The sequence below is a fragment of the Terrapene carolina genome, unplaced genomic scaffold, assembly GCF_002925995.2.
Source record: "Terrapene carolina triunguis isolate 2854851 unplaced genomic scaffold, T_m_triunguis-2.0 Scaffold192, whole genome shotgun sequence".
Lineage (NCBI taxonomy): Eukaryota > Metazoa > Chordata > Testudines > Emydidae > Terrapene > Terrapene triunguis.
Window position 1 is genome coordinate 5957199 of NW_020664543.1, and position 122841 is coordinate 6080039.

Here is a 122841-nt window from a genome sequence, read left to right on the forward strand (position 1 = left end):
TGCCCCTCTGCCATGTACATTGGCCAAACCGGACAGTCTCTACGCAAAAGAATTAATGGACACAAATCTGACATCAGGAATCATAATACTCAAAAACCAGTGGGAGAACACTTTAACCTGTCTGGCCATTCTATGACAGACCTGCGGGTGGCTATCTTAAAACAGAAAAACTTCAAAAACAGACTCCAACGAGAGACTGCTGAGCTGGAATTGATATGCAAACTAGACACAATCAACTCAGGGCTAAATAGGGATTGGGAATGGCTGAGCCATTACAAACATTGAATCTATCTCCCCTTGTAAGTATTCTCACACTTGCTTCTTATCAAACTGTCTGTACTTGGCTACCTTGATTATCACTTCAAAAGTTTTTTTTCTCTTACTTAATTGGCCTCTCAGAGTTGGTAAGACAACTCCCACCTGTTCATGCTCTCTGTATGTGTGTATATATATCTCCTCGATATGTTTCACTCAATATGCATCCGAAGAAGTGGGTTGTAGCCCACGAAAGCTTATGCTCTAATAAATTTGTTAGTCTCTAAGGTGCCACAAGTACTCCTGTTCTTTTTGCGGATACAGACTAACACGGCTGCTACTCTGAAACCTGCACATTGTGAGACCTGCAAATCTCAAGAATTGGCCACACTGGAAATTGTATCCCAGAATGACTGCATGGAGCTCAGCAAGCATTTTGGGGTGTAACACTGGTTTCATAGTCAATTATTGACACCCAATAATTTTTGGTAACCCAGTTCCTGTGCTGTTGCTGCGTCCAATGTTTGGGATACAGCAAATAGCTCTGAGGAAAATCTTAAATGACTAGCTTGAAACCAGGATGTTCTCTGTTCCCTAGGTCCAAAAGGTTTTGACTATGTTGAAAATAAAAGACATCCAGGACTGCCAAGCTAGCAACTTAAGCGGTGGACAGAAAAGAAAGCTGACCCTTGGAATTGCCATTTTAGGAGACCCGCAGGTAAGATTAACATCAACCTGTTGGTAGGACACCCTGCTGAGAAGAAGGCAGACAGGCTGGTGAAAGTAGCCAGAAGCTGGTGACTTACTTTGAAGAGCTGTGCTTTTCAATATGCTATTTATTATCCATTCGTTATGTGTATTGTCTTATGCAAGGCATTGGAACCTGGTCACAGGCCATCTCTGTCTGTGTGCCTGTCACAGGTTGCACCACTCACTGCTAATCTGGCACCATCTCTTGGTCGCTCCGCGGATTAGCTCTTGAGGTCGCCACCCCTTTGCATGCTGTGACACTGTCTCTGCAGCTCCTCTCTCATTCCTGGAATCCTGCAGCACCCTCTTTGTGACTCAGCCCTCCAGCTAGGTTACTCAACGTTTCCCACTCTTGGGGTACAGTCCTTCAATTCTCTGTCACTCCCACAATGACCCAGGCAGTCTTCCCGTTCACTGCACCGCCGGTCTATGCCACGCCCTGGCTGGGAGGGGAACCTGGGCCTACCCTTTACTCGGGCTTCCAGTCCAGGGACCCTCAACCCAGCAGTTCTGGGCTTTCTTCTCCCAGTCCTCACTGCTCCTTCAGTGGGCTGCTTCCTACCCCTCCTTGCTCTGGGTACTAGCCCCAAACCCTCCTTCCTCTTCCCAGGGAGTGACTGCCCTTTCCCAGCAGCAGCCTCTGTCTTTGCCAGCCTCCTGCCTTTATAGGGTCCGCCTGTTCCTGCCCAGCTGAACCTGCTTGCGACCAATTCCCTGCTCCCTGACTCTTCCGCCAGGTGCAGCCTGTGGAGTTAATAGGCCTACCTAGCCACCTGAACCCCTTCCAGTCCTGTGTGGGTGGTGGACACCCCATCACGGTACCAAACACTCATCGTGCCATGCCCCGTACAGATTGGTCAGGCTTCTGGTCTCTCCAGAGGGTGCTACGCCATAGGCTGTCTGGTCACCCTAGATGAGAGCACTTAGCATCTGTATAAATAGAGCTGTATCTATCGATTTAATTCTCTTTCCTTTGAATATAATGTTTTCCGCAGGAAGTGTTGGATTTAGATGCTTCAGCCCCATTAAAATCCTAAACACTCCACTAAATGTGCAATCCTAAACATCAGAATCTGTGTCCCGGTCACAGAGTCTTTCATGTGGCTGGAATGGAATGTTTTATTATTTTCTTCTGGCAGGTTTTGATATTAGATGAGCCAACGGCTGGATTGGATCTCAGTTCCAGATACCATGTATGGAGCCTACTGAAGGAGCATAAAGCTAACAGAGTAACCCTGTTCAGTACCCAGTTAACGGATGAGGCTGATATTGTCGCTGGTGAGCACTGGATTTCTTGTTACCCGAGAGATAATGATGATGATGAGAATAGTAACACAGATGTCATTTTCTGGACCAGAAATTTTCCAGTGGAACATTGTTCTGTCAGCAAATGCCGACTGGTCGAAAGGAAAACGCGTTGCGGAAGTATGTCAGCTTTGACAACATTTCATTTAGGAAAAAAATATGGAATGGAGCATTCTGATAATGACCTTTTTGGAATGGAACATTTCAATTTTCCAGTTTGAAAGGATTTTTCATTTCAATATTTAAACATTTTACATTATGTAATATAAAATTTAAAAAGTAAATCTTGGAATGAAACATTTTGATTTTATCCAAGTGAAATGTTTCAGTTTACATGAATTTTTTTTTTCCAGAATTGCATTTTGGTTTTTCTTTTCATTCCATGTTGGAACAGAAAAAAGTTCAAAATCTAAGAATTTCCCATGAAATGGAAAAGCCAGTTCCTGCCCTGCTCTCAATGTCATAACTTGTTCTGTCCTGACTGTTGAGGAGGTTAGTCCCTGCTGTCTTTAGTACATCCATTTATTTATAAGACAGGCCAGGTCAGTGAGGTAATATCTTTTACTGGACCAATTTCTGTTGGTGGAAGTAACAAGCCTTCACGCTTCGCAGAGCTCTTCCTCAGGTCTTTCACAGGCCTGAAAGAAAGCTCTGTGAAGTTTCAAAATTTGTCCCTTCCACCAACAGAAGTTGGTCCAGTAAAAGATATTACCTCACACACCTTGTCTATCTCATGTCTGGGACCAACACAGCTTCAACAACATGGCAAGCACTTATTTATAGATACTTATGTCTCCCCTCACTCATTTTTTCTCTCTAGTGAGAAACAATCTCCCATTTTAGCTCTATGGTACAAATTATTTTGTTTCTGTTTCTTTAGACCGGAAAGCTTTTATCTCCCATGGGAGGTTAAAGTGTGTTGGCTCGTCTCTCTTTCTGAAGAGAAAATGGGGAATCGGTTATCACTTAAGGTGCAGTATACTGAGCTTGCGTTAAAAGGATCCATTTTGAGTACATTTCGGTTCTATATTTCTTTGGGGGGGACAGTGAAGGGAATAATAATCTCTATATTGTCAAAATTAATGTACACAGTACTGGTGTGTATTAGTTTTGTCATTTGTATATTAAGCATCTTTCTCAGCTATATATTTTATCTGTCTAAGTACTGAACATCTGTTAATTTTAGTCCTCTGACCGATACTAAAAGAAAAAGATCTTTTCACACCTGGGTAAAAAAATTTTAAAAATGTGCAAAACAGTTTAATCGTTCATGTCTAAAATTGGCATTGATTAACAATAAAGTATGTAGATAACCAGAGGACATAAGGTTGGTTGGTATTGTCCTTTCCCCAGCTTTTGCTCCACTGTTTATTTGAATTGTCACTAAAGGAAACTCTCAATAACTTGAATGGGAACTTTGCCTGCATAAGAGTTGCATAAGGGCCTCAGAATTTGGAATGGTGGTTCTGCAAACCCTCTCTCGTGTGAAGAAGAAATCAGCATGGGTCACAGAATGAAAGGGAGTTTTGAGACTTCCAAGAAGAAATGTTTTACTATTGATAAATTTCTGTCATTTAGCATTATGGGGCCTGGCAAAAACTTTTTTTTTTTTTACTCATTTTTTTTCTAACATTTGACAAATTGTGCAAAGTTCTTGATGTAACTGATCAGTTCAGTTATGAGGACTCCATTTGGTTTCCTATCCAAATATTTCATCCCTTCATTTAAGAGAATAAAATCCCATGCTGCTGAGGACTATGTGCCTGATCCCAAGAGGTGTTTTGCTCTCTCAACTCCAACTTAATTCAGCGATTCCTTTCTGGGGCATATAGTGCAAATTTGGAATAACTGTGTTTTATGTGCTATCTTCTAACTACACCCAAAGAAAGCCCCTCTACAGCTGTGAACTCTGGCAAGCTATTCTCTGTGATAGACTTTCCATATCTGATGTTCCTGTGCTTTTCATGCAACCTTTTATTTCTCTCAGGAATCAAATCAAATTCTCAACTGCAGGTGGCAGAAAGGCAAACCCTGGAGCTGATCCTGTAATTAGATTCCACTCCTGCTCCCACATCACATCTAGTATGTCAGACTTCTCCGTTTGTTTGAGAGAAACAGAACCCTTGATAGTTTAAACAGCTAACATTCCAAATGCCAAATAGGTGTGTGATTAGAAATCTTGTTACATATATGCTAGTGGACAATTCATTTCTGAACTTTCTTCAAAAGACTTAACTTTTTCCAACAACTTATTAAGTGGCTGGCTGTACATTTCTGGATTTGTTGGATTGTTCCAGGATGAACAGAAGAGGCACAGTTACAAATATTTCCTTTTTCTTTCCTTTCCAGCCTGCACATCAATGACTCTTGTGATTCTGCAAAAATGACATCTCTGGTCCAGCAGCATATTCCCAATTCTAAGTTATCTGGGCAGAGTCATGAAGAACTGATTTACATGCTGCCCTTTGAAAATGTGGATAAGTTCCCTGGTAACTATCACTTTGTAATTTAAGAGTGACTCTTTAGGATGTCATAGCAGAGAAGTTTCAGAACAAGTCTAAAAGACTCCTGGAAGAAAATATCCATAAGTAAAGGTGTCTGAACTTTTTTTTCTGTTAATGTTTTGCCTTCATTATTTTATGTCAATTGTCTCTTTAAGCTGAGCAACCCCATTTTACCATATCTTTTTAAGGAAAAAGATAATTAACAGAAAGGGCTGGAGGAGACGGGTGGTGGTGTGAATAAAGTATGGAAGATCTGGTTTTCTGCCACCTCTGTTACCTTTGGCAAGTCATAGTTACATGCTATGTTCCTCCATTTCCACATCTGCAGAGTCAAGATGATATAACTCTCTCACAAGGGAGCTGTGAGACTTAATACACAGATTCATAGATTCTAAGACAATCAGTGATTATCTAGTCTGACTTCCTGTATAACACAGCAGGAAAACTTCCCCGAAATAATCCCTGTCTGGACTAGAGCATGTGTTTGTAAAGGACTTGGGGATCGTACGATGAAAGGTGTTGTACAAGTTGAAACTATAATTATTGTATTTTATTTTATTTTTTGAGTGCACACCTTCCCAGTGAGCATCTGTATCAGGTTGGTTGGATATCCACTCTCCATAAAACAGCCTGGAGAACTGTTTTGTGTCACTTAATTTTTTAAATGCCTAAATCCAGTCATGATGGAGGCCAACGGGAATCCATATTCGGCCCAAAGTATTTAGCAGCTACTCTGTTCTTAAAGCTTAAAAATATGCAACTATAAGAATGCAACTATTAGATATTTTTGTGTTCTAGAACTGTTCTGTGATCTAGACACTCATGCGTGCCAGGAGATTCTGAGTTACGGCATTTCCATGACAACCCTGGCTGATGTGTTCCTGACACTGGAAGAAGAAGCAGCAATTGATGAAGCAGGTAAAAAAGTCCAATACTGTCCAAAGTGAAAAGGATGACTCAGTCTTTACAAAGGCAAAATTCTCATTGAAGTGAATGGGAGTTTTGCCTAATAAGAGCAGTGGGATTTGTGCCAGAATCATGGATCAGATAAATCCAAATAAGTAACCTTATGGTATTTTCTGTTCCATTGAAAGCAACCCGAAGGCCTCTTTCCTGATTTTTGAAACAGTTCTTTTCGCATTTTTATAATAACTGCCTGGAATCCAGAATCTCATTCTGGTCATCTCCAATCAGATGGTGGATCTCAGATTAAACAGAACACTCCCAAACCTGCCCAAAAAAATTAAGCTCACTAGTGCCAGACACACATGCTGATGTGACTCATCAGTGCTACAACTTAGTAATGGTTTGGTATGTCCTGTAAAAGCTTGAAACTTCAGCCTCTGAGTTGAGTAGCCATTTCCAACCCCAGTATCCAAATATCCATTTAGGGTCCTACTCGCTGATTTGAGAACTCAGATCAGGAGCATAATTTGCTATAGAGGGAGTAGCACCTCTCCCAAACCTTGGTTTGCCCCCCCCCCTCTGAATTTTCATAGGTTGATATACTCCACCTTTTTCCCCTCCCACAACTTTGCAGGATAGAATATAATCGCATATAATGTTCTACATATGGACACAACTATGCCCCCTTCCCCTCCCCCCCCCAAGAGTTTTTCTGAAATTACTCCCTGGACTCAGATCTAGAGTCGGGTGCCTTAACTTAAATGCTTACATTTGAAAATGGAGCTTTGCACAATGAAGTGCATCCCCTGCACAGGTGCTGTTGCTACCGTAGGGAAGGGGCTTTTGGTTCCAAAGTGACTCTAAGACTTGACTCCAGTTCCTCAAGGTATGTCTACACTGCAATAAAACACCAACAGCTAGTCTATGCCAGCTGACTCGGGCTTGCAGAGCTTAGGTTGTGGGGCTGTAGAATTGCAGTGGAGCCTTTCGGGCTTGGATTGGAACCCAGGCTTTGAGACCAATCCTGTGAGACCAGGCTTCAGTCTGAACCGGGGCTCTCTCACCTGACTCAGTTGAGGTGATTGCAGAAGGGATTGCTGGGTAAGGCGACCCACCCCAGTGTCCCTCAAAATAGGCTGCTGCTCTCTGTGTGGCTTCAGCCAAAGCCGCCTCAGCCCTGTCACCCATTATCTCAAAGGCTGCCTCTGCTGTCTGCTTTTTTCGGTTTTGTTGCTGCCTCATCTTAGCTCTTTAGAGAGGGATCAGTGGTATGTAGGTCCCTTAGTAGAGTCCTCACAAACAGAGAGGTTCTCCATCTTTTTAGTGCTCCCTTGCCCAATTTGCTTAACTGCAGTCTCCATCAGGGTGACCCCGGCATGTTTGGCGTCAGTCGCTTTTTCCTTCAGTTCCCAACAGGGTCAATAGCACTTTATTGTCCTCCGACTCAAAACTGAGCCGTAATTTAACCAAAATGTCTGCCGATGTCACATAACCAAAATGCAAATGAGGCCTGGCCCACTCTGTCATTTCCCCTTGCTCGCTAGCAGTTACTCTCTCCCCTGTGGAGCCTCTGTTCATCTGGAGTTCTCAAGCAGCTCTGGGTCACTCATCTCCCATTGCATCAACAGGTGTCAGTAATGAGCTTTTTAGGTCTTCCAGCCACTGGACTTACACATATATTGTTACACGGTTAATCAATGGTAACTGAATTTGTAATATGTAGCAATGAGATGCAGATTAAGTCAATTTGTTTGGTAAATCATTCCCCTCCTACCCCGTTTATTTGTAATCTGGGATTGATTCCATATTGCTCTTCAGTGAAGCTAAAAGGAAAGAACTTCTGTGTTCCAAACACCCCATGATAAGGGGTAGGCTTTAACTGGCCGATTTCTTTGCTCCTAGATTATGGTGTTTTCAGTGAGGAGCAGGCAGAAGAAGAAAGAGACGCCTTCTCTCCGGACGAATTGGAGCAAAGTCTCCTGTCACTCTCAGACACTGGAAAGGCGACTGTAAGAGGCACAGCCCTCTGGAGACAGCAAGTCTGTGCCCTGGCAAGAATTCGCTTCTTAAAACTAAAGCATGAGAGTCAAACTTTTAGGTCCATGTAAGTGCCAGAGTGTATCTGATCCTATATAGGAAAAGCAAAAGCAAACTCAGACTGAATATGCCCCCCAAAAAACTGAAAAAAAATTCTCACTGGTATTTATTTTGTCTGTCAGCACTCAAAACAACTTGCAGATTAAACCGTGAATGCACCGTAAATAACAAGCAGCTGAGAACAACTTTTCAGCTCATGGCACCTTCACGAAGTGACCCCCCTGGCTGTAATATTGTTTCTATCTGCCTATCTATCTATTATTTTCTGTGGCTTTGCTATTCCACAGGAGACTTTCCTATAGCTTTGCAAATGAAATGTAATTTGGGGACTTGTTTCTTGTACTCACTTGTGCTCAGGTATTGTAGTAAGGTCACTGTATCAAAATGTACCAGCCATCTGGGTCCCAAGGAAGCAAGAGGGTTACTTACTGAGTGAGAAAGCTCTAGCTCTCCATATCAGGAATGTGAGAGTTAATCAGCACGGTCAGGAAACAGCTTGGGCCTGTTAGCTGTCTGGAAGCAACTAAACAGAAGTATGAGCCAACAGAAAGGGGTACTTTGAATATGTGAGAGAAGCAGAATCATGTAAACCCTGCAAACTTCACTGTAATCTCACTTTGCCTTGAGACGCTTGTTTGTGTTTAGGGGTGTGTGTTTTTTTCATACCACCCTCCAGGAAGAAGAGTTTAGAAACCATTTTCAACCTATTAAAAAGTTTTTCAGTTTCCCCTGAAGGGAGAGAGGGTTCAAAACAAAGACTTTCTTGTTGTTTTGGTAGGGCAGCTAAACCAGTCTTCCAAGGAGTTTCAGAGACCATGTGTATCTCACCCGGAGAAGGAAGTTACCCCAGATCCTGTACTCTTCTTGCTTTACTTTACTGAGGAACCATGCCTAAGAGATAGGGCCCTCAGGTGCAGGAAGGGAAGTGGTCTTCGGGAAGGTAATAAAGGGAAGTGAAAGCTCTTCCTGACCCTTTGCCCTGGGTCCCAAGACTATGTCTCCCTGATGCTTGGCAGATGGGAGCTCTGCTTCCCTCCCAGACACCAACTGACCAAATATAGAGTAGCCCTATTGGACTCACACATGTTTTAAAATTGCTACAGTAGATTCACCAGTCTAGGCAGAGGAGAGACTGTGCATGTGGTTTGGCCCATTTGACTTAGACATCATTTTAATTAGAAATGGGCCAAACCAAAATCATAATCACCAAACCCCAGATATGTGTCTGGATCTGAACTTTGAGGCCTGAGCACATCTTTGATAATATAATTCTTTATTAAGGCTGAAGCTGGTTTGTCCTTTAAAAGGACAATCGCAGTTCTTGAGACTGTATTGTTAGAGCTGGTTGAAAAATTTCCTGCTGACCATTTTTCCATCTGAAAATGCCATTTCATCAGAATCAAAACTTTCCATGGGCACGTGTCAAATTGGATGAAATTTTGTTTTGCGGGGCCAAAAAAACCCCAAAAGAAAGCATTTCAAAATGCTCCGCTTTGACATTTTTGGAATGGAACATTTTACTTTTCTCTTTCAGAATGCCCTTTTGTTTTGAAAGTTGGTTTTATATTAGATTATGATTAATAAGGAAATCAAAAGGAAACATTTACTCCAAGACAACTTTTTGAAAATGTTTTGTGGGAAATTTCAAAATTGAACATTTTGTTCCCATTTGGAATGAAAACAAAATTTGAAATGACTGAATTTCCTGTGAAACAGACATTCTGGTTTACCCCACAGCTCCGCTTATTCTTATCATTGTTTGAGGGAAAGAAGCAACACCAATGGGATAACATAAGTAGATACCAGGTTCTTAAACGACAGAGCTAATATAGGCAGAAATGAGTCTGATACCAGGTCTGTGAAGGATGGTGGCCCCAGCAGGGTGAAGGGCAACAGCTTCTGGGGTCCTGGCTGCCAGGCGCTGAAGTGGCAGCTAGAAGTCGCTCTACCTGGCTCTGTATTTTTCTATGATCTGCCCAGGCAGCCACATGGTCCAGTAGGAGTGGGGGGTAGCCATATCAGAAGAATCTCTTGTCACCCACCATAGAAATTTTCAAAGCCCCGCTCTTTCCCCAGGGCTTTGTCGCTTGCCTCTGGACACAGTCCCAAATTCTTACCTGTATGCCATCCTCAGCCTCTTCCCCCCCCTCTACCTCCTACCATCCTTGCCCATGGCACTTCTCCCCATCTTCTGCTCTGGTTTTGCTCGCTGTCCCTGCAAGCATGGTTTATGCATGGTATGCTCATCAGAGCACTCGGTTGCCTGAAGCTTCTCCCTGCCAGGCACACCTCTGGGTTGAAGAAATGATAGGCAGAGACCAGGTGCTGTCTTAAAGGTTTGTGATCCTTCCACATCCCTGAGTTGCATGGCTAGACTTTTAGCTCTAAGAAGCCTGCAGGTTTGTCAAAATCAATTGGTATGATGCCAAAAACATGGTGATAAGAGAGTATAAGCATCTTATTTTAATTTTTCTAGCCAACTTGGCACCTGGATTAATAAATGGATGTATATTGTAACTCATCACCTACTCTTCCATTTTAGATTACTGGTGTGTGGTCTTCTTATACTGCCTTGCCTGATCTCCAAGATACTAATTGGTGGAGGACCTGTTGCCCTTACGAGGAAGGTTTCACCTCAGATGTATTTTCTCCAACCTGGACAGCAGCGCTACCGAACACGTCACACCAGCTTATTGGTTCTTAACGATACAGGTGAGAAAAATGGAATTAAGAATGTCAATGTTGGAATCTACAACACAGTACATTCTAAGTGTCCTGCTGATTTTTTTTTCTTTTGAAGAAACAAAGTTGCAAAGTATATTCCAGCACTAAATCCTAGAGTATCTTAATAGTGATTCCCTGAATAAATTCATACAAGATCATTTTATTTATTAGTTTAGACCAGAACAACATTTATTGTTTGCACAGCGCTTTGAAAATGTCAGGTGTTATAATCAGAGTCACTTGTAATCCACTATTAAATGGCTGTTGCATTTGCCATGATATCCATACCTTGCTGCATGAATCATCTCCAGATTTTTTTTTTTTAAATTATGTTTCTAACCCTCATGGTTCTAAAGTAAACCTTGGAAAACTGAATCAAGTGTAAGCTGATTCTGTATTGGTTTCCTGCGTCTGCAGAAAGCCTGCACTAATAACTTCGAAAGGTTTGACCGGCCCCATTCATCTCAATGGAATGTCTAGTTGAAAACGGAAATTATGGGGAACTGTGGAGAGCAGACTGAAAGAAAAAAGATGGGCAACAACTCTGCTGATTAATGATTCAATGAATGTTTCAGAATATTTCATTTAATAAAATATTCTGAGATTTCAACTTTTCATTGTGATTTGAGACAAAAAGCAAATTTCAAAATCTCTGAATTTCCATCCTGTAGGAAATGATATTTTTTTACCAGCTTTATTTCTCACCATGCAAACTTCCTGATTACTGTGTGCAGCAAAGTAGTTTTTGCTAAGAAATACCTTCCTATTAAAAGGTCAGACCAGGCCCCCTTTCAGAAATCCATCACTTGAAAAATGTTAGACGTGTAAGCCAAGTGAAATGGAAGAATTTCAAAGAGCTTCTCTCCAGACTTTTAGCTTCCAATAGACCTTATTAAAGTGACATTAGAATTTTACTAGGAATGATCCTAAGCCACATAATTCAGATCTGGACACAGAATTTCTCACAGACTAGGGTGTTTGGATGGGATCTTCATTTTGATTTTATCATTCTTGTGCTTTTACTATAAAAGAACTGTCTAAGTTCTGCTTTCTCTAATTTGTTAGGTTCCGACATTGAGGACTTCATCCATGCTGTGAAAAGTCAGAATATAATGTTGGAAGTAGCTAATGGGAAAAGCATCTCAGATGGTCAAGAATACAATGGGGCTATTAAAGTATCATTTGTAGACAAGGTAACTGAAACTAAGTATATATAACATTCTGTAAAACTTTACAACTCAAAAACCACTGATGGAAAATGTTATGGTTATTTATTATTATTAGAGGTGGATTCAAGCAGCAAACTTTGGATCTAGCCTTTCCTATAGCTGGGAGACTTGTTTTTACTTTGGCTCATTATACAGAAATGTTTTCTACAATGAAATCCAGATCTAGAGCTTACATCCAAACTTTGGCAACTTCCAGGTCAAGGGGTTGGTTTATGTTCATCTCTAATTTATATGGTACTATGAATGCACATGATATTTTCTATAATAGTACAAAGAAAAAGGTCTCTGCCTCAAAAAATAGATTAAAGAGGGTTTTGTTAGAAGAGCAATTTGAAGCATAATAAATTTTAAAAAAATCTTTGGGTTTTAAGCTAGCAAATGTAACAGGTATCATAAAAGTTTCATGGAGCAAGGTCAGCATACAACAATACTAGAGATATGGGGGTTTGAACTGTAAAATCTGGGCCAAATGCTATGCTCGCTTACACTGTTGGAATAAACTGAGGGCAAAATTTAACCCTCTGCTTTTTTCAATCCAATTTCCTCAGCTAGCTAAAGTCTAGTTTTTAGCGTGAAGACTGACTAATCTTTCATTTCTTCAGCATTTCAGATTTTCAATGATGTGCCATGCCAAGAGAATCAATTGCTTTCCAGTGCTTATGAACATCATTAGCAATGCATTACTAAGAACCTTAAATTCCACGAGGCATATTCAAGTCTCGACTCGGATGCTCCCTATGGTATGTAGTTGACATTCTGCCCAAGATTTTCAAAAGTGATTTGTTATTTTGGAAACCTCAATTTTTGGATGCCCAACTTGAGAACCCTTAAAGAATCATAGAAACATAGACTTTAAGGTCAGAAGGGACCATTATGATCATCTAGTCTGACCTCCTGCACAATGCAGGGCACAGAATCTCACCCACCCACTCCTGTATCAAACCTGTGTCTGAGCCATTGAAGTCCTCAAATCATGCTGAGCACTCACCCTCTGAAAATTAGGTCTCTTTAAAGGGTCTCAAGGTGAGCACGCAAAAATGGAGGCACCCAGAGCCACCAGTCACTTCTGAAAATCTTGCCACTACGTGTCCCTGTGTTCTCTATTTTATATAATTTGAGGTCCCTTTCACCTGTTCTGTTTTCCAAGCTAAATGACGCTAGCTCTTTCATTCTCTAGTCATGCGTACAATAAGTCCCTTCCAGACATTCTTGTCATCATCTTGCCTTTTTGCTGAATTTTCAGTCTGTGCTATTATATATTCCTTGAGATGAGGAGACCCAAACTGTACACATCATTCATTACAAATGCAAACCTGTGTTTTACAGGTGGTAATACCATTATGTTTTCATAGAAATTAGAGCTAGAAAAGAACTGCTAGGTTATGTTATCCAGACAGTGTGGGACAAGTCTTTAAGTCAAGCCATTCCCATCTCTGCCACAGCCAGTGCCAAATTGTTTCCACCCGTACATTTTCTAATGATTTGTCACGTCCAGAGAGATGAATGGCCATTCCATCTCTATGTACGTTAGCCTCTCTGCATGGGAATTTCTGCTGGAGTGTGTGTGGATTCTAGGGTGGGGGGGAAGGTAATTATTTCCCAAGAGATGAGTTCTTCCAGTCCCCTAATCATTTTTATTCTTCTCTGCATTTGTTTCAATTTGTCTCCATCCCCCTATATTGTGGCTTCCAGAATTGAATGCAATATTGCAGGGTCAGTCTGTAGAGAAGTGGCATTGGCTGTCACCTCTCTGGGTGCCTTACAAAAAGGGGTGCTTTGAGGTTGCATAGACATGATGTCTCTGCAGATGCAATTTCAAGCCAGATGTTTGTAAAGCAACTAGGATACTTTTGTTTCTTCTGCTGTATGTTGACATTATTTAAAATCTGTTCTATTATTATTATTTATAGGCATTACATAAGCACCCACGGCCATTATATGAAAGCATATTACCATTTTTTCTTACTGTTTTTTAGATACTAAATGGGCACGGATTGAGATTACTTTGGCATTACATTATTTTCATGTCTGTTTTAGCTTCTGGTTTTGCACCTCACTTTGCAATGAGCAGCATAGGTGATTACAAGGTAAGAATGGATACTTTGGGTAGGTAAAAGCAAATGTCATATCTGCTGTGTTTCTTGTTTTTAACAATAGATCGTTGCTTTTTCACCTCTTGTAAAGATCTGGTGAGAAATCCAACCATGTCAGTGCTGTTTCCCAATTGGAAAAACGTGTGTGTGTGTGTGTGTGTGTGTGTGTGTGTGTTTTTATTTTTTAATATCTGTTTTTCCTAAATGTATTTCCCATTCCATCTCATTTAGTGTAACTATTTGACAATTGAGTGAATGCCTTCTCTTTCCTTTCCTAGATAAAAGCTCACTCCCAGCTGTGGACTTCAGGCATGCTCCCTTCAGCATATTGGTGTGGCCAGGCTCTGGTAGACATTCCTCTCTGCTGTGTTCTTCTCTTCACAATGACTGGGATTATGTTTTTAATTAGTTATCAAGCTAGTCTGACTCCTGGATTATTAGCCTTACCTTTGGTAAATTTCCTTTTAATAAACTATGTGGAAAATTCATCTTCAACAATAAAATAACTGGGGAAAATTGAGGTCTGACTTTTAAAAAATGTTATCCAAATACTCTAGGCTCTTACATATCCTTCACCATCCTGGTATTGAAGCACCTGTTTTCTATTCTGAACTTTGGGGGGCTTGAAAGATCTGTGTTGAAATCTTCATTAATGGACATAGCAAGTGCTGACCTTAGAGAATGGTTTAACACCCTAAGAAATCCGTGCCACCTCATTTTGTCAGTTGTCAAATTGACTGTCTTTTTCTGGAGAATCTCAATACTAGAATTACAGCAAGGCTGTTGTACAAGAGCACTGTGCTGTGTCAGGATAGCTGGAGGGAGAAATGTGCCCGTCATCTGGCTATCTATGCCTGATTTTTCACTGCACATTACCATAAGTTTGTCACTTTTTTCAGGACAAAATTCAACATACATGTTCAGAAGGGAGAAATAGCTGTCCAGTCTTAGCATGTTATTGGGTTTTCAGTTTGCAAGGAAGCTGTGTTCACTACAGTAGCATCCTTTCTCAGCTCCAATTCCACTTTGGTTAGGGTTCGGTAGCACAAATGTTCCATCAAAAATGTCTGTGACGCCATTTTGATCCTCTAAATTTGTGTTACTTATTGTGTGTGTTGGCATGATGCTCATTCTGATTCTCTCCATTCAGGTTGTGTCTATGTTTGGCTACGCAGCATCCATTGTCCTCCTCACTTATGTGATCTCTTTTGCTTTTCGCAAAAGGAAAAGCTACAGTGACCTTTGGGCTTTTATCTTTATATTTGTAAGTATATATGGCTCGGGGGGGGGGGGGTCATAGTGTCGTTGAAGATCGGATTTTATCATCGTGACAATTACAGATGGATCAAGCAGAAAAAATTCAGAGGACATAAGTGGGGGTTTTCATCCTGGAGTTTTGTTCAGCTTGTTATAAGGATAGGTGCCAATTTCAAAATTTGGACCTGGATCTCACTTTGGATTTCAGATTCAGAGGTTAAGAGGAGCTCCTGCTTCCCACTTGTCTAGCATCTGAGCAGGACATTCCATAACTGCTAAGACACCTGCAGTTGGAGCATGCTCAATGGGGCAATGCTCTCGAGCTGATATCTTCAGAGAAGCAAAATGACATGTATATAATTTTCTCTTAAAGTGGACTAATGGGTGTGTTGCTTTTTTTTTATTGTGGCTTTCTAGGTTTCGTTTGTGCTTAATGGGATTTATTACATAACCCATGTGGACTTCATCACGACCATCCTCACTGCCTTGATTCCTATCTATACGTTAGCTGGCTGTATAACAATAATTGTGCAGGTGCGTGCGGAACATCACAAACTCCAGCCATAATAAACTTTTTTCTAGTTTTAATTTGAAAAAGTTGAAACCAAACCTAAAAAAAACCCAAGGAGGTCGGATGAGTTGTTTGTAGCACATTGCCAGGTGCAGTCTTGCTAGCTATGTACCATGACCTGACACCTTGGGTTAAAATTTCACACCAGTGCCATGATTCCTACCAATAATAGTTACCAGAATTCCCAACTGTACTGCATGATGAAATGCCACTTTGCATCTACAGAAAACCACCTGCATGACGAAATATTGATCCAAACAGCATATGATAGATGCAGCACTGCAGCTATTCACTGGGAAGATGGAACCAAATATGCAGGCCAAATCCTAAGCAGTGCTGAGCATCTTTAATTCCCCTTGACTGCAGTGGGACTATCCAGGTGCTCAGCCTCTCTTTGGAATTGGCTCTGTGGTTGTATTTTGTATCTATGAGCACTCTCCCCAAATGTAAGCCCTATGCCAGTGACTGTAGTGGACTGGTGAAGGTCTGGTGCAGAGGGAACAAGAAGATGAAGGCAAGGAGGCAGCTGGCTAAGGAGCTGCACAGGTTGTTTTCCAAGGGGTCAATATGGAAGTGGAGTACGTGAGGGACTGTAATGAGAGGAAGGGAGAGAGCCAGAAATCAATGTGGAAGAGGAAGGTGGATGGGGAGGAGTCAGGGAGGCAGTAAGTCACATCTACCTGGAGAAGAATGAGGCAGGAGGAGAAGTGAGATTGGAGAAGGGTTGAAAATAGCAGGAGAGGAGACATCTAGTGGCTCTATGATGGTCCTTTGGAGATGACGCTGGGCAAGGGCTGTGGGAAGAGTGCCACCATCAGAGAGGGCAGCTGCAGACAGAGATGGAGGGAGGTAAAGGACCTGTGGATGGTGGACATTCCAGAGAGATCAGGGGAGAGAGGGTAAACTGGGCATGGGGGGAAGTTAGAGGTGAAGAGACTGGCAGAGCGGATGGAGGTGATGGCAGCGAATGGTGGGATGAAGGGAAAAGCAAGGCGTGGGGAAGGGTTGCCGGATGCAAGAAAAAGAAGGCAAAGGGGCAGTGGAAAGTAGGATGAGGGTCTCCTGGGGGTAAGAAAAGGTAGGAGATGGATGTGGGAGGGAGAAGGGAGAACATAGCGGTGGTGGGAGGAAAACAGGAAGCAAGGGGGTTAAGATGGAAGAGAAGATGGAGGATGTGATGGAAGCGGGAGGTTCAGGGATGCATCACCTCGATCTCTCATTGAGTTATAGGAGTGAGTCCAATCATGCCAAACCAATGAAGTGCCGAGTAATTGTGCAGCCAAATGATAAACTGTAAAGCCCCTTTGAAACAGAGGTCTAGGAAGGTCTCATACACGCTCTAACAATACCATAAGCATTGCGGTGAGCTTATATGTGTTTAAACACAGAGGGATACATTCAATCTTATCTTACATTCAAAGGATGTAGATTTTCACTTTTACTCTACGCTGGAAAATGTTGCTGTTTCTAATTTATAAATTGTTTTATCCTTATGCAGGTGTCGTCAGACCATGAATTTTTGGCCTGGGCAGAAGATGAAGAAATGATGCTGAGCAGAGTACACTTGCTAGCTAGCCTGGCAGTAAGAACCAATTTCCATTTCTAAGATGATGTGAAGTTTTCCTGTTTTCAACGCCCGCCCCTTGCTGAATGGAGTTTCGTTGCAGAAAATTTCTCACACCGCTGCTCTGAGATTTAAAAAAAGAAAAGCAAAGATGTTCCGCCCAGTCCTGTGATGTGCTGAGCCCTTTCAACCCCCCATTGACTTCAGGGGGAATTGAGAGGGCTCGACATCTCACTGGTAAGGAGGGGCCATCCATTCCAGCTACCTGAGGGGGGACAGTACAAGTGTTACCTTCACAGCATTTTTCGTGTGGGCGTGTGAGTACCCTTGTGCATCTGCCACTCCCTGAAGGCTCTCCCCACACTCCTGCATCATAGAATCATAGAAGATTAGGGTTGGAAGAGACCTCAGGAGATCATCTAATCCAACCCCCTGCTCAAAACAGGACCAATCCTCAACTAAATCATCTCAGCCAGGGCTTTGTCAAGCTGGGCCTTAAAAACCTCCAAGGCTGGAGATTCCAACACCTCCCTAGGTAACCCATTCCAGTGCTTCGCCACCCTCCTAGTGAAATAATGTTTCCTAATATCCAACCTAGACCTCCCCCCCCACCCCCCGCAACTTGAGGCCATTGCTTCTTGTTCTGTCATCTGCCACCACTAAGAACAGCCGAGCTCCATCCTCTTTGGAACCCCCCTTCAGGTAGTTGAACGCTGCTATCAAATCCCCCCTCACTCTTCTCTTCTGCAGACTAAACAAGCCCAGTTCCCTCAGCCTCTCCTCGTATGTCATGTGCCCCAGCCCCCTGATCATTTTCATTGTCTCCAATTTGTCCACATCCTTTCTGTAGTGGGGAGCCCAAAACTGGACACAATACTCCAGGTGTGGCCTCACCAGTGCCGAATAGAGGGGAATAATCACTTCCCTCGATGCAGCCCAATATGCCATTAGCCTTCTTGGCAACAAGGGCACACTGCTGCCTCATATCCAGCTTCTCATCTACTGTAATCCCCAGGTCCTTTTCTGCAGAACTGCTGCTTAGCCAGTCAGTCCCCAGCCTGTAGCGGTGCATGGGATTCTTCCATCCTAAGTGCAGGACTCTGCACTTGTCCTTGCTGAACCTCATTGGCCCAATCCTCCAATTTGTTTAGGTCACTCTGGACTCTATCCCTACCCTCCAGCATATCTACCTCTCCCCCCAGCTTAATGTCATCTGCGAACTTGCTGAGGGTGCAATCCATCCCATCATCCACATCATTCATAAAGATGTTGAACAAAAATACATAGCATCCTCCTCCTTCCTTCTTCCCACCACTATCTCCATTTCCCTGTCCTTGCTATCTTGGTAGAACTGATTTCACCTCCTAAGTGAGTGCCTTAAGCACTGAGCTATAATCCATCCTCGCTCTCTCTGGCAAGACAACAGAGTCAACGTCAGAGCCAGTATTAGATCTGGGTTGTTCCTGCTCTGTCCTGTGTGCCGATCGCTAGGCCATGCCTCTGGGTTTTTTTGCACTCTGTTTATCTTCACATGGGATGCTAAAATCTGAAAAGAAGTATTTGGGTGAAACCCCTGGCTCCGCTGAAGTAAATCGGAGCTTCGCCGTTGACGTCAATGGATTCAGGCATTTCACCCATTGTCTTTTGCTTGTTTTCCAGCCATACCTGCACTGTATTATTTTTATTTTCATTCTGCGATGTCTGGAGTGGAAATACGGAAGAAAAACTACGAGAGAGGATCCAATCTTCAGGTCTGTGCAAAACAGAATTTATACAAATTGAATTGAGCCTCAGGCTGAATAGATCAGGTGTTCATGACACAGGAGCTACCTGTGGAAATCTGCCTCTGTACCATATGCTTCAAGGATGCTGAGTTTGGTTTCTTTTCTCTGTAGAATTTCTCCAAGGAAAGAGATGTTCCACCAAAACCCTGAAGAGTCTGAAGGGGAAGATGAAGATGTTCAAGCTGAAAGAATGAAAGCCAGGAGCGTGATGACCTGTCAGAACCAGGAAGAGGTAAAAATGAATAAGGAGAATGTGCATCCAACATGAAATCATAGAATCATCGAAATGTAGGACTGGTAGGGACCTCAATAGATCATCTAGTCCAGTCCGCTGTGCTTAAGGCAGGACTGTGTAATAACTAGACCATTCCTGACAGGTGTTTGTCTAACCTGTTCTTTAAAACCTCCAATGACAGAGATTCCACGGCCTCCCTAGGCAATTTGTTCCAGTGCTTAACTACCCTGACACGTAGGAAGTTTTTCCTAATGTCCAACCTAAATAATGACAATTCATTAGTTGGGTAGAGGCATACTGCACATCTCCCCACATTAGCCTGCCAATTTCTATCAAACCTGACCTATGGAATGAGATGGGTGTTTAATCTCTGGCGCTCCTCCATCTCTCTATTCAGATTGCCAATATTAAAGCCAATAGTAATGATTGGCTTTGTGATATAGACACCTGAATACTGGGGGCCACATTCTGATTTCATTTATGCTGGTGGCTCTTTTAAATTTTGCAGACTTCTGTAATAAAACATTTGCTGATGTCGCTGTAAACTACAGCGTACTGCATAGCAATTAGCCTGACTTTAAATCTGATTAATCTTCACCAGGCCTTCATTCTGATCCACCAAAGGCACAGTGCAGTTAAATGCTAGCTCTTTATATATTTCATTTTGCAGTAAAATCATCCATTTCTGCTTTGTGCTTATGCTGTGAGTTTTCCTTGTCTTCACCCTAGAGCCAGGGCACAAGGGAGCTGCTTAATCTTTCTCAAGACTTTTTATGCAAAGATACCTCCTGGTCATGGGGAAAACACAAGCTAAAGGGAGTTTCTCACGTATTAGCAATTTTCCTCTGGCTGATGTCACTGGCAGGGAGAAGAGATGGTGGCTCCATCCTACTGCCAGATAGGAAAAGCAGGTCAGCCTGTGAATTGGCAGAGTCTGGGCAGCGCCTCAAGCTGCTTTGGGCTTAAAGCAGGCCCTGAACACTGGAAAACACTTAACAGGCTCTTGGTGTCACAAGCAGAGCTAGTCAGGAAATGGGATTTTTTGCAGAAAACAACAGTTTTCATCCAAAAACCAAAAATTATTTGGTTTCCAGTTTTCTGATGAAAAATTGAAAATATTCAAGGAAATCAGACACTTTCTATGAAAGTTTTAATTAATTGGAAAGCCCAACTTGCCATCAAAAAGAAGTTTAGATGGAAAATTTTCAACCAGCCATAGTCACAAGCAGGAAAAGGGGATCCCTTCCCAAGAAAAAATTTGCATTTCTGCCAGAAAATCATTCCAGCAGAAAATTCCCAAATAGTTCTAGTCACAAGTGATGTCCATAAGTGATTTTTCAGCAACAAGGCCACCAACCACAGAAACCTGAGAAACACCCAACTTTTTCTTACCATGTGCATTTTCAGAGCTGGGTGTTGAGCAATAGATAGCTGCTTCTCAAATTGTGCTTAATAAATCCACAAGTCCACATAGATAACAATAGTCAACTGTAAATTTTAAAATGTCAGCAGAGGAAGGAAATGGGGAAGGTTTGTGATACCAAATGAGTTCTATGGAACAGTTTTCTCAATCATCTTTCATTCAGTTCTCAGAGTGGGCCATATCTGCTACATCCATATTTTTGATCAAAGTGATGGTGGTTTGCTTTTGTTCCACAGAGACCAATCCTTAGCGTCAACAGTCTACGCAAGGAATACAAAGACAAGAAGGCCAGCTCCATTTTTAAGAAAAGGAAGAAAGTCGCCACAAAAAATGTCTCCTTTTGCGTTAAAAAAGGTCAGAACAAACAGGTGTATCACTAGAGGTTTTACAAACAATATTATGCATTTTGTTTAATAGAATATTTAGATCTTGGGAAAATTACTGGATTAACATCACTGGTGACTGGAGCCTTCTATTTATCAGAGGCACCAAGCATGACAAATCAAGAAATTTTGGGTAGAGGCTTGTTGCAAGTGTCCTCACGTTACCTGGCTAATTTTTCTCAAACCTAATCTATGGAATTAGATGGGTGTGTAATCTCTGGCGCTCCTCCATCTCTCTGTTAAGATTGCCAATATTTATGTAAATAGTAATGGCTGATTTTCTGATACAGACACCTCAATACTGGAGGCCATATTCTGATTTCATTTATGCTGGTGAGTCTTTTAAATTTTGTAGACTTCTCCAGACATATGCAGGTATAACTGTGACTGGAATCTGATCATAGGGATTTGACTGGCACTGTCAGCTGAGTTCACATTGGCCACTGAACTTGCATCAGATGGTAGAGAACTTCAGTCACTACTAACCGAGGTGGGATTTAAATCAGTGACTCAGGAATGCTGCTGTATCTCATCACCAGTTCAGAGATCTGAGTACATATTTGTACCACCAGCACAAATGGCAGACCATCAAGTGTATCAGTTTCAGGAAACATAAAAGCCTTCTGCACTGTATTTCAAAACATTTGCATGGGACACTAGTCCTGTAAAGAAACACAGCTGCAATTCTTTACAAAAATGTCAGATTTCCCTGGTTCCGTTCCCTCTCTCTTGTAGTGATGCACAGTTGCTGGCAGTTCCAGTAGATGGTACTCATCTGTCCATTTTATTCTAGGTGAGGTTTTTGGGCTACTTGGACCCAATGGGGCTGGCAAAAGCACTACTCTAAAGGTGATCATTGGAGACACGTCCCTAACTGCTGGACAGGTAGGAGAAACCTGGGAAAGAGAAGAAGGAGCATTGTCTATTCTGAATGCTAACTGAAAGCTGAAAACTCGAGGATTATATCCTGGTCCTATTGAAATCAATGGGAGTATATCTATTGACTTCAATAGGTATATCTACACTGCATCTAGAAGCGAGCCTCCCAGCCCACGCCCACAGACTCATGCTCATGGGACTCAAGCTAGAATATTAAAAGAAGCTGGGAGGTTGCCTGAGTTCCAGCCTGAGTTGCAACATCAAAACAACATCTACACGGCTATTGTTAAATTGGGAAGCTCACTCCCAGATGCAATGTACACATACCCAACTGGGCCAGGATTTCACCCTAAGAGTTCAAAACTTACAATAAACTACAATTCGTTTGCAATAATGACATCAAAGTTGTGCAGCCTTAGTTTCCAAGCATTGTCTTACACAGAGGGAAAAGCTTGACTTGTTGGATTTGGGGGCTGCAGCCTAATTGCTACAGTTCTGAGATGTGTTCGTTCGTGTTTAATCATTTTTGTTGCTCTTCTCTGGACTTTCTCCAATTTGTCCACATCTTGGACCTGCTAATACAGTACGATCTGAGTCAACAACGTAACACTGTTGCAGAAAAAGCATATATCTTTCAGGGATGTATTAGCAAGAATGTTTAAGCAAGACAGGAGAAGTCATTTTTCCGCTCTACTCCATGCTGATTAGGCCTCAACTGGAGTATTGTGTCCAGTTCCGGGCACCACATTTCAGGAAAGATGTGGACAAATGGGAGAAAGTCCAGAGAAGAGCAACAAAAATGATCAACGGTCTAGAAAACATGACCTATGAAGGAAAATTGAAAAATTTGGGTTTGTTTAGTCTGGAGAAGAGAAGACTGAGAGGGGACGTAACAGTTTTCAAGTACATAAAAGGTTGTTACAAGGAGGAGGGAGAAAAATTGTTCTCCTTAACCTCTGAGGATAGGACAAGAAGCAATAGGCTTTAATTGCAGCAAGGGAGGTTTAGGTTGGACATTAGGAAAAACTTCCTAACTGTCAGGGTGGTTAAGCACTGAAATAAATGGTCTAGGGAGGTTGTGGAATCTCCATCATTGGGGATTTTTAAGAGCAGGTTGGACAAACACCTCTCAGGGATGGTCTAGATCAGGGGTCGGCAACCTTTGGCATGCGCCTCGCCAGGGTAAGCACCCTGGCGGGCCGGGCCGGTTTGTTTACCTGCCGCGTCCGCAGGTTTGGCCGATCGCCACTCCCATTGGCCTGGTTCGCTGCTCCTGGCCAATGGGGGCTGCGGGAAGCAGCACGGGCCGAGGGATGTGCTGGCTGCCGCTTCCAGCAGCTCCCATTGGCCTGCAGCGGTGAACCAGGCCAGTGGGAGCCGCTATCGGCCGAACCTGCGGACGCGCAGGTAAACAAACCGGCCAGGCCCGCCAGGGTGCTTACCCTGGCGAGGCGCGTGCCAAAGGTTGCCGATCCCTGGTCTAGATAATACTTAATACTGCCATGAGTGCAGGGAGCTGGATTAGATGACCTCTCGAGGTCCCTTTCATGAACATTGTAAATAATTCCTTCCTATTAGCTTACCCCTAATTTTATAGCCCCATTCCTTTCACTCCTTCACCACAGCATTACAAAAAGGAGACTGCATTTTACCTCTTTTCCCTGTCTCCCTTTTCCTGTTTTGACTCTGTTGAAGTAGTGGGGCCATATTAGAGCTGCAGAGCCCTCAGCTGGGCCCTTGGTGAGGTCTGCAGGATTCCATGTTGAAGAAGAGTTTTTAAACAGTGTGAAGAAACACTTGTATCTCTGAGCCCAGAATAAACCGATTGTTTGTGCAGGTGGTGATGAAGGGGGCAGATGCAGCTGCTTCTCAACCAGAAGAGGACACAACCGACTTTCTAGGGTACTGCCCTCAGGAGAACCCTCTCTGGCCAAATCTTACTGTTCAGGAACATCTGGAGGTTTATGCTGCTGTGAAAGGGATGAGGAAAGAAGATGCTGCTGTTACTATCAAACGGTACAGAAATAAAACGATTCCAGCCTCTATGGGGGTGTGGAGGGATGTACATTGTGTTTAATCACCTTTAGCGACCTCTGCGCCCATGTTGTCTAAAGCTGTTTCTGGTCCAGCTTCTTTATCACATTTGTGTACCTATGAAATAGAAGAAAATGTGGAGCTCTTTCCCTCCTTGCTCAGGTTAAATGAGATGAGAGCGGGGAACATTTAAAAAATCCCGGTAAGGCATTTCATTGGGCACATAGGACCCAGCTGCGAAAGCTGGAGTTTGCCTGATCACTTGTCTTTTGGCCACTGGAATGGGAACGACTAGTGTGGAAAATGGCAAAAATATTTTTGTACTTAGCAAAAAACAGAGAGGTTTTCTAATGACTATACAGGAAAATAGGAATTTCAGGGGTCTTCACATTTTAGAATGTCAAGGTTTTGAAATGTCATAGGGTATGTCTACACTACAGGATTAATCCGAATTTAGATAATTCGAATTTGGGAAACAGGTTGTATAAATTCGATTGTGCGTGGCCACACTAAGCACCTTAATTCGGTTTTTAACCACATTAATTCGGTGGTGTGCGGCCACACTACCCCATTAACTTAAACAGAGTAATTCGGTGGTGTGCGGCCACACTAACCCTAATTCGAATTAACAAAATCGATTTAGGCGCTACTCCGTTCGTCGAGGTGGAGTACAGAAATCGATTTTAAGTGCCCTTTAATTCGAATTAACTGGCTCTGTAGTGTGGACGGGTGAAGGGTTAATTCGGATTAACGCAGCTAAATCCGAATTAAAGTCGTAGTGTAGACCAGGCCATAGTGAAAAATCGGGAAGGTGGTTGTTTTTATTTTTAACTAGTATCAGTTTGTTATTGTTGTTATAAGTTGTTATTATTTGTACTGTAGGAGGGTCCAGGAACCCCAGGACCAGGGCTTGCTAGTGTTGTAGGGTACACACAACATGTGTTTTAATTTCCAAGACACACCAAGTGTCTGTGACAAATAGGGGACATGGGAGGAAGGATAGCTGGGTGGATGGTTTTGAGCCAATTACATCTTAATAAATAAACATGCGAAAAAGTAAATAAGAGAGTCCATTTATTATCAGCTGACAATTTCACACGAGCATCACGGCTGAGGTCTCAAGAAGAGATTTGAAGGAGGACTGATGGCTTTTACTGACTAGTTTGGGGGGGGGGAAGTTCCATACATAGAGAGCTTTGTAGAAAGGCACGTGTGAGAGAAGTGGCTAAATGGGTGACTAAGAATGGCACTGTTGCTGGAGAAGATTGGGCAGGGAGCGGGAGGATGGAGTGATCTTTGTGAGATCACAAGGGTGGCTGTAGAAATGATTCTGATGTAACAGACAGAGGGGTTCAAGGCCAGGAAGGAGAGAGATGACTGATAGGTTCATTTCACTTTTTCTCCCCACCAGGGTAGTGAATGCTCTGAAACTTCAGGAGCATCTTCAAAAACCAGCCAAGAAACTACCGGCAGGAATAAGCAGAAAGGTGTGGATTTTGTTCTCTCCTGTGGTTTTTTTTGTTCTAAAACCCATCACTTCTTAGTTAGAGTTTCCACCTGGACCCTCCCTGAAGGGTTCAGAAGGAAGAATTCAAGTTGTCTTTTCAGGAAGTTTGGGGATCTTTTTCCCTGCAAATGCTTTTGGCTTTGTGGGTATTAAGCCAGTGCTATTGGGTGCTGTCTAGAGTACACAAAAGGCAAATATTTTGCACTCTGTAAGTAGAGTTGCCATCTAAGATATAAAAAAAACTGTGGCCTCTGGAATGATCCTGAGCCTATAAAACTGGACAGCTGGTGGTGTGTACAGATTTCCCAGGACAGCTATCTCAAAAAACGGACGATCCTGGGAAAACCTGGACAGATAGCAACCCTATCTATAAGGCAGGGATAAATCAGCCCTGGCAAGGATGGGTCAGTAGTGTCTAGAGAAGAGGATGAACCATTCCAGGAAGATCCCTCTCAATCATTCTTTATTTTGGAACGGCAAGTGAAAAGGATCGAGCTGCCTCCTGTTGTATTTGTGTGCATTGCTCTATAGTTGGTGCATCCCTGCTCTGGATTTCTAATTAAAGATGGACCTGAGCCTAAAACTCTGGATCCGAACTTCTCTAGAGTTCAGGGGTGTTTGAGGTTGAGGTTTTGGGTCAGCCCAGTAGAAAGAGAGGGACCATTCATGCAGTTCGGATCTGGATCTGAAGTTCTCCAAAGACCAGGGGTATGAAGAGGAGTGAATTCACAACTTTCTTTGGAGCATCTTGGAAAAGGAGAAAGAAATGTTACACATTGTTTCTTTAGCAGAGAGCGGGTCACACCTTACTGTGCAGTGTCAGAATCACTGGAGAAGCCTAAGTAGATGGTGAAGATGTCGTGGGTGAGAGAAGCCCCCTCAGCATGTGTCACTGACATGCCTGACCTGCCCATTCCCTGCAAATTCAGTCAAAGCTTGCTTTCTTCATACCAGTTACACTCACCACATGTTGACAGTCCCTCAAAGTGCATACCACATTATACAAAAGGGGCTGCCCTCACTAAACCAACTGAGCCGTTCTAGCTATGACCGTGCTGAGTGAAAGGCAGTTACTACCAATGAGACCAGGGCAAGCTGCGAAGGTAAAAGCCACTGACTTTGTGATCTTCCCCCCATCAGGTGTGTTTTGCACTGAGCATGCTGGGCAAGCCAACGCTGGTGCTTTTGGACGAACTGTCAACTGGAATGGACCCCATGGGGCAACATCATGTGTGGTGAGTGCAGCTAACTGTCCGGAAGGCAGCATGGAAACCAACTGTTCGAGTGCTCCTTGGGCTTGTTAGAGAGACCAGGTGGGTGAGGTAATATCTTTGATTGGGCCAACTGCTGTTGGTGAGAGGGAAGAGCTTTTGAGGCTCAGGGAAGGAGGCGGCCCCATGGAGGTTCCCAGCACAGCAGAGGAGAGGACCCCCTACTACACTCGTTACAGGGTGCAGCCTGCACAGCAAGCCGCATGTAGTTTTGGGGGGCATGTTGGGTCTGTTATGCCCTGGGAGGATTTGGAGCAGGGCAGCCTTTGTATTCCCAGCAGTCAGGTTTATAGTGCTGCCTGACCTCTTAGTGAGCCATGCAAGTGAGCGAAGCTCTTTTGACAGAATCCAGCCCTGTGGAAGCAGGAGAGATGGTCTGAATTCTCAGTCCAGACTTAGTTACTCCTAGGCCCCTCTCTCTGAGTCACACTCATAAAATAGTCTGAAATCCAAAGGGCCCTTGCTTTCAGAACAAATTGTAGGGACCTTTTGGTCGTTATTTGAATCCTTGCACTGTAGCAGCTCATTACTTGTAGGGGGATGAGCAAACCCAACGAGGGGCACTTCAATTCTAAAGGTTTAGGTTCCTTGTTAGTGTGACCTCCTACTCTTCCCCCACCTGGACTCCCACCTGATTTACCTGTGATCACTCTGAAAATATCAGTGATCATTTTCTAAGCACAAAATAGACCAGACCAGCCTCGGTCTCTTTGCTTTCTCAGCTACCCTCAAGCCGCAATTATGTTTCTAACCTTCCTTCTCTTCTTTGACTGTGTCCTTCCTCCTCACTCCCCCACTTGTCATTCCTCTCTGTAAATCATCCCTCACTCTCTGCCCCAATGGCCTTGAACTTTGAAGGTTCAGTGATCATGCAAGTTCTGCTATTTTGGTTAGCTTATTAGTTTCTCCTTTCATTACTGTAACAGGGCAGCTGTAGGAGGAAAGTTACATGTCTTTGCCTTTTCTGGAAATTCAGAGCAGGAATGCAGGAAAATACTCACAGGAGTTGTACATGGCAAATCAAATGTATTTTTTGGTTGCAGGACAGCAGTTCGTGCTGCATTGAAAAATAAGAAACAAGGAGTCATCTTGACAACCCATTACATGAAGGAGGCTGAGGCATTGTGTGACCGAGTGGCCATCATGGTGTCTGGAAAGCTCCGGTAAGCAGCAGCAGATACGTTAGAGGAATATAAGTGTCAAAAATTAATACAGCTTTGGATAAAAACAAAATACAGGGACCAGCATTAAATATATATTGGCAACATTCAGTCGCAAAGCCATTGTTAAGTACTTGCACACTGCCAGTTTATTTTGCCAAAAGATACTGCTCCTTCCAAGGAATACTGTTGCTTAGATACAAAGTAAATGTACTGCCTTGGAAGACAGATAGACTTAGGAAGAATCTGAGCTAATATCAATCCTTCCCCTAGAGAGCTAATAGAAAAACTGATGAATTCTACCACTTTCTTCACATCATGTGGTTGCAATTACTAAAAGAGAGTCGTGAGAACCATTGATGAGTGATCCACTTTGTGCTTCTCTCCTCTGCAGCTGTATCGGCTCCATTCAGTACCTGAAAAACAAGTTTGGCAAAGGTTACTTGCTGGAAATTAAAGTGAAGGACCCAGAACAAGTTGATCTCATCCATGCAGAGATTATACAAATCTTCCCACTTGCAGCACGTCAGGAACGGTAACTTAAAAGAATGCCAGAGCCTTATTGACAATGCAAATGCTTCTGTGCTGCAGGGGTTACTTAGTGGGCTTGGATGCTATTTGGATTTGGGTGCAATAGCTGTTGGCACAACAGTGGGCTAACTTAGAGATCTGAGTTTGTGTGACGTGTATGAATTCCAGCATCCACAAAGCCAGGGGATGATAGGCTGGAGAGGGTAGGACACCAACCGAGCCCATCTACAACACCTCCTGCTCACCAGTCCAGAATATGACTTCGAAGAGTGGCAATTGGTTACAGCAATAGGCCCAGGAAGATTATTAAAAAGGATGAATATTAATTATCATCAGGGCCAGAGGAAACAGTAATGAAGTTAGTATGTCCAATTCAGCATGCACACCTTATGATGGAACATACGTCTTGGGTCACTGATGGAGGGAGAGGGAAAACCACACTGAAAGCTGGACAGCACATGAACTTTCAAAAGAAAGCTTGTTAACATTTTGAAAAGGGACATTTAGAAATTGTTCTACAAATGATTTTGGTCAGTTTGATTGGGAATATTTTCCAGGCTGATGTCCATTATTTGAACTTGTTTCTAACTATCCCATTTGGGGGTTGGACATTCCATACTAGTAACATAAAAAAGATGAACTTTCCGGGGAACCAACCTTCTTTCTCTTAGTGGGACCCTTTTAACATCATTCAACATTTAGCGTCTTCCTCTATGTGACTCCAATGCAAAAAAACCTGGCTTCCTAATATTTCTCTTCTGAATCCACTGATATTAATTTGAATAAGGATACAAGTTCCATGACAAAGTAATTTTACCATGAGTGGACAAGTGCTTTCAATACCCCCGCTTCTCTTGTATGCATAATCACCCACAAATTATTTTTATTATGTTGCTTTAACATCCTAATATATTAGGTGCTATATCGCAACATACAGTCCCAACTCCAGAGAGCTAACAATCTGAATGACAAAAACAGATGAAGGGTAAAGGAAAGGGATACGCCATACAAGCTGAATAGAAAGGCTGATGACTGGTTTGTGTGTTCACAAGAGAGAACCCCATTTCCCATAGTTATATATTTTAAGATCAGAAAGAACCATTATGATCATCTAGAGTGGAATCCTGGACCCTTTGAAGTCATTGGCAAAACTCCCATTGACTTAGGGCTTGTCTAAACTACCTCACGGGGTTGATCTAAGATACGCAACTTCAGCTATGTGAATAGCGTAGCTGAAGTCGACGTACTTAGATCTACTTACCGCGGTGTCTTCACTGCGGTAAGTTGACAGCTGATGCTCTCCTGTCGACTCTGCTTGTGCTTCTTGTTCTGGTGGAGTACCGGAGTCGACGGGAGAGCGCTCAGCGGTCGATTTATCGCGTCTATACTAGACGCGATAAATCAACCCCCGCTGGATCCATTGCTGCCCGCCGATCCAGCGGGTAGTGTTGACAAGCCCTTAGTCTGAGCTCCTGCATAACACAGGAAATAGAATTCCAACCACTGGTTCCTACATCAATCTTGTAACTTATGGCTGAGCATAACTTTTAGAAAAACATCCAGTCTTGTTTTAACAATTTCAAGAGAGGACAAATCCATGGCATCACTAGGTAAGTTTTTCCAGTGGTTAATTACCCTCTTCTCCACAAGTATGCACCTTATTTCTACTTTGAATGTGTCTAGCTTCAACTTTCAGCCACCGGAATGTGTTATCATAGGTGCTGGAAATAGGGGTGCAGCGGATGCTGCCGCACCCCCTGGCTTGAAGTGGTTTCCGTTATATACAGGGTTCACAGTTTGATTCAATGACTCTCAGCACCCTCACTATACAAATTGTTCCAGCACCACTGTTATGCTTTTGTCTGCTAGATTAAAGAGCCGTTTGCCATCCGAAATCTTCTCTCTGTGCATGTATGTATAGACTGTGATCCAATCATTGCTTAAACATTCTGGTCACCTTCTGCACGTTTCTTCTCTCAGGTATTCCTCTTTGATGGTCTATAAGATACCAATGGAAAATGTACAGTCTCTGTCCCAGGCCTTTTTCAATTTGGAGGCAGGTAAGAGGGGTGTTGTCAAATGTTGGAATCTCTGTAATACAACTGCATCTTAATCTATATATTTTTCTGTCAAAAAAGCTTGGGCCAGAACCTCTGTGGGTGTAATTAGGCCTAGCTGCTTGAAAGTCTAAGGAGCTAAGGCAGTTTATACTGGGGTGAGGTTCTGGCCCTGTGAACTACAACTTTGGGGCCTGTTGAGTAGTCCTGTGGATGCTCTAAAATGTCATGACTGGCCAAAAAGGGAAGCAGCTCTTTCCATCCATTGTTACATACAGCCAGAGATGGTGTCCCTGCAACGTGGATGTCTTCAGGCTATTGGGAGAACTTCTAGGCAGTTGCTTGCACAGCTGTGTTCTCTGCACCTGTCTACGGTTAGGCCTGAGGAGAACTAAACAAAAGGGACTCACCACACACATGAAGAATCATTGTTTAAAGTCATTAAATATATTTGGGGGAGATTTCTAATGTGTGTTCATTTCTGTCCAGCTAAACGTACCTTCGACCTGGAGGAATACAGCCTTTCTCAGTCTACTTTGGAACAGGTACAGTGTGCTGTTTATAATATTTCAGAGACAGTAGCAAGAAAATACAATGTGTAAAAATGAACATATTTAACCTGGTAACTAACATATTCTAAAGAATGTCCGTGTGGGGATCAGTCCAAGTAATTAATGATCCCTAAATCTTACACCGCACTTTTCATCAGGACATTCCAAGGTGTTTTACAAAGCAGGCCAGCATCTTTATTCTCAGTTTACAGATGGCGAAACTGAGGAACAGAGCAATGAGGTGATTTTCCCAAGGTCACCCAGCAAGCCAGTAGCAGGGCCACAAATAGAACCCAGGTCTTTAGAGTCCCCATCCAGTGCCCTGTGCACTAGGAACACTGCCTCCTAAATGAGAGTTATCAGTAAGTTGTATAAAGGTTGTCATCTCAGCACTGAGGTCTATGCCGTGTACCTGTCAGAAGCACAGAACAATAATTATTGCAACGCCTTATGATTTGATATGGAATTTCTATTCAGATGCAAATGACACCAATGTACAAGCATTCAAAACAATGGTTATCAGTGAGTTTGCTCAGTTGTAACTAATGTTAGAATTTGGTCCTGTGTTGGTTTTTCTTCCCCACTTGAAATACTTCTGTTATCCTCTGATAGCTCACATCTTATTGCGTTAGAGTACAGGAACAATTTCTCGTGCCATGTCTCTCTCTTCATTGCAATATATTTTTGTGTCAAATCTGCCTTTGGATTGTTGGATAAATAGATCTCAATCTAAAACAAAATGATTTGAGTTCTTTGTTTGCAATCCTGGGAATTAATTAGACCCTTCCTTTAACTTTCACATTTCAGGTGTTCTTAGAGCTTTCAAGAGAGCAGGAGAAAGAGGATTTTGATATGAATCTGGATAGTACAGCAGAATGGAAACTCCTTCAAAAGGATGATAATTAAAGCCCTGCACCACAGTCCTATATCTTTCTACAAACAATATCTGCATGTACAATTACATACTACGTTATACCCAGTACTAACATTGTATTATGGTAATGTCAAGAGAGGAAAGTTCAGCCAGTCATCATGAAAACTATTTTTTGATTAATTACATTTGGCTATGGCCACATTTCCTTTTGGAGCAGAGAAAATGTTCTGAGACACGGGGCTGCATTAGAAAATTGGCCAAGGACCAGAAATGGGGTTGGCCGCCAATAACAGAAGACGAGGGAGCTCATGGGCAAAATCAGTCCAATTTCAATACATCTCTAGTTGTAAATACGATAAAAGCAGAACTGAATCTTAAAAAGCCATCTGCTCAGAAATTTGAACTGATAGCACATTTGTCACACAAATCACCCAAAACACATTACAGAGTTTTCAATTAAATACTGGTGGTGAAGTGACTACATCGGGGTGGCCAACCTGAGCCTGAGAAGGAGCCAGAATTTACCGATGTACATTGCCAAACAGCCACAGTAATACATCAGCAGCTCCACACACACACACCGCTCCCAGCACCTCCCACCCACCGGCAGCCCTGCCAATCAGCACCTCTCCCTCCCTCCCCACACCTCCTGATCAGCTGTTTCGTGGCGTGCAGGAGGCTTTGGCGGGGAATGAGGGCACGGCAGGCTCAGGGGAGGGGGCGGGGAGGGCTGGAGTGGGGGCAGGGCCTGTGGCAGAGGCAGGGGTTGAGCAGTGAGCACCCCCCGGCACATTGGAAAGTTGGCGCCTATAGCTCCAGCCCCGGCATCGGTGCCTATACAAGGAGCCACATATTAACTTCTGAAGAGTCGCATGTGGCTCCGGAGCCACAGGTTGGCCACCCCTGGACTACATGTATAAACCTGTCAGCAGGAATTCATGTATTACCATGATGAGCAATGCACAGATGGTTGGATATACTGGGGGCTGATTTCGCTTTCTTAGTAGGTTGATTATGGTTTTAGTCCTCTGGCTGCAGCTGAGTTATTTAGATTTGCAGCAGTGTAAGTAAGAGACTGATAATCTCTGTCTTTCTGTAAGTGTCCTGGGTTTTTCCAGCTTCCCCTTCCCTTATGGATAGAGGGATCTCTCATCAATGGAGCAACACCCTTAATAGTACAGCAGTAGTGTCATCTCTGTCGGTGAGCCCAAGTGCTTATATGGGACTAGAATCAACAATCTTCTACCGAGGAGATGTGATTGCTATTAACTGAGTCTGATGCTTTTACACTGTTATCAGCAATTTACCAGAGTGATCTCATTATTGGAGTATTCTTTATATTATTGGAGCTTCAGGTTACTTGCTATGAGATATGTTAAATATATGAAGAAGAAAAACGTTCTCCTCTTGGATGTTAATGGTAATACTGTTTTGCTGTTCCTTTATCTGCCAATAGGACATCAATAGAAGAGCAGAGCTGATGTCAAAGGGAAATTCTGTCTCTTCAGCATTATTTGTAGGAGACAAAGACAATGACAAAAAATTAAAAAGCAGTGCAATATTCCTGGTACTACTGGTAGTTCTTGTGTATGAGTCATTGATAAATTACAAACTCCAACTTTATAAGAATTAACGTTGTTTACAGTTTTAGTGAATAAAATCCTAATAGCTGTAGATCAGCTGGAATTGTTACATGTCAGGGACTTTCTAGATTTCTCACTACTACTGGACCCTTAAATACCTGCAACTGCTAGAAACACCATCTTCCATCGGTACCTAGCAACACCACTTAAGATCCTTTGAATCATGACTCGGCCTTGCTGAGCCACACATTTGCGGCCTGGTCTACACTAGGACTTTAATTCGGATTTAGCTGCGTTAATCCGAATTAACCCTTCACCCGTCCACATTACAGAGCCAGTTAATTCGAATTAAAGGGCACTTAAAATCGATTTCTGTACTCCACCTCGACGAGCGGAGTAGCGCCTAAATCAATTTTGTTAATTCGAATTAAGGTTAGTGTGGCCGCACACCACCGAATTACTGTGTTTAAATTAATGGGGTAGTGTGGCCGCACACCACCGAATTAATGTGGTTAAAAACCGAATTAAGGTGCTTAGTGTGGCCGCGCACAATCGAATTTATACAACCTGTTTCCCAAATTCGAATTATCTAAATTCGGATTAATCCTGTAGTGTAGACATAAGCTTGACTGTTGCAATGGACTGTACCCTCTAAGCAACTCAGAATGACATCGTGTCATCGCCCAAGGGCTTCAAACGCTAGCTACCCATTGAACATTGAATCATACACAAGGACCTGGTATTGGTTTTCAAAACTGCTTCACACTATGTTACTTCTCGTTCCGCAATGACTAACTCCCTCAACAGAGAAACAAGGTGAGTGAGGAGAGTCCGTGTAAGCTCAAAAGCATGTTTCTCTCACCAGCAGAAGTTGGTCTAATAAAAGCTATTACCTCACCCACCTTGTCTCTCTAATATCCTGGGACCAACATGGCTACAGATCTGCATGTGGTTTAAGATGTACATTTTTAAGAGAACTACAACTCATGACAGCTAGTATACTTGTCTTCAGTCACCAAGTACTCCTATTGTGCATTACCCAGCATTAATGCCTAATGCCAACATGTCTATAGGATAGATTCTGGAAAAAAAATGGCAATAAATGGTGACTCCATATATTATCTCTCTCTTGTTGTATATAAAAGAAAATCTGGTATTGATCTGTAATTGTGTATGGCTCACAAAGATGCCAAATGTTCACCTTTGCTCTTTGGACTAGTGATTCTATGATGTTGAAGCAATAGCTGAGATGACAAAGTACTCAGAGAAACCTGTTAAATGCACTCAGACATGGCATGATATAGTAGTCTACTAATTAAATCTCACTAAAGATAAAGTAACAGATGACAGGATGCTGGATGGAGAAGTGATCTCAATCCATACATGGAAAATTTCAAAACCCCCAAACATCCATCAGAGAAGTAACATCAATTCTAACAATTGAACATGTTTAGAATGTGCTGCTCAGATGCTTGGTTGTGGAAAAACCATGGGGTTACTTCCCTCACCCCACTGGTTCTGATCTCACACAGATCCCACAAGCAGCAACGCCTGTGATCGACTGTCTTCCGAACAGTGACGCAATGCGCAGTTCAGCTCTTGGCCAGAGGGTAGCAGGGCAAATAAACCTCTCCCTGTTTAAAAACAAACCAACCGACCAACAAACAAACAACTGAGGTTTTTTAGGCAGCAAAAAGTAAAAACAAAAACAGTTTTACTTCAACAGAAGATAATCTTATTCAGTTAGGCTGGGATTCTCATAAGTGCCTAAGGGAGTTAGGTGCACAGGACCCATTGATTTTCAGTGGTACTTGTGCTTGTCCATCTCTTGGGCACTTTGACAGTCCCACCCTTAAAGCGGAGCCTTGTAGGGAGCCTTAACCTAAATATTTGGGGTGAAATCCTGGAAATTGTAGTTTTGCCATTGACTTTAATGAGGCCAAGATTTCACCCATCATTTTAAAGATTTGACACCGTCTCTCACAGAAAAAGTTTTCCACAAAAGTTGCTCCTATGGGTTTCTCAGCCAGAATACTTTGTAGCAAGCACATGGCTGCCTAGCAAACTGCAGTGTTTCAGCTAATCCATCCCCCAAGCACTAATTCTTCTTACAAGATGATGGGGTTTTTTTGCCAGTGCAAATTTGAGAAGGTGGCTGTGAAGGTGGCTCTCTTGATAGGGAGAACAGCAGCAGTGCTTGTTACAGTGTCAGGCAAAGCCCTTCATTGCAATAACAAGGAACACAAGGACGCAGCCCCTTCAGGTTCCTGTGGTTTGTGATCTCTGGAATTCATTTAACTGAAAGCCTCCTACAAGTATTATGTTTCCCTAAAACCATCTAGTCCAAGGGTTCTCAAACTGTGGGTCGGGATCCCAAAGTGCGTCGCGATCCTGTTTTTTAATGGGGTCACCAGGACTGGCACTAGACTTGCTGAGGCCCGGGCCCCACCCAAGGCCGGCTCTAGGCTTTTTGCTGCCCCAAGCAAAAAAGTTTTTGGCCCCCCCCCCCCCCCCCCCGGGCCTCTCCCCCCCCCCCCCCCCCCAAACTGCACCCTCCTGCCGCCCCAGCCCTGGGTCACTGGTAACTCGCTCCCAGGGCGAGTCATTCAGCAGGAATTTTGGATGTGCACAGAACACAGACAGGATTGGTTCCCATATGGTTACAGAACTGCAGTAAAGTGGAACAATTTTCAGCTTGTGTGATTGGAGGAGATCTGGATGCATATTATAAGACTGTTCTACATAAATGAGGAAAAGTTGAGGTGCCTTTATTATTCTTTTGTTCCATTCTTTGTTTCTATGGGGAATTTGCCAATGCACTATCACCGTCTTCCATTTAAACAAATAAAACTAAAACTTAACAAACAAACAAAAAAAAAGCAATGGCTGTTGAAAATAGCAATTCCGGTCCTAATAACCACTGGGAAGCATTTCTTGCTCAATTTATTCTACTTTTTCTACAGCAAGTTACAGTGGATCAGTATATTTGATTTGGGAGAAATGAAGTAACAGCTGCCCAAATTGAGCTTGAGCACTCCTGAATTTTGAGGGTGTTCAAATCTGGAAGGCAGGTGCTAGATTCCCTTTCTGAATATTAGCTACATCTGGAAAAGAAAAGTCAATTTCTGCTTCCAGGGCTCAGAAGTGTAAATCCTCGCACGTGCCTGGTACTGTATCTAAAGCTGCCCAGTCTAGTAGAGCCTCCCCTCCCTTACTTTTCATTTTAAATTCTAGTGGGATCCACGTACCTCCCTTGCTAGGCTTCAGATAGAGAGGTGCACTGTCCATTTAGTCCACCCAATTCTTTCTTTGGGGGAGAACCCAGGGCTGGGGTGGCAGGAGGTGCGGGTGGGGGGAGAGCCCAGGGCTGGGGCAGCAGGGGGATGCAGGTGGGGGCCAGAGCTGGGGCGGCAGGGGATGTGGGCAGGGGAGAGTCCAGGGCTGGGGCAATACAGGGGTGCGGGGGGAGCCCAGGGCTGGGGTTGGGGGCGGCAAAAAACCTACAGCTGGCTCGGTCCCTACCATTCACAGCAAGCTGCAGGTTTCAGTTCCATACTCCTTCCCCCTCCCTTTCCTGTTGCTAGCGGCCGAGGAATGCTGGGAAATGTAGTTCTTTCCCTGCTCCAGGGCTGGCTCTATAGGCAGGGAGCTAACCAAGGAACTACAGCTCCCAGGGCCCCCTGTTGGTTCTCAGCTCCCATGCTGGATTCTTGCGCCCCTGCAAATGTGCCGCCCCAAGCAACTGCTTGCTTTGCTGGTGCCTAGAGCCGGCCCTGGCCCCACCGCCTGGAGCCAAAGCCAAAGTTTGAGAGCTTCAGCCACTCAGCGTGGCTCAGGCTTCGGCTTCAGCCCTGGGCGATGGAGATCAGGTTACAGGCCCCCACCAGGGAAGTGGGGCTTGGACTTTGGTTCCCTGGGATCGGGCAGTAATTTTTATTGTCAGAAGGGGGTCGCAGTGCAATGACGTTTGAGAACCCCTGGAAGGGGCCAGACCAGGTGAGTGAGCTAATATTTTTTTATTGAACCAACTCCTGTTGGCGAGAGAGACAAGCTTTTGATCTTACACAGAGCGCTTCTTCACCTGGCCCACGCTTCCTGTCGGCATTGGCAACCTAACACAAGTTTCCAGGAGATGGTCTAGCCGTTTGCCAATAAAGAGGCTTTCTGGTGTGTCATATGCAGCTGGGAACCTGGAAATAAACGACAGAAATTTGGTTGGGGGATTTGTGGGGGTTTAGCTGTGCCCGAAGCTTTGGGTTTCTAAACTTTGGGGTTTTATTTCTGATTTTTGTTTCTTTGCCCCTCCCCCCTTGTATTTCATCGTATTGCTTTTCTTTTCCTCAACCCCCCCCCCCTCCCCGGCATCCTCCCGTCTGTTTTGGGTTTTCAAAAAAAAGATTCTCGTTTAGTTATTGGAGCAGCATATTTATTTATAATTCTCCCATGCAGTTCCACTCGTAAATTGGCTGTCTGCTCATGTTACTAACCTATTGATCTCCAAACGGCCAAAGCATTTTTTCTCAGGTCCATACAATACAATGCCAAAGCAACATAACTAGGTATGTCTTACTGTTTAAACCTGCCTCTTGCGTTCTATTGTTTATTTGGCCTGCGCTTCCAAGACAACCAATGGCCTTTCCCATGTAACTTTTCGTACTGCGTGCAACTGGCCACACTTCCTCCTTAGTTCTTAGTCAGCATCTGAAAAAGGTCAGCAGGGACTGAGATTCTGTGAACCTTAATAGGGCATCAAATGGAATTCATTCAATCAAAGCAGCCAGTTACTCAGCCAGTTGTCACACCCGCTGTGTGGTAGCTGGACAATGCAGTTCAAGAACAACCTCACTATTGAGGTGAAAGACAGAGAAATAGGTTTTCTACTGATGAGAAGGTTCTACACCTTCGGAACTAGAAAATCCAATTGAATGCATCGCTATCCAACTCCTGATACATAGCAATGCACCAGCGTAACAAACCAAAAAAGGCAACTGGAATCTGCTGTCTTTAAAACTAAAAATAGCTTGTGCTTTTGCTTCAAAAACTTCACCTCTTCTTTTTAAAAAAAGAAAGGAAAATAACATTTCTGGCAGGCGATGATAGGCACCCTGTCCTTTACAGCTGGGAATTGCTCAGCTCCAGATTATCGTCACAGTGGCAGCCTGTTTCTGCATTTTCCGGAGCAGATTTTGTGTGTTAATCAGAAGTGCATTGCTTAAGAGACATATGAGCCTTCAGCGAGACGACTTCCCGCACTGGGAATCATAAATAGGAATGATGCCCCTGTTTCCAAGTCTGCAAACCACTTCATGTGCCCTGCAGCGTGTCTCAGCCTCTGCACTGCTGGAGTCAGAGGAGTTTCTGAGAAGACGGATAACTGGGAGCCAAAGCCTTTCTTTTAATTTTGCATTGACTGGCAGGTTTCATTGATTCTGCCTGTGTACCCTAAGCTGCGTCAAGTGGAGATGGAGATTTGGCTGTGCTATTCTTGTAAAGGCAATGAAGGGAAACAAAGAAAAAAATACCACGTAACCACTCTGAAAACATACCCAGGTGCGCCGGACTGTCCTCCTGGGCTTACCTGAAATGCACTCAGGGTTCACCACTGTTTGGGATTGTTTGTCTGGGATGGTTATTCACACTCAGGGATGGTAGCAATCAGCTCTTCAGTGTCTTAACACTATAATATTTTATTGCCAGCTACTGTAATAATGAAGTAGAAGGGTCTGATCCTTATACTTGTGATGGAGTTATTCTTCCACCTACTGAAGTAGAAGGAAAGGCTCCCACTGACGTCAGTGGGCACCAGAGCCTGTGCTGTACACAGAGCTGTTTTGATTCTGTGTAACGGGGGCCATACATACTAGCCAGTACATAACAAAGGGAGGGCTATACAGATATATGAAGGGAAGCACGCCTTTGCCTATGGAAGAGTCTTGTATTCTTAAAGGAAAAAAGAACTGTCAAGCCAAATGGAATTCATACGAAAAAAATCCTATTGAATCTCATATGGAAAGCGGGATGGGAGATACAAAAAGCAGGCAGCTGCCTCGGAACCCGGTGTCCTGGAATGGAGTCAGGGGAGAAAAGGAAAAATAACAAGAAACCCCAGCAGGGAGCACTCAGCTGGTCTAATCCAGCCAGATTAAAAGATTTAGGCAGATCAAAAAGGAAAAGCAAACTTTAAAACCTTGGCTAATCAGGACAGACGCTTCCACCTGCTGGGGAATAGGGCAGGCACAGCTGTGTTACTCTGTACTGAGGGTTGTGTGTTACAAAGGGTTGTGTGTTTCCTGGCTCTTTTTGCTAGTAGGTGGTCAGATTACCCACTGTCTGGGCTGGCATATTTGGACGGGGTTGAAATATTCTTATAAACTAACTATGAAAATCTGTCCGTTTCACCTTCCTCCAAATTTCTATCCATTGTTCTCTCAGCAAGCGCTCAATAATATGTATAGGCGGAAGAATAACGCCATCACAAAGCCTTTGCTTGCCCAGAGAGAAGAGATAGACTAAGGGTATGTCTACACTACCCGCTGGATCGGTGGGCAGCGATCGATCCAGCGGGGATTGATTTATCACATCTAGTCTAGACGCGATAAATCGACCCCCGAGCGCTCTCCTGTCGACTCCTGTACTCCACCACCGCGAGAGGCGCAGGCAGAGTCGACGGGGGAGCGGCAGCAGTCGTCTCACCGCGGTGAAGACACGACAATAAGTCGATCTAAGTACGTCGACTTCAGCTACGTTATTCACGTAACTTAGATCGATCCCCCCGCCCCAGTGTAGACCAGGGCTAAGAGACTTATCCAGGGTCGCACAGGGAGTCTGCAGCAGAGCAGACAATTCTCTGGTCTCCTGAGCCCCAGGCAAGCTCTGTAACTTACCACTGGATCACTTTTCCCTTCCATTATAGACCAATAGCCAAATATTCATTCACAGACTGCTAGGCAATGCACAAGTCGCATGTTCGGTCAGGGTTGGTAACAGCTACTGCAACAAAGGCTGCAGCTCAGAGACGCCAAGGTTCAACTTGGATTTCACATCACACAGTTTAGCACTTGCACCATTGTTTCATCCACCCGCAAAGCACCCTCTGCTTCCAATTGATGTTCAGTTAGGAAAGATGCCCACTGACTTCAATGGGGGTTGGATCAGGTCAGGTTGGAAGCATTCAGATACTACAATGATGGAGTCGATACATTCAAGAATCTCAGTAGATAAATCCCAACACTCTTGCAGTGCCACGGTAGCCTGTACCCTTTCACAGCACCTATATTAACCGTACGGGACCTGGTTTTCAGCAAGGCCTCAATTCGGTCTCCACTTGTATACGTACATGTCCATGCACAGTGTCCTGAGAAGGGAACCTAACGAGAAAGCCCAGCGGGCAGCACTCAGGTATTCCTATCCAGCCAGTTTAAAAGCATTAGGCAGAGAAAAGAGGCACCATTGAAGTGCATTGCCTGCACACACTGTGGTGTGCAATAAACAGAGTTTATAGGCACACAATCCTTTTGGATAAAGAGGTTCCCACCTGTTGTTTTTTTATGACCTGTGTTCATGTATGATAGATTCTCTTACCATTCCACCCCTGCCCATGGGCAAATGAGCTGATGTTTGTGAGGACAAAGATGCACAATCATAAGTGGAGGCCACCTTTTGAAAATCATACCCGCAATAGCTCCCATTTTGCCAAGCATATAAATTCATGAACCTCTATCATTCAAGCATGATTTAATTATAATGCAATAACTTATATGATCTCTCTTTTCCCTTCTCCTTAAGCTTTCTCTCTGCCTCCAGCTGGGAAAACTACCCTCCTTCCCTATTTGAAGATAAGACGTTGCTGTTTTTGGCTGTTCTCTCAATCTCCAAGATTCTTCCGGCTAGACGCTTTTTTCATCTGCTGAGCTGTTTTAGGAATGCTTTAGGAATGCTCGCTAGAGTTTAGGGGGAGCAATGCAAAGAAGAAAATATACCTTTTGCCACTCTGATTGGTAAACTAATTCAGGTCCTGAAATGACTGACTTTTTTCCCATTTAAAATATGATCAAAGGCTCCTGCCAACACACAGCTACGATATAATGGGATGTAAATGTGCCAAGGCACCCCAGCTGAGGATCTGCGGCTCTGCTTCCAGAACCGATTTCCTTTGTCAGTCTCAAGTGGTTGGAGAAGCAGAATTGAATTATAATGAGTGAATGGCTGCCCAGCATCTGCTTTGCCTTATTTATCCTATGCTTGAAGACCATCTTTCTGCTGTGACAAAATGTGGTGAACTGCGCTGTACTTGGGTAACCTGGAGCTACTTTCATGCAGTATGGTTTTTGATAGGCAGGATGGTCTTGTGGATTTAGGGTGACCAGATGTCCCGATTTTATAGGGACAGTCCCGGTTTTGGGGGCTTTTTCTTGTATAGGCACCTATTACCTCTCATGCCCTGTCCCGATTTTTTACACTTGCTATCTGGTCATCCTATGTGGATTAAAGAGAGGCCCAGGGTCTATCTCCAGCTCTGCCACAAACTTCCTGTGGGACCTTGAACAAATCACTTAATCTCCCAGTGCCTCATAGACTTGAAGGTCAGAAGGGACCATCATGATCATCTAGTTTGACCTCCTGCACATTGCAGGCCACAGAACTCACCCACCCACACCTGTAATCTTGCCTTCCTTCTCCATCGCTCATAAGGTATTGTGAGATTAGGGGTACAGGTTTGCAATTGGGGTTAGGGTTGCAAGTCTTAACTCATTAACGGTTGTGAAGTGCTTTGCAATACTCATCAATAGAAAGCATTAATTTTTTCTATTCAGTTCAGAGTTGCTTCCCTATCACTAATATTATACAAAGAAGGGTTATCTTGGAAGATGGTCCGACTGGGTGTTTTACAGGGGCACATAAGACTAAGAAAGCCACATTATAGTCATGTTTTGTTCACACACCCCTCATTCACCCTCCCTCCTGCCCATTCTTGCCATTCACCCTCTTGTTGCCTCTCTAAGTTTGCAACTGGATGGAGCTTTGCTGAAAAAAATAAATTTAGAAAGTTCATAACTGAGAAAGTGGGTGAATAGGAACCTCTCAGTGTGTCTAATTCATAGTATCTTCTGGCCTGAGCATCTATCAGCCTCCATAATAGAACTTTCCCTTTTCATCTGCAGCCTCATCTAACAACCCCAAAATCTTAGGGCATCCTGTCTGGAGAGGGTTACATTCATGTGAACTAGAACCTTTTAGTTTGCAGCCGGAGCATCCACAGGGGGTGAGTTCTAGAGCAGCATTATGGTGTGCATTGCTGTTCACATCACTGTAGTCTGAACTGCGGGGCAGTGTAGACCAGTGGTTCTCAACCAGGAATCTGGGGGCCACAAGCAGGTTTCGGAGGGTCTGCCAAGCAGGGCTGGCATTAGACTTGGTGGGGCCCGGGGTAGAAAACCAAAGCGCCACCACACGGCGCTGAAGCCCAGGGCCCTGAGCCCTGCCACCCGAGGCTGAAGCCGAAGCCTGAGCAACTTAGTTTTGCAGGCCCCTTGTGGTGTGGGGCCCTGGGCCATTGCCCTGTTTGCTGCCCCCTAATGCTGGCCCTGGCTTTTAGATGCAGAAAAACAGCTGTTGTGGCACAGGTGGGCCGTGGAGTTTTTATAGCATGTTGGGGGTGGGGGACTCAGAAAGAAAAAGGTTGAGAACCCCAGTGTAGACAAACCCTAAGCTGCAGAACTGAATTGGCTGGTATCTCCTAACGTTGCAAATGTTCTTTTATCAAGTCATCTGCCCAACCTGCTCTGAATATTTGGACTTCGTTTTTCAGACCGTCCGAAGAGGGACACTCCACCTTTGAGCTTCACTCCAGGGAAGAAAATCTTAAGGTAAACCCACCTGATTCTCTTCTCATTTCGTACCAGGCTTACCCTGATGTACCTCCATGGGCCTGCTGAGAGGGATCCCTGTCCTGCTTGTTTGGTGGAATGTACATGTTGCGGTTTCTTTTCAAATCATGCTTGTTTGGTGTCACGTTCTGTAATGCAATGGAAAATGAATGTTAATAATTAGCAAATGTCTGCAGCTGGGCTTTTATTTTTTTAAGGATGAATTTAATGCTAAATAGGCCACTCTGCAGACCTACATCCTTTATTTATTCACATAACAGGTGCAGTAGCCAAACTTGTCCTGCACACCTCTACTAATGTACCTCCAGCAAGGGCTGGATTAAGTTTGATGGGGGCCCGGGGCTGTTATGGTTTTGGGGGCCCTCTTTGCATATTCAATTTCTTCCCTTTACTGTTTTACCACCATCCCTGCGGGATGCCAAACACTCGATTCTTAAAATGACCTTGATTATTTCAGGTCTGGTTTTTCAGTGTGCTATACTGTCCAATTGTAAAACGGAATGAAAGTTCAAATGAACAAAACCATTTTTATTTCGGCACGTAACTGGTCGTAATACACATAGTGATACTATGGCTTTACTTACCTCGCGCAGTCGGTTTCAATTACATTTTCTGGCAGACCGGCTAAGGCAAGGGACAGATGTTGGCTGCCAAAGGGCTTTTTTAAGGGCCGAAGGGCACTTCAAATGTTTGCTCTCAAGTGAGCCTGCCATCGGCGAGGGATGGCAAACTTTCCAGAGTGGTGTGCCAGTTCGTATTTATTAATCTCACAATAAAAGATTGAGTGTGCCAGTAGACAATATTCCAACAAAATCTTGCACTGCTATTAAAGCAATATGCAATTAATATTAATTCAATTAAAACTATGGAACTAAAATTAGAAGTTAAACTCACGAGAAATGAACGGACATCTAATTTCCCTTTCTTACTGCCTGAAATTGTGACACTCACCTCGCATGGCCCTTTTTTTTTTTAGCGGAAAAGTGTTGCACAGTACACAACCCACGGCATTTACTGATTGCTTTACAGTATCTGATTGAGTGTCTGATTAAAGGTGTACCACTGGAAGTCTGCATCTATCAACACAGTCCAATGTGTTTAAACGTAAATGAAAAGTGTCTAAATTAAATACATGGCATGATAGTAAACAGGGAAAATAAACTGAAGTCCATCTGCCCAGCCTCATCAATTCAACCGCACACACTCCAACAGTTCTGCCTCTAGCCCCCCATGTGCCCAGCCCCCCCCCCCCCCGCCTCTCCCCCCCATCTGCCCAGCCCCCATCAGTTCTGCCCTCTACCCCCCATCTGCCAGGCCCCCATCAGTTCTGCCTTCTCCCCCCATGTGCCCAGCCCCCATCAGATCTGCCTTTAGCCTCCATCTGCCCAGCCCCAATCAGTTCTGCCCTCTACACCCCATCTGCCAGTCCCCCATCAGTTCTGCCTCTAGCTCCCAGCCCCCTCCCCACGCCCCCCAATCAGCTGTGGCTTCACCAGCCTTCCCTCTGCTCTGTGGTTCTTCATCCCCCGCTTCCCCTTCCAGGCAGGAAGGGGCAGCTCCGGGGCTTCTTCACCCCCCTCCCCGTCCCAGGGCAGCTGTTACAGGAAGGGAGGGGGGAGGAGAGGAGGAGCTGGGAGGGGAAGTGGAGCCACCCTGAGCTGTGAGGCATTTCCTGCTCCCCCAATCCCTCCTGTGAGCAGGGATGTTTCCTCTGCTCCTCTCCCTGTCCCTCCTGTGAGGATAGGATAGGCTCCAGAGCACTCTACTGCTTCCCGGGAGGCCTGAAGAGACAGCTGATGCCTAGCGGGGGGAACCCTTGCGGCTGCGGCTGGATCTGGCCTGCAGCCGCCAACTGAAGAATAATGCAGTAAATTATATATATTGGGGGGGGGGTAGAGGACTCAAAATCCAAGGCCCTGGGCTGCAGCCCCCAGAGTGCCTGCATTAATCCAGCCCTGCTCCACCCTGACCCAAAGGGATCCCCTTGCAGGATGAACCCGCTTGTCCTTTGGCCCATTCATTCTCGGATGTGGCTGCCTGGTTGTTCTTGTGGTACTGCCAAATAGCCATCAGGTGGCAACAACATTTGGTCATCCGGCCCTTGGCTGGAGCTGAACTGGTGACCTTGAGCAATCCTAGAGGAGTCCTGCCCGCTCTTCGCCCTGGCCTTTAGTACTGGAAAAATGACCGCCCGGCAAGATTTTTCTTTGCTCACTTGAAACACTTTGCTCTGCTCTCTGCCGACCCTCTCCTGACGATTGGTTTGCATACACGTTGTGCTTTAAGGAGAAATCCGTGTTGCTCAATGGCCCATTGTATCCACCACAGTCACTCGGCTTTTCTCATTTCTCTGCCTGCAAGGAATCTGGACAAAATGTGAAAGGCAGCGTAAAATAAAGAGGGTATTATTCAATCCTAATAAATGGGCAATCCCTTTTTCAATAAGACTGAATTCTCTCCACAGCCTTTCTACCCCTCACAAGTTAACGACACATAAAACATGCAGAATTCTCAAGGGGCGAACATCCTGTTCGTTATAGAACACCCTGTTCTGACTTGCAGGCTGGGTTCTGAGTACAGTCCAACAGAGGCTAGAGAAGATCTATCCCTCGAAATAGTTATCTTTTTTCTCCAGGGAAGCGGATCAGAACCTTTCCACCTGCATTTTTTTTTTTATTGAAGATGAATCAAAAGCAAGAAGAAAGAACAAAAGAAAAGTCTCGATGCTGAGCAGTGTTTATGCCTCCTCTAGAACCATCTGTTCTGAACACAAACTGGCTGCCTGCTTGTTGACAGCACAATCCTTACTGATTGAAAGGTGCAGTATGCAGAAAACAAAAGCCTCAGAACCTAACGATAGCACAACGATACATACATGTAGGGTTTGTAGCATCGGGTCCTATATGTATACTGGCAGAAACCTTGGGCCAAATTCAGACTTGGTTTACCCATTTCAGTGGAGTGGATTTTGGCCCTTTATACATAAAAAGAAAGGCACGGATTGCAACTGTTGTATTATACATGCACCCACCGAGAATTATACAGGCTGAATGGTAGGAGAACTCTAACGGGAACGTTTAGGATCCTTGTTAATTGCCAGGAAATCTCTCTCATTTCTTTTCAATCATATAAGCAGAGCCATGTGAACTCTTAGAGAACTTTTGTGCATTCCCTTCAGTGTAATTAGTGTCTCAATTGTAAGAGGAACAGAAGTGTGTTTCTCTCAACTCTGGCTGTGTTCCACTGGCTGAAATTCAGGGCTGCGTCTGAACAACAACGTGAACCTAAAATGCTCCCCTCTGTGGGATGATATAAAACAACTTGCTTCTCGGTGCATTTTTCTTTATACCTGGTGTACACGAAGACAACGCCGTTTCACGTTGCTGCTGCCTTCCTCTGCCACCGGGGGCAGTAGACGGAACCTACCAAGCTATGGAATAAGTACCGTGCTTGAGAATTAGACAAAGGTAACTTGGATCCCTGTGGCATCTGAGGAGAGAAGTCATATTAGCTATTGTTATGTGTTCAGAATTAAACTGACTGCCCCCCGCTGAGTTCTGGAAGGAATGACTGGCGGAGTAGGGGGTGGTTCTTTCCCCTGGAGCATAAAGGGATCAGCGGTTAGGATCAGCAGTGCATATCCCATGTACTCAAATGTCTACAAATGCAAAGGTGCCTTTGGCACTCATGTACCTCAGTCCGTCCCTCTCATTTCTTAGCTTTCATGTCTGTCTATAGATGCTTTCCCTCTCTTCATTTAATTCAGTGAGAGCTTGTTTTCAGCATCCAGTTCTTGGCCTGATATCTTTGGACAGGCAGGCAAATACTGCCCCTCCCTGGCTTCCCATTAGTAACCAACCATCCTTCCCATTCAGTTATATCTGCAGGGTTCTTTGTTTGTTGGTTTTCGTGAACTTTCAGCTCCTTGATGCTGAAATTAAAGTGTTTGATGCTATTGGGCTACCCTAGTCAACCCAGACATCCAGAGAGAGCAATTTCCACCTGGGATACTTCGCAAAGCTTGTTGTTGTTTCTTATTTGTTTCGTGGTAGCACTTAGGAATCCCAGTCATGGACCAGAACCCCCTAGTTCTAGGCATTGTACAAATGCAGGACAAACAATGGTCCCTGTCACCATGAGTTTACAGTCCAAGGGCTTGTCTACATGGAGACTCAGTGCACGGCATGCTGGGGTGCCAATCTACAGCCCTGTGGACTCCTCCCCCATGCACTAAAAGTTCCGGAATGAGCTTTGACATACCCCTGTTTCAAACAGCAGGTGGCTAGAGATAGATGGGGGAGCACAAGGGGACAGTGAGACAATGTTGGCTGTACTAGCCTCCTGACTACGTCTTTGCTGTTGGGTGCACAAACTCAGTGAGACTGGCCGGCGGCTGGTTAATTCTGTACCAGGTAGTGTACAGGGCATCATATGAGCCCTGTTGAACCACGGGGTACTTCATCTCAAGCTCCCCTAGCATTTGCCGTGATGGCCACTTCTCCTGCAGAACAAATTAATGGCAGCATTTTGGAATAGGAACATGCTATGTTTTGCTCTTTGGACAGATCCTCTGGCTTGCTTTTTGCTCAGGTAGGAGTGAAGCCCTTTATAAACTAAACAAGTCCATTGGCCATTCCCTCAGTAAATCATACCTGTATCACACAAACTGTTGATGGCACAATGAGGTTGCTTCGTGCAGTTATCCCTACAGGCCCTGTTATGTCCTTGTTGACCGAGTGTTTCCTTCAACACTTTGACAGGCATGTCTGAGAACAAAGAATTTGATGGAGGGGGATAAATATTTCTTTGGAAGCAAACCTCAGCTTCGGTTACAGATTGTGCACAGTTTCTACCACACTAGGTGCAGGATGTATGGAACATCATGCCTCTACAAGGCTTTCAGAAGTACTGATTTGCTTCAAAGGTGTCTGAGTACATGAAAGACTAGAAGTGGAATGTTTAGTTCCAAAGCAGCTGTGTTAGAGGTTCCCACTGTCAGTGCTTTGTCGAAAAACCCTTCTTTTGGTCTCTCAGGAATGTACGTGCTAAAGCCTACGGGCTGTTCCACTTTTCCCAGAGTGTACATTGCCAGTGAATGGAAAATGTAGCCCATTGTTTCTTTTCCACGTTTATCGTTTCAGATATTGGAGCCTTAAATTGCTCCTGCAAAGTAGATGCACACAGAACATGCATCTGTGTGAGCAAAAGTATTAAGCCAGATCTGCACATCAGATGGGCCCACAGAACACAGCTTTCTATCACTCACCATAGAAAACCTCTCCTTACAAACCAAGTTTCACGACATAATCTAGTTTCCTTTTAGGCTTAAAATTGGTCCCTCTATGAATCTAATGGCCAAAAATGAATATTACTTAATATGAACCATAAATTAATTCTTCTGAATGAGATGTAGTCATGATGAGATCCTGGAGCAGTGAATGCGGGCACAAGAATGAAAGGGGAAATATTTTGGGGGGCATGCAGAGGACATCACTGGAGTCTTGAGTTACATAGGAAAGGCCCTGGAGACAGAAGACAGTTTTATGCTCTATGCTTAAAATGTTCTCAGACAGAAAAGTCAGGGGAGAGGGGGCACTGCAGGGTGATGGGGTGGAGCGGGGAGTTGTTTGTTCTCATTGTTTCACTCTTGACAACAAAATCAGTTATTGGGTTGGTTTGATTTAAAAGAACATTGCACAATCATTCGGAATTTCTACGAAAGGATACACAAGGCTTTTTTCTTTCCTGGAATGTCTTGCACACATTTCCAGCATATGACATAGGTTTCTTTGGAGTCATTGGCTGTTTTCCACTGGATTTCACCCCAGTGAAAAGAGATTGTATCTGTTGCTCTCCATCTCTTTTCATAGTCTACCATCTGCTGGTTAGACTTCAGAATTGCATGGGGCTTGTTCCAGATAGCATTCTTCAGCAGTGGGCATGTGTCAGAGGTGTGAATGTCACCTGCTCTTCATTTCATGCGAAACAGAAGACAAGAAAATATTCTCTCTACAAGCTATCTGACCTGTTTCCACCTCTCAAAGGATGTAGGGATCTTTGCTGAAGATGAAGCAAGCACTGTTTCCTTTCTAACTGCGCTAGTATGTGAAATATATTAGCTATTATCATAGAATCATAGAATATTAGGGTTGGAAGGGACCTCAGGAGGTTCTAGTCCAACCCTCTGCTCAAAGCAGGACCAATCCCCAACTAAATCAAGAATATAGAGTTAGAATATAGATAATCCAAATTTTGTCTCCACAGCTCAGTATATTGTCAATCAATCCAATCTAAGCACACCCTAGGGGTCAAATCCGCAGCGTGATGTAACTTCTCCTAGTTCCACCCAAGTGAATGGGGATGTTGATGATTAATATGAAAGCTGAGATTCTAAAATAACTAAGAGGCCTGTGTACAAGCCCCACACGTATGGAAATGCTGGATTAAGACACACAGGACCGTTAAAGAGGTCCTCTCTCGTTGCCCTTGCTGCCTGTAATGCTAGTTCTAAAGAAGAAGATTTACAGCAAGGGAAATAAGATGTTTCTCAGGGGTGTATCAGGAAATTTGAGGACCTACTTCTGCACCCAGGTGTGAAGGAGAATATGCATGTATGTATGTATCATGGTCTCACTCTGATTTTAAGGCTGGCAAAGGCTAATCACAGGCCTGAAAGCAGCAATTAAAAACAAGGAGAGAAGTGATACTATTGTGAAAAAGCAACAGGCACCCTGGATTTCACCCTCTCTCAAAGTCTCTGAAAGAACAGGCCATTTACTCTATAGAATTCTTGCTTTGCACGTGACTGGAGGCTTCACGGAATTGTTATAGTTTAACTATCTCATGGAATAGGGAGGGGAACGTCGGCATCACCTGTAGTTATGGCGACAAGAAAATATTGACAGCACAATAAATTACGTATTAATGAAAATAGCAAGGCAAAAATTTATCCTGTTTCACTATTAAATAACCAGTCCGCATTTATGAAAGAGGAAGGGCATTCCGCTTCTGAGATCAAGGGTAAAGGAGTCTCTTTAGCTATTCACTTCTGTTTCTGTGCAGTGTATGTTACCAACCCACCACAGCTGATTATGGCCTTAGAGTTGCACAACAGGCTACTTGTAATTCCCTAAATTAATCCCCTTCTAAAGGTTCACCTGATACGTTTAGTCACACATTGAGCTCGTGGTGCAAAATCTTAATGTCCAACAGAGCACAGGAAAGAAATCTCTGATTGTCTCTTCTCTCTGTAGATATCAACTGCAAATTATCAGGTTAATCATCAATTGACCAAATGTTTTTCTTTGCATGGACCCACCCCCCAAGTGAAATTCCTTTGCGTTGAAACATTTCTTGGGCACTGTTGCTAAATAATTATAAGCAGGATGGATCGTGTTACTCAAGTCCAGGCTAGTAACTATGCTGAATACTCTTCCCAATGTACCTAGTATTGGCCTTTCAAAATGAAGCCTCTAGTTTTCTGTCTGTGTAATGTATTCACTGCTCATGGATTGGGAACCTCTAAGCAGTGCAGCTGTCTGAGAATGCACTAGCTAGTCTCCTTGCATGGTATGGCATATCCTGGCTTGGGAAAACTTGAAACATTGGTTTAGCTTGCATCTGAAGAGCAGTGTTTGATTCAGCCATAGCGTATTGCAGTTACCACTAAGATTGTCAGCGTGGCTTCCTGAAAACATTTATTTTTGGTGCCAAGCAACTTCTCAAGGATTATTGGACAACAAGGGCCTCAGGAGAACTCAGAGAAGAACTTCCACCTTGCTCCAGTTGAAGATCATTCAGATCTTGATTATTATTATTTGGGGGGGGGGTAAGAAGGAGATATTGAATTGACTGGTTCTGCCAGTGTCGCAAGTTAATTAGGCTTGGCATACTGGGAAAAGGCCATGAAAAACCATCACAGTTTCAGGAAAGAGGGAGAAAAAGTTGAAATGTCAGTGATGGAAAAGAAAAAGCAGAATTCTTCCTGGTGTGCATACAAGCAAGAAGTATCAGCAAGTATAACATGGTAAGTTCCATTCTAACAATTGTACATTTATTAAGGGCTTGTCTAAATGGAAAGTTAGTGTGCAGTAAACTAGGGTGTGAATTTACAACACACTAGCTGCTCTGCACTAACTTTCTGGGTGGACACTTTTACTGAGCACTAAAAGTGCCCTCAGGCTGGTTAGTGTAGCACTCTTTAAAGTATATTAAGCTAAAGTTCACAAAGGCACTTTTAGTGTCCACACAGGGAGTTAGTGCAGAGCAGATAGTGCTGTAAATTCACACTTTCTCATGCATTGGACAAATTTCCCAAGGACAACAAGCCCTAAGACATGATGCTATAGTACACATTTTTCAACCTGTGTTTTAGCCATGCAAGGCCCTTGGTTGTCAGTTGAACTAACATAGCTCATGGGCTACATCCACATATGCCACGCTGAAAGCTTATCCAGTACCTGGCGAGAAGGAAATAATGTCCTAGATGTGTCACACCCCCACCATCAACAATGGTCTTGTGCGCCACAGTTGCTGCTGTTGCTGTTCGTATTACCCATTTACGACAGCTATTGAAGATTTTGTAACTTTTCCTCTGAAAAGCCAGTATAAAAAGAAACTGAATATAATCAAATCTAAAGTTACATGGTGTTGTACTTATTTAAATCTTTTCTATATAAAATAAGAATTCAACAGGTTGTACCTCAATATAGCAACACCTCGAATAGAAAAAAAAATGGTGGCTTATTAGTTGACAGTGAATTCCCACTTGTAATCATGGGAATTAATATGTGTTAGTCATTATTATTTCCTCCGAGCTAGGCAGCTACCCACATTGGATATTTTCATCTGATCACATGCTTGCCATAGAGAAAATGTTGTCATGGCATCGTGTGCTATTGAGATCTGAGTGCACTTGGTTTGGGAATTAAATACTTTAGAAAAAAGTGAAAGAGTGGAGCAGCCTAGGACTTGCTAGGGGCTCAGAGGGCCAAATCCTCAGCTCGGAGTGGAGCTGCACTGATTTGTGCCAGCTGATGATCTGGTTCTGAGTTTAAGACCTATCTCCAGCCCCCAGGGATGGGAAGAGAATGCCCCACGTAGCTCTGTACTAGCCCCCTTGCTGGTTCAGGAGCAGTGCAAAGAGTCACGTCCATTCCTCCTCAGCTAGGAGGAAAGCCGTGAAGACTCAGGGCCTTGGAAATGGGCATGTGGGGGGACAGGGGGATGGGGAAATGTCTCTTTGGGACTTTGAGAAACACGAAGGGAAAGTGAATGTGTTGCAGAAGCCACAATGGATCTCCTGGTGAAATACTACACCTGTGAGGGTGGGGAAAGCAGCCTGGTGCACTCGCTTCGTCTTCACGTCCTGCTTTCTCTAGTGCCACTCTTGCATTTATTGCTGCTAATAGTTATAATCATAATTAATAAACAATGGTGCCTTCCAGCCAAGGATCTCGAAGCCGCCCAAAAACACCGTGATGCAGAACACTCTAATTCTTGACAGATGGCTGAAACCGAGCCACAGCGGCTATGTCTACCCTGCCATTGGACACCCGTGGCTGGCCCGTACCAGCTGACTCGGGCTCATGGGGCTTGGGCTAAGGGGCTGTTTAACTGCAATACAGACATTCGGGGTCGGGCTCTGGGACCCTGGCACCTCTCAGGGTCCTAGATGCTGGGCTCCAGCTCCAGCCCGAATGGCTACACCACAATTAAACAGCCCTTTAGCCCGAGCCCTGCGTCAGCTGTCACAGGCCAGCCACGGGTTTTTAAGTGCGGGGTGGACACATCCAGAGAGGTTAAGGTCTACGTTTTCAAGGGTCCACTAATGTTGGGCATCCCACATGAGGCTTGTTGAGCCTGATTTTCAGAAGTACTGACCCCTCTGCAGTCCGCTTGTTCTGACAACTCCCTAAAAGAGAACACACAGCAAATTAGCACCCCTGGACCTGAGCGGCATATTACCCCCGCACCAATCAGTGTCTGTCCTGACCCCCATGAGCATTTGCTTTGCTTTGCTTTCCTTTTCCACCAGCTTTGATCAGAGTAAAAGCCCCCGTCTGGAAGAAGAGCTGGAGCTGGGTCACTTGCAGCTCCTGGAAGCGTTGTTTGCTACTCACAGCTCTCCCGAAGGGGAAGACCAAGGCAGGGAAGCAGAGAATAAAGAGCAGTGGGTGAGACCCTGCAGAAAGCAGAAAGTGCAGCCACCAGGAAGTCTGACTCTACAAGAGTTTCATAGAGCCCTGTCGGAGCTGACTGGCTCCCAGAACTGGAACAACCAATCAGAGCTGCTTTTCAACAAGGTAAGGAGGATTTGAGGTTAGATGGGTTCTGAGTGCAAATAATTCCCATCCCAGCCAGTTAGCATTTCTAGCATGCAGGCTCCACAACATTTTGAAACGCTCTTACTTTTCCTTGCATGTCACTCTACTACTCCCCTCCCCATTAGGACTCTTGCCTTATGGCATCTAGTCTTGTCACTGGCTACCTGGGACTTCAGCATTAACTGCTTTTCCACGGCCTTGCATCTTGTGGAGGTAAAATGCTACCACCGGACTGAGTGAAGTACCCCGATTTCCTAGCATTTTACAGTCACTTTGCACAAGTTGTATACATGCAGGGACCTGGAGATTCACGCCCTGTGTCTTATCCACTTAGACTGTGAGCTCATCACGTTCAGGGACTGTCTCATTATATGTATGTACAGTGCCAAGCACAATGGGTTCCCCGGTGTAGTCTCCGGGTGCTACTGTAATACAAGCGATGAGTAATTTTAATAATCAATGTGGAATTTGATCACAAGAACTATGGAACCTGCTCCAGCTACCTGTGAAGTCACATTGGCTTTTCCCCCTCATGTTTGTTGCTATGGTTTTTGAGGTTGACACCAGCTGCGATGGCCTTATTGACTGGAACAAGTTCTGCGCATACCTGCTGCTCTATTACAAAGAACGGGACCACATGAAAGCCAAGAAGGAGATCTTCCTTGGCAGGGAGCCCCTCATCCGACACTCTGTGCAAAACAAGGTGAGCGGAGAGGGAGGTGCACTGGGCGAAGGGGGTGGAGGAGCTGAACAGTAACTGGACAGGCTAGCAGCGTAACCGTTCTCTGGTGCTGCCCGTAGTTCGGCAATATTCCTCTCTTCTTCAGCTGCATTTTTCCTTCACAAACAAAACATAAAAGGAATTAAAAACTTGAGCTTTACTCTTTTTTCCCCCCCAGCTTTATTGCAGTTTTCTTGAGGACACAGGCAGACAGCGGTTGGCAGAGTTTTCTGTCTAGCTGGAATTGTCTTCAGGGCAGCTTTTCGTGTTGAATTTCTAGTAAAAAGCGAATAAAGAATTCCAGATTTGTTCCACTGACATAACAGTAAAACAATTTTGGCCAGGCACTTAAATCTAGGGAGAGGTCACTTCATCAATTAAAGGGGCAGGGTCATAATTTGCCTATTTCAGGACCAGTTGGGTTGAGCATTTCCCTATAACTTTGAAGGTGTACAGTCAAATTCTCGCCTTGTTTATACCCACCATTGAACACGATGGCTGAATTACAGGCACGTATATAATGTGAAATGGAGAAGAGAGTGAGATCTGACCACTGGAGCAATATTTGTCTTGGTTTTTCAGCTGGCGCCAACTACCAGGATATTGGCCATCTCTTCACCACCACCACTCTGGTTTGTAAGTGTCAGCAAAGGAGGAGTTCTTACTACCTGGGACAGCGCTCTACATATTCAGAAAACGTATGAGGTAAAGAGATTGGTAATAGCATGGGGGTTAATGCAGTGACAACTGAACACTTGGGAGTAATTCAGCATCCAGAGTTCACTCAATACATTGCTATCTCTAGGAGAGTTTAGCTTCTTTGCAATGCGGATTAGCGCGGGTTGGGATTTTACAGAGGAATGTTTTCCCATGGAAAATGCCGTTTCTGCAAGATTCAAATTTTCTGCAAGAAAATTTCAGTTTTGCCCACAAATTTTGATTTTCTATAGGGAGAATGGAAATAAAAGCTCCTTGGCTGCCCACCTGGAGGGATGCTGCAGATCTGGGGCTTCTAGGTTCCATGGTAGCTACCTGGCTGCATGACTCCCTGGGCAGCCAGCTCCCTGACTCCCTGAGATAGCCAACTGGAGAGTCAGGCAGCCCAGCCAGCTGCCCTGGGATCTAGGGCTCTTGGAAGTCCGTGGGCCCTCAAGTCCTCAGGTGGACTGCTGAGGAGCCAGAGAGCCTGGGAGCCTTTTTGAAATGAAACACTTTGTTTTTTCCCATAATGGGAAATTCCGAAATTCCTGTCTTTCATTCTGAATCTGAAGCAAATATTTTCCAAAGTGTCAGAATTTCCCTTTTGTGGGAAATTCTGAGTTTAAACCCTCCCTAATGAGAATCCAGTACCTACCTTCATAAACCACTTCTTGGTTTATGTGCTCCTAGTACTCCTTCGTTCTGCCCTGGGGAAAATAAGGGGTTTGCGTTGTTGTGTATCGTTAAATGCATCGCATCAACTAGCAGTATATGGGGTCAGAGTGCCTGTCTGTTTATCTCTTCCTGTCGTCTGTTGGCGACTACTTAGATTGTAAGCTCTTTGGGAGTGTATACAGCACCTAGCACAATGGGGCCCGGGTCCATGACTCCTAATGCTACTGCAGTACAGATCAATAATAATGCGGATGTTTGGGAAGCTAGGATTAGCAGGGTACCTTCATTTTCCAAGCAGTGTGGCCCTGGCACTGCCAGGTGCTGCGGAGAAATTCCTGCCAAGTGCTGAGTGCCTTCGGTGGGAGATGAAAAATACGCAGCTCCTTGCAGAATCCGGGCATATTAACTTCATCTGGGAATGGCTGTTTCATGCTGAAGGTGGCACCAGTGCATTTCTTCTGAGAGAGCTTCCAGTCCTTTGAGTTCTCCTTTGCTGCTTGTTTTCTAACAGATTGCAACAGATTCCAAAGGCTCTCAAGCAGAAAAAAGAAGATTGAAATCCTGGACCACAGATGCTGCGTACATGGCAAATGTCCACAAAATCGCAGTAGCCACCACCTGCAGGGATATTCACTTTTTTGACGTGTCCACGGCAAACCTTTTTGAAGAGTTTCATTTATTTGGTACAAGTTAGAGTTTTACTAATAGGAGGGGGCCTCTGTTCATGTTCCCAGATTCTATTCTGAGGTTTGGGTATAGTCTAAATCAGGCTTCTGATTTCCAGCATTGCTTTCTGGGGAGAAAACACCAGGCTATTCACACAGAAACCTGAATATTTTGGAGAGCAATAAACCAAATAAAAGTACTCAGTTGCTGCTCACTGCAGTCTCTGGGGTCGCTGTTGTTGTTCTCTCCTACTGCTTAATGGAGTTACCTAAAATTGGCCAAAGGCAGGTAGCTAATGCCATGCGGTTTGGGAATGGTGCAGCAGATGGGAATTTGGAGCTTCAGAACCAGACCCCAACACTCACTAGTAGGTCAGCTGTGATGGGGATGGATTCCTATAGATGTATGGGTATCAAGGTTTAAATTAAAAGCTGGAAGTATCCCCCTTACTGAAGTCAGTGGACCAAATTCTGTTCACACTGGTACTGGCATAAATTCAGATTGGCTCCATTGGGTGCAGTGAGGTCAAGCTGAATTTACACTGGTGAAAGCAGCTTGTGGCCCTTTATGTATAGTGGATCTGATTCTACGTTGTCTTGCAGCTTGTGCGGCTAGTGGAAGTGATGTGCTCCCATTCTCGTGTGGTAGCATTTACCTCCTGCAATGGAGAAACAGGCCCAATGAACCTTATTTAAATAAATGACAGTACAGCAACTGCTGGAGGTGGGTGAATGCAAGAAGTGATTAGAGACAGGCCGAGCTGCTAAATTCAGATCCATTTCTGAATTTCACAGCACTTTAATGAGTATTTGGACCCAGAGTTTTGGTTCATGTCTGTCTCTAATGATGATTGTGTTGATGGTTATAAGAGTGTGTAGGTGATCATGAAAATAGATATAGGTAGTGGAAACTAGACATCATTCTGGCCTCAATATTTTCATGCATACCCAAGGAATTTACACTGTTCCCTGCCATTAACAGTAATGAGTTCTATGCATCTCTGTCCCCTCCCACTGCTTTGAGAGAATAGGATCCCTTTCTACGAATCACATGGAAAATGGATATTGAGGAAGTGGAATAGAAAAAAATGATGAATAATTCTAATATTCCATTTCTCTTTCTATCCCTCCAGCTCTGAAAAATGTTCCAACTTCATTGTACTACTGGTATAATGCAAAGGTACAGTGGCACAGCACTTTGTGTTCCCAATATGTGCTCATAAAGTTACATGTGACCTTTATTGTTTATCCCCAACAAGTAGAAGTGTTTATGCCCATTTGTGCCAAGCTATAACTCTTTGAGGTAAGGTCACAATTTAGGATTGTCTTAAATTTCAGATGCAAGAACCCATCCCGACTTAGGTCACAAAGATTGTTTGCTACCGTTCTCTTGTGAGTGACTAAGAAGCCAGTCAAGATTCAGGGCTGAGAAGGAAAAGTTAATTATTACTTAAAGGAATAACAAGGGTGCTCTCAGATTGGAAACTGGGATTTATTTAGGAAGCTTTTCTAGTTCTAATCTACTTGGGAACAAAGGATTTGCAGAGCAGATCAGAGCCTTCTCCATCAAATTCAATATCCTGCTTGTAGCAGAGGTGGGCACCTGATGTTTCAGGGAAACGCAAACCTGCCCCACTCCACCAATTATGTACTTAGCCAGTTGTGCAATGGGGTCTGTAGGGAGACATACAATGTGGTATACAAGGGTAACAGAATCAATGTGTCTATAAAGGGAGCAGAATCAATACTGCCTGTACAGGAGATAGAGATGGTTCCAATTCACACCCTGTGTCAAGAGGTTTGATTGTTATCAGCTGTCTGTGCTGGATGGGGCAAATCTTGCTTCTCTGCAGCGTGTGAGGTCCTTGACACAGTGACCCAAAGCTGTGCCGCTACCCTAGTCCAGGGTCAGGATTTGGGGAGAGGGCACAGGTATGAACCTGCTATACTGCACAGAGCCCAGCTCTTGGGGGGGAAGGGGCACACTGTGGCCACATGTGGTGAGCTTGGGGCATGGCATGGGTGTGTTTGGGATGGATCCAGGGGGTGGATGCACAGGCAGCATGAGGGGTGCTGTATCAGAGCTCCCTGCGGAGATCCCCAAGGCACGCACAGCACCCTACTCGAGCCATGGGCCGATTCCCTGGCTTTGGGCCAAGGGACTGTAGCGGGGTTTTCAGCAGTGACTCAAGCGCAATTACGTTCATTATATCTTTAATCAGCTGTTAACCATGCGAAGACAGAGCATAAAGGGAACATCATCTGCTTCCTTCCCCTCCCCCCGGCACATCCCAGCTCCTCCCTCCTCCTCTGTGTTTTTGTTTCCCTTCCAGTCCTTAGGGAGTCGCTCCTTGCTGCTCTGGGGAGATGACCACGGTGGGGTTCACCTGCTCTGGCTGCTGCGCCCTCATTTGGGCATCTTTGAAAAGCCCTTCACGGATCAGTCGGGGCCACAAAGAGTCTTCCTGCAGGTGGGGGCAGAAAGGCGTCTTCTAGAATAGTGCTAACCTTCGAATGGTGCTAAGCATCCCTCCTTTGTCACTGTCCTTCCTGGCCTCCTTTCGGAGGCCCTAGAAAACAGAACCTAGGCTCGGAAAGATGGTCCAGTTTAGGACAGGTTTAGCTACCACGGCCCAGTAGATGCCACTATCTTCTCCCCATCGTCCCAGCTACGTCAGGCAAGATGTCACAAACTTTCACCTCACCAAGTGCTGCCCCGCTCTCTTTATCTGAGAGAATCCCAGTTTAGAGCAGTTAGCTGATAGAGACATGTAAGGAGCACAGGCTTTATAGCGCTATGAGGTACCAAATGCTTCCCCTCCTCCCCAGGCTCTCCCTGTAGGTCCATAAAGTAGTGGACCAAGCATTATTCTAATGCAGGGCTTCCCTAGTTGATAACGCTGGAATAGCACTGACCTGTATCCAAGGTGATACAGGGATTGGGACTCAACCCGCACAGCCGACACAATTCTGGGTACTGCCTCGATCAGCTCTCAAGTCTACCAGGTTGTTTTTAACTCCTCTACTAATGACCTTCCCCTCCCCCCCCACCCCATTGTTCTCAGATTGGCTCAGCTCTCCGATGGTGACTAAGGCGTGACCTACCAGCCCGTGTGTTAGCGAAACCATATCGAAACTTCACCACTTAAGGTCAAGACAAACCTTAAGTCCCAACTGAGCCAGAAGCCAAGTCCAGCTGTCTTCAGCCAGACAGAGAAGTCATCCTGTAGCAGGATGTTTGTGGGTAGGATGAGGAGGATAAACAAGGAATCTTCTCAGCTAAGCAGGTGTTCCCAAGGGCCCTTCTAAATCCCCAGGCCCCACTGAACACTCTACATTAATTTCAGATATCAACTTCTACAAATAATGGAAGGGTGGGGGAATTCGGTGCTTGTGAAATATTCATTTCTACAGAGGTGGGCAGGAGTTGATATAAAAAAGTTCTTAAAAAAAAAAAAAAAAGTTTCCCTCCGAAATGACAGAGCTGCCCAAAGTAAATTCACATATATTCAAAGGAAATAGCCTTGGATGCTGGTGTGGGCTGAGATAAAAGGTCAAGGCTGCGAGAGTCCACTGGGCAGCACAAATTAGAGGAGCATCTCTAGCATTCAGACTGTGAAACGCCTTCACCGCCCTAGGTTCATCTCAAAGAATTTGAGGCTGCAGTAGCTCCGAAGCATGTGAGCAGAGTTTCTTGCTGCTGTTCTCGGTTATAAATAGAAACATAGTGGGTTATTTTTAGAGCTTGGTGAGTGGGGATGGAGGGAACTAGAGAAATCCTTCCAAAGAAACTGTTTTCAAGTTGAGGCACACATCACGGGTTTGTCTCTGGGGGACAAGAATGTAACAGCTGTGCGTTGCCATTCAGAATTGTCCCAAACCAACCTCTTAACTCCCTAAGCCTGGGGATATTTGGTTCTGGATCTGAACTGTGCATCTCAGGCTCAATTTTAATCCCATCATCAAGTCATTAGTCACGTTGCCGGGGGACAAAATAGTCTGCTGGGTTGCCATGGCATCATAAACATCATCGCATTAGTCCCAGGGCTCCCCAAACTTCACTGCTAAAACCCACATCTCTTGATATTCCAGCCCCTCTATACTTCTCCCTCTCTGTGTGCATGCTGCCTCCGGTCGTATTAGGATGGGTGATTAGCAGGTGAACTAGCCCTGTGACATTTCTGTCCCTTGTTTTCCCCCAGGAAATTAAAGAGCACAGTAAGCTCCTGCAATATCAAACCATCCCAGAGGTGCATGAGGAAGCTGTTTCCCAAATCCAGTACGTAGCAGAGGGAGAACTCATCATCACATCCTCAGGCAGTCCCAAGACCTCTGTGGTGATCATGGATATTCTCAGAAAGAGAAAAGTTTACACCTGGAAAATCAAGAAGGTAGTTCCACTCCCCGCCTTCTGGCCAATGTTTTTACTCCAGCATCAGGCAAAAGGAACGCAGTCGTGTATACTTCATAATATTATATTCCTGTTTTTACACTCACCAGAGTTTATCACTCTTCTTATCTCTTTCAGGTACTTATCTGGCCCCCCTTTATCCTAGTATCTGAGCACCTCACAATCTTTAATGTATTTATCCTCACAACACCCCTGTGAGGTAGGTCAGGGCTATTAACTCCAATGTACAGCTCGGGAACTGAGGTACAGAGAGACTAAGGCCTAGATCCACAAAGGGACATGGAGTTGCAAGGAAAGCGGGATTGGAGCCAAGGGACTGGACAATACGTCTCCCACTGCCCATGTTGGTGCCCGGACCACCAGGCTACAGAGTCATTTCCACTATTTCTTTCTTTCTGGCCCACTCACTTTAATTATTTGTCCGCAGTGGAACAGCTTCAACAGGAGAGTCTGAAGGAGACATGTCAAAATAGCCCGTAGCTCAGTGGCTGGAGCATGTTTCTGAAAGGTGGGAAATCCCTGTTCAATTTCTTTCTCCCCCTCAAGCAGAGGGGTGAATTGAACCTGGGTCTCCCGCATCCTCCTAGGTGAGTGCTTTAACCACTGGGCTAAAAGTTAGAAGAGGGACACCAATGCCGCCACCAGCATTTGAATGGAACCCGATCCAGTAGGTAGCTCAGAGGTGACCTACCAGATTGGGCCCCATGAAATAGGCGAGCAAATGCCTGTCTTCCCCCGGTTCGTGGCTCACTCAGGGATGTAGGCAGGAGATCGGCGTTTATATGCCTAGAGTGGGGCAGCAGTGTGCATGCTCCGAGGCAGAAACACAGGAGCCAAGGAAAGCTTTACCCAAAAACCCTAGGTGCCAAGTGACTTTAGACACCTGCAGTGGTCAGCAGGAGTTGTGTGGATCACACTGGAGCCAGGCACCTTTGTGGATCCCACCCAAGGCCACACAGGAAGTCTATGACAAAACAGGGGATTGAATCTGGGTCTCTCCAGCCCCTGGCTAGTATCCTCACCACAGAGTCTTCCTTCCTTTCTACAGGGCTACACATTTGTCAGTCTTTTCCTGTCCTTTTTCACTAGGCAGGAGACATGTATTCTCTCTGCGTTTACTCCCAGAGGGGAACGAGGAGGCGAGAAGTCCCAGGCGGGGAATGGGGAGCAGGGGGATAGGAGGGGCAGCCTGCCAGGAGCCCAGAAGCCTGACCGGGCTCTCAGCACACACTCCCATTTAGGTCGGTGGAAGCGCTGCTGGTGAGCACGTGCAAGGAGGGCAGTGTGGACATGCATCACCACAATAATTACTGCGGTGGACATAAGTCGACCTAATGTAGGTCAACTTAAGTTTCTAGTGTAGCCATTCCCTAAGTCTTTGTGAAAAAAATATAGCAATTATATTTTACTAGCTAACAATTCTATTTTTTACAATAAAAGCAACAGCATAGATAGACTCCACAAAGCTTAATGAAATTCAGGAAAAATAGAATTTGAAACCAAATCTTTGGAAGCATCTAAATTAGCTCCCTTCAGTTCATTGTGGTTTTGCAATTGGATAGTTAAACAAAACTTAGCAGTGCTGAAATCAAAACAGGCCTTTCCCCCTCTCTGGTCTACAATCACAGAAAAATGTAGTCATGGAAAGAAAGAATTGGAGCCCTCCCATTCGGACAGAAATTCTAATTGCAAAGTGCAAAGGTTTCCTCTGCGAGATGGGGGGGAAAGTGCATTTTTTTAATCATAATATTTAAGAGCGTCTTTGTGACCCTAAATTATTCTCAGAACCCTTTCTTTATCAATCTGGGATACAAAAGTAACAACGTCTGATATCTGACTCACAAAGCTGAAATATGAAAAGGGAAAAAAACCATTATTCCTGAGGGCTTGTCTACAAGGTGCAGTGATGTGCTCTACAGGGGCGTGATTTCTAAAGTACACTCACAGGCTGCATGTTCATTGGTCCTGGTAGACCCTGCTGGTGTGCGCTAAAGGTTCCCTAGTGTGTTTTAACTTTGTACTGAGGCCAGATCTACAGAATTACTTTGCTATAACTATGGAAGAATCCACACCACTGACCTAACCACCACCCAGCACCACCCTGCCCCCATGTAGACAGCTCTATGTCGGTGAGAGAACTTCTCCCACTGACATAGCTATCGCCTCTCAGGGAGGTGGATTAACTACACCAATGGGAGAGCTCTCTCCCATTAGCATAGAGCATCCTCGCTTAAGCACTACAGCGGCGCTGATGCAGTGTTTTACGTGTAGATGAGCTCTGAGGCTTTTGCTAGTTGGGCCTCTATGCCCTGCACAGCCTCATTCCACAGACACTCTCCATAGACTGTACAAACGTTTCCAAAACACTTATTGTTTTTTTCCCTATTTTTTCTAGGGGGTAAAATGCTTCGACTACTGCAAATCCCTGAGTCTGCTGGTTACCGGAGGAGTGGATCACGCTGTGCAACTCTGGAACCAATATGTCACGATCTGGCCAGTTGCTACCTTTCAGGGACATTGTACTACCATTCTGGCAGTTGCCATCCATGAGCCCCGAGGACACGTATTCAGCTATTCCAAGGACTCGGTTTGTCATATTTGTGCTAGGTTTTAGCCAGCACTCCTCCTTTAATAGCAATGTTCACCCCTCCTTCTCTTGTTCAATACGCACCATGCCAGAGGGACGTTTGATATGTTACTGGATCAGTGTTTGGGTAGAAGACCTCCAAAGAGCATTGAGGTGGTGTGGGGATTCAGTAGGGGGCGCTCTTCCATCCGAGTCATGACTGACAAAACGCCCAACTCAGCACAAAGTTAATGCCAAAGGGGCCAGCTTTTGACTGGGTGGTAAAACGAAGGCACTCCCATCCGTTTTGTGGTCCTGAGAGATTCTAAGACACTTTTCATAAGAACAAGCATTTTGACACCAGTGCTCCTGTCGCATTTCAACTCATTCTGCCTCCCAAAATTCCTCCAGCCGTTTCAATTGGATACTGAAGTGTACTGCTCCAGTATGCCGTTCTTTATTTCCTATGCTACAAAGCTGCCAGTTTCACTCCGTAGGTGGATGAAGCAATTTCCATGTATTCCTCACCTACCTTATCAGGGCATTGTGAGGCTTCATTAACTAATCGTTCTTTGTAAAGTGATTTGAGATCCTGGGCTGAAGGACATGTTGGGCATTCACAGTATTCTGATGCCAGTGCCAAAGCCTATGGAAAGCCTACGTGTAGCTCTGGGCAAGGAACGAATGTGCAGCTGTTTTTGAGGCAATAGGAGTTTCTTTTATCTCCTCTTGCCTTTTGAAGAGGTTGTTATTACAGTAGTTTGAATTTTTTTTTTCCATTTTCCAGGCAATTAAAAGAGGGGGCGAAACTTCTCAGCAATTATAGCAATTAATCATTTTAAGCCAAATAAGTGCTTAAAAAGAATACATGCGCCTTCACTGCAGGTTGGTAGCTGGACTAGATAAAAGCAAATATGATTACTTTCTGCCATTTCCCTAAGAATCAGTGCTAGCAAGGAAGTCCTTTTTTAGTGGTAAGTGTATGGGACTATGAAACCGAGAATATAATATTTGTCTCCCCTTCTAGAGGCATCATTTGGATAAAAGCATTAATCCAGCATTAGAGCTGTGTGACATTTTTTGGCCAAATCTTTTTTTTTTTTTAAATGCAAATTCAGTGACTCTGAAACATTTTGCGACGTGGTGCTGGTTTCATGGAATTGCTTGTTTTGGAAAAAAAAAATCAGAAAAAAATTAAAATGCGTCACTTTGACATTTTCAAAATGAAACGTTTGAATGTTTTGGGTTTGAAATACCTTTGTGTTTCAAAATGCTCTTTCATTTTGTTTTTAAAAAATCCCCAAACATTTTTAAATGGTCATAAGACAAACAAAATGTCAAAAAGTTTTGTTTGACCCAAAATCTTTTTCTTTTCTTTTTTTACATTTTGATTTGTTGAAAATTGCAAAACTTTTACTTTTCAGTTCGACCTGGAACAATTTTGTTTTACTTTTGAAATTGCCAACAAACCAAAAACCATTATTCGCCCTGCTCTACTAATGATTATGAAGCACTTTGACAAGCTCAGATGAAAGTCTCAATGTTTGTGCAATATATTGTAACTGGCCTTGCTTCAGCAATGCCCTTAACTCTGCCAGAAGATGGAGTGTGAAAGGAAATACATAAGGTGATGAGCTAAAACATCACAAAGTACGAGCACATCGCTCCATGGGAAATAGAAAAGATCTTCCTGAGCCACAAAATTCGGGAGTTTGCAGAGCCACTAGTAGCCACCTCTAGCAAACACGTAAATAAATCCCGGCTTCTCTCTCTCCCTTTCTCAGGTCCTGAAAGTCTGGGATATTTTCTCACAGGCTTGTCTGCAGACACTGGCACTCAAGTTCCCATGTGTCCAGCCAGAACAAACACTAGAACAGGGGGATTTTCCCTTCTTGCTCATCCAGCAGTCTCCCCACCTCCTCTTAGTCTCCTGTGCTGATTACATTGGATTGTTGAAGCTCGCGCATGTCAATCCTGAGGAAGAAATGCTGGCTACCCATGATGCACCATTATGCGGTGCTCTGTACAACACCTTCTTCCACCAGGTCAGCACTTCTGATAACTTTATTGATCAGCGCTTTCCAGTCGGTTTGGACTTAAACCACAACATTTGGATATGAATGCAGAATTTAAACCCCTTTGTGTGTTTGCATATAAGATACTCGTTTGGCCCACTGTAGATATGGGGGCAACTGAGAAAATCAGATATAGATTTTGAATAGTTTTGGGGGTGTTTGGATCGGGGAGTTTGGTTCAAACCCATCTCTAGTTTCTATGCTAGATTTGCAAGAGAAACCAGTTCCAGGAAAGTGATTGTAAAAACATCATTATGGACCTCTGTATTTCTTCTCTCCATGTGACTTTCCCAGTCCAGTTTATGAAATTACAAGTAAAAAGCTGGCTTTCCCACTTACCAGAGGCCAGGGCCGGCTCCAGGGTTTTGGCCGCCCCAAGCAGCAAAAAAAAAAAAAAAAAAAGCCGCGATCGCGTTCTGCGGCGGCAATTCGGCGGGAGGTCCTTCACTCCCAGGCGGAGTGAGGGAGTGAGGGACCGTCCGCCGAATTGCCGCCGAATACCTGGAACTGCCGCCCCTGTCCGGAACGGCCGCCCCAAGCACCTGCTTGAGAAGCTGGTGCCTGGAGCCGGCCCTGCCAGAGGCACATGCTCCACCGGCCATTTGAAAATCCAGTTGGGACACATTTTTAGATGTGCTCATGCACCTTTTCACGCTTTCTACCTGGGCTGCACAAATCCTAATGCAAGCACACAAACTCTGATTTGCACATCCGTAGAAGTGTGTGTGTGTGTGCTCTGCACATGCATATACGTTCCTGGGTGTCAGTTAAGAGTCTGCAAGCGCAAAAAGGATGCGGGGGAAAGTACACAAGCACTTTTGCAAATTTGATCCATTGCCTCAAGCATCATCGCCAATGACTACAGATCTGCAGTTACAGTGTGCAAGCCAGAAAAGAACCCAGCTTCCCCTCTTTCAAATGCAGTGGCCAGAGTGGTGCGGGCAGCCCTGTTCCTACAACAGTGGCTGAGGAGCGTGTGTAACCCACACACCTCCTGGGTGTGGTGTTCTGTCCCATCTAGTGGCACGGAGACCACTTAGGGAGAGAGAGAAAATGAGTCTGCTCTACAGCCTTAGCTACCAGCCAGTTGGCTTTTAGCTCATACTGTAGAGGCTCATGCACTACGCTCCAGAGGTCCCCGGTTTGATCCTGCCTGCCAACAACCGGGGTCTGTCAGCATTACACAAGCAGCTCTGGTTGCTCCCCAGCCTAATGGGAGCATTAATCCCCACACAGATCTCCACCCTCTCAGGCTGCATGCCGATCCCAGGATTTTAAAGTGCTCGCTGTGGACTGAAGGCTGAAATCCTTATTTGGTTTTCACTCAGGCAAAGCTCCCAGTGCAGTGACTGGGTCTCAGCCTCAATTGACTCCTCGAGAGCTTAGGCATAGGTTAAATGCCTACGAAATTCTATAGGACTTTTACCTAAGGGCTTAGTGGCGAGCTGGGACTGTCCCAAAGTGGGAAGAGCCGGGGACCGGGCACCAGAGCAGATCCAGTGCACAGGCTGCTCCCCCTGGAACGGTGCCGCTCTGAAATGCCCATAAGGCAGGGCTGTGCTCTACAGAGACAATTGAGGAATTAGGTGTGGAAGGCGCTTTAATATAGGTCAACACATCCAGTCCCTGCACCAGACGGGGATTCCTCCTCCACCCCATTACCCTCTGGAGAGGTGTATTTGTGATGACCAGACTCTTCGGAGCTTGATTGAGATGTGCTGTAAGGTCTCGAATTAAAATGAAAGCACAGTGAGGGAGTCGCATTCTTCTCCTCCTTGCTCTGAGACCAGCAGAAGAGCAATACGAAGCTCCCCCAGCTCTCGCAATTTCTCCAGTGAGTTGCTATGGAAGGAAAAAGCAAGAACTTGGGCTTGTTCTTGTTCTATAATAAAATCTCTCTATTTTATTGCCGGAGAAGCAAACGGTGGGCTGAAGCAGCTGTGCACCGTTCGTTGGTTTCTTTGTCTGTTTTCTCGACCCGGAGCAGGCAGGTGATGGGCTTATGCACTTGCCTTCCTTCCGTCCAACCCTGGGTGTTAATCACTAAGTGCAAATAAGGCAAAGCAGAGCTCTTCACCCAGGGCAGCTTGTGCACATTAGTCACTCACTTGTTTTGACTGCATCCCAAACCAACTGGAAAAGCACAGTCGAGGGTTGTGTGCCCTGGAACGTGTGCGGCTGAATCGCTGTCGGAAGCCACAAGAAAAGAGTTCCTTTGTTTCAGAGATGCATTCCTTCTGCAATAAACAGGGAGGACAAGGTTAGAACAACAAACTCCAGCCGTTAACCCACCCAGAAAACAAGTCCAGGAGCCTTTTAAATCTCCTCCACCGTCACGGAACCTTGAGTTCATGTTGTGGTTTGGCTTGGGTTGTGTCCTATCTGGCTCCAGCATCTGTTTCCGTGTCATATTTTGGGAGCTCGGAGGGGAGGAGAGCAGCTGCCAGGAAATGCAGGAAAGGACGGGGAAACCAAGTACATTCAACTCTTTTTAGCCAGGGTCTTTGAATATTAAACCGATCCTCAATAAGTACTAACTAATGTATCGTGTAGTACGATAACCACTTCTTGTAGCTTTGCCTTAATCAAAAGTTTCAAAGAGAAATCCGATTGGCTCCGGAAAGCATGACTTCGGTGACATCTCCAGCACCTCCCGAGCTGAGCTCAGCATTGGGGTTTGCAGCTTTGACATCTTTACTCTCATGCGTGAGGCTAGGAACAAATTGCCATCACTGTATGTGTTTAATTGTCAGCCATTGCACCACACAGCTAGTTGTGTGGCGCCCAGCTGCCTTCTTCTATAAATGCCCCTCCAAACCCATCCTCTGCCACAATCCCTTGCATCTTCTTCCTCTTGTTTTGCCGGTCAGCCTGACTTCTTTCAATTTGTCAAGATTCGCTTCTTAATATTCTCCAGCCCCAAAGCTGCCCCTCTTCAGCTCTGTCCTCTGCTCCTTTTGGTCTCCAAATTTCACACCCATTCCAAGCAGTGCTAGTGCCAAATGAGAGCTCACTAGCAGCCTGACACATGCCTGCCCTTGGAAATCTTTCTAAATCACAGCAGTATGGAACCGGCCAACACGAGTCTTTTCAGCGTATTTTTGGAATGCTCACCTCTTTCACACTCGGCATTGTCCCATGTTGCACCTCCTCATTACTGATTGTTGTTCTTCAATAATAGGTCTTGTATGTCCTATAGAATGCCTAGGTCCAGGACATAGACACCAAGCAAGGAGAATTGTTTAGGATGCTCCATAGCAGTATAACAAGACAAAATCAAATGGAAATGAGCAAAGGAGAATTGACGTTAAGATCTATAAAGACTAAGGAGTAGTCTTCCAAGGGATGTGATGGGTGCACCTTCTTTTTTTCATAGATTCATAGATTTTAAGGCCAAAAGGGACCATGTGATCATGTGACCGTGTGATAGTCTAGTCAACACAGGCCTTAGGACTTCACTGTATTAATTCCTACTTCAAGTCCAATAGTTGTAGTTGAACTACAGCTGATCTTTAAGAATAATATCCAATCTTCATTTAAAAATGTCCAGTGATGGAGAATGCACCACACCCCTGGGGAAGCTGTTTCAATGATTAATTATCCTCACTGTTTAAAAATTGCACCGTATTTCTACTCTGAATTTGCCTAGCTTCAACTTCCAGACCTTGGCTCTTGTTACACCTTTGTCAGCTAGACTAAAAAACCCTCTATCGTCAAATGTCTTTCATGCAGTTTGCGGTGTTGTTGTAGCCCTGTCCATCCAAAGATATTAGAGGCAAGGTGGGTGAGGTAATATTTTTCTTGGCCCAGCTTCTGTTGGTGAAAGAGACATGCTTTCGAGCTACCCAGAGGTCTGACCTGAAGAAGGTCTCTGTCTAGCTCCAAAGTGGGTTTCTTTCACCAACAGAAGTTGGTCTAATAAAAGACATCACCTCACTCACCTTGTCTCACTGCTCCCCATGTGCGTATTTATACACAGTGAACAAGTCACCCTTTAACTTCTTCTTTGATAAGCTAAACAGACTAAGCTCCTTAACTCTTTCACTAAGGCATGTTTTCCAATCCTTCAATCATTCTCGTGGCTCTTCTCTGAACCCTCTTCACATTTCTCAACATCCTTCAGCATGAAGTCATTTCAAATGAGACTGGACATAGCACTGGAGAGGATAAATTTCAGAGAACAATCCTACATCGACCCCTGTTGACCTCACAAATGTTTATCCGCGGTGATTTCATAGATTCAGTTCAATGGATATACATGGATCAGTCTATAGCTGCCTTGAACCAGCCACTGCCTATGTTATAGATGGGTTGAAGTGGGGAAATTGGCTTTTCTGCACAAACTGGTGGACTGATGCACCATCCAGGGAAGGTGCAGTCCTGCTCCAAACGGAGACACTGCTCCCTACTGCTCCTCGGGGCTTTCCTTCTTAGCAAAAGGTAAAGCAACTCAAAACCAGAACATTTCAAACCATGCTTTCTCTGCTGACAGGTGGTGACAGGAGGTGATGACGCCACTGTTGCTGTGTGGGATGTGGAGACGGGGGCCAAACACCTCCTCATAAACAATGCCCATGGGAAGGAAGAGATTACATGCATGGCCCTTGACAACTCCCAGCACAGGCTCATTACGGCAGCAAGGAATGGGACCATAAAGGTTTGTTCACTGAAACAGAATAGAGCTGCTCTTCCGACAAAATTCCTTTGACCCTTCCTTCATTTCCAGAATACAGAGCTGGGAGCGGGTGATTCCCCCACCTTGCCTGAAGTACAGCCTGCACAAGCTGTAGCAGGTCAAAACGTAGCCCCTTTTCTGGCTGTATTCACAAAAACAACTCAGCACAAAAATCTCTGAGGTTTGGCTGTTCACAGGGTTCCTCCCCTAAGTCTGCTCAGCTCACAGATGAGGTCCTCTCTCTAGAGTGACATTCCCACCTCCCTCGAGCCATCTGCCCCGGTGAGTCAGCAGAACACACTTAACGAGCTCACCATTTGCTAACAGAGTGGGATTTTCAGTCAGACACTGTCAGTTCACTACAGTGGCTTTAGATATGGATAGACATAAAGTACCATGTTGCTTGTACTGTGTATATTAAAAGCCTTTATAACAATCATTGCAAAGTTCCGATGACTCTACATGGTGTGACAATTAGCATACAGCCCAAGCTGCAATATTCTGCTCTGGAATTGGATAGGAACTTCTCTGAAGTTTTCAGTTGTGATCAGAACTTAGTTTTGGTTCAGTTCATCTTTAGTCTGCTCTTTGAGACAGAGACTTCATTTATCATCTTTTGTGCCTTTCCTTCCCCTTCTGACACCAGGCACCATAGCTGAGGGGCCGGACAAGATAAGGCTAACATTGTGGGTGGATAAAACTAAATATATTTTCTTTTGAGCAGGTCTGGCATATTCAGACTGGCCACAACCTGCACCAACTGGAGGTAGTGGAAGAAGCTGAAGTCACGGGACTTGTAGCTTTGCGGGATCAAACATTGCTCACAGTGGGATGGAATCAGAAAATCGTCCTTTATGATTTCTGTGAACCTGAGGTGCGTAAAGGAGGAGGAATGGAATGGGAATAGCCACCTGTTAAAAAGCAAGGTACTTGTTGTTGATTGTGTTTAAACGAACAAGACGGTTCCTTCTGTTACACCCATAGAAGTGACATTAGAGTAAGTGGGTAAAAACCTCATTGAAGTCAGAGGAAACCACATCTGCTTACATCAACACTGAATTTGCCCCTGTACGTCTTATTCATCAAATTAGTAAAAACCTAGCTTTATTCTGTTCTCCGCTGTTTGTAGTCCCTGTATGTTACTGCGCATCCTTCTTGGAAGGGCGGGCAACTGCATAAAGAGGACATCCTGACTGTGGACTATTGTCCTTCTCTTGGGCTCCTTGCTTCAGGCAGCTTCGATGGAGAAATTATCGTGTGGGATGTGGAATCCCAGAGTGTGTATCTCTACCTCAGACAGGCTCAGCCTGAAAGGTACAATTTTCTTGTAATGACTTATGGTGAGTTATTCATTAAACTGTGGGCCGGGGGAAGTAATGTGCTTCGCTCGGGCGTTACCGAGTTGCTTCGTTTCCAAGTTACACCTTTTTTTTCCTTCTAACAAACAGCATGACAAGGAGAGGGCATTTTTATTAGAGCCTTGCTGCTTAAAATATTGGTGTCTCATTTCCCTGCAACATGCTGCTTGATTATCTTCCTTATCATGATTAAGCTGCTGGGTTTGGGTGGTGGTGTTATTATTATTATTTATTTATTTATTAATCAATTTAAAAACCAGGCGCTTGACACTAAAGAATCTGCATTGCTCTCTCTGTTTGAGATCATCTCAGCATGCTGGGCAAACTGCGAAGGTTTCTCACAAAATGTAAGCACCATCCTAAGCACTATTAATGTTTGCAAGGTGCTTTGAAGATGACAAGTGGCTATAGCTGTGATGAGCCTTATCATAACTGCATGGGCCTGCAGGTTTGAATGGTGAAAGCTGGGAACGCCCACGGGCCGCTGGCATGTTTAAATCCCTTGGAGCAGCTGCTCAGCAGGTTTAGAGTGTCTTAGCACCACTGATGTCAATGGAGCTATGACCGTTCACACCACCAGAGGATCTGCCCCACTGAGGGGAAATTGGGCCCAATCCTGCGTGACATGGAGGTTGACAAGAATTTTGAGAGTAGATGGTTTGCAGGATTGGGTCCATTAAATTTAAGCCAGCCTTTATGGGTTTGGTCAACACTGTATAGGGTTAAAAGGCACCGTGCATTCACGGGAGTAACAACCTCCTTTATACCCCTCCATTGGCTATACCCAGACCTCGTGCACCCACTTCCTGCCCCCTGAGCAGCACCTGATTGAGAAGGGGTGGGGAATGGCTGAAGCCATAGTTCCATCCTCAATGTAGCAGCTCAGCCAGAGCGGGGCGGGTGTTGCAATTTGCTGCAAATATAGCCTGGCCCTGTGCTGAGATCAGCAGGACCCAGCCTCAACAGGGAATGCAGAATCTGACCCTTAATAAACACACAGGGCCTGCCTCTCCACGCAGTTACAGCAGTGTGACTTCATCTTCCATTCCTGCCCTGGCTCAGTGTAAAAATCTACCAGGTCCAACGCTCCCTGATGTCAGTGGGGAGACGTGTATCTGCTTCAATGGCCCGGTGTTTCCAGTGGTGTGGGCTAATGAAATATTACTGGGCTGATAGGGACACTGAGGAGAATTACACCCTTTGCAAAGGTTTTGAACGGGAGCCAAATGCAATTCTTCCCCCGGGTTTAGGAATATCAGCCACGTGATACGAAGTGCCCCACCACAAGCCACCAGCTGTGGAGACATTTGCCACTGAACAAAAAATGGCAAACTTCTTTGAAATATATACCAGCTACACCTCAGTCCTGCCATGAGCTTCATGTGGGCAGGCCCCTGAGATGGTACAGAGTCTCGCTGACTTCAGTCAGGCTCTTCACGGGCACAGCAGTTCATCCACATGTCGCCCGTTGCAGGTTCGGGACCTTTTGGTTGGTTCAGATCAACTTTTGACTTCTTGCTCTCAGCACTCTGATGCCTGTAGCTCAAGCTTTGAAGACAATGCAGAGCTTTGTTGGATGTTTAACAGCCAATACATACAGACAGTTATTTATTTGGGGGTTCTTCTATAGAAATTGTCAGGAATAGTTAAATAAAAACAATTAAACGTGTGGGGGTTTTTGTAGTTTATGTCTGTGTGAAGAAAGCAACCACAGGAAAAGTGTAGTATTCCCAAATGCAACCTTATTTATAGTTCCGGGCCTTTCCCCTCCTTTCCAATGGGAATAACCAGCCCTTTTAAAAAAAAAAGTTGGGTGTTTTGACCTGCCAGGTGGACTTTAAAGAAAATAAAGGGTTAGGGATGGTCTGAACATCTTCTTCACTGAATTTTAGGTCACATCCTCCAGTGGATAAACTACTCTTTCTCCAGCATCGATCCCTGGATGGTGTTTCAAAAGACAGTGCAATCCTTGTGAGCTCTGAAGCCGGGAACCTTCGCTGGTGGAGCGTCCTTGCAGAACAATGGGAATTTGGTAAGATGTAGCTGTGAAAGTCATGGTAACTTCAGCTAGATGTTCAGATCCTGGCGGCCTGTGGAGAAATCCTGGCTCACTGAAGTCAGTGGGAGTTTTGCTATTAATTTCAATAGGGAGCAAGTGTTAAGGGCTTGTCACTGCCTAACTAGCGACCTGGAGGTGTGAGTGTCTCCTCCAGCCCTCTTGGTCCATGGGCCAATAAACCATGAGGATGTGGCAGAAACAGCTTGGTTTGGTGCGATAGAAACAAGGGAGATGCCTCCATCTAACCTGACGTAATTAGTCCTGGATTGTACGTTATTTCTTTTCCTTCCCAGCCTCTCCGTGTCTCATGCCCAACCCATGTTAGAGAAGGGCATTTGTCTTCTGGCTAGCTGTTCTTTTCCTGCAGCCCACAGTCAGGAGTCCAGGAGTACGGAGTCTTCTAGCTAGCTGGCTTCTTCTGCAGCCTGTACTCCATAAATGGGCTTCTGGAGCGCAGGGGTCTGGTGGTCTCTTCCTGCAGGCGAATTCATCCCCTAGTGTTTGGATCCCGGATGTTTCCCCTGAAATGCTTTGGTTGGTCACCTATCCAACCTATTCCTAAAGCTGATGCTAATTCCTAAAGCTTCTCCCCTGGGTGTAGGTACTCCACTTCCCCGAGAGGCAGTAGCTATGTCAGCGAGAGAAGGGAGTTTGCTCGGTATAACTGCGTTGCTCAGGGGTGTAGATTTTCCACAAGCTGGACCAACGTAGTTATACCGACATAAGTTTGTCGTGTAGACCAGGGCTAAGGCCATGTCTACACTAAACAGCTTACAGCGGCACAGCTGTCCCGATGCCGCTGTAAGATCTCCCATGTAGCTGCTCTGTGCTGAGAGGAGAGCTCTCTCCCACCGACATAGCACTGTCCACACCAGCGCTTCTGTTGGTGTCACTTGTGTCACTCAGGGGTGTGTTTTTTCACCCCCCCCCCCCGAATGACATAAGTTATACCGACAAAAGTGCTAGTGTAGACACAGCTTACTGTTAAAGGCCTTGCAGCTGGCATCTGACTGTGAAATCTGGATTGTAATTAAACTGATCTGTGTTCATTGGTGTGTGCTGATCTTTAACTGATCTGTTGTTCCAGAAATCCTCTCTCAACGGGATTCTGGCAACATATGCTATAACCATAGTCCTACTGAGAGACATAAGATGTTATTGGACCAAATTGTGATCCCTTTGGAATTAAAAGCACATCCATCAACTTCATTGGAATGAGGATTTGGCCCAAAGAGCCAAACTCTTCCCTGGTCTAACTGCAGGGATGTATCTGATGCTTATTTATTCTCTCTCCTCCCTATCGTACCAATATTCCAGTTATTGGAACTTCAGATACTGGCACTAAGAACAATTGGAAAATGTATGTTATTTACAAAAACCAAAATGCTAGCTAAATAGAAAAGCTTCCAAACATGACACGAGAAAAGCTTTAAAAACAGGATATTCAAACCCTTTCTCGTGGGAAATGTATTTTCCCAGTGACTAGGGTTGGGTTTTGTTTTGTTTTGTTTTTTTCAGTGCCCCACTTCAGTATCCCTGTGGGGGAAAAAAAAACGACAAAACCGAAAATCAAAGAGCAAGCCTTAAGCTAACTCCAGGAAATGTACAAGAAATTACCATGCAAAAAGACACAGAAGTGCTATTCCGTGCCCAGCCACACTCACTAGAACGGATCGTTTTAGCTAAGCATCAAAGGGAGGAGAGTTCATGGGTGGGAAACGGCAATCCAGGCAGCAGCAATTGTACATGGGGAGCTGTTACCGAAAATGAAACCCAGTGCAGCTGAGGAATTTCCATCTGTGTTGACTACCAGTAACAGTGAGTCAAACAGACACGCAGAGGGCAAAATTCTGGCCCCATTGAAGTCAATGGCTAAACTCCCATTAATTTCAGGAGGATCAGGATTTTGCATAGAGACACTCAGGCTGGGTCTACACTACAGCGGGGGTCCGACCTAAGATATGCAACTTCAGCTACGTGAATACTGTAGCTGAAGTTGCGTATTTTAGGTCGGCTTACCTGGCGGTGAGGACGCGGGAAAGTCGACCGCTGCCGCGCTGCCGCCGACTCCGCTGCCGCCTCTTGCCGAGGTGGATTTCCGGAGTCGACGGCAGAGCGATCAGGGATCGATTTTACCGCGTCTTCACTAGACGCGGTAAGTCGATCCCCGATAGACCGATTGCTACCCGCCGGATCGGCGGGTAGTGAAGACATGCCCTAAGGATACGTCTACATAGCTTCTGGGAGGTGTGATTCCTGGGGCGGGTAGACATACACGTGCCAGCTTTGCTCAATCTAGCACCTAACAGTAGTGTGGCTACAGAGGCAGAGGGAGCCACTCGGGCTAGCTGCCCAAGTACTGTCCTGCCCAAGCTCCTGGGTACATCCTCAGGCTAAGCCCCGCCCCCGCAGTGCGATTTTTAGGTACTATCTCAAGCAGAGCTGGTGCATGTTATGTCCACCTGCACTGGGAATCGCACCTCCCAGCTGCTGGGTGGACACACCCTCGGGCCAATATTTTCTAAAGTAGCCCTTGATTTTGGGGTACAGCCATGAGAGGCCTTACAAGATGCTGAGCTTCCGTTCCATGAAAAACGTTGAGGGTTCACAATTTGTTTTTGTTCCACTGTCACGGAGTGTGGGGGAGTCAGGGCCCTGCACCCCCCACTTCCTGCGATTCACCATGACTCTCAGCCAGCCAGTAAAACAAAAGGTTTATTAGACGACAGGAACACAGTCCCAAGCAGGGCTTGTAGGTACAACCAGGACCCCTCAGCCAGGTCCCTCTGTGGGGCAAGGATCTTAGACCCCAGACTTGGGGTTCCCTGCCTCTTCCCAGCCAGCCCAAAACTGAAACCAAAAACCCCTCCAGCAGGCTCTCTCCCCCTCCTTCTCTCTTCCTCTCCCTTTGTCCAGTTTCCCAGGCAAAGGTGTTGACTCGCCCCACCCCCCTTCCTGGCTCAGGTTACAGGCTCAGGTATGGTCCCTCACCTAAAGTCATCCCCTGCTCTCCCATCCCCCCATGCAGACAGTCCCAGTAAAACTAAACGACATTCCCAGGTCAATCCACCCCGCTCCCTACTGCGTCACATCCACATCAGAACAAAACTGAGAGCTTTCAAAATTTCCCACACAAAAACGAGAGAGAGAGAGAGAGAGAGAGAATCCCCAGAATAGCCAACAGCCCAGTGGTTCAGATGCTCACCTGGATCTCCTACATCCCAGGCGTGTGTCCCAACCACACTAGAGAGTCCGTCTGTCTATAGATAACTCCTGCTAAAGCTGTTCCACTTTGTATAAATAACTAAATATTCATTGGGACAAAGAGAGAGAGAGAATCTATAGCCCAGTGGTTCAGATGCTCACCTGGCATGTTGGAGACCTCGATTCAAGTCCCTGCTCCAAAGCCATGTGTCTCACATCCCAGGTGAGTATCCCACCATACTGGCCATTCTGGAGTGGGTCCCATGCTCTCTGCCAAATGCCAATGTGAATAACTGCCCAAAAAAACTCCAACATTTCAACTGAAGGAAATATTACTCTCTTTAAGGGGAAACAACAAGAACTGTTACTCAGTGGTGTTGGCACAGAGTGGCTGCCAGATTCCAACCCAGAGATGGCTGCATTTCAGTAGTGGGTGACTAATTTTATATATGCAAGCACATTGGTATTCTTCTAGCTAACGGGTGTGTATATAGATATAAGGTATTAAATATAGCATCTGTTTATTATAATAGATGTGATACAGTGTGCGGAGGCTTGTGCTGCCAATGTGACTCTAATGGTGCAGAAGAGAGGCCTTTTCCTGTGTTAAAAATAGCTGCCGTGTGACAGAATTAGAAGGGGAACAAAGAATTTTCATCCTCTCTTCAGTGAAGTGCTGCAGAAGGGCTACCTAATGAAGCCACTTTCCACAGTGTCAGTGTAATAGGCTGCTCTAAGGACCATGTTATTTCTCTGTTTCTTTATTTAGCTAAAGGATGTCAGGTCCATTTAGGCCCAAAATTTAGGAGGGTTTTTTTCACACAAAAAATGAAGATCAGTAGAAATGTGGCCATGGTTTTTAATTCAGTCCGTGAAATTGAATGGGGGCTGTTTGGGAGCATTGTATATAACATTCCCCTGCAGTCTTTGCAACCCAAGCATTGTAGCATTTTACCTGTACACGAGACCCAAAAAGTGAAGCTAACAGCAACCACCAGAAAGGTAAGTGAAACTAACTAGTCTGCTTCATTGTTCAAGCTGAATGAAGTTCAAGAATTAAAATGAACAGCATTATGCTGATAATGGAAGCAGATTTCAATAACTCTTGCTGTTTTAATCATTTTAAGTGATACTAATAACACAGAGGAGGAACTTTAAAAAAAATACGGTAGCATATGCTCTTTGAACCTGACAGAGTTCCTGGAAGGTTTAGGGTAAGATTTTCAAAAATGCCTATGTCCTATTTTCATGAGTGACAGAGGACTTAGGAAATCAATGGGAGTTAGGTGCCGAAATACCTTTGGGGATATGGGCCTTAGGCACTTATTATTTATTTGTATTACCTTAGTGCCCAGGAGCCCGAGCCATGGTCCAGGACCTCACTGTGCCAGGTGCTGTGCAAAGATGCTCCCTGACCCAGGGGGTTTACAATCTAAGGGCAGGTCTACACTACCTGGTGGATCGGCGGGTAATGATCGCTCTATCAGGGGTCGATTTATTGCGTCTAGTCTAGATGTGATAAATCAATCCCCGAGCACTCTCCTGTCGACTCCGGTACTCCACCGTCGCAAGAGGCACAAGCGGAGTCGACGGAGGAGTGTCAGCAGTCGACTCAGCGCCGTGAAGACACCACGGTAAGTAGACCTAAATACATCGACTTTGGCTATGCTATTCTCGTAGCTGAAGTTGCGTAACTTAGGTCGATTTCCCCCTCCCCCCAGTGTAGACCAGGGCTAAATAGACATTTGAGTCTCATTGAAATCAATGGCACTTAGGTTCCTAAGTGCCGATGTCGCTTTTAAAAATGGGATGTCGGCTCCTAAGTCACTTCAGCACTTTTGAAAATGTTACCCTCCATCCTCTCTTGTTGTTTCAGGTTTTTATTATGCCCCAGCTAAAGAGGATGCGTCTGTGACTGGATTGTCAGCCAATCAAATGAACAGTGTTCTTGTATCTGGAGACACATGTGGATTCATCCAGGTTTGGGACATTTCAGATTATGGGCTGTCCCCTAGAACTCAGGTAAATCTTGACACTTCATTCTCAGTATAAGGAAATGGCCTTGGCATGTAGGGACAAAGCAGTTCACCGGGTTACCATGTTCATGTGCGTTGTTAGTTCTTTCCTAATTATCCCTAGTGAGTTCATGTCCATGGGGCTTCACTTGTCAAGGGCATTGCTCACTTCCTTGGGCAAGAGAACATCAGGCATCTTTTTAATGTCTCTGGCAGGCATTAGGCAAACTTGAATAGGTACTTTCAAAGTCTCCATTATCCATCTTAGGGCTTTCTTCCACGCCACCCTTTATTCCTGGAGCTGTCATTCTCTCCTGGTGAGCCAAATGACCTCCAAACATGTCTTCAAAACTAGCAATGGGCCTGAAATCACTGAATCCAAACCCCAGTGCCCTAGACTGGGGCAAAATCCATAGATGATGGAACGAGAGGTGCAGGGGATGCCACCGCACCCCCCGGCTTGAAGTGGCTTCCATTATATACAGGGTTACAGTTTGCTTCAATAAGAACAAGGAGTCTGGTGGCACCTTAAAAACTAACCGGTTTATTTGGGCATAAGCTTTCATGGGTAAAAACCTCACTTCTTCGGATGCATCCGAAGAATGTGAGGTTTTTACCCATGAAAGCTTATGCCCAAATAAATCTGTTAGTCTTTAAGGTGCCACCAGACTCCTTGTTCTTTTTGTAGATACAGACTAACACGGCTACCCCCTGATAGTTTGGTTCAATGGCTCTAAGCACCCCCACTATACAAATTGTTCCAGCACCCCGGCAGAATCCAGATCCAAATTTTATGACTTGGTTCAATCCCTATTTTCACATTTTCTGCCCAGGTCATTCAATGATAACTCAACAAGCATAGTTTAGGTTTTTATGAACTGGGGTGTGTGTGAGTGTGTGTGTGTGTGTGTGTGTGTGTACACACTGTTGGATGGGATCAGAACTTCCCAGCCGTTTGTCATAGGAACTATACGGCTCACAGTTTGCAGAGATTCACCTGTACATCAGCTGGCAAAGACCCGAGCTTTTAATTTCAGGAAAACAGATATTCTGTTGCCCCTCGCACAGATGCCATGAAGTTCTGAGTAGCCCTGGTGTGCAGCAGAATGACAAATGTTTTTGGTGCTCGTGGAATTGTTACAATATATTTGCTAAAATATCCGCATCCTTGAAAGTTTAGCCATCTGTCTGACAGGTGTGCTGTATTTTCTGTCTGATTTAGGCTGTCAGATCCTTAGGGCAGGGAACACTTTTTCCTCTGGTTTTGCTCAGCCTCATCATCCCAACAAGACATTGTCAGTTCACAATAAATAATAATATTTAAGTAAAGAGCCTGCCTACGACTTGATGTGATTCACTGAGTTACCAGAGGCTCCCTTTGAGGAAATGTGATCATAGAATATCAGAGTTGGAAGGGACCGCAGGAGGTCATCTACTTTGTGTTTAAGATCCTTCAGGTCTTAACACATGCAATTCAAGCACACACATGCCCAGCCCATCCGGCTACTACCACCGTTTCATGTGGCTAAGCCCTTCCCACAGGTCAGGACACGGACATTTTTGTGCCGTGGTGTCTGAATAAGAGAAGCCTGACCGTGAGTTGGTGACTTCACAGAAGTCTGGAAGAAAAGTTCCAGAAGTTTCAGTGACAACCAATAGTAGCTACAGAAGCTTGAGAATTATCCATTGGTTTGGAATCACGAGACCAGACTCTGAAGTGAAGTAAGCTGCTGCCAGGAGCTTCATGGGAAGGGTTTAGTTATAGTTACCCCCTGTCATTTATCAGTCCTACTGCTCAGCAAGCCTCTGGACCGTCTAGCCATCACCCAGAAAGCCTGGTAGGAACTATTGCTACAGCACTGTTCTCAACCCACAGGACTTTGTTAGTGGTGAGAGTCATTCACAATTTACCAAGGAGGGTGGTGAATTCTCCATCACTGACCATTTTTAAATCAAGATTAGGTGTTTTTCCTTCGAGATCTGCTCTAGGAATTACTGTGAGGAAGTTCTCTGGCCTGCATTAGACTGGAGGTCAGACTAGATGATCACAATGGTTCCTTCTGGCCTTGGACTCTATGAATCTACTCAAACGTTTCACCAGGTGGTTAATGTTCCCAAACCACCAAGATGTTCTCAGCATGTTCTAACCCTTCATCACCCATGAATAACGTAAGGAACACATTACTATTCTAGCCCTCACATTTCGAGGCCTCAGCGCTCTGTGGTTGCTGTTCTTCCCCAATTAGCTTGTCAGTCCTACTGACTATTGATACAAAACTGCAGATTAGAGGCCTCTCTATATATATGTATGTAAATATATGAGATCAGGACAGCTCCACTGGCCAAAGGGATCGGTGGGGAAAGCTCAGTACATCTAAGCCATATGGCTCCCGTTATCAGAGAACCATTTTACAGAGGGGGAACTGAGACACAGAGAGACTTGCCCAGGCTCCCACAGGAAGACATTGTTGAAGCAGGGAATTGGTCCTGAGTTTCCCAAGCTAATGCTCTAACCACCGGTCCATTCTTCCTGAACAGGAACTCTTGGGGTTTCCCTGAACTTCTAGTTTGTAAGCATGAACTTTGGCCATGGTAGTTTGTAGCATCACCATCTTAAATATGGCCTTCAGGATCCCCCCCACCCCAAATATGTCTGCTACATTCACTCTACGTCTCTGGCAGGAAAGCAAAGACTGTTGATTTCTTTGAATGGACTCCATGATTTAAAAAACCTTTATGGAGAAAATCGGAGAGACAAAAGGCCATGTTGCCTGCAAAAAAATAAAATTAGTTCAGCTCAGCCTCTAATGTGCTCCTTTCTTGCTGACTCAGCTAATAACATGAGCTGAGCACCAGGATTGCTTCCCTTACAAATCTCCAATGCTGGGGCTTATAGACACAGCACGTGCAGAAAGCAAGCGATACAATTATCCAGCCTGCTAAGTAAACAAGTTACTTGGCGCGATAAGCAGCTTACTAACACCACAGCTGGAGTATTCCACGGAGCCAGTCGCATAGTGTTATTAACAATGATGTATACAGTACATACAATACATACAGTGCGCTAGGTGTTTTACAGAACAAATTCCTGATCCCATACGTGAAGTCAACTAATAGCAGAGAGGAGAAAGGTGGGAAGGGCAATTGGAGGGTTACCATGCTGAGATCATAGTTACTTCAGGTTCACTGTGTACATGTCCCAATGGTGCGGCTGTCCATGTGTTCGCTTTTTAACTTCACCCTTGTCTCCCTCACTCATCCTAATCAAGCCCAAGGCAGTCTCGCCTGAGTAAGGACAAAAGATTGGGCTTATTATTCTCCATTTTTAAAGGTAATGAGGAGCTTCATTCTGGAAGCAGGGACTGGTCACTGCTTTGGAAATTCATATTAGCCGCTGGGAGCATTCAGTTTTTCCTGTCTTCCTTTTCTAATTAAATGATGAGATTGGGTGTGAAATGTTTCGTTAATCCATGCCAAGTATATCGGACACAAGGGCAAAGGCTGAATCTCTTCAGGATAATTAGCCAGGAATTAATACAGGATGGTTTTTGTGCTGATGGTTTTAGGATGATAAAATACAGAAAAAAAATCTGTTATACAACTCCTCCCCCTTTATCTAAGGTAGGTCAGACCCAAGGAAATGCATCATTCACATGAATAACCCCACTTCTTACCTGAAGCCTTATTGACCTGGATCAATCCGACAGCCTAGGTTCCATTCATGTGGTGTGGATTCTGCTTTCTCTGTTGGGATTTTTTTATGGTTGTGATTAGTGGCCAGCTACCTGAGTCTCTTTCTCTTGTGTCCATTGTTCCAGGGCTCTCTGGAAAAGCCTCCCTTACTGTGTAGCTGGAGAGCCCATAACAGCACTGTGGTGAGTGTCGAGCACTTCATGTTCGGTTCAGATTCATTCATTCTGAGCGGCTCCTCGGACAGAAGCGCCAGACTGTGGACCCCAGACGGGAAATTTGTGGGAACCTTTGGGCAGGAAAAGAGATGGGACTTGAAAAATCCATCAACATTCGCCCACCCCAAGTAAGTTTCCAGACCTGGATCACTTCTAAAGCTACTTCTGTGATGAATTTCTGAGACCATGTTACCCCTCCTCTGCCCCCAGGGCATCTCATTGTCATGACCAATGCTTGCCTAGCAAGAAATTCAAATTGATACTGACCTGGACAGTCTGAAGGGCAAGGCTGGCCCTGGGATTTGTGGAGTCTGTACTAAGTCATATGTGTGGGGAACTCAGTTAGCCTTGGCTAACGGGCACAATACCAATTGTGGGAGGGGCTGGTTTGTCAGCTGGGCAGGTCTGGCTGGGGTGCTTCCCATTAAGGGATTGAAGGAGAGCTTGGGCAGCTACAGGGGATGAAGGTGCAGGTTGCTAAGAGCCTTTTTGCTTCTATTCTATGTAAGTTCTTATGTAATCTCATCCCCGTGGGTGCCTTGGGTGACATTAGGGCTCATCCTCTTTGGCTCCAGATGATCCTTCCCATCTCTTGGGATCTTCTCCCCAGCACCCTTCCTGTATCATAGATGCAAAATGATAAAGTTCTCTCCTCCCTTCTTCATCACTGTTGACCTGTAACCGCTGGCCTGGTGCAAGATTAAATTATATATCATGTGCTAAGGCGTATGAAAATGCTTTAATTTTAATGTTAAGGCTGTTCGAGCTGTGATGCACATAGAGAGTCTGTATAACAGCTATGGTAGGCTTGGCAAGTGTGGGATAGTTTTGATATTAGAGAGACAAGGTGGGTGAGGTAATATTTTTTACTGGACTAATTTCTGTTGGTGAAAGAGACAAGCTTCCAAGCTATACTCAGCCCTTCCTCAGGGCTGGGGAAGGGACTCGGAGTGTCAGAGCTGACTGAATACAAGATGGAACAGATTGTTTCACATAAGTGGTTAACACATATTGTTCAAGGTGACATGGCCCATTACCACCCTGCAGTCATCTGACCAAAAGGAGTGTCAGAATAAGCCATAAATCCAGTGTCTTTATTACAACTGATTTTTAGCATCTAACAAAGATTGAATTTAAGCTCCCCGGCTCGTCTTTTGAAGGCGTTGTGCAGGTTTCCTTTGAGGACAAGGACTGAGGTCAGAGAGGGATTGCTCATTTTGGGGAAAGCGTTGGCCCATGGGCGACAGGATGTTTTTGTCTTTTATCATTTTTCTGTGTGAGTTCATTCGAGAGCGTTGTGATTGTCTGGGTTCACCCACATAGTTGTTACTGGGGCATTTGTGCACTGGATGAGTACGCCATGTATTGTGATAGGCAAGTGTAGGACCCAGGAATCCGGAAAGGTGTGTTGTGGGGGAGTGTCGATCATTGTAACAGTGGGTTTTGCATCTGTTGTTCTGGCAGGGTCCGGTGCCCCTTTGCGTTGGTGGGTCTGTGGGGAGTTTGCTTCTGATGATGAGCTTGGTGAGGTTGGGGGATTGTTTGAAGGCCAGAAGAAAGGGTTCCGGAAATATTTCTTTCCGGATGGGGTCCCTATTGAGAAAGGATTGTAATTGTTTAATGATACCCCGTATGGGTTTCAGTGTGGGGTGGTAGGTGACAATTAGGGGTGTGCAGTAGAAGGGGGGTTAACAATAGTTTTGTTAATTAGCCTACGTATCAAAGGTGTTAGCATGCCTGCCTAACTAAGGTTCTAGGATGTAGCCACAGCACATCCTGGGCGGTGTGGGATAGCTAAGAGAAGATTAATACAGAAAATCTCCTGCTTAAATAAGCCGGAAAATGAGAGGATGCTCTGCAGATGTGATGACCTGCTGAGGAGAGCTCTAATAGGATAGGTGAGAAAATCCTCTTTCATCAGCTTGATCCCACCGTGTCAGTTAAACTCAGCTGAGTTAATCTTACTCTCCCCTCTCTCTCCAATCATGAGCTTGACATAAAAACCTTGAGATTATTAAAATGACACATTCGGGGTTCTTTCAATTTGCCTTTTTGTACTGGCGCCTTTAAAGGTTCACATTTTCAACCTTTTCTCCTCAACCACGAGGACTAGAAACTTACTGTTTTTTAATGAAAGATGAGATTATTATGTAATCATATGACTCCAGGAGCTGGTCCTTTGGGGGAAACAAAGAAAAATCATGAAATCAATCATGAGCATTGGCAACACTTGTCCCCCTGAAAGCATCTCCCCTGACACCCTTTACTCTTCTCCTACTGCTGCTGATGCTCAAGAGCCGTCTACACAAAGGGTTTTCTGGGGGCAAAAATTTCCCACTGTTGCTCACATCCGTGCCATTCCCCTCGTGTTAACTGAAGTGGAAGCACTGGCAAGGTGGTATTTTTAACAAGAAGTCTGCTCTCAGAGCAAGTCAAAATGACACTGCATTCAAAACGCCAATGGCTGTGGGGGCCATGCACATAGTAAGGCTCTGTACAAGAAAGGAGCTGCAGCTGTGTTAGCTGCAGAGGGAAATGTTTGCCAGAGAAGCTCAGTACAGACACAGCCACGGGCTGCATGCTGGCTGAAAGGCACCTGAGTTCAGGATGGGAAAAAAGCCATCATTGCGAAGCTTTACGGATTTGTGCTTTGATTTAAAATTCTCTCTGGAATTCCCGTACTCCCATACCGAGTCACCTCAGTAATTCTTGTTTCAACTACATGCCCCCTGCCAGCCTTGCCCAAGAAACTATGGCCCCCTACAGTATTTCTGTTGCTGATTCCTGGAATAATCTACATTCAGAGTCTTCTCCAAAGGCAAGGCAGATGCTCTATAAATCTAGTCCTTGTACATGGTATGTTCAGTAAACCAGCAATTGGGAGGAACGTGCAAGGAAGTAGTAAAAGTAAATCTTTTTTGAAAATTTTGCATGTGCAAGCAACAGACCAGACGTACCTTTCAAATGTGCTCCCAACTAAAGTCGCTGAAGATTTGTCAACTGATTACACTGGGCTAGAACTAGAGGTGAAGAGAATAAACACTGTTAATTTGAAGCAGACGGGAGCTCTGAAAAGGTTATCAGATGCTTTGTAAATTACTTGAGTCCCGCTTTTCTTAATAGCCAAAGTTCTAAACAGTGTTTCGTAAAGTTCCAGATGTTTCAATCTCCCTCCAGTCCCCAAAAGCAGCAGAGGACTCAGATCAACAATGTTCACCAAAGTCAGGCCTATTGTACTAAGTTCTTCCAGTTTCTTTCCACAAATCCAATTGTTTCACCCAGAAAAAAAAGCATTGTGTTCACAAAGGAAAAGTCAGATAGAAAAAAGGATACCAAAGAAGCTTTGGACAAACCTACCCTGTGAGTTGAGATTAATTTTTTAATTTCCACTCACAGCAAAAGAGTAAATAAAGATCTGTGTCTAGCTGTTATTAAGAATGCCTAATTATTCTACAGATACTATAATTTTTGGAAGACAATCATCTCACTGATATTATTGATTAAACATCCATGACCTTTCCAGATGACTAATCAAATATTAATTAACCCGAGAGGAAAACTAGCGATATTAAGGTTTTACAAGGAAGCATTAGTTGACCAAAGAGGGTTAACTGGAAATTTAACAGAAGTCCTTTTTCTTCCATTTTAAAGAAGTAATGGGTAAAGAGAATATCAAATGGGATGCACTTATTAGACAAGTCAGTATGTCCTTTGGGACTAGGAAAAAGGAAATTGTAATGTTTGTGTGTTTTGAGACGTTCAGATCAGAGAATACCTGAGAGTCAATAGTTAATAAGTGCTTGAACCTGGCAAGTAAAGAATGTGCATCTCTTATAACTGTGTCACCTCTGATCAAGAGAGATTTGTCCAGCATCTGAGCGCAAACTTCTGCAGCCATAAGAATATCTCCTTCAGGAAACTGTCACACAGCATGGCAGTGCTACTGGGAGAATGAAGCGTAGTTATTTATTTCTCTTACAAAATCTGATGGAGTGACTGTTTTTCTCTAAGTTTTGTCTGTGACATCAAAACTGTGGACCAAACACTACTCTCAGTTACACTGGTGTAAATCCAGAGTGATCCTACTGAAATTAGCAGAGACATTCTGGATTTACACACCAGTGTAACTGAGCCCACAACTTGAGCCATTGACTGTTACTGTTCGAGAAGATAGTGTTTAATTGTCCAATGCTGGGAGAAAGAAACAGAAAGAAGTGAAATAATTCTTGACTTACTGGATTGACATTGAGTCAACACTGAGGCGATGTCTACGCTACTGCGGTAAGTCAACCTAAGTTACGCTACTCCAGCTACGGGAATAACGTAGCTGGAGTCGACGTAGCTTAGGTCGACTTACTGTGGTGTCTACACCATGCTGGGTCGACAGGAGAAGCTCTCCCATCAATCTACCTTACTCCTCTCGTTCCTGTTGGAGTACTGGAGTCTGCCGTCGATTTAGCGGGTCTTCACTAAACGCGCTAAATTGACCCCCGGTGCATCGATCACAGCAGTGTCGATCCTGCGGTAGTGTAGACATAGCCTGAATCAGGAAGAATAAGATCCATAGCAATTGTCCTAGTATAGATTAGGAGTATGCTGGGCACTAATAGGGACAGAAACAGAGAGGTCAAAAGCCGCTTAACCCTTGATGCTAGTGAATAGGATTCTCTTCTGAGCATGCAGGATTTAGTGGGAATCCTTAGTGCTGCTGATGAGGTTCGAAGTATAACTAGATACCCACAAGAATTGAATTTGGTGCAACACTTACTAAAACTTGTATGGTGACCATCAGAGCACAGCATAGTGGATCAACACTGCTCTATGAGTTTAAGAGTTCAATGAATTCAGCAGAGAGTTCTTTGTTTGTGTGGACCTTTATCTCAACCTTGAAACCATCCAACCTGAGCCCACCAGAAGGTTTAGCTGACTCTTGTACAAACCCACACTCCCAGTGTTCACACAGTACTAGATACAAGCTAACATAAATCAGGAAATGCATAATGAAGTATGAAATATATTCTTCGGGATCTCAGCTCAAGAGGAGCGTGCTTCAGTTGTTTTCCCGTATATATTTCATTGCGTTTTGGTATTGCATGTCCACATCCTCAAAATCTACAGCAAATTTGAGCTCTTTTTAAAAAAACAAAACAAGTGGTTGCACATGCAATGAGCACTTTTCTAAACTCGATAACAAGGCCATTTTTAACTTTGTTTTTTTTCCCCAAAATACCCTCTGCTTTACTACCCACACGTACCCACACTGAAGAGAAATAGCCCTGCAAAATGTAAGGGTGTCTAAATAATAACAAAAACCCAGAGCCTCATCAACTCCCACCCAGGAATGCCAAATGGCTTCAGAAACCACAAACATCTATTTTTTAGCCTTTTGTAATCTTGCATCTTAAAAATGACATGAATGTACTTTTCCCTCCCCACCCTCCTCAGCTGTATTCAGCAATCATTTCTCTCTGGCCATGTACGAGTACGTTTCAGGCCAAAGCAAAAGTTGGGGGAGATGGGAGGGAAGGTATGGGTTACCCTAGAAAAATAGGCATCTAAAGGAAACACTGATTTTAAAAAGTTTTCCCTGATTGTAACCCCTAACGATGATCTCCACATTAATCACAGAAATTAGAGATTCATCTCACTTGTCCAGTGCCTCTCCTGCTGGTGTAGACCTATTTCCTAGATTAAAATTGCCTGCCACGTGATGAGGCCTCTGCCACATCCAATGAAAGACTCTTTCACTATTTCATAAATCTCACTGCCAGAAAGACTCCCCTGATATCGTCAATGCTTCTTTTCTTACCTTCATCCCATTACCCATAATTATGCCCTCCATTCGTCTCCATCCTTTGCACACCTCTGATACTCTAGATGATTATCTCATCCCCCATAAACCAGCCCCTCCAATCCAGCAATCATTGTGCTGTTGTTCTTTCCTCTACATCTTTCTGTTACTGAGGTGCCGGAGCTGAATGCACTGTTCCAAGTGCAGGCTTGCCAGTGCTTTGAGATCCTCGGTTGGCAAGCTCTATAGAAGTGTCATTTATTATAGTGATAGAGACTATCACTGCTCCTTGGCTGTTGGTCTGCTGTGGAGGAGGGGGTGGGCAGAAAGAGAGAGACGCTCGCCTACTCAAGCTCCCTGCAGATGGTCAAACCACAAAGTACCAAAGAGAAGCCACGTACTTCCTTCCAATTTCATTGCTTTGGCCGGGGACCAAGCTAACCACCCATGGAGTCATGCTGGGCTCAGGAGCATTATGCCAGCTTGCCTCTCCCAGCAAGCATAGTCATTTAGCCGGCTGTGTATGACTATTAGATGGAGAATCTGAATTCTTTCAGAGCCGTGGGAATGGATAAAGTGTCTGATCCTGTCATGGCTTCCAGGCTGTCAGGAAGCGTTGGACTCTGGGCTGACTTAAGTTGGCTCAGCACAATGGCCTTCAGTGGAGCTGTGCCTGCTTATGCCACTGTAATGAATCTGGCCCGAGGAATTTCCTTTTCAGAAGAGAAACGAGTGGCTATACATTGCCTTCGTCTATTTTATTTGCTACCTATAATTGCAGTGGACAGCTTCGGACAGACGTGAATATTACATAGCGAGAACAGTCTGGTTTAAGCTTATTCTCTCACGAAGCCGCTCTTAGTAGAAGTTACCCATCTTCTCAACAGAACAAACTCCAGAAAGTCTAGCTTGTTCAGCTCCCCTTGAATTGGCCCACTTCCTGTGGGAAAGCACTTCTGTTTTGTTCTCGCCTTGCCATTTGTTGCGACTGAGTGGCGTGGGGGACTGCAGGTAAATCACCTCTACTGGCTTTGCAGCCACAAGCTGAGACAAAAGTGCAATATAAAGAGAAGGCATTTGGTAAACTTAGGTATAAACCCAGTATCACACCATTCCAGTTAATAGGCCGGTTTTAAAACTACTGTCAGGTCAAGGTTGGACTCCGCAGCTTAAGCATTGCTACTGTTGTTCAAAGGCATCATTATCTGACTAGTGTCCATAAAATTCAACCAATAAATCCAATTTATTATTGAGCTGGGACTGTCTTCTGTCGTGGTTTTAACCTCTTCCGAGCTTACACTGTTGAATTTCTACTTCTGTAGTGTTCCTACGTTGGCCACAGGGCTACGTACGGCCATGTGAAATATTTGCAGTGACATTCGCAATATTTGAGGTTTTCACATTCGGTTTTGATTTCATGGAACTGGTCCAGATGGGGAGCGGGGGGGGAATGTCGTGGATTTCTGCGCAATAGTATCTTTGAGCAAACCCACTGGTTTTGGACATGTGACGTTTCATTCTAGTGAAGATGAATTTTTGTGTCAAACTGCGCTGAATTTTCCAAGTTTCAATGCGTTTAATGAAAAGTGAACTTTTCAGGCTGGGAAATGACCTGGGCTGATATGGCAGGTGGGGTGATACTTTTACCCTTTTCACACAGCTCTGCCTTTACGGATCCCTGCCACACTCTGAGTTGCCAATATGGCCAGATATCTTATTACCACATGGAATAACACGTGAGGCAGTTCTTTCTATGTTCTTTATGGCATCTACCACCACTTAAGTCAACCGGAGCATTGTCTTTTCCTTCTATAGAAACAGGGTTAATATGACCGTGGTGTGAATCAGAGAAATCATAGCTGGAAAAGACCATCAAGTAAAGTGGTGTAATCCAACCCCCTTCCCAATCCAAGATTATTCTCAACAGTAGCTTCCTGTTCCCAACGCCTCCTGTAATGGAGCTCCCCGCATCCTTTGTAGGTCAGATGAGTCTGATCCATTAGGGTTTGGGTTTCACATTTTCTCTGGCGGCCTGTGATGATCAGTCCCAGGTTTGGTTACAGATATTTAACCCACTCTAGCAATAGCATCTTTTTATTTTCCTTTTTTTTTTCTTTTTTATCAGGGACCCCTGGAATGAGAGAAAAGAAATCAGGAAAAAACGAACGCCAACCAAGCAGCCGGCATATACTGATGGGCGGCTCTTCAGTTCAGGGGAGCTTGTCAGAAATGTGGAGGGAGAGACAGAAGAGAAGGTAAACCAGGAGATCAATGGGGGAAGCACAATGGAGGAGAGAGAGCAACTGCAGGGTAAGTGTTTGCCCGCAATGGGGCCCGCCTTAAGAATCAGGAGCATATTCTCAAGAGTTAGCCCTTAACTTCAGCTCTTCTGGGAGGACAGTGAGACCTCACACCATACTCTCTGTGCAACTGACAGAACAGGGGGCAAAGATGGCTGCAATACACCTTCCCCATTCCTGGGGGCAGCCAGGGGTGAAACCAGCCCCCAGTACAAGTTAGAACAGCCTGAGGGCCGCTCTTGGACAGGCTGGTTTGTTCTGAGCCCTTATGGCCAATGCACAGGTGAGGATCAGCTGGAACGCAGTATACTCCACTCTTGGTCCTCCTCCCATCTGTTCCCCATTCCCACTATGTTGCCTTTTCCCCATGCCAGCATATCTCAGACTTTTGAAGGCTAATTCCCTCCCCTTTCAGGAAAATGTATCCACTGATCCCTTTGTACCCATGCCATGCGTTGTTACAACCTACCCAGGTCACTCCATACACCTTCATGGCTCTCCACCCCCAGCTGGTCCAGCACAACCTGCACTTTGGGAGATGCTGCTGTATACCTTGGGAATCCCCCACTGCCCGTCTAGACCAGGTTCCTGGCTGTTCTGTGCCGTCTGCGCAGCCCAAAGTAGCCAGATGGAAAGTTTAGGATCTGGCCCCAAATGTATCTCTTTTAAAATAAGTTAATATTTATGTAATTATAAAATAGAGTGACTCATTGTTTGTCATCCAGCTTCACAAAAGGTGCTGAAAGATGGATATTAAAGTATTTTAATTAGGTTCCAGGGAGAAATGTCTACCTAGTGCGGCTGTGAAGAGCTGAATTCATTACTTCAGCCAAATCCCAGTCTGCTGCTTGTTTGCCTCCTCTTTAAAATGATCTGAATGTTCTGCAATTGCTGAGTAAAAAAAAAAAATTGTCATTTTCAAAGCGTCAGAAGTGCTCCTAAGGCTCCAATCTTGAAGTCTTCGCACCGTCAAAACTCAGTGAAGCCAATTGGCAAATATTGGAAATGGAGGGGTGGGGGTTTACTGGAGTCAGGACTTCAGGGCAGGACCCAGAATAAGTGAGCAACAAATTGTTCTAACAGTCAGACAGTTTTACGCGGCTGCCAAGCTGTTCCATAGATTGCACAGGCTTGACTTATTGCTAAGAAACAGACTGGAACCGGACTGCACTTTTCACTGAAGGAATGCACAGCTGTGAGGTTTCCGTTCACTTTGCACAATATGGGTTCCAGGAATTTGTGTAAATCATTAGGGGCCATGCAGTAAACAGAGTCGCATTCATAACTGTGATAAATAATAATAAAATATTCTCATGATGTGGTGCCAACACCCAAAGGTCTTTGGGTACAACAAAAAAAGCTAACTAAAAACATACTAAGGGAAAAAATCAACACTGCCCAGAAAATTCCTAGCCAAGGAGTGGGGGGGGACACACAGTGACCCCTAGAACACATTAAACTGAACAAATGCCCACAATGGAAATACTTTCAGATCTTCCCAAATGAACAGAAATATATTCACTGTGAACTCCGCGTTTCTGGAGCAGAGAGTCAAATAGTGTGGCTGCATTTTTAAAAGGCTAGATAATTGGATTACCATTATTGCCATATGCATGATCAGATCAGGGAAGTTAAATCTCATGCTTCATGCCACCTGATCACCATGGGGCTCAGGAAGGAAATCCCACATCTATGGATAGTATTACATAATAGGTCAGATGCATGAAGGTGCCAGCTCAGCAAAGCACGTAAGCAGGTGTTTAAAACCCACTGAAGTCAAGGGAACTGAAGTCTGTTCTTAAAGTTAAGGACGTGTTTCAGTGCTAGGGTGACCAGATGTCCCGATTTTATAGGGACAGTCCCGATATTTGGGGCTTTGTCTTACATAGGTGCCAATTACCCCCCACCCCCGTCCCGATTTTTCACCCTTGCTATCTGGTCACCCTATTCAGTGCAGAATAGAGATGGACTTAAGAACATGCTTAGCATGAAGCAAGCGCTTAAGTGCTTTGCTGAGTGAGGACCTAAAAGGGTCGATTTGCCTTGCTCTGAAGTTTCAGGCACTGTGCTGCATGAAGATGGTAATAACTGTGCAGTTATCTAACTGGGAGGGGTGTGCAGAACAGCACCCACATCATCGTTTGGGGTCTGAATTGAAATGGCCTTATAGAAATCAACCAGCAAGACTGCAAATTCTGACCACCTGGAGCTACTGGCCGGTCAAAGGCTTCCGAGATTCAAGGCTGAACGGGTGCCTGTGCTCCGATTTGTTTAGCCTGGACACAGATTTTCTGCACTTTTCCGTCCAAGTTAGGAGCAGCTTGCAGCCAACTCTTAGTGGGCTGGCCGCAAACCCTGCCTTCATGAACATGTTTGTTAAAACACACATAAGCGCTTTGTCCAGAGTGCTGTTTGGAAGCCCATAGATCAGACTTTTTTGTCAAATGTAAAATCTGTTCCAGCTGTCTGGGAGGACAGAGAAATCTGCCATCTTGCTGCTTTGGAGAGCTCACAATACACTGCAGCATTTTATATCTGGATGTGTTTCCCTATCCAAATCCACAAGCCGCTCGAACAGTGAGCAATTAGAGCCTCTTTCCTTTGACTCCTGCGCTCGAGATCAAGCCCTTAAGTACCAGGTGACATGCAGGGTAGGCGCTAGCGCGGGAAACCTGGAGCCAGGATTCCTGGGTTCTGCCACAGATTTCCTGCATGACTTGCACTCTGTGCCTCTGCATCCCCATGTGTAAAACCCACCTTGCGGGGGAAACTGAATTAATGAGACTGGTTTCAGCTCCTTAGATGGAAGGTGCTGTGGAATGGAAGGCAATAGGATTATTGCCTTTCTGCTTAGCAGGTGCACCTTCCGCCTTCTTTGTATTAGATGGGCTTAGGCCACTTAAGTGTTTGCTGGTCTGTTCCCATTTGCTGAATGTTTTAATTACCATTCGGTGTCCTGCTGTTAGATGAACACACCCTTCATATTCACGCGTGACATTTGTTTTTGTTTTTTAAAGCTACAGCTCAAGCTGACACATTATCTATCACACACGGTCAAATCTACATCAGACAGTCGGAGTCCTAACGTGGAACTTTTCATTGATTTGTTTTACTTTTCTCGCCTATCAGATTAGAGCTGCCAGCCGCCGGATCAGAGCTGTGGGGCTGGAATCAGCTCCATCGTGATCAAACACCTGAGAAATTGTTTCTGCTGAGTGTGTTTTTCTCTGGGTCAAAATTTTGGAGTGTTGGGGCTTCAAGTTTCTAAAGTGAGTGGTGATTCTGGTTGCCTCCATTTGGGGCTGCCCGGTTTCATATACCTTAAAGGGACCTGGTTTCTAGAAAGTGCTGAACACCCACCTTCTGGAAATCAGGCCCCTTTAAGGGGTGTCAAGTTAGGCACCCAAAAATTGAGACACTCAAAATCTCTAGTCACTTCTGAAAATAATCACAGGACTCTCCATGGCAACTGACACCTTGAGCTCCAAAAACATAAGCCTCTGTTACATGAGCTAAATGACCTGTAGTGTTAATTTTGGTTCTGTCCCTCCTAGGGGCATGCCACTAGAGGGAAGAAGGGCCTAGCAATTAGCATTCTGGACTAAGATTCAAAAGAAATAGGTTCAATTCCTGGCTCAGCTACAGGCTCACGGTGTGTCATATGGGGCAAGTCACTCAACCTACTGCGTGCCTCAGTTCCCCGTTTCTAAAACTGAGGATATTATTTCCTTGCCTTACAGAGTGTAGTGAGATAAAAGCCATTAATAACTGTGAAGTCCTATGAGGGCTATAAAGTGCCTAAGATAGCCAGAGGGTGAAATGACCTGATATTGGAGCAGGTCTGACAGTCCATCCAGTAGAGAACAGCGGTGAGGCAAACCCATTCGCCAGCACATAACCAAAGCCTGCAGGGGTTGGATGTGTCATGGACCTGACGCACGCTGTAGGGGTAACAAGAGGCAATTGGAAAATGCCTCCTATCAGCACTAAAGGGTCCAGGCTGAGCCACATCATGAGGAATGCAGAGGGGGGCTGGCTGGGGTAGAAACAGGGTTTTAAGGAGTTACTTAGATCGTGGGGTTAGGCAAATCCTGTGCCTTCTCCTTATAAACTCTCTTCACTTGGACTGCACTCAGAGACAGCCAGGTCCCATTCTTTGTGATGAAAACCCACAGAGTTAAAGGCTAATGTGAGAAACTCTATCCTAAACTAAACAAAACACCTCAGTACATGAGAAATCTAAACTCACTTAAGTGTAACCAGATTTGTAGAACCACAGATCCCTCAACATACAGATAAGAAGTTGGAAAGGACATAAGCGAGAAAGAGCAGGTTATTTAGGGCAGCTGCGACCTCGGGTCTCTGGACATAGCTGGTTTTATAGAAAAGAGGACACGCTTCCAAGCTACAAGAGGTATCTCCTTTCTGACAGGATTTAGACAGCAATTTGCCCGGACAGTAATACGCCAGTAGAAAGTTTACCCCCGTAGCGTAATTATTAGGAAGCCGTCCCTCCAGGAACTGCCTGCTCCAAGCTCCTCTCTCTCTCCGTCAGCCTGAAGGGAGATGCTGTCATTCCATAATGGGAAGTGAAGGCTGAATTTTTCGGATGGATGTGGTTTTGGAAATGAACTTTGCTAGCACCTGCTGTAAGTTCAGCAGGACCAATTGCCAGATGCTACAGGAACTAGGGGCTCGTTAGCATGATTGAGACTTTGGCAAAGCGAAGGGCTCTCAGCTTCCATGTCTAGGAAACGTTGAGAGAGGCAGTGGCAGGAGTTCAAGGAAGGGCGTGCACTGTTGTGTTTTGAAGTCTAGACAGCACTGAGCCTCGGCGATGCTGAAGAATGCCTTTTCCCGGCCTAGCATATTGTTTAAAACTCACAGGTATCGGAGGCGAGGAACGAAATGTAGAAATAGCGAATTCCCTCGTTCAAACAGACACGGCTGCATAATTCTCTTTCCAGATCCTACCTTGCCTGGCTGATCAGAGGCTGCCGGTGTTTTACATGCTCTGCTGTACGAATTATCTCTGACCTCCCTGGGCATCTGAAGTCGCCTTGCTGTGTCTGCCTCTTTGTCTGCTTCTCAGCCCTTACGGGTCGGAGAGGGAAACACCCATGCTAGGATCCCATGCTAGAAACCTGCTCCTGCAAACCTGCCAGTGACAGCAGTGGGCTCCCTGTCGCCTTCATGGGTCTCAAGCTCTGTCTACCCTGGAGCTGTTAACCAGGACTCTGAGTCACTGAAGTGGACGGGCTCCCGTTGGCATCTGTGGGCTTTGGATCAGGCCCTGTGTTTGGGAGCCACCTTCAAATGCACTTGCAGCCTAATGCTAGGGTGACTAGAGCCCTGATTTTATAGGGACAGACCCAATATTTGAGGTTTTTTTCTTATATAGGCACCTATTACCCCCCCCCCCATTTTGATTTTTCACACTTCTGATCTGGTCACCCTACCTAGTGGATTGGTGCAGGGCTAGCGTCCACGCCTAGCCCTGTTACAAACTACGTTACAAGCATGCTGAAGCCTAGTGAAGGGTGCAGGCTGCATAGAGTAGGGATCCATAAGAAAGGGGTTTAAGCCAAGAATGTAAAACTGCAGGCCATGAAGGAGGGGAGGAAGCGAACCAATCCCCATGCCCTGGAAGGGAGGGGACAGATCTAAAACCATAACCAGCAAGCAGGGTGGGGGGGGAGGAAAAAAGCCGCACCAGAGGATTGGACCTAAGGTCTCATGAGGCAAGGTGAGGGGGCCTAGGGGTGGAGAGGCTGTCAGGGGAGGGGAGAAGAGAAGCTCTCTCCTCTCAAGGACCCCACCCTATATTGAAAGGGCAGGTGAATGTCTGTCCCACAGCGATGCAGAGATGGTCTCTCTCCCTACCACGCTCCAAATGTTTGAACTTTAGTGACTGTTCGATACCTCGCTTAGTCTCTGTCAGTCTGGGGCCTCCCGAAGGGGGCTTGGCAGAGTCCGAAGATATTTGTCTTTGTATCATCATCTTTAATAAAACTAATTAATGTCTTGCACTTATTTGGCACGTTTCATCCCAAAGGACTTCAGAAGCTTAAAGGGGCACTGCCAGGCAAAATAGCAGGTGCTTGGGGAAAATAAATGCCCTTCCCTATGTTCTAATAAACTGTTGATTGTTAAAGGTGAAGGAATTTCATGCACTTTTCCAACTTATTAGACATGGGTCTGATTCTTTCCCCCCACCCCTCCAAGCCCCTCATGAACTTTAAGGCAGTTCAGGTTTATATCCAAATTTCAAATCTCTAGCCCTCTTTCTGTAATGGGCTGACCTAGGATCCTGGCTCTGTGAACCCTTGAGGAGAGGGTCAGGGTTTGTGGGCTGGGCTGTTGGCTGTTTGCCCGGGCTGAGGGGAGCGTCCAATGAATACAGACCGGTGTGACTTTCATTTGTGTTTCTAACCATCTCACACGAGCCGGCTGGAGGAGGCCGCTTCAGTTTCATGACAACTTTCGAGGTTTCCAAATGTGTTTTTGTGAAACAGAATTGTGGATAGAAAAGGTCAGGTTTTTCCAGTCAAGTTGCTCGCTCCCTCAATTTAGTCAGATGGGACCAGAGAGCCCTGGACCTCTGAAGCCTTCCTGTCAAACATGTAGTTGAAATCAATGTATCTCCATGAAACGATTTGGCGTTGACATTTTTGTCAAAAATATTTGTGCCAGTTGTATTTGCCATGCTCTACCCAGCTGTAAACAGGCGATGGGGGTTGTTTTAAATGCATCCCTGAGGGCGGGGGGGGGGGGAGTTCAAACTGGAATTTTCATAATTCATGGAAACATTTCTTTTGGACCGGACCTTAACTATCCGTTACTGTCCCTTTCGAAAGCTGACGGACAGATTGCACGGGAATCCCTTCAAGCATTACTGAAGTGCACCCAGCACTGGGTTGAAATGCAGCATCTGTTTCACAGCAAACAGCACCTTGCATGGATTGGGACAGGAAATGAAGCAGCATGCTTCCCAGTTGCAACAGCTGTTTAAATAGACAGAAAGCAATTGTCAGACTACAGAGGCTAAAACCCCTCCTCTGACAAAAACTGAAATGGAATTGTTGCTGACCTCTGTCAGCACAGTGATCCCAAACCATGCTGGAGTGTTGGATCAGCATCGCCTCAGAAAGATCAGACACACTTACTGAATCATTTCATCACTGCCTCCTGTGGCACCCGCATTCCTTGGTCTCCCAGCTGAGCGCTGGCTCTGCCCATCACACCGCAGCCTGGCTGCAGAAACAAACCTTTCCATCTGTAAATGCCCACAAAGGCTTTCAAACCAGCAAACTTTTCAAATCCAGGAAGGCTGCTGAGATGGGAGGGGGCAGCTGTTGATAATGAAGCTACGATTTGGCTCGAATGCAAAGAACGAACAGGCCCAAGTCATTTTTGACCGAGCCCGGCCGAGTGTGACTCCACGTTCAACAATCTGGTTCTTTTTTTAGTTAGGTTGATAAGTGCTTCAAGCAATATTAACACGCACAGCGTCTTCGCACCTATGGCAATTACACAGGTGTTCCAGAAGCCAATGAGTCAAATGGGAAAACGAAGGTCTGGTGATGCTTATCAGGCCGTGACAGTGTTAGGAAGCTAAATCCACATAATAAAGAGGTGTGATTCTTCTCCTGAGTCATGTGGTATTTAGCACTTGGTGTGTGTGGTCCCTGCTCCGTTTTAGGCCCTGGCCTTGTTTTGCTGGGATTCCACTAAAGAAGAATCTGACAGAACTGCCCATGCCTTTAAGAAATACTGTACATGTTCTACCATACAGTGCCACCTGCTGACCCTATTCTCTCTCTACAGAGTTCCAATTACCAAGAGCGAATGGTGCCCATCCATCCACATCCCCCAGCCAGATTTCTGCCGAGGACGCAGTGCAAAGCCGCCTGACTACGCCACAATCGTTCACCGGTACCTCAAATCAAAGAAAACACGAGGTGAGTCTGTGAGATCTTTCGTCTATCTCTGACCTTGACACTCTGCCATTCCACTGAAGGGTAAAACCCTGCAGCTTAAGATAAGAGCATCTGCCATGAGCTCAGATTAATTAAAAGACACACAAAGTGATAAAGCATTGGGGATTGCTTCAGATAGGCAAGCCAACAAAAGTCATGCACAGCGAACGGTTTGCGGATTATGCAGAGCAATCCAATCTATTGCAAACACAAGAGCAAATAGACTGTTGAATGGTGGGTTTTTTTTAAATAATAATAATAATAATGGATGGTTTCTTAAAGTAATAGCCAGTAGGTTTTATTCCTGTGTGAGGCAGCAAAGCTGAACTATATTTAATAAGGAAATGCAGATAACAGTAATCTCCAAGGTCTGATAACGAATGCTCCATTCTTATGTATTCTTCAATACCTCTTCTTCAGGTGTTTAATGCTGTTGTAAAATGTGAATTTTCAGGGTGTTTGGGTGGCACAGAGGGTTGATGATTCATACATTTTAAGGCCAGAAGGGACCATTCAATCATTTGATTTGATGTCTCGTATATCCGAGGTCAATAACTTCCATTTGACTAATGCATATTTTGCAGAAAGACAGACAGTCTTCATATGAAGACTGGAAGAGATGGAGAATCCACCACTTCCCTTGGTAGTTTGTTCCAGCTGTAATGGATTGCAAGCAGTGGAATTAGCCCACATCCATAATGATTGAAATTACTCCCATCCAAAGCCTGTTCTGTAGCCTTTGTGAAATGAGATGGGTCAACTCGGTCCATTTTCCAGTGGACATATCTCCACTAGCACTAATTTGCAATCTTCTTGGCATTCTCAGTAAAAAGGCCAGGGACTACATGGGCCAAGGAGACTGAGAACTGTCCTTTCACTCCTGGAGGTCTGCTCTCTCCAGGCCATGGCTGAAGCGCCAGGGTGGGGGAAGCTTGTATCGCCTCTTCTATAGCTGTTCTGTGGATATAGAGAAATGACCATCTCCAGGGCGATCAGTCCAGAACTGTCAGTCACTAAAAGTCACACCACCAGGAAGAAAGAAAGAAAAAACTGTGTAATTTCTCTAAAATCAGCAACCACCACCATGTGTCTCTTCCTTCTTCAATGCGTCCCCTGAACCTGGGAACACCCTCCCAAAACCAAGTCACCTTGCCACCTCCCTCACCATGTTCAATTCCCTCCTCAAATTTCACTTCTGCTGGGAAGGATGTGAGAAGTGAGCAGGGAAAAGAACAATAAACAGAACCAAAAACACGTGGTGGAACCTTTGAGATGTCCCATGCCTTACTGAGCAACTCAGATGGTGTGTGATATATAGGAGATCAGAATAGATGATCACAATGAATCCTTCTGGCTTTATAATCCCATGAATCCTGTTGTCTCCTTGTCCCTCCTCTCCAATCTCATCTATCATCTTCGCTTGGTGGATCCTACAATGAGCTCCATGCAGATGTCCACTAGGAACCCATGGGACTCTGCATGAGCATAGGAGTGTAAACTCTTTGGGGCATGGGCCAGGCGTTGTGTTTATTTCTCTCCAGTGCCTGGCATATATTGGAGTTTTGGGGACATAATCATACATAGAATAGTGTGTCCGTTTTACACTTTAGCCACTGAAGCTGAGCTGTAATTAGCATTCCTTTGGGAAAGGGATCTATTGATGTTATAAAACCATTGTCATGCATTTCCATTAAGTGATATTGATGCCCTCTGCTTCTGAGCTTTAGGAAGAGGGCAGCTCCGGTGGTGGATTTAGTTGTTTCCAACGTGAATCAATGTTCCCTCTTTCTGAAAAGGGAGATTGTCTTTAAATTAGTGTGATGGCATCATTGCCGTTGCAACCCAGTTTGTTTTTTTCCCCTTTTCAGTGCCAGAGCCTTTTCAGACACCATCTGGAAAATGACCTGGTGAAAAGAATTACAGGAAGGAAAGCCCGTCGGCGTGTGTTTGGGGCTATCAATGCTAACAAATTCAACCGGTTTGGGACACTCTGTTCACCTTTTCATGCACTAGCAACCCCGGTAAGTGTCCTTCCCTCCAGGTAGTTTTACATTAAATACAAACCAGCCCCATAGTGGCCAAGGCCCCTCCTGCCAATAGCCATTCCAACAGCATTTTCAGAATCAGCCAGTCAATGACTCCTGGCTGTTTTCATTATATTTTCCTTGTGGCTTTTCCTGTAAGGTTTAATAGTTTCTTCATAAACTTCACTACAAAAGGATTAAGTAAGTAAATCACCCAGCTGTTTGTTAATGGGTTAACATCAACTTAAAAATCATAATCTGTAGCAGAGTCACGCTACCTACCTTTCTAACAACACCATAGATTAAAATGAAAAGAATTTTAAAAATCTTTTTTTTTTATTTTATTTATTTATTTTCTGTTTGTTTACTTCTTGGAAAATGAAAATGAATGGCCTCACTTTCGCTTTTGTTTAGCATCGCTTCCAGGCTTCTGTTTGCAAGCAAGGCCTGGGTGATACTGATTTCTTAAAAATAATAGTTTATATTTGAATTTGTTTAAAAGAAAATATCGTGGGAACATTTTTCTTGATCCTTGCTTGGGTTAAAAACTTGCTTGTACAAAAATTAAATGTGGAGTCAAATTTGAGTTGGCTGCACTCCTTTCAAAGAGAATCTTCATTCCTTCAGAGATTTCTTACAGTACTTGTTTAATTTAGATAAATTTTTTCATGTTTGAAATCTCTCTCTGTCTGGCCCCCATTATCATGCTATCTGAGCACCTCCTGATCTTTAATATATTTATGACATAATAATTATACTCTGCAAATATGAACAGTGTGTACATGCTAAGTGGTGTATAAATATCAAGTAGTTAATCCACAAAACAACCCTCTGAGGCACACAGATAAATAATGTAGTTCCCAATTTTACGGATAGGAAAGTTATAGACTTATAGACTCATAGACTTTAAGGTCAGAAGGGACCATTATGGTCATCTACGCTGACCTCCCGCATGATGCAGGCCACAAAAGCTGACCCACCCAATTTCCCTTATCTCAGCTGTTGAAGTCTCCAGATTGTGATTTAAAGACTTCAAGTCGCAGAGAATCCTCCAGCTTGCGACCCCTGCCCTATGCTGCAGAGGAAGGCAAAAAACCTCCAGGGCCTCTGCCAATCTACCCTGGAGGAAAATTCCTTCCCGACCCCAAATATGGCGATCAGTAGAACCCCGAGCATACAGGCAAGATTCTCCAGCCGGACCCACATTTTACCAGCGATGGCACGTTATTGCCTAATTGACTAAAATCACGTTATCTCATCAAACCATTCCCTCCATAAACTTATCTAGCCTAATCTTGAAGCCAGAGAGGTCTTTCGCCCCCACCGTTTCCCTCGGAAGTTGAAGCACAAAGAGGTTAAGTGATTTGCCCAAGGCCGCATAGTGAGTTAGCGACAGAGCGAATATTAGAAATCTTAGTTCCCAACCAGGAGCTTCATCCCCTAATACATTTGTATGTATTATAACAGAAATACTTGTCATTACAGAGATGAAATATGCATTTTTCAAAACACATGTATCGCATAGTTTTTTGTCAGTCCATGTGCAAGGCAGATGTAAAACCTGGCACCTAGAAATGCATACCCCTTAGCCAGAATATTTAGAAATTCATCTCTACAGTTATTAAAGGCCACACATTATCCTGGCAGCATCAACACAGGCGTAAATGGAGCTGCTAGGTTCTATGGGCCCTGGATTCCAGTTACACTTGTAGGCGGAGGGAAGACTGTGTCCATGGCCAGGGAGAACGTAACTTCTCACCCCAAATGTCCCTGTGTTTAGGATATATAGGTTTGGGGCTTCCAGATGTGGAGATGGTGAGGAGAGGAGCCATTTGGGCTCATCTATATTCATCCCTACAAAATGCACTGGAGGAATCTGGTTGTATCAACTTTTGTTGTTTCTCTCCGTTCTGTAGAGTCCCCAGAGAGGAAGGGGGGGAGGGGTGTTTAATTGAATGAGTTTTAAAAATACACCAAGTACAATGTCTCTGGGTGCTTGTACATAGATTATTGGAACCACAGAAATAATTTCACTAGTCTCAAACTAAATCCAGAGAGATTCAACCCTGAAATTGGCTGTAATTAGAGAACCACCCACCATCAGACCCTCAGACAAAATCCTGACACATACACGCCCATGCTGAAATGATGGACGCTATAGAAATGCATGCGATAGACTGTATTTCTCGAGGTTGGCCTGTGTGTTCATTATGCATTTTTATGAACTATTTCTGTCTTAGGAGATGCAGAAATTAACTTTACCTCAAGACTTACCCATGACCCCTCGGATGCTGAGGCAGGGCATAGTCTGCAGCACCGAGATGGACTTAAGGTCTTTACCATTAACCTTCCCAGACCTGGACGCCGAGAAGACAGAAGAGCCCAGCCTGAGTGAGAGAAAGAAGTCATCAGTCCACATGAAAACCCCTCTGCTTCCCCCATTAGTTAAACCTACCAGAGCTAGCCTCTCCCACAGTAAAAAGGCTAAAAGTTTCCAGTTTCCCTCCCAGTTCCCACAGTAGCTGTCTCTATTAGCCTGGAATAGATGCTAAGTATTGGCACCTTCTGAAAGAGAATACCTGGATTCCATTTCTAGAGCAATATGCTTTGTCTTTTTTGTATTAGACCGTGGAGCGTTGTTTTAAGCAATCCCTTTGACACCTAAATTCCTCTTTGATACACACATAAAGTAATTGCAAAAGAGTATTTTTGTACTTTGGTTTGAAAATGGTGAAATTTCTACACTGAATAATGAAAATAAAGCAACTAACATAGGATTTTGTGAGGTGCAAAAGGCAAACCATCTCTCCAACGTTTGACAGTCTTCGGACGTTCAGTTCAGTTGTGGCTCAAATCTCTATCCCTCCCAATTTTGAAAAACTCAAACTGCTGAGATCAAACCAAACCACTATCATTTGTGCATCTCAAGTGCCTCTTGAAGCCTGCTTTAGCTCTTGAAATGAGGTCTTGAATATAATGGGAGAAATCAAAGCCAGGCAAAGAAAGATTCAGCGTCACTTTATTTGCAGGGAATTTTTGCATTCTTTCGTAATTCTCTCCGATAGTTACTATGTAGTTTAGAAGTTACTTGGTTAATTATGTCTCCAATTAAGGCTAAATATTGCCATATGAGCAAAAAAACTCCCTGTAGTTTATAAAATGTTGATACTTAGTTATCTAGTTAAATCATAGTATCTTCAACTATAATTATCCTATAATCTTCATGTCAGAAATAACTATGTAATTGAGCAATAGCTGCAATGACGGAAGATGATGATTTTCTCCTTACTATTAAAAAAGAAAGAAAAAAGTGGAGGAAGGTGAACAGCAGTTGAAAGCTGTTTGCAGACACTCAGTAAATCATAAATGTGACCTTAGACACTGCAGTCTCTCTGTACAGTTTGCATCAGTAAGCTTTCCGGAGGCTGGGAGCAAACCAGAATAATATAAACAAAGCAACGTGACTCAAAGCATTATTCAAAAAGAGAACCTTTCTCTGGATGATACAGCAGTCACTTGGTTTAAAGGTGTTTATGACTGCATTCAGAGTGAGGGCCATCAGAGCATCACAACTAGAGTCAAGTCAAAATCAGAATTCCCATCCACTATGAAATTCTGATATTTTGAGATTTGTTTTCAGCCTGAATTGGGACCAAAAAAATCCAAATATTGAAATTTTTCGTGGACTTAAAAGTTGTGAAAAATCCCAGTTTGGAAAAGTTGCAAGTGGAGATCATAATGGGAGAGACAAGTCTGACCCAGGAGCCCAGCCCATAGTTAACGACCAGTATGAAGCGCCTGAGCTACAACTGTCATGGAGCATTGCAGCACCTTAGGTAGCAGCAAGTTAATGTCGGACTATTTCATTTCATTTTTCCCAATGGAAAATTGAAAAAATTGGGCAAACTTAAAATTTTTCCACAGAAAATTTTGATTTTGTGGAAACTGAATTTTCCATTGGGGGAAAAAAGACATTTCAGTGGAAAATTCCTGACCAGCTCTGATACAAACCATGCGATGGGTGTGGCCTAATGATTACCCAGCATGCAATTTGCCATTTTTCTTTAAAACTGCAATCTGGTGCCAGGCTGCTTCATTACAAAGTAGGATTAGTAAATGCAAATCAAGATTTATTCCCCACAAAGGCATCTTGGTTTGGTAGCTCAAAGGAATGTAAGTTATATTACCTACAATTCAAATATTCACCCCCAAGATACCACCAGGACAGGCATCTTAGAAACACTGGAAATGGACAGATTAGATATAGATATATACGAGAGCTATCATAGCTAGTTCTCTCCAGATATGCAGAACTCATATATTTGTAGATGGACAGATCTTGGCATTAAAATTTAAGGCAGTGGTGTTTAACTATGTATAAGGCTGGAGGCAGAACTGGAAAAGTTATTTCAGTGAATCAGACTTCTTTAAAATGATCTACACTTTCCCCCAGAGTTTCTCATGTTGATGATGTTATGTAGAAAAAGAAGCCACTGGAAGAATTCAACCTTGCAGAGAGGAGAAATGTGATAAAGACCAAGTGCCTATAAATGAGCCTATAAGAACTTGTTGCAAACTGCAGAGATTTCGTTTACCCAGCAAGTAAGTTTGAGTTTCATAAAGCATAAGCAGGCTCTGTGGCTAAGTCACTGAAATCAGATGGCAATTTTACTGCGGTGTCCTAAAAACACCTCCATCTCAAGTAGAACCGGGAAGTTCATGAGGTTGGTGAGGTTAGTGGTTTCAGAGAAAAAGCAAAAAGCCCCCAATTAGCAATTCCAAAGTATTTTTGTCTTGTAAAAACCTTGAGGCAGTTTGGGAGGGATGGGGGTGGGGAGGAAGAAGCTTTAGGTCATTTGCTAGGAGAATCTTGGTTTGTGAGTAACCCCAAACAACTCCTCTTGTAGCAATGAAGAGTCACATAGGCATTGTACAGCACTGTACAGTGAATGAATTGATCCAGGGGGTTAGGCAGGCAGAGAGCTGTACACTGCCAGCCATTATGCAGGGAATAAAAATAAATGTCCACCAGGAAACTGCATATACTTGTCGTCTCACGCAAACTCCCACGCTATAGCCACGCACGGCAGAGCCTGAAAGGCAGCTAACCATACAGATCCACCGAGAAGATCATGGGAGTAGATGCACAGGGCGGGCGCAACCCATTAGGCGACCTAGGCGGTCGCCTAGGACACTAACATTTGGGAGGCGACAACCGTGATGGCCGGACCTTCCGCCGCCTCTATCGGGGGCGGCATTTCGGGGGTGGGACCTTCCGCCGCCTAGGGCGGCAAAAAAGCTGGCGGCGCTCCTGTAGATGCATGTAGCCTTCAGAAAAATGAAAAGGGAGCCAGTTGGTGAAAGTGCACAAAAATTATCCATTGAGATAATCCTTAGAAGAGCTGCACTCAAGAAAACGATCAGCATTTGTTTTCCACAAGCCACTTTTTCCCTCCCCCGTTCAAAGGGCACCTTGAATATGACTTATGGGTTCTGTAAGCCACAAAAGGAAATGTTGAATCAGCATGCAATTCCTAACAGGAAAACTACGGTGATTTAATAGAAACAGCTAGGGCTTCTCTAGATGCCAGTTAAACTTGTTCTCTGACCAGTTTTCATAGAAAGATTAGACGTTTATATGAATAAGAACAGCCTCGACCATTGCACTACCTGGGATGCAAATTACAAGGGCTTTCAAGCCTCATGCTTCAGAGGATACACTGAAGACCACTGAGGTCAGGAAGAAATGTTCCCTGCAGAGTGGCATTGAACAGGGTGAGTGAACGAGTCCATTTCAGAACCACCCATATGTGTGACACAGGTGGAATTAGGGGGGAAGGGATGGCATGAAAGATCCCCAGCAAAATCTCACGTAGCATGGGGATGGGAGAGATCATCAGTGACATATTGTGATATGCAATTATCCGCAGTGAATTAGTGAGTTTGTATTCTTAAATGGAAACATTCATTGCACACTGATCTACACTACCAGACCCTAAGATTCAGATTCACGAGCTAAGCCACGCTTCTCTTTTTAAAGTAACTCAAATTACTATAATTTTCTACCTATCTCCTATGATGCTGTACCTAGCTATACTGAAATTCCCCCATGGGACTTTAGTGAATAGCTTAGCCTGGGATATAATTTACTAAGATTTCAATGACGCTCCCTGCATATCAACAAGATCTATTTCTGCTGCAGCTGCTTGTGTTGAAGGTGGTATTACATCCCTCCTTACATTATACTAGAAAAGCCTTTTATGGCGGTAGCTCAGTAATGCAGGGTATTCTACTTGGGTCTAAGCTCGCACAGACAGCAACTGCCTTGAGGAGACGGATGCAGACCAGGTGGAAAATGTTTTACAATTCTTGAGGATATAAGTGAAGTGCCAATGCTTCAGTTCTGTGCCCACAAGTCCTGAACAGACAGCATGCTTAGCCAGACTGTATCCAGGACTCCCCAGCACCAGAAACCTCAAAAGCAAACTTTGGACTCTGCGGAGTTGGAAATATAACAGAATTCGCCTCTTTGGTGCTATTTAAACTCTTGAATTTCCACATCCAGTTCCCACTGAAATGTGTGAGCTGGAACCAAAACCTCCAAAAAGGGTCAGCGTTTTGGGTGAAAGTTCATGTCAGGTATTCCTGTCACCAGATCGGTTGCCCACAGCCCTTACTCTCCGTATTGCCAAACATAAACACAGCCCAAGCTTTTCTCTTCTCGCAGAATATTTAATATATATTTAATATATGTATAAAGAATATGCTTCTTTGTTCATCATGCACCATGCCACCATGCCTGCCCAAGGTGCGCGGAAGAGTGCATTGCAAGAGAACAAGGATGGTCTTGAGATTAAAGCGCACAAGGAGATCTGGACTGTAGCCCCCAGGTCTGCCGTAGACTTCCTATGTGAACTAGGGTAAGTCACTTAATCTTTCTGTGTCTCAGTTCCACATCTGTACGATGAGAATAGTCATACTTCCTATGCCCGGTCAAGCTCTTTGGGGACAAGGCTTTCTCTGTTATGTGTTTGTACAGCTCCAAGCACAATAGAGCTCCAGTCTTGAGTGGGGGCCTGTTGGTACTATTGAAATACAACAAGAAAATTAGCTATTGTTCATAAGAGATTTTGAGCTCCTCACTGGAAGGTGCTGTAGAAAGGTCACATGTTGTGGCTTTTTGATTGCACAGCACTGAAGTGAGGTGTAGAGGAGTCACATGTCAGTGCAGAGCCAGATACGTGCTCCTTACAGCATACAAGCTTGGACTTGGGGCACTAGCCAGGTTCCATCATTTAGCTGCTCTCTGCAGAAAAATGACCTTGAGTGAATCATGTCATTTGAAAAGAAGCTTGTGAACAACAAAAGCCACATCCCTTTGCCCACGTACTCCACTTCGTTTTGTTTTGTTTTGTTTCATCCTGCTCTGGATTTTGACCTTTCTGCAACCACAGGACCAAAGAACTCTCCAGGAAAACAATGAGAAGGCAGCACGTAAACCTTAGCCCGGTTTCCTCTGCCTGGAACAGCGTTCATTTCTTCCTCTTCTCTGCTGATGGACATGCTGCTGGTTTGGGTCTCGGGGGGCTACATTCTGTTTGACACGCTGTTGATTTAAGAGAAAAACTAAAACTGCTCTGTCTTTTCTAGACAATGGCAATGATCCCTGCCAGGCCACTTTTCTGAGCTGGATCCTTTGTTGCTGGCCAGCGTATGAAAGGTCAGAGCGGCTCTCATTTAATCTTGCTGTGGGCTATTTGTTTTGTCAGGTGTAAGGGACCTTTTGGACTTTAGCTGTTCGTTAGCAGTGTGGGTCAGCCCACGCCAGCCTCTGCTTTGCTTGAACTACTTTTCTCCGGGGTTCTGGAGGGAGCTTGTTATTTGACTGTGCCACAACCGGAATCTTAATGCAGCTGTAAGAGATTCAGCCCTGGTCTATGCTAGAAAATTAGGTCGATTTAAATACGTCGGTCAAGGGTGTGAAATATCCACACCCCTGAGCACCGTTATTAAGCTGACCTAAGTCCCCGGGTAGGTCGACAGAAGAATTCTTCCATCAACCTAGCTACTGCCTCTCAGGGAGGTGAAGTACCCGCGCCCACGGGAGACCCCCCTCCCATCAGCGTAGGTCATGTCTACTCTGAAGTGGTGCAGCTGTGGTGTTTTATGTGTAGACAAGCCCATAGACTAGTGGTCCCCAAACTTTTTAAGTCACAAGCCCCTAACCCGTAATGGTATCTGTCCGCACCTGCTCCCAGGAGCCGCGGTCGGGAGCCAGGGCTGGGAGCGAGACCAGAGCCAAGATCATCTCTCAGCTAAAGTGCCTGTGTAGGGAATCAAGTAGCAGGGATGAAAATTGAAGTGAATAAGAATTTTCACAGACAGACATTTAAGAGGGAGTTATGGCTTTAATCCCTTTAGTAGGTTGCACTAAAGACATTAAAACCACAATTCTACCTTTAATTGGCTGCCCCTCATCTGATCCAAAAACATGCGCATATGATTTTAGAGTATAGTGGTACATGCACCTTCCAAACTAATGCAAAGATGCGAAAAATGCAGTTGGTGTGCGGCAGCGTGTTCCCGTTCTGTTAGTGCAATATAGGTACTGTATCTCTTCCCTAGTTACTTTTCCACCTTGTTGATGTTAGGAGCAAGTAACTGCCTTTACCTGTCTTTTCAGTGTGTACTGCTGCAGACCCTGGCACGTGGCATCCACTCTGGCATGCAAGGACGGTTACTCTCCTTTAACAGTGAGTTCCCATGTTCAAAGTATTTCCTGATTTTTTTTCTCATGGCATCACACGCACGCACACAAGGTTAGTTACTGACAGCTCCACTTGCCAAAGGGAGAAAATATTTGTCAACAGCACTGGTGACATCCAACAAGGGAAGTAAACAAAGAGCACAGCGGAAAACAAGTTAAGGTCTGAATTCTTCAAGCCCTTTTGATGGCAGCAAAGTGAAAGGTGCCCGTAGGCAGCTGCGGTGGATTTTGATTACACAGGGACATGACACTTGTGTACATGGGAAATTGACTGGGATAGCTGTTGCAGAAGAAACCATTCTGCAATAGCTCCCAGTATGTGCACTCTAGTCCAGAATAAAAGTCCCTTTTATTCCAGAATAGAGTGTCCACAGAGGGAGCTATTGCAGAGCAGCTATTGCAGAATGGCCTGCTGCAAGAATGACGCTGGTCGGTTTCCCCATGGAGGCAGGGTCAGTTAGGTCATGGCCCAAAGAGGGGGCTATTGTTGACTTTCTGCTAAAGTTAAGGTGACCCTGGCTTTCTGTGACCATGGCAGAGAAAAAGATTGAGTGTATGTGTGAGAAGGAGTGAATGTCCTCAATAAACCTCACAAAGCAACTGGAATCGGGGAGAAGCAGAGCATGCAGTGGCAGGCAGGGGGGCATTTCCAGGGAAGGTTTGGAGGCGGGGGGACTTAACTCAACATTTGGGTGCCTTGCTCATGCCCTGAACCTCCTTCCGTAGAACCAGGCTGGATAGAAACCTTTGTTTGAAGTTCCAAAATGTTTAGTTCCGGACCCCAAAAATCTCCCTTCCCTGAGCCCACTGTCTAGGAAACAAGGCAGGTCTGACAATTCACCAACCCTGGTCATCTTGGCTAGTGGGGCCCAATCGTGCTCTTCCATAAGAACACACAAGTCCCCTACCACCTTTCTGTGGTGGTTATGGTCGGCTTCCAGGCCTGCTCTCCATCTTACCTTTTTTGGAGAGTGACCAGTACGCCCACTCTTCACCTCCATCTCCCTACGCCCATTTGCCATCTGTTGAGGGGCAGACACCTGGCCTGATGTATAATTGTGTGCATGGTTCTCACCAGAACGAGATGTGCAACCACAATAACAAACAACATCCATCACAGTCCAGTTTCCTCTTTGTAATTCAGAGCACCATTCTTGCTCGCAGAGTGGAGTCAACCAGTGTGGCCCAGCATATATGGGACCCTTCCACATGACATGCTGTTGATTTTCTACTGCTAAGATGCCATTTGGCTCATAAGGATATACTGTATGTTTCTAGTTTGGGCAGCGGTGTCTCGTTTGCTTTCAGAGCCACCAATAGAAGCAGCAAGAACAGCCACCCGAAGTGCAGGGATCCTTGAGAAGGGAGTTGTGGTCCAGTGGTGGTGAGTAGGCTGAGAGAAGACTGCAATTCTATTCCCGGCACTGACATAAGACAAGGCCTTTCATCTTCTCCCTCTGTTAAATAATGCTCATCCTTTGAGTAAAGTGCTTTGACATCCCTGTACTAGCCCTCAGCATTCTCATTCAGTAAATGATTGATATACAGGCTCTTATTAGTAGGTTTTGAGCACTGCAAACTCCCAGTGACTTCAGTGGGAGTTTCTCTTGCCCGCTTCCTCCCGGGATCCGGTTTATTGTCTAGTTACAAGGCTACATGTGCTCTCTACACCACTGACGTTACCAGTTTCTTTTTACTACAGTGTCTCATAGCAACCCAAAATAATAATAAATAAATGGGGCTTCTCTTACCATTTAAAAGCAACTAAAAAAAACACTCTACAAACAATTAGCATTTTATCTTGTTAATGATTCTAAAGCCTTCCACTTGCATCCAAAAATAATTGCACTCAGCAAAAGTTGAGGAATATTTTTTTTTCTAATCATGGAACAGATGTTCCACTAAGACCATAAGGTGGTTAACTGCCAATAAAAGTAATTAACAAACTAAATACTGATTAAAGAAATCATATACTCAAACCAATGCCATTTTGAGAGAGAAGGCTGACCTTATTCTATCTTTAAAATACAAATAGATTTTTCCTTCCTCTTCTGCAAATGTTCTAGTAGCTAAAGGCTATTTTTTGCTATCTTCTAAGTCAGCTCTTCATAAATGAAATGCAAGTTGAGCCAGTCTCCAGCTTGGATATTCGGAAAAACTTTTTTTGGATATTGGGAAAAACTTTTTCACTAGGAGGGTGGTGAAGCACTGGAATGGGTTACCTAGGGAGGTGGTGGAATCTCCTTCCTTAGAGGTTTTTAAGGTCAGGCTTGACAAAGCCCTGGCTGGGATGATTTAGTTGGGGATTGGTCCTGCTTTGAGCAGAGGGTTGGACTAGATGACCTCCTGAGATCCCTTCCAACCCTGATACTCTATGATTCTAAGCCAAAGTGTTGCTTAAGAGATCAATGTCATTTCCAATCCACCCCGTCCCATGCAAGTCAAACAAACGGATCTTCTATCTTTCCCTTTGTAGATAGTGTGTACATGGCAGACGGAGACCAGAAAGTATGTCCACCAACTCCAGCAATAAGTGATTGCTCTTCATCTTCATTCGTAAGTCATGATCTTCAAAGGCTCAGATGATAGATCTCAACTCATCAGGCGGTTTCTCTTTATAATACCAAGATCATATACCTGTTTTATAAATTCTAAGGGCCCTGTCGTTGCTGATGGGGGTTATGAGGGATGGTGTGCTATCATGTGAACTCACATTACATTTTAAATGGGAGAATGGATGTATCGACTGCATGGTATTGAGCAAGTAGAACATTCCAAAAAATGTGCCTGGGCATCAACATCTTAATGGATCTTGGACAAGACTCATGCACTGAGTGTGGATTTCAGTGCGGCCATTCAGTCATGTCCTTGACACAGCCTCCATCAGAATTTTGGGGACCAGAATTGCTTGGTTTCAGAGCACAATCTAAGAGACTTGGGTGGAAGGGTCAGGGCCGGAGTGCAAGGTGAACAGATGCTAATAGAACACACACAAATGAAAGCTGTATTCGATACCTGTTCCTGCCTAAAACCATGTGCTGGGCTTTTTTCCCTACCTTACTCGTGCTTTACAAGGCAACTTTTTCCAGTGAAAGCTATGCAATAAGGGAAGTTTACCACAGCTTGATTTCACTGATCATATTTATAATCTCTTACTTTTTTAGCATGTGTTTTAATTAAATTTCACGCACGCACGCACACACAAATAACAAAACCAGAAATACCTGGTTTCCACTCCCCCCAGTTTTCATCTCTGACAGTAAATGACTAACAAATAGCTGATTGTCCTATAATATAACCTGTTTAATTATTTAGTGTAGGGTTTGTTTATTTATTTATTTATTATTTAGTGCTAGTGGAAAGTGCTAGATTGACAGCAACTGAATTCCTGTTTCTCCAGAGAAGCAGGCACAGCACAGACAAGGAAGAGTGGCAATGTTGCCTAGCGATAGAGCAGGACTGGCCTTGAATGGGAGTCCAGAGACCTAGGTTCTATGTCTAGTTCTATCAGTGACGTGTTGTGTGATGTCGGGCAAGTCACGTCTCCGCTCTGTGCCTCGGTTTCCCCATCTGTCACAATGATAATGCCCCGTTTTTGTCAAGCGCTGTGAGCTCTATGAATGGACATTGCTATAAAAGCTAACCAACAGCAATACTGCAGCTTCTCCCACATACTGCTCTGATGATAGGCCTCAAATCCCCGTCCACCCAGCCCCCCGCCTCCATACTACTCTGGCATAAGAGGAGGGCTTAGGCTCCTTGGCCCAATAAATCCTCAGTCTCTCTTCTTAGACAGGCAACCCGGGGGCCAATTGGGTTGAATATGATGCTTTTGGGGGGGGGAGATGGGCACCTGGCCCCTAGGAACTGGACTGAGAACGTGGCATGTGACTGATTGATTCTGACGGCTGCAGTTTAGTTTAAATTAGTTTTGCGGATCCATCTTTTTGTTGTGTGGCTGTACAGCGCTCCATGACATAGGCTCTTGCCCGCTACTGCCATACAAATAATAATATTTCATTGCACACCAGTTAAAAGTGGGACTTTTTAAAACAAAAAATAATGACACCTTCTTCCCAACAGCATCTGCTATTAAATCTTTGCAGAGAAGCGTGGCACATCTCTCCGTTTTGATTGTAGATTAACAAGGTTCTACCACAATAAGAATTTCCAGCGGTCAGGCGTGAGTGACAGAGCTAGTGGGATCAATATCTATTCAACGGCATTATTTTTGAGGGCTCTTGACTAGATGAAAGAGACGTCAGAATTCACTTTCTGATTAAAGAGCACCCAGGTAACTGGGTTTGCCATGGGGACCGGAGGCCAACGAAGTGTTTAGAAAGGGGCCGAAGTTGTTGTGTTCTATATAAATAGCCGTTTTGATCTTCTGGTACATTTTGTTTTCCCTTTGAAGGTTAGTTTCTTTAGAAAGATTTTACTGCTTGTTTCAGCAAAGCTGGTGCGCAGCCAATGGTGTTAAAACTGGGCTGGAGATATATCAATTTGTAAAACACTTGGTTGGATGTGAAGGCCTGGCTCTGCTTGAGTTTTTTTAAAATGCATTAAACTCAGTTCCTAGCTTCAAGAGGAGGATAAAGTTCCTACTCAAGGCACAGCCTGGTTCTCTTAACACCCAGGAAAATCAGGTGCAACGATCAGGGCCAATTTTTCTGATGTAATGGCCTCCCTTTGCCAGGGGTAATTTGAACCTACAACATTTGTGCCCACAAATTTGCATGCAAACAGTTATGCCAGACCTCCGCCCTTCTTTGCCCTTTAACAATGGTTGCATGTGCAGGCGGGGGACATGGCAACACCTTAGGAAAACTGCAAAGGTCATGTGATTTCAGTGCACAACTAAATAAAACGTCCCAGGTTCTCCCATAACTAAGCCCAGTTCATTCAAAAGGCGTGGGGACCTTAGCAAAGCCACTTGAACCCAGGGTGTGAGTTTTGCATTTGTGACAAAACACAGAAGCAGATGAATTTCATGTTTTGCTGCAAAAATTGTGCACAGATCTCCCTCTGTCACTTGGGTACCCGCTGGCTATTCCCACACCACAACCCTTCTCTGGTCAGAGAGAGCGTTTGCAGTATGCAGAAGTTAAAGGAGCAACTTCTTCTAGGATTCTGGAGTGTGAAATGGGAATACAGGTTCTAGTCTCCTGTCAGATTTAAGATCTCTCCTTCAAGCACGGCTACCAAGCCTGAGGAGCCAGCTATCAAAACTAGAGGAAGGGGGAAAAAATCTGTTTATAACCCGGCATCAGCTTGTCAGAACTCCAACACAATACAAAACAGGGTCACTTTTTAATAAAACCAGATGTCCAGACTAGGCATTCTGAGAGTTTCCCTGTGGAAACATTTATGGTGAGTCAGGTCGAAATCCAAAACAAAAATCCCCTTGTTACATTCCCTGTGGCAGCTTGTGGGCACAGTTAGATTACACAGCTCCAGTGGACACTTTTAGCCCACTTGCCCATATAAGGACAGATCACATGTTCGCAGCTGCTATTCGTTTAGAGTCAAAATCCTATCTCACTGCTCCCAAACCATCCGCAACAGGGTCTTAGCCGGTGCCTTAGCCTGACCTCTCCTTCCGCTGATGTCAACACCAAAGAATAGGGTTACGGTGCCCAGCCCAAATCTGGCTGTAGCAGCCAGATGGGCATTGATCCACTACATTCTGCCCATGTTTCCACAGCATAAACCAGTTCCAGCTGAGCTATTGACAGAGAAGTTCCAGAGTACATTCAGTCCTTGCTGCCTCTGGCGAGTCTGCCAACTACTACCAGTTTGGGTGGGCTTTATGGCGTAGAAATTTGCTCCTAAAGACCAGCTTTCCTTGGATAACTATGATCTTGGTGAAGGATGTCATTTTTTACCACTATAGATATACTGGCACAACCCCTAGTGTGGATGTTTTTTCCCCCTCCCATACTGGAATGACTATATAGGTAAGCACAAAAATACCAGTATAATAATAATTAACTAATTAATAATACCCTAGCTGTCACATAGTGCTTTTCAGCAATAGATCTCGAAGCACTTTAAAAAGGAAGTCAGTGTCGTCTCCCCATTTTAGAGATGGGGAAAACGAGGCACAAAGTGGGTTGTATTGCTTTAAATATACAAGTATAGTTAGAATAGTACAAATCTAGTGTGTAGACAAAGCCTTAGGCTATCGAACAACTATTTCAGGTTGATCCCAAAAAATTGAAATTTTTGGCAAATTGAAAAGACCAACAAAAATCATGTCAGGTTGAATGAAACATTTTGTTTGACCTGGAACAAAATGTTTCATTTGGATTTTGAGCAATTGTTTACATGTTACATTTTTCTAAAAAAAGGAAGTTGCTAAATAAAAAGTTATTTTGAACCCAAAAAATCAATGTTTTGTTTGGAAAATGTCAGAACAATGTTTCAATATTTTCAGAGGGGTTTTTTTTCCCAACTGAAATAATTTGGCAAAAATTTAGACAAATTTGTGCAATGTTTTGGTGTCACCAAATCTGCATTTTTCGCTGAAAAAAGTTTCAGCCAAACAATTTGCCCAGCTCCAGGAGTCACTTCCAGCCATTATCAACCTGGGATGGGTGGCAACTGGGGATGCATGCAGCTAAAACCCATAGTTTGTCTGCATCAAGAAAACAGAAGTTTGGGTTTGTAAATCAGGACTGCCCTTTCCAGGGGATCAAGTCACAGACAACTGAGGAGTCGCAGGGAATGCCCAATTTATTAAGAAGTAGGGGAAGCCCTAGGGATAGCTGTGTTTATTGGCTAATAGGTTTTTTTATAGCAATGGCTACATCTGCAGAACCTGGAGAAGCCTGTAATTTCATGATGCTTATATTACGCAAAATGATGTACCTCTCAGTAGAGCTTAAATATAGCCCACCAAAACATCACCTATTAAAAGCAGAAAAAAGGGTAGCTCATCTCTTCCAGAGCGCGTTGCCTCCTCCGGCTTTCCAAAAATTGTTGTCATTTCAAAGTGCGTGGCACAAGATATAGGACTCCTGCAAATCAAAAGAGTAGCGAAGAAATCAGAAAAGTGACAGATGATCTGGTTGCATGCATATTTATGAATCCTCCAGTTACAAGGCACAGCTCTGAACACAGTCAATTTTGCCATTCCACGTTCCCAGGCTTTGCAGCCTTGGACCCAGACCTTTGACTATTCAACTTTGATCAGTGTAAATCATCTACGTGGGCAGGGTTAAAATAGCCATGTAAATATATTGTTCCAGGCAAAAGGTTTTCTTTGCTTGAGGTCATCACACAGAGCCAGCTAATATAACCCTCCCACCGCATGTACCTTTGAGCAATGCTTGTTAACGGAGGCAAGTTTTCCTCCGCTTAAATCTAACCCCGAATACTAAGAGCTACCTGAATGTGCAGTGTTATGGTAATTAGTGCTGTGGTGATAACCCCTAGCCTTCCACTCTGCTGGCAAACGGATGCTTGGTTATGCTCTCAAAACTGTGACATATCACTTGTCCCATAACACGGTGTGCGGATGCTACTCAACTCTCCCACAAACCCTCCAAAGAAGGAAGAAAATAAAGGAGAAGAGGGGAGGGGAAGTATTTTAAGCCCAATTCTGCTCCTGTTTTAAAGAATGGCTCGATTCCCTATATCCTCATTGGGAAAACGATAGGGCCCTTATTGCTCATGAAAGATGCCTGATCGTCAGCCCTAGAAAACGGACTGTAGGTATAGTACAGACAGCAGCAGGGCCACTTCTGCCCTCCCCAGCCCAAGATGCTTCTACTCTGACCTGCAGTGGGACAGTAGCTCAGTCTCCTGGACCCTTCCCATCCTTGGTCTCTCAACTGATCCTGCCAAGGAGGTGTCAGTTAGTCTGGATGGTGGTGGCTTTTGTGAACTGGATATTCGTCCTCTGAGTCAGGAGAGAGATCCACCAGCTCCTTTTGCCATCTGCCTGCTGTCCTAGGTAACAGTTTGCTGTCCTTGCAGACCCGGCCAGGAGGGGAAAGGCTGACCTATTCCATTACCAATCCCCTGTGCCAGCCACGTATCCATGGAGCAGCAATGACTACCCATATTGAACATGAAATCTTGAAACAGCTGATTCAGTGCAGCATAGCCCTGCCCACCAAGCCTATCAAATGTTCAGTTGTTTTCAACTGAAATTCCAGAGGAAACTTGCGGTATTCTGGAGGGTACCATACAATGTCTATCCTTTGCAAAGGAAAGTCAGGGGAAGTGTCTGTCTGTCCAGGGAAGGTGTCCACTTGTCCCAAGGCAGGAGATAAAGTGGCAAGACAACTTCCCAAAACAACCAAGCGTTGAGCACGCATACAGGCTGTAAATCTGACCTTTCCTGGTGCTTGACTTTGCAAACTGAATAACTTTATTTGAATAGCGTTTTTGCGGGTGTAAATACTGTTGATAAATGTTGGTTTGTAGAGGTGCCTATGACTCTAGGGAATAGTCTAGATTTGAAAAAGTGATCGAGGTTAGGTAGGGGTTGGTTAAATCACGTTAGCTAACTCCAATCCAACCTCAACCACTTTTCCTACCCTACACAAACCTGGTGAGCAGATGTAAAGATGATACTGAACGCCTCAAAGCACTTTGTAAACGTCATCTAAACGAACCGCACAGCCCTCTCCTACAAGGATGTGCAAGGAATCAGTGTCAGATCCTGGCTTACAACTCAGGATTTCTTGCCTCCTAGTTTTGTACTCCAACTACACCTCTTTCTTTCTGATGCATAACCAATCCTAATTCGTGCAGAGGGACAGCCCAACACCCCCCTCCAGCCAAGAACACCGAAATCTCTGTATAATAGCTCAAAAAGCAACAGAAACTAAGGGCTTGTCCGCACTTAAAATGCTGCGGCTGCTCCATAGTAGCACTTCAGCGAAGACACTACCTGTGCCAACAGGAGAGGTCCTGCCATAGGCGAAGGTCATCCACCTCCCCAAGAGGTCGATGGAAGAATTCTTCTGTCAACCTAGCGCTGTCCACACCGGGAGTTAGGTCAGCAGAGCTGCGTCTCTCGGGGGTGTGGATTTCCCAGCCCTGAGGGACGGCGCTAGGCCAGTGTAAGTTTTCAGTGTAGCCCAGCCCTAAGGCTTTGTCTACACTCACACGTTGTACTGCTTGGACTACAACACCGTAGCTAAAACAGGACACAGTAAACAGTGTGGCTGCAGTATAAATGCGCCAGTATAAATATTGGTGTAGCTTAGTCCAGTATGGGAAGGGAAATAAGCTCTAAAGCACCACATGGCGTCTGTGCTAGAGGTTGGGCCAGTATAACTGTGTCTGTAAAAATCACGCCCCTCTCTGACATAGTTATGCTGGCCAAAAACTGTGGGTAGACCAGGCCTTAAAGGGGAGAAAATATCTTGCACGTCCACTCTGATCGCTCCGGGCACCCTGGCAAACAGTGAGGAATAATAAGGAAGGAGCCGTGCCTCCTGTCCTCCCTGCGTTATCAGAACCAGAGACGGCTAGCAATCCCAGCACCACGGATCTGTTCACCAGACAGTTTATAGGGCAGCAGCTGGCTGGATATACACTATTGAAAGCTTTTAAGGATTAGCTTTTGGATCACACTCGTCGAAGAATGAGATGATTTTAGAAAGCAACACAGCGAAGAGACACTCCTCGCTAATACACCCAGCCTGTTGCATTCTTTTTCTAGGTCAGTGGTAAAATGTGCTTTCCTCCCAGGGAGAGGTGGTGATGTGTGCTTATCTGGCCTGCTCCTTAAAGGAGGGCAGGTGACGAGAATGACCCTTTACCAAAGTGGTCAAAAAGGAGCTGCGGACACACCTGTGCTAAATCTGCTTTCCCCCTAGCTGCCAAAGACCTTGGTTGGAGGCAGTTGTTTAGTATCTGATGTCACAGGCGGAACCCACGCCAGCAGTTTTATTTCCTGACCTCTAATTACAGTCTAAAAGGTCACTCCAAAGGAAGAATGGCAAAGAGGAGCCCAGCCCAACACTGAAGAGGAGTTTCAGGAACCTCCGGAGAGCCGGCGCAAGCCAAGTTCCCCAAAGCCATCAGACTCACTCCAACCATGTTGAGAACACGAGGGGTGTGGCAAGAACTATTATGACAGTGGATGAAGACTTGGCTGCGTGCTCATTTGAATGAGAAAAGCATTGAAAGCAGACAAAAATCTACATCATCGGCCCAGGGAATGATTTAACCCATTGAGCTGCATGTTGGGAATGCCTTTGAATATGCGTGGTCTGTCCCAGTCAGGTTTAAACTGCTGTTTTTTGGCCTATGTTTTAAACCCCCTTCTAACATAGTTCCTCTGTTTTTTTTCCAGTCCTTACAGGCTGAATCAAGCACATGATCTTCATTTCAGAGTTTTATTCTGTTCTGAGGTGGAATATTTTCTTTTTTCAACAGTGTTACATTTTACCAGCTAGTGCAGCTGTTAGAGCAAGGGGACTGGAAGTCAGGACTCCTAGGTTCTCTTGTCTGTGTGGCCTTGAGTGACTCACTTAGCCGGTCTGTGCCTCAATTTCCCCATCTGCACCTACTTCCCCAAGATGACGGGCGGGTTAATGGACCTGCTCCTGCTAAAATCAAGAGCAAAACTCCCACTGACATCAGTGGCCGCAGAATGGGGTTCAGTGCTTTGAAGAGGGAAGGTCCTGTGTAAATGCTATACGTCCGTCTCAGGGTCAGTCCCACTCTCATGCCTTTTTCTCCCTTGCTTGGCTATGCCCCCAAGACTCCATCAGCGGCTTTCTATGGCTGTGTCTGCGCCTTTCCAGGGCCACATCTCTGGCTGACTTGGAAAGCAAAGGGGCCAAGGAAACAACCCGGGGTGGAAGAGCCGCTGACCCCGGCAGGAAATGCAGCGATGACATTGACATTACTCATTCATTTTATAGTCCAAGATTCAGAAGAAGAATCAGGCTTTGACCTCCAAGGCTATGCACTAAAACATCTTAATGAAACACAGCAGTTGACTCCAGCAAACAGCTTAGCCCCTGGGGAAGGATGAGAGTGCTGAGTGGATTTCCTTCCTCTGGTTTGCACCAGCTCCAGCGAGGGATGAGAATTTTTCTGTAAGTGAAATAGCCTAAAAATCACATTTGGAGCCAAATTTACTACTGGAGTAAGTGGCTGCCACTCCCAGCTCTCGGTGTTTAAAGTGGTCAAATCTCCTCTGGCTTGTAGGGAAGTAAAATTCAAAGCCCTGCATGATTGCAAAGGGAAAAGGTATTGTGTAGGGGAAAGATATAGGGGGTTGACAGTGGAAGATAGAATCCACCCCTCAGTCTACAAACTGGGGGCAGAACATGTTGGAAAAGCAGTTCAGGTTCCTAGCAGTTTGTTTGGATGATTAAGCAGGGAGAGCTGATTTGGATGGTGGTTGTTAGATAGTTTATTGACCATAAAGTGTGTCCTGCTTAGATAGTTTATGATGGTTAAACGGCAAATGCAGAACTGTGTCCCTTGATTTCCCGTTTATATTTGCTTTGTAATGCTGACGTGGTGGCCCTGGGGTTTTATCCCAGGTATGAATGATGCAGACAGACAGAAGAGGGATCGTTACAGTTTCTTTCTTCTTTTTACAAACTCGATAATCTACTGGCTCAGACCCGTGTAATTTTATACCATTCCTAATAAAGAGGAAAAAGAAGAAAACTGGTGTGTTGGGTGCATTTATTCCAGAAGCATTTGCATTTTGGCAAACATGAGCCATCTCGGAGGAAGCTGATTTTTCAACCGATAGTGCATAAAATAATTCAAATTACATATTTATAGCTCCCAAATATTTTGTTTTGAGTTATGTATCTGGGGCGGCGGGGGGGAAGAGGGAGGAAAAGGTTTTTTTTTACTATGACTTTAGCAATGACTTGCTAGTTGCTCTCTGAAATACCGAAGAGAGGCCATCTCAGCGCAAGACGTTATTTACAATGGCTTTAAAGCTGGTTAGCGACATCGTCTGAATGGGGATGTTTCCCCAAAGCAGTTGTCTGTAGCAGGGGGAGCCTTTTTCGGTCCTGAAATAGAAATAAGGCCAATTAACTGCTAATTCTAGATTTTTGTAAAAATCTGTCACTTTCCTATAAAATCAGACTTTACTGTTTAATTTTAGGAACACGACCAGCCATTTTGAGCACTTCTAAACGGAAGGATGGTACATGCAGCTTCACTTGAAGACAAGGTGACCTAAGTTCATGCTTAAAGTTAAGCATGTGCTTAGGTGCTTTCCTAAGTAGAGTTGGACATAAAACTCTGCTTTCCACCCTGGGCGCCATGTCTTGCAGTCCTGGCCGTTACTTAAGCAAATCTCCCATTGTCTTCAGGTAATGTTGAACTATTTTGTATAATACAGCACATGAGAGAGAAGGGAAGGGCCTGATCCCGATTCCATTAAAGTCAATGGCAAAATTCCCACCAAGTTGGATAGATGTAGGATTGGGCCAAGCTATAGCGACACTGAAGTCAATGGGCAGTTTTGCCCGAGTAAGCTCTGTTGCACGTGCCCTGGCTTCCATTGAGTATGGTGTTACTGTTTGGTGTGGAACATGGAGGCGATAAGATAAACATTATTATAAGGTTTGCCCAACCCCTCCACCCTTATACACATGCTTTACTTTAAGCATGTGAATGGCCATCCTGAAGTCAATAGGAATATTCATTTGCTTAAAGTTAAGCCTAGGTGTCTGCAGGAGCGGGGCCTTAGAAGTTAGTAGACAAGTTCATTGAAATTTAGCTAGAAACCAGCTTTTGTACATTCTACTTCCTGAACACAACGATCTCTACAGAGCCGGTATAACAGGGACAGGGCCGGTGCAACCTATTAGGTGACCTAGGCGGTCGCCTAGGGCGCTAGCATTTGGGGGGCGGCATTTTCTTCGGCGGTGACCGCGGAGGCTGGATCTTCCATTTAGGCATTTAGGCGGAGGGAGCTGGGGCAGGGGGACGCGGGGAGGGCCGCCTGCAGCAAGAAAGGGGAGGGAGTGGCACGCAGGGAAACTCCCCGCCCCAGCTCACCTCTGCTCCGCCTCCTCCCCTGAGCACACCGCCCTGCTCTGCTTCTCTCCTTCCCAGGCTTGCGGCGCCAAACAGCTGATTGGCGCCGCAAGCCTGGGAGGTGGGAGAAGTGGAGCGGCGACCGCGCGCTCGGGGAGGAGGCGGAGCAGAGCTGAGCTGGGGTGGGGAGCTGCCGCACGGCTCCCTGGGCGGGGGGGAGCTGCCA

The 122841-nt window shown here is 44.7% G+C and overlaps 2 protein-coding genes and 1 long non-coding RNA gene across 3 annotated transcripts in view; all 3 read left to right on the plus strand.

Moving 5' to 3' along the window:
- LOC112105506 overlaps positions 1-31993 on the plus strand; it is a 118293-nt gene extending 86300 nt beyond the window's left edge. Inside the window, exons 51-76 of the mRNA XM_029912166.1 lie at positions 854-973; positions 2145-2283; positions 3191-3281; positions 4660-4799; positions 5613-5732; positions 7623-7824; positions 10360-10529; positions 11607-11734; positions 12373-12510; positions 13747-13857; positions 14142-14315; positions 15014-15127; positions 15538-15654; positions 17190-17273; positions 18915-19006; positions 19151-19271; positions 20934-21051; positions 21874-21965; positions 23797-23975; positions 25405-25480; positions 26641-26735; positions 27815-27934; positions 28326-28466; positions 30443-30522; positions 31009-31064; positions 31878-31993. Of these exons, the coding sequence (XP_029768026.1) occupies positions 854-973; positions 2145-2283; positions 3191-3281; positions 4660-4799; positions 5613-5732; positions 7623-7824; positions 10360-10529; positions 11607-11734; positions 12373-12510; positions 13747-13857; positions 14142-14315; positions 15014-15127; positions 15538-15654; positions 17190-17273; positions 18915-19006; positions 19151-19271; positions 20934-21051; positions 21874-21965; positions 23797-23975; positions 25405-25480; positions 26641-26735; positions 27815-27934; positions 28326-28466; positions 30443-30522; positions 31009-31064; positions 31878-31976 (3117 nt within the window). The 3' untranslated portion in view covers positions 31977-31993. The remainder of the gene's footprint in view (positions 1-853; positions 974-2144; positions 2284-3190; positions 3282-4659; positions 4800-5612; positions 5733-7622; positions 7825-10359; positions 10530-11606; positions 11735-12372; positions 12511-13746; positions 13858-14141; positions 14316-15013; positions 15128-15537; positions 15655-17189; positions 17274-18914; positions 19007-19150; positions 19272-20933; positions 21052-21873; positions 21966-23796; positions 23976-25404; positions 25481-26640; positions 26736-27814; positions 27935-28325; positions 28467-30442; positions 30523-31008; positions 31065-31877) is intronic.
- Positions 31994-50798: 18805 nt separating this feature from the next.
- Positions 50799-103534, plus strand: LOC112105488 (WD repeat-containing protein on Y chromosome-like). The gene is made up of 20 exons (XM_026654377.1): positions 50799-51440; positions 53451-53718; positions 54296-54442; positions 55043-55165; positions 56346-56517; positions 57633-57679; positions 58833-58970; positions 60702-60890; positions 63306-63497; positions 65261-65521; positions 70044-70208; positions 70951-71100; positions 71356-71540; positions 73477-73616; positions 78724-78869; positions 82681-82898; positions 90687-90871; positions 98689-98822; positions 100709-100861; positions 103105-103534. Exons 1-20 carry the CDS (start codon positions 51319-51321, stop codon positions 103384-103386), a joined length of 3417 nt encoding a protein of 1138 aa, XP_026510162.1. The 5' UTR covers positions 50799-51318; the 3' UTR covers positions 103387-103534.
- Positions 103535-108450: 4916 nt separating this feature from the next.
- On the plus strand, positions 108451-110980 carry LOC112105503. Its single transcript, XR_002908019.1, has 3 exons — positions 108451-108584; positions 109548-109617; positions 110940-110980. It is a non-coding gene; the product is annotated as an uncharacterized LOC112105503 (long non-coding RNA).
- Positions 110981-122841: the final 11861 nt, after the last annotated feature.

Excerpts from the sequence above, each read along its gene's own strand:
- LOC112105488 (XM_026654377.1), top strand. The coding sequence starts at position 51,319 with ATGAAAAACCATCACAGTTTCAGGAAAGAGGGAGAAAAAGTTGAAATG. Across the intron at positions 60,891-63,305 it reads ACACCTGGAAAATCAAGAAG|GGGGTAAAATGCTTCGACTA; the intron begins GTAGTTCCACTC and ends TATTTTTTCTAG. Across the intron at positions 82,899-90,686 it reads TCAACATTCGCCCACCCCAA|GGACCCCTGGAATGAGAGAA; the intron begins GTAAGTTTCCAG and ends CTTTTTTATCAG.